Genomic DNA, 110,741 nt, shown 5'->3' on the forward strand with positions numbered 1-110,741 from the left:
GTCCTATGGCATCGACTACCAGGAAACTTTTGCACCGGATGCAAAATTGAATACCATCAAAATATTGTTATCAGTAGCTATTAACATGGACTGGAAATTGCATCAGCTGGACATAAAGAATGCTTTTCTGAATGGGAATCTTGAAGAAGAGGTATACATGGAGGTCCCCCCGGATTAGAAGGAAAGGTCACTAAGAAAACTGTGTGCAAGCTCAATAAATCCTTATGCTTAAAACAGTCTCCCAGGGCTTGGTTTGATCGATTTTCTAAGGCTATGACACAGAATGGTTTTAAACAAAGCCAAGCAGATCACACATTATTCAGAAAAATTACATCGAGTGGTAAGATAACCCTCCTAATTGTCTATGTAGATGATATGATTATAACTGGCAGTGATATAGAAGAAATAGAAAAGCTAAAGATGAATCTCGCAAAGGAGTTTGAAACCAAGGATTTAGGGAGTATGAGGTATTTCCTGGGTATGGAAGTTGCAAGGTCCGAAGAAGGGTTGGTCATAAACCAGCGTAAGTATGTTTTGGATCTTCTTGCAGAAACAAGGATGCTCGACTGCAAACCAGTTGAAACTCCAATGGAGCCAGGCTTGAAATTTTGCAAGGACCGAATTGGAAATCCAGTAAACAAGGAAACCTACCAAAGGCTAGTTGGGAAGCTGATCTACCTTTCACTGACCAGGCCTGATATTGCATACTTAGTGAGTATTGTCAGCCAACATATGAGTGATCCTCGAGAAGAGCATTTGGAAGTTGTTAACAGAATTCTAAGGTTCTTGAAGTTTACCCCAGGAGCTGGACTTATATTTAGAAAAAAATCAAGACAGAACAGTGAAGGTTTATACGGATGCAAGCTGGGGAGGTGAATTAACTGATAGAAGGTCAGTTAGTGGCTATTGTGCCTACGTTTGGGGTAATTTGGTGACTTGGAGAAGTAAGAAACAAGTTGTTGTCTCTCGAAGTAGTGTTGAGTCAGAGTTTAAAGAAATGGCTCTCGGAATATGTGAAGGAATGTGGATTAAAAGACTGCTCACAGAACTGGACTTAGATGACAAGAAGAATTTTGAGATTTTTAGTGACAGTCAATCAGCTATGAGTATAGCAAAAAACCCAGTACAACATGATAGAACGAAACACATTGAGATAGACAGACATTTTATTTACGAGAAGGTCAACAATGGAGTTGCACAACTGCAGTACATTCCGACGAAGAAACAGCTTGCAGATATCTTCACCAAAGCCCTTCCACGAGTGACTTTTGATGAGCTGTCATTCAAACTGGGTATATACAACATATATACACCAGTTTGAGGAGGAGTGTGGGAATTATAGAAATGAGCTGTCAAGAGATTCTGTAATTATTTTTTGTTTTCAATCCCTTATTTCAAGGGATTACATCTCCTAGGATTAGTATCTTTCCTAACTTAGAGTTTCCTAGTTTAGAGGCATAATTTGTATATAAATATGTAATATGTTTCTACTGAAAGTAAGAAAGAATAAAATAATAGACTTGTCTGTTTCCTACAGTCTGTTTTCTACATTCTACGGTGTCCTCATAAAAAATTTAGTACCAATTTTTTGTTTGCTTCGTTTGCGTTCATTGTATTGGCTTAGACTCCATTCTTTGATTGGTTTATACTTATGCTATAGTTTATAGATGCTGAACTAGGTCTGGCTATCGTTGTTGCTGTCCATTTAAAGTCAGATTTCCTTACTTGGAAGGATACTGATGTAGAATGTGTTTGCCGATTGTAAAAGGATGTAAAGATTTATATTCATGAGTGGTTGGAAGTTATATTTTCATCATCAACTGCTCTTGTTCTCTAGAAATATGTTAAGGATGGATGGAATCGTGGATATAGCTAAGATATTTTTCATTTGCTGGGATTGAGATGGAGAATTTTTTCTTTGATGGGAACAGAAGGGAAATATGCAAGAGACTGTTAGAAATATAGGTCTGCCCTGAACCATGGGTCTTACCTTGATTGATATTTTGTTTTATACAGAATGATTTTCTGTTGTTCTGAATTTCGTGTTTGTAGAGAGAAGTCAGATCAACAATTATTGTTCTAATATTATAATACTATGGTTCCTAGCATGATAGTTACTGGTTGTAGTCTGCCTACTGCTGGAGCAGAGAAGGTTGCTTCCTTCTCTACGATTATTAGTTTGTTTCGTTTACTGGGTTGTTGCAAAGTTTATTTGATACCGTCCACCAAACACACTTCATGAGTATTGAAAAGATCCACTTGTTGCTTACTTTTTGCAGGTTTCTGAGGTTAGCTCTCTTTAGGTAGAGCTGGTAGTGTTGGGCTTGGAAAGGCAGTTGAAGTTTTGGACACCCTTGGTAGTAGCATGACGAATTTGAACCTCAGCAGTGGCTTTACCTCTGGGGTAACGACAAAAGGGATTAAAATATCAATTCTAGCTTTTGAAGTGGCAAATACAATTGTTAAAGGTGCCAATCTGGTGCAATCACTTTCTAAGGAGAACATCAGACATTTAAAAGAGGTGGTCCTTCCATCAGAAGGTGTGCAAAATTTGATATCAAGAGATATGGATGAACTCCTGAGAATTGCAGCTGCTGATAAGAGGTGAAAATAAATGACATGATGCTTTGAAAATGATTTTGTTTTTATACAATTCGTTAATATCCTCAAATGGTGGTTAAGTTATAAAAGCATTTGAGAATGTTGAACATTTTTTTATCCATTTCCGACAGGGAAGAGTTAAAAGTTTTTTCTGGAGAGGTGGTACGTTTTGGCAATCGTTGTAAAGATCCTCAGTGGCACAATTTAGATCGTTATTTTGAAAAGTAATTTTGTAGATTATTGAACTCTTTTTAAGTGTTATTTACGAAATTAGTGCAAGATTCTAAAATATTTAATTCATCATCTTTTACAATCTTTAGGTTGGGTTCTGAGCTTACACTCGAAAAGCAATTGAAGGATGAAGCAGAGACAATAATGAAACAATTGATGTCTTTGGTTCAGTACACAGCTGTAAGTATCAGTTCTTACTAGTATCATGTGCTGATCTTAGAAGTTGCAGTGTAAGATTAAATTCTCTAATTCCAAGACTTTCATTCCATCTTTTTCTAACTTGTGGTGAGAAGACTTCTTCCCCCTACCCCCATGTTTGGAGACATTGTGTTAACTATATGTCTGTGTGGCAGAGAACATCCCCCCCCCCCGTTTCAGTTCTTTCTTCTGTAAGGATTCATATTTTTTTCTTCTTAAATTATCTATTGGACTATGTTAAGAAATAAGGATGCTAATTTGTTCATCGTGCATTTTACCATGTGAATCCATCTTGCAGAGTGAGATCTTTCTTGCTAATTGTAGATTAAAATTTAATATCTTGACCCTATAACATTTTCAGTTTTGTCTTATGAAAAGTTGTATTCATTGAGGCCCTAGATATAAGTTGTGGGAGAATCCGACTGCAGTTTTAATTTTATTCTTGTCACAGGTTTCATAAAACTTGCTCGCTACTCCAATTATTTGTTGATTCATGGCTTTGTTACATAACTTTGTAAGAGTGATTTTCCAATGCAATGACACAATTTTCATTGGCTTGAGATTATCCTCCTTCCACCTTATATTACCTGTGTTGCTCCCATATTTTGCACCCACTTCTGAGCACCTGTCTTTTGCTTCTTTTCCCATTATTATCTATAATGGATAATTTATTGTGGTTGAGAGAAATTTTTACAGCAAAACCTTGGTGTAGGAGACAGACTATAAATTATGGTGATTTCTTCAAAGATTGTAAGCTATTTGTTCAATCCAAATCCAACAAGGCCTGATTTTCACACTTTTACAAAGGAATAAATATCCTACAAGCTTGACCTAGGCACTTATAAGGACCAACTGCTTCTCTATGTTTGCACTTTAATGCAGTTCTTTGTCTCTTATGGCAGTTTTGCCCCTTTAAAGCTTACTGTGACAATGGTATTTATCCTCTTGATAAAGTAGCACGTTTTATTTTCTATTTTAGCGCACCAGTTGAGTAAGTATGACTTAGATCTCTAGCCTCCCAGCCATGTTAAGTTGAAAAATCAATTATCTTGTTCAATTGATAATCTGCTAATGGGGAGTAATTTGCTGCATTGTGCACTTCAAAATGTGGGTATTTTTTTATGAGAATATTTACCTTCCAAAGGCATCGTAGGGAATTTTTGGTTTAAGTTCATTGGTTCTAGGAACAAAAAATAGGGTACCGTACATGTGCTATTTATAATGTGCTATTTATCTTGGGTCGAGATTCGCTACCCAGTTCTCTCCATGGAACTCCTTCATCCGTCCCAGTCCAGGCGAACTCGTGGGTTCACTGCAACAGACGCAGCAGGTCCAGCAACTGCGAATCGCACTAGTACACCCGCTGGACACGTCAATGCAACCTCTTGTTCACACTCCGGCAAGGGAAATCGTGAGAGGGAGATCGTTAAGGAGAGGACAAAGCTCCGGAAACGGAATAGGCGAGCTTTCACCAGACCTTTGCTTGTCGGATTGAGGCAGTACGGTAATTTGCACCTCTTCGAGCGTTCTAATATGAATGATGTACTGGCCGCATTGGCTCGTGAGGCAAGTTGGACAGTTGAGGCCGACGGCACTACCTACAGACATTCGCTTTCGCCCCAAAATCAGCAAAATTTAAGAGTATATTCAGCGAGGTCGGGTGAAAATTCTTTATCAATCGGGCGTCTGAAAAATTGCTATGTCAAAGCTACTTCAGACTGTCAACAACATTTTAGGACTAATGAGAATGGAATGTCTTCCTCTCAAGGCAAGAAACAAAAGGTCGGGAAGAATTTTGTAGTTCAGGCAACACCAGCTCTTCCTATTGCTGTTATTGATCATGATGGAACCAAGGAGAGCGCTATGAAAGGTTACTCCTATGAAAAGTTTTCCGAAGTAACGAGAAGGAGAAGAAACGGGTTTCAAAATTGGTCGAAGGATGGACATCCAAGAATCGAAAATGGGATCAAAAATGGTTGTTACACGATTTTTATCGAAAATCTTCCAGAGATGATCCATTGGAAGAGACTTGGGTCTATTTTTGGCACTCATGGTCAAGTTATTGATGCCTTTATTCCTAAAAAACGAAACTCTAAAGGGGTCCGTTTTGGGTTTATTCGCTATGCAAAAATAGAAGAAGCCAGGATAGCGATATCAAAGATGAATGGTAATTATATTTACGGCAGCAAAGTCAGAGTCTCTTTGGCTAAATATAAACCCTGACAGTCTTTCTGGAAGAAGTCCTCGACAGTTGATCACAGTAAGTCTGGGAGGGAAGATATTTCGAGGAATAAACTCTTTGAAGTTGAGGGCGTAGTGGACGTAGACAAACTACAAGTGTTGAGCAACTGTTTTGTGGGGTGGTGCAAGAACTTTATCAAAATTGGTAATCTTGCTAACCAAATACAAGCCAAAGGATTAGTTGGTTTCACGCTAATGAGAGCTGCTGGAAATGTAGTTCTCATGGTTTTTGAAGACTCTGATTCTTTGAGAAGCGTGAAGGAAGATAAGTTAGAGACGCTTGCAGAATGGTTTTCCAGAGTGGAAACTTGGTCAGAGAGCCTAGTGGTGGAGTGCCGGCGTGTGTGGTTAGTTTGCAAAGGTATCCTTTTTCACGCTTGGAATTGGGATACTTTCAAAAACATTGCAACTAAGTGGGGCAAGTTAATAGCAATTGACAACAGTTGTGAGTTTCCTTCGTCCTTTGATCGGGCTAAAATTCAATTACTCACAAAGGTCAAGGGAGAATTGATGAGTTGTTGGAGTTGAAGGTCGGTGATAATTTATTCAATGTCTTGGTGCATGAAGTTGATCTTTCCTTAAAACCTATTCTTGGGTCCCTGACGATATTTCATTAGAACTTGCTCCTCCTATTGGATTGTGATTGTTTTGGTAGCTGTTTCCAGAGGTGTTTTTTAGTTTGGGGTTATAATTGTTGGTTTTTATTTTGCTATGCTATCTTACATCTTGTGCTGTATTTTAGAAATAGGGTTATTGTCTTAGGGGCTTTTTGTTTGAAGATGTAAGATTTTTAGGTGATTTGGTTTGTAATGGTGTATATTCCCGTATGAGGGATCGGTGTTACCACATTTACTTGGTCTACTTTTTAATAAAATATGAGGCACTCTTTTCTTCCTTCCAATGTTCTTCAACATACTTCTAAGTATGTGGAAGAATACGAAGGGAGTTTTTAATGAGACCTCCAACTTCTATAAAAAAAAAAGAGTACAGATTTTAGATATAAGATTGCTGAGATTTTTTCAGACTTCCAAACTTATTGTTCTGATGCTTTCTTATGTAAGAAGTTATATGAATAGTAGCACAATTCATTTGTTACGTATTTATAACCGATGTTATCTTTAATCATTTAGGGAGATAACTATTTTCTTTGCAGGAATTATATCATGAGTTGCATGCCTTGGACAGATTTGAGCAAGATTATCGACGGAAGCTTCAGGAAGAGGATAATTCAACTGCTGCTCAAAGAGGTAACCTGTTTCTTAGATCTCTATTTTTTTTATTTCGCATTGTTTTCTTCTGGATTAACAAGATGTTTCTAATTTTTTTTCTTGATTAAAAAATGTGTATTAAACCCAACAAAAGTGCAGATATGTAGTGTGAATTTATTTTTATGTATTCCATTCAAAACCGTCTGTGCCGAATTAAGTTTTTTTAAGAGACTGTTAAGCTTTTTCACTGGCCTTGTTGTGCATGGTAGTGCTTTCTAATGACACTTAGTTTGTGCAATTTCTGTGAAGTTCTACATTCTATTTTTGGGCTGTCCATCCCAGTTGTACCTCAGTTTTCAGAGGCCTTGGTCGACTGTTAAGCTTTTTCATGGGCCTTCTTGGGCATCTTAATGCTTTCATATGACATTTCTTTTGCACAATTTCTGTGAATTTCTACGTGCATTCCATACTTTTTCCCTTTGAATTTTCTGCACCTCTCATATTTAGATTGGTAGATGCTACATTCCATTTTTGGGCTGCCCAGCCTGAGCATTTATACCTTAGTTTTCGGTGGCCTAGTTTGAGCCAAACTGATATTTCTAGGTTTGTGACACTCTACAATCATTTGCTGTCTCAGTTCTTTTAAGACTGAAGGTGTTCTACGACTAAGTTTCCCCCTTGGTAATTTTTATGGTATATTGTTAATTTTATGAATGGCCTTTAATATTATAATTTTAACTTTTGAACTACAGGAGACAGCCTGTCAATATTGAGAGCAGAACTAAAGAGTCAAAAGAAGCATGTAAGAAGTTTGAAGAAAAAATCCCTTTGGTCAAAGATTTTGGAAGAGGTACGAGTTAATAAAGCTCTATCTGTTTTCTTTTCAGTATGAACTCCTAAATGAATTTTAATATTGTTCGTCCTTTTTTCTTTCAATGGACTTTGAGTCTCAACTAGTTCAAGCTTTTGCACGTAATGTTATTATTTTTGAAGTTAATACATATATATCTGTCGTGGAACTAAGTTTTATATCTTCTGTTCATAGGTCATGGAGAAGCTCGTAGATGTTGTTCATTTCTTGCACTTGGAGATTCATGAGGCCTTTGGCAGTGCTGGTAAGCATTTAAAACATTAAACTGAAGACATTTGGAAATGGTATTACTTTATTGTAGAATTTGTGATGGCCGAAATATTTAGTTGCACTTGCTTATAAAACTTGAGCAAGAAATTGCCAAGAGAGTGATGGAGTACAATGTGACTATTAGGCATGTTCAGAGATGTTCTAACTGGGAAGCAGATAGTTTAGCTAAGTCGGGCATAGGTTAGTGTGGGGTGTTTTGGATGGGTGAGGTGGGTGAGTGCTTTGGGTGTCTTAGTGGGGAACTTTTGTACTTAAAATGATCTTTTCTTGGATGTATTCCTTGTGTTAATAATAAAATTTTGGGCACTCTTTTCCTCATTCCAATGGCCGTTGAGTTCTTCGAAGCTTGATGGTTATGAAGGGTTTTTTTAATGAGGCCCTATTCTTATAAAAAAAAGTGACTTGAGCAATTATCAAAGCTTTAACTAAGTATGATTTCTTGTGTAAACGGATATTCTTAATTTCCCATAGTTTGAGAATGGATAAAATGTCAGAACTTAATTCCTATTCAAAGCTAAATCCTTACATTATGTTATGCCCTTTTGTTTTTCAAGGATAGCTATCTTCTTTTGTTGATTACATCTGTTAATATGACATACATAAATTTACTGCTCATGCACGTTTTCTATTATGCTTAAAAACAGAGTATTTGCTATATGTTCTATTTATGAATGGTGTTGGTTTTTGTCTATGACCTTGCAGGTGGTGAGAAACCTGTTAAAGATTCTGTTAACAGTCATAAAAAGTTGGGGTCTGCTGGTCTTGCTTTGCACTATGCAAATATCATTACTCAAATTGATACTCTTGTAAGTTTAAGATTTTCTGCCAAATGACTTTTTTACCTCTTCTTTATTTCTTGAAGATTTAGAATGGATCGCTGAATTGATGTCTTAGGTCCTTTTGAGTGGACATATCTTATTAGAGATAAAGGATAGTGGATCTTTTGTAGTTCAATTTTGGTTATACACCACAGAAGCATTCATGCTTCCTTTTGTTATATCCTTTTTTACTTATCATGATTGAGGTTACAAGAAAGCTCCAAAAGAGAGAGAGAGAGAGAGAGAGAATGTGTTATGATTCAAGGGATAAATAACATCAAGAAAATCACCCCAAGCATAGAAAATGCTTTGACAGACTGGAGGAGAATCAGCAACAGACGTGATGAATTTATTCTTCAAACTTGATAAAAGCCTAATAAGTATTCTTGTTATTTTAGTAGCGGTATCCTAAATTTTTCTAGAGCTTGTTGTCGACTTGTGAGCCTTATATTCAGGTGTACGTATAGTTTTAGGTATGATCCTTTACATGACCCAACTGGGACAAAAAGATCATGAACTGCTTTTGCAAGGCGTTGCATGATTTTCCCCCTTCCCAAGGCACATATAATCCTTTAAGGCATATTATGAATATGCTCCAACTAATAGGTTGTTTGGTTCAATCTGTGTGCAATAATGTGCGATGGATGATAGCAATGAATGCTCAGTTATTCAATTTATGTTATTTTGAAATTGTTTTTTCTCTATTTCATTTGAAACTTGCTATTTAATTACGAAAATTTAATACTAGTAAGGAATGTGGCTAGGGAATTATTAATGCTTTCCTTTTTTAGTGTGGCATGGAAAAGTCATGATACCACTATGATATTCTGGAAGCGCTGATGTAAGCTTGGTCTGGGTCTATATGTTCTTTGATTCTTTTAAACCAGTTTCATACGATTTTCCTGTGGTACTTCAAGAAATTATATGCTATATAAGCATGTAGTTTATGCTCATGGACATGCCAATAATCACAGGTCTAAAAGTTTATGATAAAATGTCGTAGGCTGGGAAAATTTTTTAGGAGTGCTTTTGTTTTTATTCAGTAAAAACAGGGTGTTTTATAAGTTAGTTGTTTAATGTTCTCAGGTTTCTCGGTCAAGTTCGGTGCCCCCTAATACAAGGGATTCGTTATACCAAGGACTACCGCCTACTATAAAGTCTGCTTTGCGGTTTAGACTGCAGTCATTTCAGATAAAAGAAGAGGTACAAATATGCATAATCTTGATGCCGGCAATATTACTTATCTACTTGCTCATCTATTATTCATAATTTTGAAGATGCTATTACCCTGTTGCCTGTTGGAAATATTTACTCCTAATATGCACCGAACTACAAGTTCTCAAATTTCTTTTCAGCTAACTGTCACACAAATCAAAGCGGAAATGGAAAAAACATTGCAGTGGCTAGTTCCCATTGCCACTAACACAACCAAGTAAGCATCTTACGGTACCCTATTTTTGTGGTCATTTTTTGTTGTTTTTGTTCAAAAGGCATGGCCGGAATTCCTTCTCTCCAGTTTTCAGAGTTGAAGCCATTTGACTATCTTCTAAGTTTATGTACCAATTACTCATCCTTCTGTCTATTGTACCAATTTGTTTCAACTAGAGCTCATCATGGGTTTGGCTGGGTTGGAGAATGGGCAAATACTGGGTAAGTTCTGTGTATACTTTTTCTTTCCTTGGTTCTAATGCTTTTTGTTGCTTACCTTTTATGATCAAAATTTCAGGTCTGAAGTGAATCATAAACCTGCTGGCCAAACGGGCTTGCTCAGGATTGAAACACTGCACCATGCAGACAAGGAGAAAACTGAAGTTTATATTCTCGATCTGGTAGTGTGGCTTCATCATCTTGTTACCCAAGCGAGGCCTTGCAATGGTGGAATCAGGTCACCTGTCAAGTCTCCAATTAGGTCCCCTAATCAGAAGATGGTTCAACTATCTACACAGAAGCCTGCATCGCCAATGTTGACGGTCGAAGATCAAGAGATGCTTCGAGATGTTAGTAAGAGAAAAAATACACCTGGAATAAGTAAGAGCCAGGAATTCGACACTGCAAAAACTAGGTTAAGCAAGCACCATAGGTTAAGTAAAAGCAGTAGCCACTCTCCGACAATTGAAACTAAGAAAGGTCCCTTCCCTATTCGGAGGCTATCTTCAGTTCCTTTCATTAACTTCTATATTGACCGGATGAAGGCATTGGATGTCATCGATCGAGTTGACACGCTCTGAAGTTTGTAATTACATGTTGAATTGAGATTCCTTGGCAAATTAAGAAGCCTTTTTGCTTGTGCAGTGAGTCAATCTGCTGCTGCAATTCCCCCCCCCCCTTTTAGGGTGCTAAACGCTAAAATGGTCTGATGCAGATGCTGAGTGACACAAGCTGTTAACTACTTTTTTTGTATGTGAAAAGTTAAGGGATGATAGTTGCATTGCTTGTTCAAGCCTCGAGATCAAGGGGGAATTAAACTGAATCCAAGCTATACTTAGTTTTCTCTTTTGTTGTGTGTACAGAACGTTATATCATGACAATTAACAATTTCTGCTCTTTTGTCGCCCATTTTATGGATGGTATCCCCCCCCCTGAATAGTTCTTGAGTAATTATTACATGGTATTTTAAGGGTTTTTTGAAACTAAAAAGAACCCTTAAAATATATTATATTATATATTTAAAAATTGTAGAATTTTTTTAAAACTATAGATTCAAGAATAAATATTTCAAAGTCCAAAAATATTTTTTTGAAAGTGTTATTTTCTCCTTGAATGATAATAAGGTCTGTAAAATTTGAGATAAACATCCGGTTTGTTTTAAATCAAATTCAAATCAGTGTGTTCCTAATCAATTATATATTAAAATGTTTTTATTTAAATTTAATTATAAATTATTAGTGTAAAATATTTTTATGTAATACCTATCCTTCCTTTTCTTTGAATGATTATAATTTCACTTAATTAGCATTTTCGTTATAAGAAAGAGACCTGCTTACATTGAGAGATCGTTTAGGTAACTTTGCTCCTTTGTTACAACTTGGATCCTATGATGACTATAAAGTATTTTTCTCCCGTATCAATCATACATTTAAATTTAGTTCATTAAAAAATAATACCAATATTTAAAAATTATTTTAAAAGGGTTGTGTTTCAAGTGAGGACAAAATTTCAAGGTGAATAGGGTTGAACATAACATATCAAAGTATTTGGTCAAAATTATGCCAAAATCGTTAGGGGGTTTAATTATTAAGGGATTAAAAGAAAAATTTTATTAACAATGAAATTGCAAGAATATTCGATGACTAAAATAAAAGTATTGTAAAAGCTCTCAGACCACTTGAGTAACTTGCCTAAAGAGAAAGTTCAAAGAGGCGTTTTAAGTTTTGAGTAAATTACACTGATACTCACTGAACTTAACTCTCTCTTATTTCATTCATCATACTTTTAATTTTTTTCAATTTACTCATTAAACTTTATATATAAATTTTTTTAGTGATTCCACCATTAGTTAACTTTTTAACAGCATTATAACATGTATTAAAATAAAAAAAAAATCATTAAAATACAAGTAAAAGGAAAATAATTAAAAATAAAAATAGTTAAAAAAATAAGATACTCTTAACCCCAAAACCTTTCATTTTCTCAAATCAAGTTCCATCGCCACTGAGTAGGAAAAAAAAAACTCCAGTTTCTCTTTAACTTCCTCCCACCATTTTTCTCTGCTTCGTTCTCTTCCTATTTTCATAGCCGTCAACCCCTACCCTTGCTCTCCAGATATATTCTTTTTCCCTCAGATGGAATTCGTTCTTTATCAATGTGCTTTGCAAATCTTTTTGCTTCTGAAACCATACAGAAATTGATTGATGGGAGGCATGATTTTTTTAACAATGTATTCATTAATAGGTATTTGAAAATGGAAATCTTGAGGAGGCTTGAGGTTTTATAAAATGATGAAAAAAGACTGTGAAACTAAATGGGTGTACTTTTAATACACTGGTTAGTGGTTATTGTGAGGATGGGAATTTTTAATTGGGGTTGAAGTTATTTAGGGAGATGGAGGAGAAAGGTTGTAGGCCTACTGTGGTTAGTTTCAAAATTCCCATGTTGATGAAGTTATTGAGATGGCGAACGAGATGGTTTGATTTGGGTACGCATTTTCCTTGACAACTTACAAGATTTTAATCCATAAATTGTGCGAGCGTTTCTTGGAGGGATCGAATTGCTCATCGATTTCTCTATGAGAGGACTTCTGTTAAATGGGGTTTTGAGAGTAAAGTTGAAGATTTATCTCCACCGAGTAGTGGTCGTTATTGGCGTGGCCAGCCCTCATCCGAAGGCTGTTGGGGTGCGATTGATTTTGGTTGTGAGATTGGATAGTTTCAAGGAAGGAAAAACATAGTTAATTAAAAGGGGAAGGGGAAGGGGAAGGGGAAGGGGAAGGGGAGTGGTAAATAAGGGATACTAAAAATATATATAAATAGTATTAATAAAATATTAATGGGTTAAAAAATAATAAAAAATATCACATCATCACATGGTTAGGGAAAAAGTGATTAAAAAATTTTATTTATAAATTTGAGTGAGTAAATTAAAAAAAATTAAAACTACGTTGAATAAAATAGAAGAAAGAGTAAACATGTAATTTAGCCTTAAATTTTTCAATTTATTCATAAATTATGACTCGCATTTTAAATTAATACTCAAGTTTTGAATATTCTAATTTCATCTCCAAACACCTCATTCCATATTGGTCCTCAAACTTTTGAATATTCTAAGTTCATCCCCAAATTCATCTAAATGAGTAAGTAGTTTCAACCATAGTTTAACCTATTTTTTATTTTTTTCAAAAATATAATAATAGAGCTTAGGGATGGCAAACGGGTATTTTTGTGGATTTCGCACCGTACCTGCTCCAATTGGGACGGAGATGGGTATAACTTTAGCGGGTAGTGGGCGGGTGTGGATTTAAAAAGTGGTACCCGTCGCGGGTAGTGGGCGGGTGATGGGTTTGATACCTTGCCCGCCCCGCATCTGCCCGCCCACTAAATATCCATTAAATTTTGGATCATTATGAATTTAGGTATAATTTTATAGACTAATTTATAAATCTTAGTATTGTATAAGATATAACTTATAATTTAACCAAATCTTAGGGATAAGTTTATGAATTTAGGTACAATCTCGTGTTTGCTTGCTGGTTACCGCGTCGATATTTTGATAGTTTTCTTCTCTAAGTTTCAAATTCTGGTATCCAGCTCATTCAGGTACACATTCTTCCTCTTCTTTAGTCTTTACTCTGATCTCCTTTGTGTGTAGTAAGTTGTATGTCACCTTATACATAGGTCCAAAACCAACTTCCCCAATCTTGTTTGTTGCATTAAAGTTGTTTGTGGCTGCTTTAATTTGTCGTAAGGTGAATACTCCGGTTTTCAGATCTAATCCTCTTAGTTATGTTTTGATCTTCTTTTTCTAGATTGAGATAATGCAAAGTAATATCCAAATATCGGGCTATATTTTATGCATCCTGGATCATTTGCTTATATTTGTATAAGCTTTTTTGGTTGCTGGTGCAGGGAAAGAGATGAAATCAAAAGACGGTGTTCCTCGTTTCAAGAGCGGATAGCAAAAAGACTTCAATAATGAAGATGAAGAAATTATAATTCTAGGACAATCTATGTGTGTCAAAAGACAAAGGATTCTAAACCTGTTTGAACCCTTGCAAATGGTTAGCTGTCGAGCCCAGTTTGGAGCAACGCAAGTAGCCGTCTGTTCATGGGGAAACCAACGGCTAGAAGAAGCGGATCTAGATGTGGATGAAATTATGAAAAAGGAAAAGCAAAGCAAATGTTAGGAATTGAGCTTATTGCTTCCGAAAATTTTGTGTGCCGAGCTGTGATGGAAGCATTGGGAAGCCATTTAACGAACAAATACTCCGAAGGAATGCCTTGAGCCAGGTACTATACTGGCAACCAATTTATAGATCAAATCAAAACCCTATATCACGACCGTGCATTGGTAGCTTTTAATCTTGAATCCGAGAAATGGGTGTCAATGTGCAGCCTTATTCATGTACCTCTGCGAATTTTCTGTTTATACCGGACTTTTGTTGCCCGGTATAACTTAAGTTTGCTGTCAGGCGGGTCTAGCCGGGTAAGTCTCCAGTTGGGTAGTGGGTGTGGGATGGATTTGAGAATGTACCGCGTGGGCGGGTGTGGATTTGAAAAAATTTACCCATCATGGGTGGTGGGCGGGTGGAGGATTGAAAATATTAGGTGGGTACGGGGATGGGGGAGGGGGTATCCGCACCCGACCTGCCCGTTTGCCATCCCTAATAGAGCTTGGTCTAAAGATTTTATTAATTAGGAATATGATTAGTATATATCGATAGTTTGAGATGAAATTGAAATGTTTAGAGGTTTGTGGGACCAATTTAGAATGAGAGTTGCAATTTGGGGATTAAATGAAAATTTAAAAGGTTGAGAATTAATTTAGAACGAGAGTTGTAATTTAAGTATAATATTAGAATGTTTAAAATTTTTAAAAATTAATTTAGAATAAGAGTTATAATTTAAAGATGTGTGATGTAATAACTCGTAAATGTTTTTAATATTTTAGATATTTGTATAAAAAAATAAAAGATAGTTACTAAAATTTGAATTTATGATAAATTTTATGATAAAAGATTATCACATATTTGAACTTGAAATATTAAAATGTTCTAGATATTCAGTGACGAGGTAGGAGTTAAAAGGCAGCTGAAGATTACGGGTAAGAATTAGGCATCAGAAAATAAACAAAGTGCCGACAGAAACCGTAAAAAAGATTGATTAACTTTTGCCTACCATCACGCTGTCGATGGTGACTGGTTAGGGTTAGGGTTGAGGATTAAATGAGTTTTATTTTATAATTTAAATTTTATTTAATTTTTTTAAATTGAGTAAAATTTATGAAATTTAATTTGAATTATTTAAATTTAATTATAAATATTTATAATGTTATGGTATTATTTAATTTTAAATTAAATAATTTTTTATAAGTATATATATAATATAACACATTTCATATATGATTAAAAGTTTTCAGTTATATATTATAATTCGACTTAGATTTTAATTTTTCTCTAAAAATGATGATAAATAATTAATTTTGTAAATCAAATAAAAAGAATTATTAAAACAAATGAAATATTAGTCATCTCAATTAGGCAGGTGAAATGAAATCGGAAAAGGGAACAGGGGCTAAATAACATGAATTCTGACGTAAAAGCAGAGCTACCTACCAAAACCCACACTATCTTTAACTAACCACTTCGGGTTTCTTACCAACTTTGGTCAAATCCCATCGCCATCCTCATTCCATCAACAGAACCCCCCCAAATTAAATATCTTCCACGAAACCATCATCTTACCAAAACACCATCCCTCCTCCATATTTAGTTAAAACTCAAACTTGTCCATTTCCCTTAAACAAGTTCCTCCCATTCAATCCTACTACTTGTTGTTGCAGGATCTGATTTTCATGGGACGATTACCCTGTTTCGAGAAATCACATACGAACAAAGGCGCCTGGACCAAGGAGGAAGACGACCGCCTCATTGATTATATACGTGTCCATGGCGAAGGTTCTTGGCGTTCCCTCCCCAAAGCTGCCGGTATGTTAACCTTTTCCCCTTTTTTAACATCTTTTTTTGTTTCTTTTTCCTCAGTTTGGTTTGTCAAATGCTTCCAGGGCTGCTTAGGTGCGGTAAAAGTTGCAGGTTAAGATGGATGAACTACTTGAGACCTGATCTTAAGAGAGGAAATTTCAGTGAAGATGAAGATCAACTTATCATCAAGCTTCACAGTTTACTTGGAAACAAGTCTGTTTTTTTACTTGTTTTAGTAAAATATATTTGCATCTCTTTTTTTTAGTTAATGAATCTATTATTCTATTTGCAGATGGTCTTTGGGAGATTACCGGGAAGAACAGATAACGAGATCAAGAACTACTGGAACACACACATCAAAAGAAAGCTTGTGAGTGAAGGAATCGATCCCCAAACGCATCGTCCTCTCAACCAAACCTCCAATAAAAGCAGCACCGCTAAAGCCAAACCCGTCGCACCCAGTGAATTGGATTTTAGAAACGCGACCGCTGTTGCCAAAACCATTTCCGTCACACCCATACCTCTGGATTTCAAATACGGTGAGTTTCGAGTGAAGGTCAAATCTGAGTCCAACTGTACTCGCAGTGGCGTGAGTACAGATAAAGAACAACGGCACGAGTTAAATTTGGAGCTTTCGATTGGGATTAGTTCAGCTGGAAAGAACTCAGCCAGCTCGGCCGAGTCCAAACGGAAGGTAGATTTCAGCAACGAGTTCCGGTTTGCCTGAGAAGCCTGAGCCAGTCTGTTTGTGTTGGCAATTAGGTTTTCAAAGAAGCGAAATTTGTGGGAACTGTGAGAATATACAAATGGGTTGTCTAGATCTCTTCTAGTTCTACAGCTTTGAGTTCATAGGGGTCAATTTTGTTAAATTATTATTATTTTCGACCTTTTGTAATCAAAACTATATATAACGAAAAAACTTTAAATTCTTTAACATTTATGAAATTAAGAAATAATTGAACATTATTAGAGTTGTTTTATGTCAAATAACGATTTTTTATATTTATAAATATATTCTTTACTCGTCTATATTTATAATATATATATATATATATATATATATATAAATCATTGATTTAATTAGTGCTCCAAATAATTACACCATTTCAAGCCTTTAATAGTTAAAAGTTTTTTTAAAAACGTTATTAATTATCTATTAATATTTATTATTGATATGATGTAATTAATTAAAATAAAACATTAATATTTAAACTATTTAAAAAATCAAAATATCATTCAATCAAATATCAAAAAATATTTCTGACATCACAATATTAAAATGACGATTTTTTCGAATAAATAATGTTTTATTTGATTCTAACAACTTTGTGACGAAATGTGACATTTGAGAGATATCCATGTGAAGGTTGATATCTTTTAATGATAATGATAGTTTTATTATATTAATTGTTCAATTGTGAAAGTGATTTGCTTAAGCCGCCGCCAAGTGGGCATGCTTTACTTTAATCCGAGTTAATATGTTTAATTAAATTAATACATTTTAGAGATTGGTCAAACACCAAACCCCGAAAACACGGCGGTGATGGAAACAAATATTTTCTTAAATTATAACTTTCATTTTAAATCAATTTTTGAATTTTCGAATATTTCTTTAAAATATGATTTTTATTTTAAATTAATTTTTAAATTTTTTAATGTTTCAATTCCATCCTAAATTTTATGTATTTATTAATCACATTCCTTATTAATAAAATTATCAGGCAAATTTATATTATTGTGTTTGAAAAAAAATAGATTAAACTAATTATATATTTGGATAAAACTGAAATATTCAAAAGATTAGGGATTAATTTAAATTGAATGTCATAGTTTAGGAATGAAAAAGAGTCATAATTTATGGATGAAAATGAAATATGAAACAATTTAAAGATCAATTTAAAATAAAGATTATAATTTAGGAACATGTGATACAATTAATTCATAATTTTATAAAAAATAATTACCTAAAGAATATTAATGAGAAAAAAAACTCTAGAAACTATAACTGTGAGTTTTAAAAGAATAGTTTAGGCTAAACGATACGGTTAACCGTCCATGAACAATCCAAATTTATGGATGCTCAATTCTTTTCTTGTATTTTTTTTTGAATATGATAAATACTAATAAGGTGATTCATTACCTTATTATAATAATATTATCTCAAATTAAATTTTATGTCGAAATTCTAAAATTTAAAAAATATGCAAATAATTATATATAAAGTATTTATCATCAAATATATATTATAAATAAAAAATAGCTGCAAATCATTTTAAATTAATTTTCATATAAACAAAATCCAATATACATGTGAGGCCCAGGCCTATATATGGTCTACATTCAATGCAAAAGTTTTATAATCAATGGATTACGCAATTGGTTTTGAATTGACCGTAATTGGTTTCTTTTAAATGAAACATTATGTAATTAGTTAATATATAAAGATCAATGCAGTTAGCTTAACTAAGATATTGGATAAGAATTTTTAAATCGAATGTTAAATTTAATTATAAAAATAAATTATAATTTACTTTTAAATTATATTTAAAAATTAATCTGGCAATATACTTTAATATGGGATAAGATTAACTAACACAGTGTTGAGTTTTTTTATTTATATTTTTATAAATCGTTAAATAAATAAAAATAAACAATTAAAAGTAACGTACATGTTTATACCCTGCCAATGTACAGAGTTTTAGATAATTTTTAAAGAAATTTGATCGTATTTGTATCATTACTATATACTTGTGTAAAATAAAAATATAAATGAATCAAAATTAAACAAATATTTTTTTATAATTTTATTTCTAAATTGTATTTAATATCTTTAAATAAATTTTAAAATTATTTTAAAGAGTACTATTTTGAATTTTAATAATACTAAAACTCTGAATAAGTACGTTTGATTGTTGGTCAGTTACTCATATTTGTTTCATCATATTCTTTTAAGTCATATGTTATAAACTTATTCAAATCTCTTTTATTTCTTCCCCTAGAGTCTCTTTCCTCTTCCATTTAAATATAATTATATTTAGAAATTGATAAAAAGAATCTAAAATTCTGATAAAAATATTAAATAATATTACTATTTCATCAATATTAATATGTTATTATAATAATTTGATCTCTATTAAATTAGACGATAATTACTTAAATATTTAAGTGAAATATTGTCTAAACTTAGTTCTTATTTGAAAATCTGCAACCAATAAATTCTAAAATTTGAAATACATCTTAATTGAATGAATATTCAAAATTATATAGTAATTAAATATTACATCTTATTTGATCATGAATTTTTAAATACATATTTAATTTAAATAATATTTCATTAAAATAATTACTTGATCATCGTATAATTTGTCAGGGTCAATTTTGCTATATAAGCCGTAATAGTATTATTAATTATGTGACATGTTCGGAAAGTAGGTAAGGTTACGTAGCCCAATTTTCCTTTAATAATAATAATGTTTCAGAGTTGTTGTGTTATTTTAAAAAAAAAAATTATATATTATTTTTTTAAAATTATGATCCTATCTGATTTTATTATTAATTACTAATATGAAGTTATTAAAAGAAAGCAAAATATTTTTTAGTTTCATATGTTTATGTTTTTTATTAATTTAATTCTTAATAAAATAAAAAATTATCATTAATTAAAAATAATAAAATTTCAATTATCTATATTTACAACTTCTTAAGCACAATAATAAGCGTAAATAAGGAAAGTTGGTTAGTTAAAAAGTTTTGGGTAGCAACAGCACGAAAAAGATGGCATTTTTTACCTTTAATTTTCTTATAAAAATAACTTTATTATTTATTATTTTATTAAATTAAATTGACCAACAGAAAAAAAATAACAACCTCGTGAAGTAGATATCGGTTATTTTTATCTTTTTATTAATATTGACATTAGTTATTTTATCATTTTGTAAAAAAATAATATTTAAAAATAAAAATATAAATGTAAAATATATTTAGTTTATTATAAATATTTAAAATATAAAATTATAAAGTATAAAACATTAAAATTTTAATTATTTTTACTAGTTGATTCAGTTTAATAAAAAATGTGAGGGAAAATTAAAATGCCTTTTTGAAATATAAATTGAATAATGATAATGAAAAGATTATAATGAGATTCACTTGTCATTAGCCAGCATTATCGTTATGTTTATGTTCTTTTATTGTGTTTAATTGTTATATCCAAAATTCTCAAATATAAATTGAATGATGACATTAAAAATGAAGTAATTTTTAGTCCTTGAATTTTGTAATTTTTTAATCTGGTCCTAAATTTGCTTTGGATACGATACATTTAAGAGTGTGCAGGCCGAACAATACCATGATATAATATTATAAAAAAATAAAAAATACAAAAACTAATATAAATGAAATAGAAGTTCATGAATTAATTTAATAAAAATGGTTAAATTCAGGAATTAAGGGTTGTTTTGTAGGGGGGAAATTGCATATTGATCCAAAAAAAGTTAATTGGAATCTAACCCAAGTCTATTAATCTTGGATCCATTAAATTGACTAGAACCCAATAGTCATTGAGCTAGTTAACCGAGTTGACTTTATTTTGTCTATTTAATGTCCAAGTTGTGTAAATAAATTAAATTTATAATTAATTTAAAATGAAAAATAAATCAAATTAATATAATTTCGAATTAGAAAACGAAAAGAAAGTATAAATAGAAAAACATAATGTCAACCACTAAAGTTACACATGAATCATAAGATTTGTTTGGTTCCGGATCTTATATTATTTTTGTTTAATTTTATAATATTACTAAAAAATTGTTTAAAAATATAGGAGTCATGTTATTATCATTTATTTCGTATGTAATATAACTAGGTTTGTGAATGAGTAAATTGAGTTTGAGTATTATTGAGTTATACTTGATTTGAAAAGTTTAAAATTGAACTCGACTCGACTCGAAAGTTTTAGCTTAAAATTGTTAAACTTGACTCAAATTTTTTTTAAAGCTCATCTCGAATAAAAAATTTCGAGAGCTTAAACTCTTTAATTTAAACTCGAAATAAAAAATTGAAGTTTAACTAGAGTTCGAAAAAACTTAAACTTAAAAACAATCTCGCTTAAATTCTTCCTCTTCAATGTACCTAGCAACTGGGTCGTCCTCTAATCGATGATGGCGTAGGGTAACTGCTCCACGAGCAACTTGGTTTCTGGCCGAGAGGTAGTCCCGGTAAAACGAATGAACATTAAGGGCCACAATCCATGGGGACTGATACTTGGCATCATGAACCTGTGTATTGCGCTCATCACATATATTCCATAAAATCACTATAAATTTAGCGAATCTGTCCAAACCCATAATAGGAGCCACAGTTTCAAGCCAAAACAAAGGTGACGTGACATTGAAAGAGCTAATCGAACCAAGAAAACCCGCTAGGCCTAGAGTCTCCCGTGCATATGGACAATCTTTCAGCACATGAATGATAGTCTCCTCTGCTAAGTCTGAGAATCTAAGAGAAAGTCTCAACCGACTCTATCATAACCTTTTTCTATATCAACTTTAATAACAAACCATTAGGTTTTACCCTTCTTCTGCTTTATAAAGTGGACCGCCTTTTGAGCTACAAGAATATTATCAGTAATATTTTAACCTGCAATAAAACTAGCTTGGTTCAAAGCAATAATTTTAGGAAAATTGCTTTAAATCGTTCAGCAATAATTTTTATAACTAGTTTATACATAATAGAATAGAGACTGATCAGATGAAAATCAATATAAGAAGCAAGATTGTCAATTTTAAGAATAAAAACAAGAAGGGATTTATTAACCTCATATTTGATAAGAGTTGTCGTTAAAAATACCTTTAACCCAATTGCTCACTGAGTCACCCACCGTCTCTCATTGACTTAGGAATAATAGAGCATGTAGGTCATATTTTCTAGACGCTTTAGATGGTTCATATCGAAAAGAGCCTGCTTAATCTCATCCTTAGTAACCATTACCTCAAAGCTTTCAACGTCGCCTTCCATGAGTTTAGGAAACATACCTCAGATGGGAAACATCCTTGTTTTTTTTTTCATCTTCCCGATAGAGCTTGGAAAAGAAACTAGAGGCTTATGTAGGAATTTTGTCTTCATCATAACACTACTCTCCGTTAATTTTCAAAGCTTGATTACGGTTAGATCTTCGCCTATTCGTCGTTTGATGGTAAAAAAATTGGTATTACGATCTCTTTCAATGACCCATTGACTTCTAGATTTTTGCTTCCAGATAAGTTCTTCATGCTAAAAAAATTTACTCCAATTTATATTTAATATCCAATTCCTTGCGAGAAGCTGATCGTTGTTGCTACTTTCTTACGTACTTTGAACCATGGTTAGCTGCTTTTTAAGCTTCCGCTTCCCCTAGAATATGTACCCATATACCTTTACGTTCTAAAGGTTAAGAGAGGCAGTAATATTATGTAAGAAGTTTGCAAGAATATCTTGGGTTGTCTAGTTATCACGAAAAAATTAGGTGAAGTCGGGGTGTTTAGTCCAACTAGCAAGGAATTGAACAATAGGGGATGGTGCGAGGTGATCAAGAAAGCCAAATAGAGAAGCAAGGGCTGGTGGTCCAACTTTATACATAAGAGATTCTTGATGGATGAATTCGAAGAAAAATCATACCATTCAACATTGGCCATCATCATGTCCAAACATCTGGATAAGCTCAGGGTTTCAAATCGATGTCACGTTTTTGATCATTTCAGGTTTATTGTGATTGTGGCTGTCGCGGACGTTGTTGCGGGTGTAATGGGTAACTCGAACGGCGGCAAAACCGCTATTTCGCGGGTACTATCACGTTTTCAGATGTGATTTGAAACCCTGGATAAACCGCTTCGAGACCAAGTGAATTGAGGGCCTGTGAACCCTAAATTCGAGAGGCATTGTTTATCCATGAACTCATAAAAAAAAGGTTACAATGAAGCCCTCTTCTAGATTCACCTTTCTTTTCTCCACTGGAAAGGATCACATTGAAATCTCCAACCGAAATTCATGGGGCTCTCTTAGTCAGTTGGATGTTGCTTAAATGCCTCAAAGGGCCTTCTATTTCTTTTTCTCCGGATTTTTGTAGACAATACTGATAAAAAGTGATATGAAGGCGTGTTCCGAGAGACTTCAGCAAGGATTAATTATGGATGCGTCGCCACCACTTCCATCAAAAGAGACTTATTCCAAGGTAACCAAATTCTTCCAGAAAAATTGACTGCCTCTACTTTGTACGAAGTATCGAAGCCCCTTCATTGATGGCACTATCAATTTCGCATCCACTAATACAAGTTTCCAAAAGGTCCATCATATGAAGGTTATGCTCTTGAGTGTATTCTTTAAGGAGTCATGGAAATCTCTATCCACCCCATCACTGACAATTCTAAGTCATTAATCTAAAATCCATGAACAAGAAGATGAGAGGTACCTTTAATGGTTGTTGCTCTAGACAGCGTCTACTTACTCTAATTCTATAGTTCAAAACCTTGGGAATACAGTTTGTCCTTGGATTAGGCCTGTAAACGAACCGAACGCACACGAACGGATGTATGTTCATGTTCGTTCATTTAATAAATAAGCGAACATAAACGAACACGAACATAAACGAACAAATTTTTTTTTGTTCATGTTCGTTCATTAAGGAATATAGCTTGTTCATGTTCGTTCATTTAATAAATAAACGAACATAAACGAACACAAACATAAACGAACACGAACATAAATGAACACGAACATAAACGTTGGAGACCCTACCTTCCATTGTTCTTTCATGAAAAATAGTCGACAATGCAAATAAACCAAATCTACAGTGATAATAGCGTAAGAGCTGATTAGCAGTGATGAAATGTTTGAAGATATCAGATATTTCGATCAATCTTTTAAAGATATTAAATGATTCACACAACTTTAGAGTTAATTTGTTCGAACACGACAAAAACATACATAAATCATAAGTAAGCTATATGAATATAATAAAGTCTTAAAGTTAATTTGTTCAACAAAACAATCTTCTTGAAATCCAAACAACTTCAATAATATTCGTAACATATTCAACTTGCATTAATAATCAGTCGTTAATTCATCATCCATCCTGATCAAAATCAAACAAATAAAATTATATTAAATTAAAGGAGTTATAACAAAAGATGAAAAATATACTAAATTAGCGAGGTTATACCAATTCATTCATCCTCATTTTCAAGGAATCTCAACATGTATGATATCTTCGTTTTGGTACAACAAATCAAAAAACCAAAAATATATTAGTCATTGTAAAACCAAATTCAATAAAACTTAAAACATAAAAATACATTGTTTTTATTTTTCTCCAACCCATAGTATTGACGATACCAATCAGCTCCACAAACAAGCATATCTATCATCTTAGTTCCTAAAGAGGATCGATGCGGATCAATAACCCTCCCACCAGCACTGAAAGCAGATTCAGAAGCAACAGTAGTGACCGGAAATGCCAATATGTCAGCAGCCATTTTTGACAAAATGTTAAATTTAATATTGTTCTCCTTCCACCATCCCAGTCCACAGTCTTCATCTTTCCCAAGCCCTGAACCTTCCTACCATGCGAGTCCCTCATCTTCCTTATGCCCGAGTCTGACTCGTTTCAATTCAAATACCTCGACTCACCTCCTTCCATTCCTCCTCAACATTGCAACCATATCCAGCAGCGCTCCACTGACCACGCCACTTTCTTCCCCCACTAGAGGATATAAGCGCAAATTTGACTGGGACTCCCTAAGGGCAACTCTAACGCGGATGACTGGGCAACGAGGGGTGGGCTGGAGAAGACCGACTGATCGAATGCACCGTTCATAGCGGCGTACAAGGGGTTCCACATCGTTCAAGATGCCACAAAAAATCCCTAAATTCACACCCCAAAATTAACAGACCAAAAAAAAATTCAAATGATTTACCTTATGAAATCACGTTCAAGAAGGGAAAGAGATGAAGCTATGTCGAATCGTTGCAGTTGAAGACTTGAAGCTCCGTCGAATCGTTGCAAAAATGAAAATTGTGGAGGGTGGGGAGAGTTGAGAATCAAGAACAGATGAATGACGGGTTGGAGAAGAGTTGAGAAAATATTGTTTTTAGATTTAGGGTTTTTTGTATTACCGCTTAATCAGGCTGTAAAATTTGGTTAATTATGAAGTTGGTCATCAAAATATCATATTAATTAATATTTTTAAGATACATACAAATTGGTCACCAAAATTGATTTAAGAATATTAGGTTAAACATAAATGAACGCACATAAACGAACATAACTAAACGAATATAAACGAACATAACCGAACGTTCACGAACGTAAATGAACGAACAAGACCTATGTTCATGTTCGTTCATTTAATTAAACGAACACAAAATCTTGTTCATGTTCGTTCATTTAATAAATAAACGCACATAAACGAACTTCCCGCCGCACGGTTCATGAACGGTTCGCTGAACGTTCAGTTCATTTACAGGCCTACCTTGGATGCTTTGCATAACATTTTATATTGTATCTTGGATGGACAGGCAAGTCGAGGAGTTACCTTTTGTGTTGATCCTTTTGTTCCTAAGAACGTAAGGGGAAACTCAATCCTTCGAAATGTAGTGTATTCGACTACTAGAATTTTCCTGATGAGTATTATCATTTAAATTTAGGCCTTCGTTGAAGACAATGACATGGTGCATCTTGGGGTTAAGGATAGTAGGCAACGATTATCCCTCTAAGCTAAGAGAATTAACATTGGGTTGGTGCTCAAAAGAAATTTTGCGTCATTTAACTTAACTATCTCAATTATCCAAGGGTCATTAGAATGCATGAGATTCGTCTATTGCATGGAAGTATCCACATGCTCATCCTTCATGGTCAAAATAGGGTAGTTAACCATCATATTTTGAGGGTGAGTATTAACACTTACTATTGGCGTATTTTTATGGGATTATGGGCCCTAAAGCAATAATTTGGATCTCCTTTTACCTTTTTAGGTTGAGTTATGGCTTTCCCTGGTTTTGTAGACTTCGAACTTGATTGTCTATTGGAGGAGTCTCGCACTGTGATTGCCTCGCAATATTGTGTGGAGATTTGTTGTTTCCAGCTTTTTTTGGGAAGTACCTTAGAAGCGAACGAAACGTGATTTGCTATCGTACTTTCTCCATTTTGGCTAGGTAACTTTTCATGCTTATGGGAATCATCATTTAAGGCATCAAATCGCGATCTTGACCCCTTGGTAACTTTGATTTAATCTGATTCTTTTGTCGTCCCATAAGGCTATTTTCGACATAGTCTTTATATCATCATTCAAGGACCATAAAGGGCTAATGCTGGATTATCAACTTTGTTTCCTCTACTTTCTTTGCCACGTTAACTAGATTGACACTTGTGATGTAGAGGTTGCAGAGGTATGCAAGGAACTTATCTGGCCAGAGGGGTTATAGTCGTTATTTTGGTTACTAGGCTTAGGAACTTTCTTCAAATGGACAAATCTCTCACGGAGAAGCAGATGAGATGGAGTTTCTCGTATTTAACCATTTGTATCTTATTCTCAACCACCATTTGTTAGGAAATCGAGTTATTTCCCACACGAACGTAGTTTCAAAATTGACCTAAAATATCAAGATCAAAACCACCAAAGGTTGCACAGCGGATAAACCTGTCAAACTATTGAAAATTGAAACACAATGGAAAAACTGAATAAAAACAATAAAGGAGAGAACACACCAAATTTACGAGGTTCGACGAGAATATCGTCTACTCCTCGGGCACCACACGGATGATAAATTCACTATATCGCAAATATTACAACAAATTGAATTCTTTAGAATTCCCAAAGTGGGAGAATGAAGAATACAAGAGGAAGAGATAACTTGTTTTTGGGATGATTTCTAATGAAATACTTAGGCCTATTTATAGTTGAGTTTTAAGGACTAAACTTATAAATAACCTAATATTTTAGGGATTAAACATGAAAAATAAGTTGGCCACCTACAAAAGAATTTTTCAATGTGTACAAGTTAGCCACCAAATATGAAATTCCCATGTTCAAAGTTTGGCCACCAACCAAGATGAAATTTCTAATAAGTTGGCCACCAACCAAGATGAAATTTCCAACTTGCCAACTTAATTTCAAGTCAAATCTAACAAATCTCCACCTTGGCTTGAAATTACCAAGCCAACTCAACTTCTTCAACTCCCCAATTTTTTAGTGCCTCTAATTGCGCTCACAAGCGCCACACACCCGAAGGTGTTCATACTTTCAGGATGTTAATCAAGTTCAAACAATGATTGAACTTGATTACTGTTACCACCTTGGTCATCATATCTGCAAGATTTTCTGATGTCGTAATTTTCTGAAGTAGAATCTTTCCTTCTTCAAAGATCTCCCGCACAAAGTGATACCTCACGTCGATATGCTTAGTCCTTGAATGGTAGACTTGATTTTTCGCTAAGTGAATAGAGCTCTGACTGTCACAATAGAGACTAACGTGACTTTGAACAACTCCCAAGTCTTCCATCAACCCGTTAAGCCAAATTGCTTCCTTTACAGCCTCTGAAACTGCCATATATTCTGCCTCTGTAGTAGACAAGGCCACCATAGATTGTAATGTAGACTTCCAACTTACTGGGGCTTTAGCAAGAGTAAACAAATACCCAGTAGTTGATCGACGCTTATCCAAATCACCAGCATAATCAGAATTAACATATCCAACCACACATTGACCAAGTGCTTCATCTGTTCAAAAACTAAACCAACATCCACGGTTTGTTGGAGATACCGTAGAATCCATTTCACAGCTTGCCAATATCATTCTCCAGGATCATGCATGTACCTGCTCACAACTTCAACTGCTTGTGAAATGTCAGGACGCGTACACACCATTGCATACATCAAGCTCCCAACTGCATTAGCATATGGAACTTTTTCCATATACTCTTGTTCTTCGTTAGTTTTAGGAGATAATTGAGAATTAAGTTTCAAATGAGAAGCCAGTGGGATACTTACATGTTTGGTATTTTCATTCATGCCAAAACATTGTAATACCTTTCTCAGATACTGCTTCTATGTTAAACAAAGCTCCCCTCTCTGTCTATCTCTGCTTATCTCCATACCAAGAATCTTCTTGGCATCACCTAGATCTTTCATCTCAAACTCTTGATTCAACTAAGCCTTTAATTTGTCTATCTCCTTTTGACTCTTCGAAGCGATCAACATATCATCAACGTACAAGAGAAGATAAATAAAAGATCAATTTGAGCTTTTGCAAATACACACAATGATCATATTTGCTTCTAGTGTACTTTTGCCTCCTCATAAAGCTATCAAATCGCTTGTACCACTGCCTCGGAGATTGCTTCAATCCATATAGCGATTTGTTCAGCTTACAAACCCATTTATCACAACCACCATCTTTGTATCATTCTGGCTGAGTCATATAGATATCCTCTTCTAAATCACCGTGCAAGAAACCGTCTTTACATCAAGTTGAGCTAGCTCCAAATTCAACTGTGCTACCAAGGCCAACAATATTCTAATGGAGGAATGCTTCACAACTGGGGAAAATACTTCATTGTAGTCGATACCCTCCTTTTAAGCGTAGCCTTTATCTACCAACCGTGCCATGTAGCGAACATCTTTCTTGCTATGAGATGCATCTTTCTTACAAATACCCACTTGCATCCAATTGCTCTTTTACCTTTCGGTAATTGAGCCAGTTTCCAAGTGTTGTTCTTTTGGAGAGATTGCATTTCTTCATCCATGACACTTTTCCACTTATCACTTTCCAAGCTTTGTATTGCTTCTTGGTAAGTGATAGGGATATCATCATCAACAACTGAAGAGCATAGGCCATCATATCAACAAATCGAGAGGTCTACGAATTTCTCTCATTGGCCTTGTAACTGCAAGTGGTTCTGGTGTCTCCAATGGTTCTTGGGTTTGAACTTCTTCATCTTCCGATTCTTCTATTGGAGTTGAAGAATCAGTTGCATCAACTTCTAGGATCATCGTCTGCTGAAACTCCACCTGTTTTGGAGTATGCTCCACCTGCTGCGGAGTACTACTTGTCTGGACGGCTTCATTTGTTACCTTCTTTACTAGGGCAGATTCATCAAAGGTAACATCTCTGCTACAAATTATTTTCTTAGTGTCTAAACACCAAAGGTGGAATCCCTTCACTCCATGAGTGATTCCCATAAAGAGAGCCTTCTTTGTTCTCGGATCAAGCTTGGATTCCTTCACATGATAATAGGCAGTGGATCCAAATACATGTAAGGAATCATAATCAGTAACAGGTTTTCCAGACCATAACTCCAATGGTGTTTTTCCTCCTACCGCTGATGACGGCAGACGATTGATGAGATGGCCAGTATATGTCACAGCCTCAGCCCAAAATGCCTTACCTAACCCAGCATTAGACAACATACATCGAACTTTCTCCAATAATGTTCGATTCATACGCTCTGCCACCCCATTCTTTTGTGGTGTATTTCTAACAGTGAAGTGTCAAACAATACCATACTCATGGCAAACGTCAAAGAATGGGTCACTTTTATATTCCCTCCATTGTCTGTCCTAAGACATTTGATCTTTCTACCAGTCTGGTTCTCAATCATATTTTTCTATTTCAGGAAAATTCGAAGCAATTCATCTTTAGACTTCATCGGATACACCCAAACTCTTCTGGAAAAGTCATCTACAAAAGTTACAAAATAATGGTTTCCTCCCAAAGACGATGTATTTGAAGGACCCCATACATCTGAGTGAATATAATCCACAATACCTTTTGTATTATGTATAGTGGTGCTAAACTTCACTCTCTTCTGCTTTCCCAAAACACAATACTCGCAAAATTTCAATTTGCAAGCCTTTGCACTTTTCAACAATCCATTCTTTGCCAGAATTTGCAAGGATTTCTCTCCAGCATGTCCAACCGCATATGCCACAACTGGGTTACGTCCAAATCATCACCTCCGGAAGCTGCTACAACTGCTCCAATAATTGTACTACCTTGATAGTAATACAAAATATTTTTCCTAATGCCCTTCATCATCACAAGTGCGCCATATGTGACTTTTAAAACTCGATCTCTCATAGTGACTACTTTGGATTCCAAGGCTCCCAACGAGATGAGATTTTTCTTCAAACTGGGTACGTATCAGACATCTGTCAGAACTCTAGTTGATCTATCTTGATTCTTCAATCGAATTGAACCTATCCCAACAGTTTTACAAGCATTGTCATTGCCCATATAAACAACTCCTGCATTTAGTTCTACTAAATCGGAGAACCACTCCCGATTAGGGGACATATGATAGGTGCAACCCGAATCTAATATCCATTCATCTTAATGGAATATTGTTGATAAAGCAACCAATGATATGTCAGAGTCATTTGCATCATGCTCTGCAACACATGCATCTAGAGCAACTTTTCCTTTCTTCTTCGAACAATTTTTCTTCCAATGACCTTTCTCATGACAAAAGACACATTCATCTTTTCCCAGTCTGGACTTCGACTTTGATCTCCCTCTCCACTTTGGCTTTTGACTTTTCGAGCGACCTCTTGCCACTATGGCTCCGCTGCTTCGTAATTGCTCTCCTTCTTGGTTTTCTTCCAGAGCTCATAACGATACAAAGCAACATTTACATCTTTAAGGGTAACATTATCCTTACCATGAAGTAGCGTTGTCTCAAGGTGCTCAAATTCGTCTGGAAGAGATGACAACAACATCAATGCCAAATATTCATCTTTGAAGGTTTCATCCATGCCCAATAACTCTGCCACTAGCTCATTGAACGCAGTGATGTGTTCATTCATATTGGTGCCTGGTTGATAATCAAATCTGAACAATCTTTTCTTCATGTGGAGACGATTCTGAGAGCTTTTCTTTAGGAATTTTTCCTCCAATGCTTTCCACATCTTACTTGCATAAGTCTCTTTCTTGTAGCCATACTTCTGCTCCCTGGAAAGATAAGATCGAATCGTGTTGCACGCCAAACAATTGATTGTTCCCCATTCTTTCTCCTCCATAGATTCAGGCTTTTTTTCCTCAATGGCGATGTCTAGGCCTTGTTGGAATAAAACGTCTAACACCTCTCCTTGTCATATGCCAAAATGATTGGATCCATCGAACAACTCCACCGAGAAATTTGCATTTGACATCACCCTCCTCACCGGTCCAGATGAAGAGCTTGATGTCTCAACTGATCCGTATTTTGGCATTTTGATTCTAACGAACAATATTCAATATCACGAACTGTATCTTTTCAGCAACGGAACCACCAGGATAACCTCAACCGAAGCTATGATATCAATTGTTAGGTAAATCAGGTTATTTCCCACATGAACGTAATTTCAAAATTGACCTAAAATGTCAAGATCAAAACCACCAAAGGTTGCACAGCGGATAAACCTGTCAAACTATTGAATATTGAAACACAATAGAAAAACTGAATAAAAATAATAAAGGAGAACACACCAAATTTACGAGGTTCGACGAGAATATCGTCTACTCCTCGGGCACCACACCAGATGATAAATTCACTATATCGCAAATATTACAACAAATGGAATTCTTTAGAATTCCCAAAGTGGGAGAATGAAGAATACAAGAGGAAGAGATAACTTGTTTTTGGGATGATTTCTAATGAAATACTTAGGCCTATTTATAGTTGAGTTTTAAGGACTAAACTTATAAATGACTTAATATTTTAGGGATTAAACATGAAAAATAAGTTGGCCACCTACCAAAGAATTTTTCAATGTGTACAAGTTAGCCACCAAATATGAAATTCCCATGTTCAAAGTTTGGCCACCAACCAAGATGAAATTTCCAACTTAATTTCAAGTAAAATCTAACACCATTTTCGAGATCAAAGGATGTGTAAGATCTACATATACTACGACTCTAGCGAATCATTTTTATTACTAGTATCATTGTGAAAGTTCACTTTAGCCACCAATGAGACTCCTAATGCTTCTTAGAATCATCATGTTATACATATACTATGGTAATATGGAGAGATGAACCCAGGCCACGATAGTTATAGGATAAGCTTGAGATGTTAAAAAATCTATTGTTCATGGTTTATCGTTAAATATTGACCGTAGATAATCCAAAGACGCTTATCCAATACCTTGATATAATATTTTTCAATTGAAAACACATGAGGAAGTACATGTTCTCCAGATTTATAAGGATAAAGGGTTGAGACGGTCGTCATAGAGCGTAGGTCTTATTATTGAGGGTGTTGAAGCCCATGTTCCTCCCCAACAACTTAAGGATCATCGTTTTGGCCATGTTGACCTCCATAAGTGTTGGGAAATAAACGAGTACGAGTAATTTTCCTATAACCAGATTAGTGAGAATGCGAAATAAAAGCAGAAAAAATAATATCCGAAATTGATAACGGAGTTCAGCCAATTATGCCTACGTCTTCGGACTACTGCAGATCTTTTACTAAAGAGAGAAAATTTACAGGTGTTTACAAAACACCACTACTCACAAGAAAACTCTCTAGTATTGGGAGAAAGAAATGATTTGGGATGATTTTGAAGTTAAATGGGTTAGGATATTTATAGTTGAATCTTAGAGACTAATATTGTAATTAACCCTATTTCTATTTCAATAAAAAATTAGGGCACCGAATTCAGTGCCCTCTTTGTTGAAAACTTCAGCCCCTTTTGAATTTCCACAGGCAGTGCCCCCTCATTTGCCTCCCTTTTTGACATTTCCAACAATCTCCCACTTGAAGACTGATTTTAATCTGTCTTCACACCTTGATCGATACAACATCATTTTTGGTCTTGTTATTCTAGCATGCCAACTGAAGCTGAACACAACTTCAGTTTGTCCGTAGTCACCGTCTTTGTCAACATGTCTGTCGAATTTTGAGCTCCATTGATCTTTTCAAGTTTCAAAATCCCATATTCCAGAAGAGATTGGATAAAATGATATCGCAATTGTATGTGTTTCGTCCTAGAACGAAAAGACGGATTCTTCGCTAGATGGATAACACTTTGACTATCGCAATACAAGACATTGTTTTCTTGTTTCTTGCCTAACTCTTCCAAGAAACTTTGGAGCCAGACCATATCCTTGCTGGCTTCCGTAACAACGACATATTCTGCTTCAGTTGTGGAGAGAGCAACTATCTTCTGTAGTTGAGAAACACAACTCACTGAAGTACCTCCTAGAGTATAGACATACCCTGTAGTGCTCCTTCTGATGTTGATATTTCCAGCTAAGTCAGCATCTACATAGCATGTCAGTATCGTATCTCCACCTTTGAAACAAAGTGATTTGTTTGTAGTACCCCACAAATATCTGATGATCCATTTGATTACTTCCCAGTGTACCTTGCCTGGATTATTCATGTACCTACTAACAACACCCACTGCATGAGCAATATCTGGTCTAGTACAAACCATGGCATACATCAGACTTCCAATTGCTGAGACATATGACACCTTCACCATATGTGCATGTTTTTTCTTCGTCTTTGGTGACTGTTTTTTTGGAGAGTCTAAAATGAACACCTAAAGGTGTACTTACTGGTTTAGCATCTTGTATGTTGAACCTAGAGAGTACTTTGTTGATGTACTCAACCTGTGATAACATCAAAGTGCCTAACTTTGTGTCTCTCTTAATCCTCATCCCAAGAATCTTCTTTGCAGCGCCCAGATCTTTCATTGCAAACTGCTTCGACAATTTTTGCTTCAAATTTATAATATCTTGCATGTCTGAGCCTGCAACGAGCATGTCATCAACGTACAACAATAAAAAATAAAGTTGTTGTCAACTTCTTGATGTAGCAACAATGATCTGCTTGGCATCTGGTAAAACCACTACTACTCATGAAGCTATCAAACTTCTTGTACCACTGTCTAGGAGCTTGTTTTAAACCATACAAGCTCTTCTTCAACCTACATACCAGGTTTTTCTTGCCTGCCTCTATGAAGCATTCTGGCTGCCTTATATAGATTTTTTCCTCCAAATCACCATGAAGGAAAGCTATCTTTACATCTAACTGCTCAAGATGTAAATTCTCTGCAGCTACAATTTTCAACACCAGTCTGATTGTAGACAGTTTTACGACTGGAGAGAAAACTTCATTGTAGTCAATACCTTCTTTTTGTTGAAAGCCTTTGACAACCAATCTTACTTTGTAGCGTTTACTCACATCGTGCTTTTCTTTGATCCTGTAAATCCACTTGTTATGGAGTGCTTTCTTGCATGGTGGTAATTCAGCTAATTCCTACGTCTAATTTGACATAAGCGAGTCCATCTCATCTTTCATGGAAGACTTCCACTTGACTGAATCCTCCACCTGCATTGCTTCGTCATAGCACTCTGATTCACCATTGTCAGTCAGCAACAAGTAGTGCAAAGAAGGCAAATAACACTGGGTTGGTTTAGGAATTCTGGAGGAGCGTCACAGTTCTGGTGTGCCTGGTTCTTCTTGAACTGCTTCCGGACTAATCTGAACATCATTTCCAGAAATCTCCTCAAATTTAGTAAATTCCTTTGTTTCAGCTTCGGTATTGTAGCTACTTGATTCTATGGTTGACCTATCTTTGTACATCACATTTTCATTGAAAATGACATCTATGCTTCTGATGATCTTTCGATTTTTGTAGTCCCAAAACCGGTAACCAAACTCATCACCACCATAACCAACAAAGACGCATTTTTTGGACTTGGCATCAAGTTTGCTTATTTCAGCATAATTTATGTGTACATAACAAATACAACCAAACACTCTTAAGTGTGAAAGGTTTATTTCTTTCTTGCTCCAAACTTCCTCTGGTATTCCACTATCCAAAGGAACTGAGAGCCCACGGTTGATCAGGTAAGATGTAGTGTTTATAGCTTCAGCCCATAGCAATTTGGGCAATCCGACATGTATCCTCATGCTTCTGGAATGTTTATTCAGAGTTCTGTTCATGCGCTCTGCTACGCCATTCTACTGTGGTGTCATGGTAACTGTTGTCTCCATCTTGATCCCATTGTTCGCGTAGAAATCTCTGAATCTTGATCCCATTGATCCCATTGTTCGCGTAGAAATCTCATTTTCCACCATGGTCTTCCATTTTCTGAAGGTATCAAAGACTTATGATTTCTTCTTCAGAAAATAAACCCACATCTTCCTTGTAGAATCATCGATGAAGGTGATATAATATAGTGAGCATGCAAGGGATGAAACTGAAGATAGTCCCCATACATCAGTATGAACCAACTCTAACTTTTTTGCCTTCGGTGTCTTGCCAATTTTTGCAAAACTAACTTTCTTTTGTTTGCCAAAGATGCAATCCTCGCATAGTCTGACATCTACACTCTTTAGATCCGGCAGCTTCCCTTTTGACAAAAATGTCTTCATCCCTTTCTCGCTCATATGGTCAAGCTTTTGATGCCATATGTTTGATTTTCCATCAGCATCTGTTACTGTAATGATATTCTCTAAATTTGAAGTTACATAGAGAGTACTAGTCTTCTTACCACGAGCAATGACGAGTGCTCCTTTGGTAATCTTCCATTCACAGCCTGAAAAGGTTGTACTATATCCTTCTCCATCAAGCTGTCCTACAGAAATCAAATTTCTTTTAAGGCCATGAATATTTCTCACTCATTTCAGCTTCCATGTGGTTTGGTTTGGCAACTTTAATCGAATGTCTCCTTTTCCGACGATCTTAAAGGTTTCATCATCAGCTAGATGAACCTTCCCAAAATCACCACTGACATATTCTCCATGATTTCTTGGCATGGGGTGGAGTGGAAAGATGCCCCTGAATCTAAGATCCATGATTCAATCAAACTATTGACGCTTAAAATCATGGCATCACCTGTCTCCTCTGTCAAGTTTGCAGATTCCTGTGTGCCGATATCTTTCTTCGGTGCTCGACAATCTCTTTTAAAGTGACCATTCTTGCCGCAATTATAACAGGTAAAATCTTTCTTTTCCGTTCTTGATTTTTCCCTTATGGATTTCGATATGCCACGATTTGAATTTTTTTCTGAAGTTTTCCCTCTAGACTCCGTGTGCAAGGTTGAGGAGTTTGATGCTTCACCCGAATCCCTCCGTCGAATTTCTTCACTCAATACCAGATCCCGAACATCGTCGAATTTTAATTTGATGTTTCCCGATGAGCTGCTGACTGCTGTAACAGTAGCATTCCAACTGTCTGGTAGAGATGATAAGAGAATTAAAGCTCGAACTTCATCATCAAATTCAATTTCCACGGAACTCAACTGGGTTGTGATTGTGTTGAGTTCATTTAGGTGTTGAGCCACTGACGCCCTTTCCGTTATCCGCAAATTGAATAATCGCCTCATCAAGTGAACTTTGTTTGAGGCTAATGGCTTCTCATACATACTGGAGAGAGCCGTCATTAGACCCGCCGTGGTCTTTTCCTTTGCTATGTTAAAAACAAAATTTCGGTACAACGTCAGTCGGATAACTCTGAGGGCTTGTCTGTCGAGAAGAGCTCAATCTTCATTCTTTATGCCCTCTGGTTGCTTTCCTGAGAGAGGTTGATATAAATTTTTCTGATACAAAAATCTTCAATCCGCATCTTCCAAAAGCTAAAGTCCGCACCATCGAACTTTTCAATTTTCACCTTCCCTTCGTCTGCAGCCATCGCTCCCACTCGAATCTGGCTTCGTTTGGATCGTTTCTGACAATTCTTGCGAACCACCGTGTATTAGAACACCTCCGTCGATAATTTCGTATCGCTGACAAAATTTTTACTATTCATGAAATTTACTATTCACGTGAATAATAATGAATAGTAACATCGCAAAAAAATTGACAAAATTCACAACCAAAAGCTCTGATTACCAGTTGTTGGTAAATAAAAGAGTACGAGTAATTTTCCTATAACCAGATTAGTGAGAATGTGAAATAAAAGCGGAAAAATAATATCCGAAATTGATAACGGAGTTCAGCCAATTATGCCTACGTCTCCGGACTGCTGTAGATCTTTTACTAAAAAGAGAAAATTTACAGGTGTTTACAAAACACTCACTACTCACAAGAAAACTCTTTAGTATTGGGAGAAAAAATGATTTGGGATGATTTTGAAGCTAAATGGGTTAGGATATTTATAATTGAAGCTTAAAGACTAATCTTATAATTAATCCTATTTTTATTTCAATAAAAAATTGTTGAAAACTTCAGCCCCTTTTGAATTTCCACGTGAGGAAGTACATGTTCTCCAGATTCATAAGGATAAAGGGTTGAGACGGCCGTCATAGAGCATAGGTCTTATTATTGAGGGTGTTGAGGCCTATGTTCCTCCCCAACAACTTAAGGATCGTCGTTTTGGCCATGTTGACCTCCATAAGCTTGTACACTCGATCGAAAAATTCGATGGAAGGAAGACCATACCTCGTTCCCATCATGATGTACTCCTCGGAAATGTTAATTTCCTCGTTAATGAGGCTTTCCGGATCTCTATTCTTATTATCATCAGGGTCTAACCTAGGACCGCCGTAGAGGAGGGTTCATGCACCGCATAGTCTTATGTTTCTATCTCAATATCTTGTATTGATGTTTCATCCAATTCCTTAAACCTTACTTTCTTGGTAACGTTAGCCTCCGCCAGAAAAGCGAGTGGGGAGGCTAAAGCATTGTTTTTGCCTTTGGAAATTTATTTAAGAGCCCGTTTTATTATTCTTTGTAAAGATAGTTTCTGGATATAGCAACATTCCTTCTCGTTTAAATTTTAAGGGAATACTTTATTTGTCATGAAATATAGTCTGACAATGTAATTTCTATAATTCTCTCATCATTATCATTATATCGTTCACCGTAAAATTCCTTGTTGACATCAATTTTTATTATTGTTTTGAAAATCGGATCGGCTAATTCAATCGGGAATCACTATCTAGTCCGGTTCAATCTACATCGGTTGAACCGATGAATCGTTCAAACCGGAACGGCTGAAAACCGAAAAAAACCGGGAAAACCCGGAAAAAATCAAAAAAACCGCCAATTTTATTTTTTTTTTAAAATTAAACCAAACGACGTCGTTTGTTAAACGAGCAAAGTCGAACTCGAGTATTGCTGAACTCGACTCGAACTTGAAAACTTTAAAAGTAAGCTCAACTCGACTCAAACTCACGAGCTAAAAATTATCAAGTTCAACTCGAACTCGAAATATAATATTGAAACTTGAACTCGAAAAGGCTTGAACTCAAAAAAAAATTTAAAAGCTCGATTGAAGCCTAAAATTCGAGCTTAATTGAAGTGAAAGAATAATTCACTCAATGCTCACTAAAAGGCTCCATGATTTTGAATGCCAAATTACATCTATTATTTATAGAAGTTAATTGGGATGCTCTTCTATGTTTCTTAGCCATGTGGGATTGTTTTATTCTCATATTTTCTCTTTAGACTTTTGGGATGCTCTTCTATGTTTTTTAGCCATGTGGGATTGTTTTTAAAAAAAATTAAACTAAACAATATTATTTTGTTATAATTTTTTTAGCCCCAAATTTATTTTTTAATTATAGTTATATAATTATATTTATTATTTAATATGTTTTACTTTAATTATTATGTTGTAGTTAATTTGAATCATTTTGTTTCACTTGATTTTATGGTTTTTAACTTATATATGTTATGACTTGCTTTGAATATGACTTGTGATATAAAAAATTATTTTTTATTAAATATTTTTGGTATTTTTATTTAATTTTTTAAATAATTATGAAGTCGTCCGGTTCTTCCGACCGGTCGAATCGGTTCGACTGATTGAACCAATGAACCGGTAACATGATCGATTTGCTAACCAGTCCGGTTCTGAAACCATGATTGTTACCATTGGTGACTTTAGAGCAAGTTCTCCAATAACCTTTGTATAGACTTGAAGAGTCCAAAAATAAGTAATTTTAAATTATATATAATATGAAAAATAAAAACTAATATAATCAATAATATGTTTATAATCATTTTTAGAAACACCCTTTAATTTCTGACTGAATTCAAAAGCCTCCACTCAGAAGAGTTCCTAGGTCAAGATGTAAGTATTACTTCAATGTTTTTAAAAAAAGTCATGGCACTACGACTGGAATTTTATTTTTTTAATATTTTAAATATATATTTTAAGTTTTTAGTAATTAATCTTTCATTTTTAGTATTTTTTAATATTTTTAAATTATTTATATTTTAAATTTAAAATAAATTTTATTTTTAAAAAAGTTGAATAAATAATTGAACATTTAAAAATCAATTTGATCCTCATATTCAACAAAAAAAATCAATTTAATATGTCTATCATGTCAACAGTCATAATGAATTGTCACATAAGTAATATGAATTGTAACATCAACATCTTGAATTACCACATCAATATAAAAAATAATAAAAGCCTAAGGGATTGTTTGCCGCAACTTTTGAAAAGTGACTTTTAAAAGTGTTGTAAAAACGAATTTTTAAAAGTGTTGTAAAAAGTGTCGTTTAAAATTTAACTATTTGTGATTGATGTTACAAAAATGAGTTTGAAAAGATAAAATGTCCATTATAGATATTATGTTATAAATTATTAAAAAATATAAATATATAATTGAGTGAAACTCATGTATTACTAAGGGTAGAATTATAATTTACTTCTAAACGTAAATTTAACATTGAAAAAATTAAAAATCTTAACTTTTACGGTTGGCTTGAAGCTATCGTTTCACCTTTTTTTTTCTACCTATTTAACATTAATTGTTTTGTCGAAACAGATTTTTTTACCTAAAAATACTTTTAAAAAGTTGTACCAAATGGACTAAGATACCATTAAGGCTTAAAACTAATCTATTTTGTTTGGCGGACGGAGAAAACACAATAGCAATTACTTTCATGAGTTTAAAGGCCAGCCCACTCAACCCCAACCGCACGTGTGTGATCCCACACGTTTCAATTATAGATTATATATAGCCAGCAGCACTTGGTAGAGAATTGGAAACAGAGGGCCTCGCGATTTCTTTACACAGCTGCCGTTGATTAAGTTCATTTTTGTTTTCATTTTCTCGAAGAAGAAAAGCCATGGCGTTGAACGGTGGGCTTGGATCGGCTTCTAAGCTTCTGACATCGTCCTCTCAATTACTTATCCACAAATCAGGTTGGGGACCCACTAACGATTTCTTCTTTTCTTGTATTTATCAGATAAGAAAATACAGTAAACTAGTGGAAGAAGAACATCTGGGTGTTCAGAATTCTTTTTGTTAGCCGAAATTGAGGGTTCATAACTGCTAATGTAGATCTGTTTTATTGGTGTTTGTAATTCTTTTCACTTTTTATTTGTTTGTTGCTGATTTATGTTTTCGGCGTTTTTGATTGGATTTTAAAATTGTATAACATCTATATAAAATACATTCATACAGATTAATTAGTTCTATATATTTTTAAGGGATTTGAGTATTGGTTAGATTGATAAACTTTTGAATGCCCATGTTTTTGTAACGACTAAAATAATTTTATGTTAATGAGGATAAAAATGATAGTGAATAGCTTATAATTGTGTATAAGCATTCTTCCTGAAAAGGAAAGCCTAGGGGAGTTATTAAATAGGCTTAGACATTGATTTTGAATTGCTTTGTGGTCATAGTATGTTGATTTCTAGTGGCCCTCAATCAGCATTTGCTTTTAAATTTAGTTTCAAGGACCTCAATGACTGCTATATCGTTTTTGTATTAATTGCAATGCTTCCTTATCATATTTTTGTGGAAAACAATTTTGATGTGAATAATGTTGAATTGATGAATTCATGGTTATCTTTCTAATCGGTTGTGTGGGTTGTTGAGGTATTGTTTGTTTGATGTTACTGACATAGTTCTTTAGCTGATATGTTCATTTGAAAATGGCTGGTTTTGCTGTTCAATGTCTGAGGAAGTTTCTGTGACTTTTACATGCTGAAATTTTGTTTAAATGATAGAAAAGTTCTTTATTAGTTTGCATTTATCTGATCTTTGTCCCTTGTGTTTATGTGTGGTCGATGTTAATCATTGGCTGTTATGCAGCATTTTTTCGTTGGATTTGATGTTTTATGTTTTTTCATCAGCAAATGAATGTAGAACATACTCGTGCATGATATTTGCTTTAGCTATAGTGACATTCTGATGTTTCCCCTTTTCCAATTTGTTCAAGTGTTTCGTATTTAGTCAATAATATAAATATTATTTTTCATTACCCAATAAAATTGTGACCTTCAGTATAGGGTCATCAGAAGAAGTGTAACCATATCCTTACACCCTCGTGTGTAACTTTGAAATGTTTTCTGTTTCTGCTCATACATGTCTTGAATTATATTTGACTTGTAATTATTATTTCTTTTCTTTTATCCTCTTTATTTACTTGATCGGGATTTAGGCATGCTATGTATTTACTAAAATTTTTATAAGTATATGCAAGTAAAATATGCTGGTGAGGATTTATAGGAGTGATAATTATGGTGGAACGTGTTAAAAGGTTCAAAATGAAGTTAACAAATGATCGAGTAGATGACTGGATTAACCTTGTTCATCATTAATTATATAGGGGTTTTAGGCTTTCATTTAGCTTACTTGTAGCTAGTTGAACAGAGAATAAGAAATTTTCCATTGACCATTGTCTTATTCAGAACTGAAGGATTCTCTATATTTGTTCGGTGCTAATTGAACTTTTTTAATTGAGTTGTGGTTTGACCTCTCCCTACTGCTCTGTCTTTGACAGAGATGCAAAATAACTGCCATGACTCTGGGTGGAAGGTCTTCCATTAGGAGAACAACACGGTTCCATTGATTCTGGAGTATAATCTGGATTTGAATGAGAAATTTTAAAAAATCCTATGCTTAGATGATAGATGTTGCAAATGGTGGGCTGTGGGCATGAGTTGTGTTTGTTTTTGTTTGTCTGCCTGCTTGTAACTCATATGCTAGAATCCTCAAACGTTAAAAGAAACTGTTTAGGAACTTCACCCTTTGTGCTGTTATCTTTATTGTTAGTAATAATGTGTAAAACTCAAAATCATGGGAGCTACTTTTGTTGTGTTTGTGGCAGCCAGTAGAGGGTTTCATTCTACCGGAGTGAAGAGGATGGGGGGAGGTCACGGGCATGACGAGCCATATTACCTTCATGCTAAGCACATGTATAACTTGGATAGGATGAAAAATCAGAAGCTGAAAATGTCTCTTGGAGTTTTGACAGCCTTCAGCATCGGTGTGTTCGTTCCCGTCTATGCTGTCATTTTCCAGCAGAAAAAGACTGCATCTGGCTGAATTTTCAATGCTTGCAAATAATTGAAAGAACTTGGGAGTTGGTTATATTCCCTGCTTTTGAACTGATTTGGTATTATATATTTGCATTACAGTTTCTGTTTACAAATCCATGCGCAGTATACATGGCAATTCAAGATTTGATGGTAATAAAATCAATGTACTTGGAATTTCATGGGAAGGGAATTTGCTTTTATCATTCATAATTTTTAATCCAATTGTCATTTCCATGATATGTGTTCTTCAATCCTTAAAATGAAAACGGACACTTCAGTTTCATGTTAAGTGTTAACAAGTTTCATGGACGTAAACTTTCCTCCCTTAAACTCCGTCGGTTATGGCTCGATTTCATTGATGATTTCATATGCAATATGTCACACAAATTTTGATTTAATAAATGTACTTATATTTGTGTTGGATGTATATAACCATTCACATATTGACCATTATTGTATCGACAAAATTTACGGTAACATAAGTATAATAGCAGTTAATGAAAATCATCGATCAAGAGGTCACGACTAATGAAATCGTCTAATTTCAAGGCTCAATAAGATGAAAAAAATGGAATTTAAATAAACATTTCATAATAGTTGGAGAATAATTTTAACCCTATTCTAAAACTATTAATTACATGAATACTAAACTTATATTTAGAAACTATTTGGTACATTAAAAAATAGGGTAAAATATACAAATGGTTTCTTAACTATAGGACACTATTTTGTTGAGTCATTCGACTTTTAAAATTAATAAAATGGTCACCCGATTCTTCATATGTTCCAAACTTGTTATTTTCTGTTAAAATTTTGACTACAATCTGAGTTGGATGCTAATTTGTTGACTGGAATATGATAAAATATTATCTCCGAATCTCAAACGACTATGATATCCCAATCAACATATTAATGTCAATCTCAGATGATTGTCAATTTTTTTTTACGAAAATATGATTTTGGAATATATGAATAGTGAGATGATCATTTTGTAACTTTTAATAGTTGAGAGACTCAACAAAGCAACACCCTATAGTCGGAGGACCATTTTATAGCTTTTAATAATCAATGACTCATCAAAACAATGTCCTATAATCGATGGGTCATTTGTGTACTTTACCCTAAAAAAAATAAGTGTACTATATTAATGTTAATTTCTAAAATTGTATTAGTTTATAATTTTAACTTTTTGTGAGTTAATATAATATTTCATATTATTTTGATATTTTAAATATAATAATTTAACTATTAATTTAAATTTTTAAAGAATAATATATTTCAATAAAGATCATCTCGATATCCATATATTCAATTTTAATTAATCACATATATTTAATTTATTGTTTTATTTAATATACACTATAAAATAAAAGCTTAAATCTAAAAAATATTATCAAATAAAATAATTACAAATGATAACATTTTAAAATACTATTAAAATTCTTAATTTAAGTAATAAAAAAATTAGATACTAAAATGTGAACAGATATGGTAGATGGACCAAATCATATGTAGAGAAGTTTGTCGTTGGTGAAATTCCTTTTTGTTGAGGCATGGGGTCCATCGTCCCCGAAACAGGTGACAAACAATCCGGAGAAATGAAAATAAAGGAGAAAATCAAAACAGAACACCCAACTGATCTCCATTCCCCGTCATTACGAAAATCACAAGAACAAGAGAAAAAACCCATCTTTCCTTTTCAATCATCTCGGATCACACATTCGTCTGCCTTGTTTCCAGCTACAATTATTATTGTTATTTTCACCTTACAAATGTGTTTCGTTGCATGTTGTTTTGTTCATTTTTCTTTAAACCAGTGTTAAGTATCTGATAAATTTTGGGTTCTTTTGTTTATTTATGGTTTGGATCAAATTGGGATCTCTTCCGGACATTCTCTGTTTTTTTATTCTCGGAATATTTGGATTTGCAGTGTTTGTCTGTTTGTTTTTTTAACGATGGATTCGAAATCACACAAGAGGAGAGCAACTATAGATAATGGTGAGACGGGGGAAGACTTGGTGCTTGCAACTTTGATCGGCAATGGTGATGATTTAGGTCCCTTTGTTAGACATGCATTCGAAATGGGGCGACCGGAGCCGCTTGTTCAGCAACTGAAACATCTCATGAAAAAGAAAGAAGTGGAGATTGAGGAGCTCTGCAAGACTCACTAAGAGGAATTCATTCGTGCCGTCGACGAGCTTCGAGGCGTCTTGGTCGACGCCGAAGAGCTTAAAAGCCATCTCGCCAGTGATAATTTCAGGTTGCAGGAAGTAGGGAATGCTTTGCTGCTCAAACTTGAAGAGCTTCTTGAATCTTATTCCATCAAGAAGAGTGTAACTGAAGCTATTAAGATGTCCAGGATTTGCATTCAAGTGTTGGAGCTTTGTGTTAAATGTAGCAAGCACCTTTCACAAGCCCAGTTTTACCTTGCTTTGAAAGCTGTGGATTTGATTGAGAAGAATTACTTGTATAATATCCATGTGAATAAAGTCGAGATTGTTATAGAAAAAGCCATCCCTATGATAAAAGCACATATTGAGAAGAAAGTGACTGCACACTTTAACGAGTGGTTAGTTCACATCAGGAGTTCCGCTAAGGATATTGGACAGACTGCAATAGGACAAGCCGCACCGGCTCACCAGAGAGATGAGGAAATGCTCGAACGGAAGAGAAAAGCTGAGAAAATGAACATGGCTGGCATAGATTTCGTGTATCAATTAGAAGTTGATGAAGTTGCTGAGGAATCCATTTTGAAGTTTGATCTTACACCCCTTCATCGGTCATATCACATCCATACCTGCCTTGGCCTCCAAGAGCAATTTCGGGATTAAATAGATCAATGCAACTCACTTCAGACTTGCAAATCCCTTCCTCGCAAGCATTCATTGAATCACATCAAACATATCTGGCACAAATTGCAGGCTACTTCATTGTGGAAGATATGGTCCTAAGGACTTCCGGAGGTTTATTGCTGGACGAACAAGTTGAGACAATGTGGGAACAAACTGCGGCTAAAGTGGCACCAGTTTTGGATAAACAGTTTGCTCTAATAGATTCCGCAACTCACCTTCTCTTGGTGAAGGATTATATCACCCTTCTTGGGGCAACTCTTAGGCAGCATGGGTATGAAGTGAGTTTGATTCTTGAGGTATTAGATAAGAGCCGAGAAAATACCTCGATCTTCTTGTTGAAGAGTGTCGTCAGCAAATTGAGAGCATTATTTCTAATGATACATGTGACCAGATGATGATGAAGAAGGATTCGGAATATGATACAATGCCAGCTTTTCCAAATATTGCACCATTCTCCTCTATGGTGCCTGATTCCTGTCATATTGTTCGATCCTTCATCAATGGCTCCATGGATTACTAGTCATATGGATTAAATACTAATTTTTATGATATAGTGCGAATTTACTTGGACAATCTCTTGATTGATGTGCTTAATGAAGTGGTCCTCAATAAAGTTCATAATACCGGCCTTGGTGAATCTCAAGTCATGCAGCTTGCTGCAAATATATCATAACTTGAACGAGCTGCCCAATTGTGTGGGATTCAAGTTCGATCCTGTCGATTGGCCTCGAGCTGGTTTGACAGCCAAGGCCATCTTAAAAACATAAGAGATGAAGCCTATCTGGCTCTCCTGACTCTGGTAAACAGTAAGTTGGAAGAGTTCATGGAACTCACAGAAAACATAAACTGGACATCAGAAGAGCTAGTCCAAAACAACGAGTACATGAATTAGGTCGTTTTTTACCTTGAGACGCTGTTGTCAAAAGGACAGCAAATTCTGCCATTGGATGCTTTATACAAGGTTGGGAGCGGGGCTCTCGAGCATATATCGAGTTCCATAGTTGCAGCATTTCTAAGCGATAGTGTGAAAAGGTTCAACACCAACTCGATGATCGTAATCAACAATGATCTAAAGATGCTAGAGAATTTCGCAGACGAGAGGTTCCAAACCATGGGGCTGAGCGAGGTATACAGGGAAGGCAGTTTCCGAGGTTGCTTGGTCGAAGCTCGACAATTGATAAACCTGTTGTCCAGCAGCCAACCAGAGAATTTCATGAATCCTGCAATTAGACAGAAAAATTACAACGCCTTGGGTTACAAGAAAGTGGGCATCATTTGCGACAAATTCAAGGACACGGCAGATAGCATCTTTGGGAGCCTTTCTAACAGAAACACCAAAACAAATTCACACAAGAAGTCCATGGACATGCTCAAGAAAAGATTGAAGGACTTCAACTGACAACAACGGGAACAAAATGATTTTTAGGGTTTAAATGTTGTTTGCCTGCATTACAAGGCGAAGCCATTCCTGTTTCTGTTCCCGTCTTCCTATTATTTCCGAGTGATAGTATCTATTTTGGTCATATAAATTATAAATATTTATTTTTAATAATGAAATTTTTATATCATTTATCGTTCTCAAAGTTCTGTAAAATTTATTTATTATCTATTTAGATCTCAATTCAGTTAGAAAATAATTAAACAATCCTTATTTTAATTGATAATTAGTATACTATTTTTTTATTTAATTTTTAATTAGAATAATGAAAAATTATTATTTTAAATTTAAAACACGGGACAAATAAATTTATAAAAATTCTCGTCATTCTACTTATAACTATTCATGTATGTTTTCGACACTTTCTCTCCATTTCCTCCTCATTTCTATTTTTTTTATTCTTCAGTAAATTTCATAGAAAATGAATGTTTTATCTGTTTGTTTAAGTGGAAAAATATACTATTTTGTTCATATCGAGAAGAGCTGCACTATGAGAAGGAGAGTTCCACAGAAAAAAATATGGGTGCATATTCGAAGGAGAAGAAACAGAAATCGGGTTGTGGAATGAGAAATCGACTATATTTTAGTTAATTTCAATGATCAATTGGAGCACCTTAAAAATGAAGTACCATAATTTGAAATTGACATTGTCCGATATTATTTTTTAACATTAACGATATTTATTAAATAGAAAGAGCATCAGTCATTACAATGTGTTCCATACATGGTGGAATATTCTGTACAAAATAAATAGCAGAAGACATCATAACACAAAGTTGGCTAATGTTAGAATCAAACCATAATAATTATGAAAAATAACCATGATTTAAACATGTCAAACCATCAAAAATAAAATACTATATGTAGAAGTGTATCTGGATTAATTGATAGTTTGAAATCCTTGAATCTTTCTTTGGTTGTGATATTCTAAGAAGGTATAATTATCTTAAGTATAAACTTTCTGACGGAATAAGAGTAAATATGAGATTGTCTATTTCTTGGGGACTATAACTTTTTTATATAGCTGATTTAAGAATCAGTTATTGTATGTACTTACAATTCTGCCCCTCGTCGAATTATAAATACAAATTTAATAGTATCTACACTTTTATTTCATGATACTTCTAATACCTTATAACTTTATAACATATTGGTTACTTAATTTATGTCATATTTTATGATAACAATATACATTATAATTATGTGCCCATAATTATTGATTTTAATCCAAACAATCTCCCACTTAGGCAAGAAATGTTTCCTGATAAATATATAACCGTATGAGCTCAAAATTTGTTATCATGTAGTAGGCATTATATAACAATCTCATCCATCAACTATGTCCATATAGGATCAAAGCGGTCTTTGCCATAACTATCATGACTAGACCCATCAATGGTCACGCATACAGACATAATCAAATGACATAGATCAATCATGAAGCGTAGAATGGAAATTACATGCAATGTGAACCACACATGTCTATTTCCAACTGATCATTTTTAAACATTAGTGAGATCAAATTTTACCAAAACTAGAATAGATAAACCAAAACAAACTTTATTTCTGCAGAAAATAACTTTAACATAAATATCAATAAATTGAAGTAACTGAAATTGTATCTATAACAAACGAGCATTAAAATTACAAACTCTCACTATAACCAAATATCCTTAAATGATATTACACCTACATGAGTAGTATGCTCATGAAAGACCTTGGGTGACAATTCCTTAGTAAGCGTGTAATTATGAGTCTGTACCAATATGCTCATAAACACATAATCACTCTGAATTTTTTTTAACAACCAGAAACATAATGTCTATGTGCTTAGACTTAAGGTGTTTATGTTATATATGGAATAAATGACTGCAACTTAGTTGTCACAAAATAACTCAATTGATCATTTTTATCAATTCATAATTAACAGTTCATGTGACAAAATTTTACATTCATATTTCAATAAGTCGGAGTCATAAACCTGATGATCTCTTACTCATTAGACCTTCAATATGTGAGCATGTAATATTTTGTTCTTAAATGTATCGTATGAATCAATTTGGCTGTTATCCAACGATCCAGGCCTAACTTGTTGTAATATATGCTTAATATCCTAAAATCATACGCTATGTTTGAATTTGTATAAACCTAAGTATATATTAAACTCTATTTATTTTGAAGCATAATGAACTTTCTCAATTTCCTTATCTTCAAAATCATCCATAGGTCATTGATCAAGACTAAACTTGTTTTCTTTAGCAATAAGGGATATTATTCAATTTACTAATACTGAACTTATAGTATATACAATTGTCAATCAAATTCATCTCAAAACTAAACGAGATAATTATTTGGTGAAATTTGTTATACAATTATTGGGAGTCACACTTAAACTCATGCATGGATTTCCCTAATTTGCATATAATTAATTTTGTATCATCAGACACAATATTCTAATTGCATATTATAAAACATCTTATCAATGTTACCGTTTTAAAATCCAACTTATGTAACTCAAGATTAAATATTAGCAACAAGTATAATGATTATCCTAAAAGAGTCTTTCATTGAAATCATAGAGAAAGTCTCTACAAAATTAATGCATTATTCATGAGTATATTCTTTAGATACAAGACATGTTTTATATTTGTCAACATCACCTTTTGCATCCATTTTGGTTTTAAATATCAATTAGTTTTGCACTCTTAGGTAATGAGACAAGTTCTTAAACTTTATTATCTTGTATAGAACTTATACTCTTCTTCCATGACATTAATCCACTTATATAATGTCAGAACTTTTATGACATTACGAAAGTTGATTAGATCATCCTCCATCATTCCAATGCCATCCTTATTTCTTGGATAAATATAACATAATAATTTAAATATTATTTCTTTCATCTTGTGGATCTTCTTAATGACACTTGTTCTCTGAGATTGTTGAGTTTATTCTTTCGAAATGATTTCTCATCTTAAATGGAGAGTTGTTCAAAATAACCTTATTGAGATTCTAGATTCATTTATTGATTAACAACATGTATAAACAAATGAGTGTCATCAAAATTGATAATAAGAATTGAGTTACAATCCAATTTCTCCTTAAAATCAATTCCTCAAACCTTATTTCTCTCTCCAAACTCACCATCTTAAAAAGTAATATTATAGATATCATCTTAAAAATATTCCTAATTATGAGATCACAAAACTTATAACCCATAAATCACATAGAAAAGTAGTTTCTTACTGTTTCAAAATTTAATTCCTCCTCATATGTCTTATCTTATCTCAAAAGAGAACAACCCTTTATATATATTATGGTCTCTTTTGAGTTAGAACCTTAATAACTACATTCTACTTTTTTTCTTCTTATCTTTATATGCACTTTTTAAGTGAATACTTTCAAACATATAATGGTTCAACCTTTCTTCCTCTTGTACATAATGAAAAATGAGCTCATTTAGAGTTCATTTCTCCTTTTGAGTTGATTAAACTCTATAGGAATCGATACTAAAATCATAAGAACAAGTAATTCTTTTAGAAAAAAACTCGATCTTAAGTGTCTTAAGTCTTGAAGCAATATGAAACATATCCATAATGTACTCCCTCATATTTCCTTGACCCTTATACTTTATCGACATCAAAGAAGTCAAAAGTGATGTCATTTAAACTTTATTGTTTTTAAGAAAATATTTCTCAATTTCGTCAAGGAAACCATTGGCCTAAGTAATCTTTTTAGATCATGTGCCCCTAAAGGCTTCTAAAATTTGTGCTTCATGACCATTGAACTTGAGTAATTTGAACAAATTTCACCTCTCGAAATTCTTTATACCAATTAAGGATGTGTTGAAAACATTTTGATGTTTTGATATAACAAATTAAGTTAAATAAATTTTAAGATTTTACAAAAGATTTTCTAAGTATATTCGAATATCAAAATATTACTCCAAGTCTTTCAAAGTTCATTTTAATCCTTACTAAAGTGTAAAATTGTGTTTTATACTTAAACTATTTTAAAACAATTTTACAAAGTATTTCGAGCCTTAAATCGAGCCAAAAATATTTTCTTTTCAAAGGGTTTCAAGAAAAATCAGATTGCCTAGGGGGTACAGATTCCCCCCAAGGGGTACAGATTCCCCCTAGGGGGAACAGATTCCCCCCCAGGGGGTATTGATTCCCCCATGTCTAACGGTCGAAAATAGATTGCACTTAGGGAACCGATTCCCCATGAGGGGGTACCGATTCCGCCCACGCTCCAAGCTGTTTTATTAATTGTTTCTCATCTCCAAACGACTCCAAAACATCCCTAACGGCTATATACGACTTCAAACACATTCCAAGCTATAAATACAGCCTAAGGACACTTGAAGAAGCAAGAGAACAACTATCCAAGCAATCAAACACAAGAGAAGAGTTTTTCAATCTTATTTCATCTTTCTCTTGTAAATATTTTGTTCTTGTGAGCTCAATCTTGTAAACACCTACCTTAGAGAGGTTTTCTTGTTTACATCTTTTATCCTTTTGTAAAGGGGAAATGTTCTAGCTTATCCCGTGTAAAATCTAGGGAAAAAGTTCTAGTTTAGCCCGGAAAAACTAGGGAGTTGTAAGGTTATTCTTTGTCCTTAAAAGAAAGAACAAATTAGTGAATTTGTGGGAAAATCTTTGGTGAGGAGCTAAGGTAGTGAACGTAGACTTTGGTTGAGAAAGTCGAACCACTATAAATCACTGTGCAATTCTCTATCTTTCAATCTCCTTACTCCCTAAACACAAAACCGTTACGACCCCTCTTTGCAAATCGTTCCGATTATCGATTCGAGCTTTCAAAAATCCTAACAATTGGCATCATAGCCTAACTCGTTAAGAAGGTTTAACCACCTTGATATAATCCTAGAAGAAGCTCTACCAATTCCCAACACAACCGAGAAGATGGCTTCCACCTCCGGCTCGTTCCACATGGAAGACTCCCTATCAACCGACAAACCTCCATACTTCAATGGAGTCAACTATCATCATTGGAAGAAATTAATGAAGGTATTCATCTAATCCAATGATCTTGATGCATGGGAGATAATCGAGAACGGCTACTCTTCTCCAAAGAATAAGGAGAAGAAGAGGAGTGACAAAGAACAGAAGAAAGCTCAACTTAATGCCAAGGCCATGCATATGATGTTTTGTGCATTTGGTCATGAAATCTATGAAGGGGTTTCTTCATGTTCAAGTGCCAAGTAGCTTTGGAATAATCTTGAGGAAATCCATGGAAACAAGAAAGAAGAACCAACAAAGGCGGTGTCTCTAATGGCTCGTGAAGAGCCCGATGTATCTTCTAACTCAAATGAATTTAATTCATATACGTTTGATGAGTTACAAGATGCTTTTAATAGGTTATATTCGGAGTTTGAGACTATGAACTCCGAATATAAGAAAATGATTTCAAAATTTAAAATCAAAAATGATTTTCTTTTGAAAACAAAAATAGATTTTGAAAGCCAAAATGAAATTTTGAAAAATGATTTAAAGCTTTCAAAAATAAAAATTGAAAGTTTTGAAAAAGAAAATCTTGATTTAAAAGATAAGCTTGAATGCTTAACAAAAGAAAAAGAAATCATTTTAAATAATTCATTTAGTTCAATAATGACAATATGCTCACATTGTCATTATCATGGTCATAAGGAACATACTTGCCCTTTGAAGGAAGGAAAACGTTTTAAAATTAGACAAGTATGGGTTCTGAAAGGAACAAGGGGCATTGAAACTAACGTCCAAGGATCCAAAGCAATTTGGATACCAAAACCTACTTAAATGGCTCTTGTAGGTGTGTGGGAGCAATGGTGATGAAAGTGATGATATTCAAGATGCTCTAGCCACACATGAAAAAGGAATGGGTAACCTCTAAGCTTAATGCTTTTAATTTTGGTTATTTGGTTGCTCATTTGATTTTAAGCATGCATGAGTTTTGGTTTTAAATGATTATGCATCATTGTTTTAATCTCATGTATGTTGAAAAGATGATTATGATGAACATTTTAAAGTTATATTAATTTTTAAGAATTTTTAGTTCATCATAATAAAATTTTGGTCAAAATTGGTTTTAACACAATTGATATCTCTCTAACATTTGATATCAATTTTTCAAATACTTTGATTTTACAAATTTTAAAATTTTTGACCTAAATTTGAATGTTTATGCATGTGGTTTAAATGAAAATGATATCTCTCTAACAATTGATATCAAAATTTTCAAATGCATAACATTTTTGGAAAACTTTATGCATATGCACTTAATTTTAATAATTGGTATTGATATCAAATTTCAATAATTGGTATTGCATAAAGTATTTTAGTCTTGGATATATTGAATTTCATGTTCTACTAACATGTTTGTTATTCTTTGTTGAAATTCAATTTTGTTTAAGTATCTTGTTCTTAAAGCTAAATTTTATTTGGAATGCATTTATTGAGGGGGAGCTTTGATTTTTCAAATGATTTTTAAAAAAAATGTCAAATTTACTACTTACTCTCCAAAGTTATTTTAAACTTCAAAGATTAGAGTCTTTTTGAAAGTGTTTTAAAGGGGAGAAGTGTTAAAGTAAGGGGGAGTAATTTTTCAAACTTGATTTCAAAATCTTAAAATTACTCAAATGTTTTGTTATATCAAAAAGGGGGAGATTGTTGAAAACATTTTGATGTTTCGATATAAAAAATTAAGTTAAATGAATTTTAAGATTTTACAAAAGATTTTCTAAGTATATTCGATGTAATTATTCGAATATCAAAATATTACTCCAAGTCTTTCAAAGTTTATTTTAATCCTTACTAAAGTGTAAAATTGTGTTTTATACTCAAACTGTTTTAAAACAATTTTACAAAGTATTTCGAGCCTTAAATCGAGCCAAAAATATTTTCTTTTCAAAGGGTTTCAAGAAATGAGACAAATGTATAATAACATTTATTGTGATAGCAATAAATAAATAATTAGTTGAATACAAAACAAAATATAAATAATTGAAGCTCACACATTAAGTAAGCAAATAAATTCAAAATTATGACTAATCTCAAGATATCAAACACTACATCAATATTAAGTCTTTGGATATTAACAATAAACGGTACTTTTGTTGTAGTAATCAACATTGACAATAAGTTATGTCGAACAATAGACTAATCTTTGGACAATGTAATGCTCACATAAAGTACCTTATAATTGTCAGATATTATTACCACAGATGTCGTTTGAAACCCGATCAAATATTAACTTTCTTTTGGGTCTATTAATAAATGCATGAATCACAAGAAACACATAATCATTTTGATATTTCAAATAAATTAGTCTACACAAAAAATGTCACTTTGACGATATTATGTTTCAATTAATCTATCAAAATAGCAAACATAACTATAATATGAATTAATTTGTTTCAATATATATATATATATATATATATACATATGTAACCCACTCAGACAGATACGGATAACCCGATCCGATCTGGAGTGTCATATTAGGGCCACCAGAGCGACCCACTATAAAATAGCGAAAAATTTAAAACTTTTATTAAAACATGTAACTTATAAAATGATTTATCAGTATACAAAAATAAAATAGATTTTCAGACTCAAATATTAAAACAAAATATAATTACATGTCCCCTAATCACAAGTACCATACTCTGCAGCCAACGCCAGAGGGATTCCTTTACTGAAGTCGATAACTGCACTGGTACGATTCTTTAAACCTGAAAAGGTGAGTAACAGAGTGAGCTTCGGAAAGCTCAGTAATACAGAACTACCAGATGATGCTGAAGAACGTGCAGATACAGATAAACATATTTTTCCTTATTAGTTCAGATATCTACAAATCTTTATGCTGAGCAGAGATCCTACTGATATTTCAGATAGTAACAGACATTGAGCTTCCAGTTCAGAGAACTGTTTCGGATGAATAAGTTCAGGAGATCAGAATAGTTTATCTAGTGTGTTCTCGTAAAACCAGTAAAAAGATACAGATCTTTTAAAACATATATATATATGCCCCCATCCCATCACAACAGAATGTGTAGGTTCCCCAGAACCATACACCCAACCCACACACAACTTGTAAGGCCCTGAGCACAAAGCCAAGGAACCTGCAGAAATACTTCCTTCAACAATACCCCTCAATTAAAACATTTTTCTGTCATTAAACGGAGATATCAGAAATCAAAACAGAATTCAGAACAGATATCAGAACAAAATCCAAATCAGAAATCAGAATAGAATTCAGGTCATGTATCAGAACAAAATTCAAGTTGGAAATCAGATAAAATATTTATATGATTAGGGAACATACCAGAGTTTACAGATATTATTCAGAGGTACTGGATAATCTTAGCACGTGGAGAAACATGAATCTTCAGTATACCGATAGGATATTGGAATTTAGAATCACTATTGAAAGAGTTCAATAACTGACAAAATCATCAATTTTTCAGAATAAGACTTGAGCTGATAGGGAAGAAATGAGGGTTCAGGACCTTTACAATCTATGTCGATTAATCAGTTTATCGAAAAACTCCTGATGATTAGCTCCCAGAAACAATACTTATCAACTTGTCAATTCATTAACTTTCCAGGGTATTTACTCTTTAATACCAAATATTATTATCCATAGATCATCTTCTGAGTCATCACTGAACAGATCTTAAGGAGACTAACAGATATTCCAATGCTCTTAATTTCATGTTCACGCTTTCACTATATCATGAACTGCTGGCGTGCTTGATTTGTAGTTCATGACTCATAAGAACATTACATCATATATGTTCATTAACGTTTCCAGACTCATCCAAATCACTTACTTAATCCTTAGTCCTTGAGGTTACTTAATTCATTTAGCAGTCAAGTCCATTACAATTACTTCGGATTTTCCAGAGTAATCCAGACGTTTTGGAATTTCATATACATATTGTACTTCCATTCAATTTAATTTGGTCTTCGTGGTTAATTTTTCTAATGAATACCCATTTCTTATTACCGAATGCAATCTAGAGTTGAGCTGAGCTGAGTACTTTCAAAATTATCATCGAACCACACTTGAGAAGACGAACACACATTCAAGTAACATCTATGCCGTTTAGGTACTGACATATCCTTAATATTGATCAACTCACATAAGTTGTGTTCCATAACTTCTAAAGGTAGTCCAACAAATATGCTTATTTGGATTCCTTAATTAATCCAAGACATTTACTTAGTATAGGCCATAAGGGTATTTTGGTGTTCAGTTTTATTTCATTCATTTTAGAGCTCGAAGATATCCATTCATTCATGAGTTTGGTGATATTCTTGGTTTATTTCCATTACAGGGGTATTCTGGTCATTCTACAGATCCGAAGTATTTCAATCATTTCCTTCCGTCTTGTCTTATTATTTAATATCAATTTATCATCTATTTCAGTCCCTTCGAACAATTCTGATAAAAGAGCACCCCGATAAATTGTTCTTCAGGTATTTACTCGTAACTGGGATATTTTCGGGTCAAATGTCTTCTCAGATTTTTACCAACGGAATATCAAGAATTTTTCTGCACTAAGTCAGGATCTTAACAAGCAAATTCATACTTATTCGAGTTAAGTACAAATCCGTAAAGTACTTTCTCATTCAGGGTCAACTCGGACTATTTTACCTCTCAAGGGCATTTTTGTAATTTTTAACCAGACAATTTCGATATTAGCTCTTAACAAAAATAATTATAATTTAAAGATCCTATGGTTAATTGCTTTCCCGAACATTCTCTGATCTTGAAATTATTCCTTAACAAACTTCTAGCATCTTGCACAAACACTTTTTGGCGTTAAAAACCAGTTATCCAAATTTTCTAAACAAAACTATTATTTCTTATGCACATATGTAATTATATCGGATCAATATGTCTTTTTAGAGTTATTAACCAACTTCCAGGGACAATTCTTTTCATACTACAATATAAGGGTATTTTCATAATTTTACCCTACCAGAGTATTCTCATAATTTCCCATCCAAGTACCTTTAACATTTAACCTTTGATGATATAAAATATAAGTTACAAATCCAGGGCTGATTTCTTTATCACTAATCACAAACTTGTAATTTAATTCTAATAATTTCTCAATCTCTTATATTAGTCATTTGATCCGTATTCAGTTACAGAATTTCTACCACATTCATATCGAGTGTATAAATTATTCAACTCCACAAAAGTGACCAACATTATCTTATTCATGCATTTACCAATATCAATATGTTTCATAAAGCATAAAGATGTAGTAAAGTATTACCTCGATTTTCGTGAAATACTGATCAATCATTAAACTCCATTCGAACGCCCTCGATTCTTAATTCAACTTCCCATAATTCCTCAAATACATAAAATATAAATTTCATCAAAAACGAGACTTAATTCTGAAAAACAGATCGAATCGGATGATAAATCAGTGAAAACCAGCTTACCGGGTTCAAATTTGACGAAATGAATTTTGGAATCGGACTCAGGACGTCAACAAAACCCAAAATATTACTCTTGAAATCCAGCTCACCAACTTGATTTCTAGCTAACAATTTTTTTCTAACGAACACATACCATATATAATACAAATACGACTTCAAATAATTTTACTCGCCATAAAAAAACTTATTAAAATCTAATTAATAATTCAAGAACCCAATTGATAAATCTAAAAACTTATGGATCCACTATATATATTCAATTACTAAAATCAGAGACTAAATTGATCTTATTGAAACCATTATGCCATAATCATAACAATATGAAAGCTAGAACACAAGGTTAGCTTTTACTAAACTTGGATGACTCACCTTTTAATTTATTCCTTTTGCACTTTATCAATAATTCCCCAAAAATCACGTGAATGATTTTTTTGCTCCATTTTCACTTTCCAAAGTCATGTGCACTCTTCCATTCCTTCATTTCCACGCAGCTTTGCCAATTCTCATTTTTTTTTTCAAGTCATGTTCTGCTCTATAAGTGAAGCAAGAACGATTGCCAGACGATCACCGGTACATCACCAACGCTACAAAGAACTAAAATGGAACCATCAAGAACACGCAGAGCCCTCTCCACTTCAATTGAAAAATCAATGTGACCAGGTATAACAATTATTAATCTGGTAATCTTTCCAAGTGTAATATGTGGCAGCAGATAGTATTGTAATTCATTTTCTCTCTTTCTAAATCCATGGAATCCATCTTTGCTCCAACGTCGTCTTTCTCGCGAATCTCGTGAATCTCGCGGATACGACCGGTATAATAGAGAACATGTTCTGTCAGGGTGGTCTTGCCCGAGTTGATGTGAACGAAAATTAAGATGTTTTGGAGTCACTACATGGACTCTTTGTCATCCCTTGCTCGCGCGGCGCTACCAGCTGAGAAGTGATGGACCTCGAAGTTTCTGAGAGGGAGGGAAGGGAAAGAACAAGTGAAGCTAAGAGAGGAAAATGATGAAGAAGTGATAATGGACATTAACTGGTGGTCGAAAAATATTAATGGCCTTAGGTGTCTGAAAATGACATTTGGCCTAACACACCTAACTAATTATCACTACCACCCAATATACATGTGGCTTTAATAATTAGGGTGTTACAATTCTCTCCTCCTTAAAAGAATTTCGTCCTCGAAATTCATTCATGTCATAGAATTGCAAAAATGAAACTTCTATCAGTTATTTCATATCTTCAAGTAGGTTTTACAAAAGTACGGATCCTCCACTAATCCTTAACCAGCTGAGCATACATTCTTATCATAACTTTTCCTCATTTCAATAAAAGAATCCGAACGAAAATTTCCTTGAGTAATCAATTCAGTCTTGGTCATGAGAATAGGCTCATAGAGCAGTAGCATATCTCAATTTCATTTCCGGAGTCGAGTCAGAATTTCTCAGAACTTCGATTTACTAGTTACATATAGGGACTCAACATTGGAGTTTCGGCTCAGAGAGGTATAATTGCAGTTTAGGGGCATGTACAGATCAGACATCTTTTTTAAATTTAACCAGCAAGTCTAACTTGAAAATTTTGACTCAAACCATAACTCTGATACCACTAAATATAACCCCCTCAGACCGATGTTGATAACCCGATCTGATCTGGAGTGTCATATTAGGGCCACCAGAGCGACCCACTGTAAAATAGCAAAAATTTAAAACTTTTTATTAAAACATGCACTTATAAAATGATTTTAGTATACAAAAATAAAACAGATTTTCAGACTCAAATATTAAACAAAATACAATTACATGTCCCCTAATCACAAGTACCATACTCTGTAAACAACGTCGGAGGAATTCATTTACTGAAGTCGATAACTGCACTGATACGATTCTTTTAACCTGAAATGGTGAGTAACAGAGTGATCTTCGGAAAGCTCAGTAATACAGAACTACCAGATGATACTGAAGAACGTGCAGATACAGATAAACGTATTTTCCCTTATTTGTTCAGATATATACAAATCTTTATGCTGAGCAGAGATCCTACTGATATTTCAGATAGTAAGAGACAGTGAGCTTCCAGTTCAGAGAAGTGTTTCGGATGAATAAGTTCAGAAGATCAGAATAGGTTATCTTGTGTGTTCCGTAAACCAGTAAAAAGATACAGATCTTTTAAAACATATATATATACCCCCATCCCATCACAACAGAATGTGCAGGTTCCCTAGAACCATACATCCGACCCACACAACTTGTAAGGCCCTAAGCACAAAACTGAGGAACCTGCGGAAATACTTCCTTCAACAATACCCCTCAATTAAAACATTTTTCCGTCATTAAACGGAGATATCAGAAATCAAAACAGAATTCAAAATAGATTCAGAACAGAATCCAGATCAGAAATCAGATAGATTCAGGTAATGTATTAGAACAGAATTCAATTCGGAAATCAGATAAAATATTTATGATTAGGGAACACACCAGAGTTTACAGATATTATTCAGAGGTACTGGATAATCTTAGCAGGTAGAGAAACATGAATCTCAGTATACCGATAGGATATCAGAATTAGAATCACTATTGAAAGAGTTCAATAACTGACAGAATCATCAATTGTTCATAATAAGACTTGAGCTTAGGGAAGAAATGAGGGTTCATGACCTTTACAATCTATTTCGATTAATCAGTTTATCGAACACTCCATATGATTAGCTCCCAGAAACAATACTTATCAACTTGTCAATTCATTAACTTTCCAGGGTATTTACTCTTTAATACCAAATATTATTATCCATAGATCATCTTCTGAGTCATCACTGAACAGATCTTAAGGAGACTAACAAATATTCCATGCTCTTAATTTCATGTTCACGCTTTCACTATATCATGAACTACTGGTGCTTGATTTCTAGTTCATGACCCTAAGAACATTACATCATGTATGTTCATTAACGTTTCCAGACTCATCCAAATTACTTACTTAATCCTTAGTCCTTGAGGTTACTTAATTCATTAGAAGTCAAGTCCATTACAGTTACTTCCAATTTCCAGAGTAATCCAGACGTTTTGGAATTTCATATACATATTGTACTTCCATTCAATTTAATTGGTCTTCGTGGTTAATTTTTTCTAACGAATATCCATTTCTTATTACCGAATGTAATCTAGAGTTGAGCTGAGCTGAGTACTTTCAAATTATCATCAAACCACACTTGAGAAGACGACACGTAGTCAATAACATCTATGCCGTTTAGGTACTGACATATCCTTAAGATTAATCAACTCACTTAAGCTGTGTTTCCATAACTTCTAAAGGTAGTCTAACACCTATTCTTATTTGGATCCTTAATTAATCCACTCATAACTCGGATATTTTCGGGTCAAATGCCTTCTCAGATTTTTACCAACGAAATATCAAGAATTTTTCTGCACTAAGTCAGGATCTTAACAAGAAATTCGTACTTATTCGAGTTAAGTGCAAATCCTCAAAGTACTTTTCATTCAGGGTCAACTCGAACTATTTTACCTCTCAAGGGCATTTTTATATTTTTTACTCTTAACGAAAATAATTATAATTTAAAGATCATGGTCAATTGCTTTACCGAACATTCTCTTATCTTGAAATTATTCCTTAACAAACTTCTAGCATCTTGCGCAAACCCTTTTTGGCGTTAAAAACCAGTTATCCAAATTTTCTAAACAAAACTATTATTTCTTATGCACATCTGTAATTATATCGGATCAATATTCTTTTTAGAGTTATTAACCAACTTTCCAGGGACAATCTTGTCATACTACAATATAAGGTATTTTTGTAATTTTATCCTACCGGATTATTCTCATAATTTCCTATCCAAGTACCTTTAACATTTAACCTTTGATGATATAAATATAAGTTACAAATCTAGGGTGATTTCTTTATCACTAATCACAAACTTGTAATTTAATTCTAACAATTTCTTAATCTCTTATATTAGTCATTTGATCCGTATTCAGTTACATAATTTCTACCACATTCATATCGAGTGTATAAATTATTCAACTCCACAAAAGTGACCAACATTATCTATTCATGCATTTACTAATATCAACATGTTTCATAAAGCATAAAGAGGTAGTAAAGTATTACCTCGATTTTCGTATAACACTGATCAATCATTAAACTCCATTCGACACCCGATTCCACCATCTATTGGTAACAACCATCAAGACTTAGGCATAGTCTTTATTATATGGAACATCGTCGTATATTTTTCTAATAATGCTACAATCCTTTCTATTGTGCTGTTAGAGAGAGGGTCACAAATTTTGACTTGATCCACCATCTATTGGTAACAATTCCCTAACATTTTCCCTGTTTTGTCAGGAACCATGGTTAATGTGCTTTCTTGGATTCCATGTTTTCTTACTGATAGTAACAATCTTGCCCAGAAAGAATACTAATTTCCAGATGTCTTTGTTCCTTCTTGCAGGTAAGTTTCCTGTTTCTGAGTTATCTTCAATCACCATCACTATATGAATATTTGAACTCTCCCCTTACTTGTAGTAGTCTGTTACCAATACCTTTTTACTTGCTTTTTTAAATTCGAAGCTTCCAAAGGAACTCTCTCTTGTGATTGAATGATTGAGGACATAGGTACATTGCATGTTAATATACCATACTGCCCTTGCGGTCTGATTATAATTAGCCCAATAGATTGTTGTTAATCTTGGACCAGGTGATAGAGTTTCAAGATATTGAATGAAACTTGGCAGTTCCACAATATTTAGAAGGGCCAGCTTCTTTCAGTGACAGTACTCCTAAACCCACCCTTCAATTTCTAATGCAAGGCTATTTAAGAACATTTACACTTTTGTCTTACTTCAAAAGGTGATTTGGTTTCTTGCAATCTTAAACTTCAAAGGTGAGAAGGAGAGTGTGATAAGTTGCATATCTTACTAGTCCCAGCAATAGTCGGCGCTTGAGAGTATAGATCCATAAATGATGAAAGAACAGGCAGAAACAAATTGATTATGCAGCAAAAAGTGGCTGTCTCATTCTACAGCTGGCTTAAATATATTAGAATTCTGTTTTTACATCATAGGAATTTTGGCAATATTGCATGCCAAGCTGGCGATTTGGAAATAGAAGCCTAGTCTTTGAGAAGGCATCAATGGAATGGATGATATTTACCTAAAAGAACTTTGAATAGATTTTGACTAATGCTAATAAATGACTTTATAAGTGAAATAACCCTGTCAATTTCCATATGCATGGTTACATTCACCTCCTTCCGTGTTTGTTCCTAGCCCTTAGACTTCTAGGCTCGATAATCAACTATGTAGGGGATCCAAGATAGGACTTCCAATTCGGAAATCTTTTTAAATTTTCTGTATGTGAAGTCAGATAAATAAGGAGGGGAATGACATGCAGTGTGATCAAGAATATATTTGGATAAGTCTATAAAGCTTTGCTGCCATGCTTGGAATCTGTTAAGTAGAAACAGATGAAGGTCATCTTGCCATTCAAGGGGTTACAAGAGAATAGTTGAAATCATTATATTTATACCTTTCCTGCTTTGTAGGTTACTAATCCTGTATATTTATTCACTTTTTGTATGGTTGTTGGGAATTTTGATTAATAACTCTTACTAAATCGGATTCACCTGAGTAACCCACAGTAACTCAATATTGAAGCGTTTCAATGTTATCAGCATTCCAAAGCAGTGAGCAGATTCAATGCACATCTGGACAATAAGACATAAGTATTGCTTTCTTTGAACAGATTAGGCACTGCTGTGTTACATTACATGCATCACCAAACATATCTGCAATGTAAAAATATTTTATTTCAATTGTTTGAACATCTTTGCAGTTGTAGCTCATTTGTTAGATTATATCTTGTAGTGCTTGGTGTTTATTTTGCTGGAGTCGCTGAATAGATTCTTTGGTAACAATCGGAAGGAATTTGCTAAACAAAACTATTTTGATCCGAGTGGACTTTTTTTGTCGGTACTCTGGTCTGGTCCTCTTCTTATTATCGCATCATCATCTTGGTCAGTGTTCTGGAGCTCTGTGCCCTCTTTTTTGAAACTTATTTTCTATATTTTTTTTTTTTTAATCTAAACATCAGCATCTGCTGCTTCATGCAGATAAATAGTCTCTTCTCCATGTGTTACCTAATAGTTAGGTGGAAAAAGGCGGACCTAAGACATCGTGCAAGGCTTGCTCGTAACAAGCCGGATTGAAATTGTCAGGTGCTGCATTACTGCCACTTTCGGGGTGATAAGCATGTGCAATACTTCTTATATTTAAAGGTGTTCTTTACTTCTTTTCAAATGTAGAATTGTTCCCTTGCATCTAGTTCTCCTTTCAAGATTTGGAAGTTAGTGCAAGATAAAATTTCCTTTTCTATTTCAAGTTTTTTAAGTTCATTTAGTGTTATTTTGCCTGTTGTGTCTGGTTCTACTAAATTAAGGATCTATAAGAAGGTTTTAGTTTTGGTATTGAAATGGTGATAGGTAGCTTTGGTTAGGGAATAGAGGCTGAGATAGATGACTTGGTGTTGGGATGTGGTAATTTGGATTTTGTTTAGCTGACGATTGTGGCATCTCAAAATTCATTTCCTCTAACTGTTGGCTAAGGCCCATGTTGTAAGAATGACTTGAATTTCAAAGCTCGAAGCACTACTTGAGCCGATCGAAGTTTACTTTTAAAGTGTGATTCGAGATCAAAATTGAATTTCTTGAATTTATTTTGGTTGCTTTTTTCAACTTATTTACTTGGTGAAACTGAGCCAAATTTGATTATTTATGCTTGCATTTCCCTAAACAACACAAGATGGCTACAGCTTAATTTTATCATAGTAATTGTGGTGATGTATAGGGCTGTAAATGAGACGAGACAGATCTCGAGATATTCGAGATCGACTCAATCAAAGCTCGATAAATACTCGGATCGAATGGACTCGACTCGAGCTCGAGCTCGACTCAAGTTCTTAACGAGCCGAAACGAGCTACTTGATATTCGACTCGAAAAGCTCGTGAGAAGCTCGAAAACATAATATATTAAGACTTTATTTTTTAAAAATAAATTATTAATAATATTAACTTTATGTATTGATTTTTTTAAAAAATACAGTAATTTTTCATGTATTTAAGGTTCATGTTCGAGTTTGAGTTTAAGGCTTCAATCGAGTTAAGTTTAAGAATTTTTTTTCTTCATTTCGAGCCTTTTCGAGCTGCTCACGAGCTTCAGTTCACGATTTCGGGTTCGAGTCGAGCTTGAAAATTTTAAGCTCGCGAGTTTTTCGAGTCGAGCTTCATTTAAGAGTTTTTCGAGTCAAGTCGAGTCGAGCTCAGCATTACTCGAGCTCGACTCGGCTCGTTTACACCCCTAGTGATGTATTCTAAATATCGGATTAGATGCTCTTAAGTCTTAATTTCTTCAAATACATGAATTAGGAAACGAATCACTTTTAATCAGGAAAATGTTGAGCTACGTAAATCAAGTGAACAAATTTTGTTTTGAAAAGAAAGCTGCATGTGCATGTATGGCTTCAAGTTCAACATGGAGTTGGTGTTTGAGGATCTCACTGAAAATAATAAAAGGCATAGTTCTAACAAAATTAGAGCATTGGGCCTTACTGAACAAAATAATTGTCGTAATTGTAATATTTTTATAACGTCGTCAATTGATGTATCAAAAAATATTTTATAATTTATTAAGAATTGAATATAAAATTAATAAATAAATAATTACCAGCAGGTGACTCAAAGCCAAAGCCCTTCAGTGGATAATGTGATAAAACCCGCTGTTACATCCTTTCTCCCTCCATAGTATCTTATCCCAGTCAGAGAAAATGGCTTCAATGTCGTCTCTAATATCACCACCATTTCTCACCGAACTTTCCTCCAAACCCCAATTAAAGCAATCCTCTCTCCAAATTCTCCAACCCAATTTGCCCCAAAATCTTATACTGAGTTCACGTCCAAGAAAACAATGGTTGTACGTTGCGGCCGAAGAACGAACCTCAACGGTGGCCGCCCCTTCTTCCGAGGCCGACAGGAGGCTTTACATTGGAAACATACCCAGAACTGTAACAATGACCAGTTGAAAAGACTGTCGAAGAACACGGCGCTGTTGAAAAAGCAAAGGTGCTTCCTTTTCTCCCTCCCTCCTTTTTTTATCTATAACATCAATTAGTAATTTCGTATGGAAAATGAAAATGTTTTTTTTGTATAGATGTAAATTTCCTTTTTATGTTCTATTTTTCAGGTGATGTACGATAAGTAATCTGGAAGAAGCCGCCGATTTGCTTTTGTTACAATGAAAACCGTGGAGGATGCAAATGCCGCAATAGAGAAATTAAACGGAACTGTAAGCCCAAACCATAATTCGTTTGGTAGGGTTTTTACTTTTTCAACATGTTTTACTGCATGACTTAAAGTTATGTAATAATCAAGCTTTTTCCTTGGGTAATCAGAGGAGTAGGATTTTATGCTAGGGAGGGAACTTATAAAATTTTAGAGGTCAAATTTATATAAAATCAATAGAAAATATAAACAAAATACCTAAATACGAGAATTTGAAATTTTCAGGCGCTCATTAACCAAATGAGATATTTTTGTTCTAAAATTATGATGAGACAAATCACATAATGTTGGTATCTGGTTTTCATGGTGATATTCTTTTCTTTGCAGCAAATTGGAGGGCGGGAGATAAAGGTAAACATTACTGAAAAGCCTATTGCGCAAGTGGATTTGTCTGTCCTTCAGGCAGAGGATACCCAGTTTATTGATAGTCAGCACAAGGTTTATGTGGGAAACCTTGCCAAGACAGTAACTTCTAATACACTGAAGAATTCTTTTCCGAGAAGGAACGGTAAAGAGCGCCAAGGTTTCACGAGTCCCAGGGACCTCCAAATCAGGGGATTTGGGTTTGTATCATTCTCTTCCGAAGAGGAAGTTGAAGCTGCTATCTCATCTTTTAACAACGCTGTAAGTTGTTTTCTCCATTTTTGCCTTGTTTCTGCAATACCCTTGTATGCAATGGTAATGTTCATATTCTTCTTGTTCTTGCTTCTTATTGATACTAGGACTGATGAGATATGTATTTTCCATTTGCTGACAACCTTTAGGATAAGATGCCTTTTACTTTTGTATAACCATTCTGTTGAAATGTGTTTGCAGCTCTTTTATGTTTCCAGAGATTCCTGAATTTTAGGAGAACTGTTGATTTGTCTGGTAGTTGCAATCTATGTTGCTCCGACTCTGCATTTATTAAAGTACCCTTTGTCCAACACCCACGTCAGGCAGTTATCCAGACGTGTTCAAAAATATGAAAATCTTGGAAAAAATTGAACATGTGTGTTGGATTTGTGATTCGAGTCAAGTAACATAGATTGTGAATTCCTTTTGATGATCAAATGTTTTTTGTTTCCTTATAGAGTCTCAAACCTGTTAAAATATTTCTCTTCCGTTGCACTTTTGGAAATCTGCTATGCTAGCATGTGTGTTCATTTAGTTCAATGTGGCCGAAGAGATGCATGTAACCATCGGATGTTATATTCATATGTGCTATGGGCTCTTTAGTTTGTACGGTTTCTACTTGTAAGTTTCCTTTCTCTGATTCTTTACTTTTTTCCTGAATTAACCATGGTTATGCGGATATGACTTTCAAAGATCTTAAAGTAACTTAAAAAAACTGATCTGATAACACTCGGTGTTTGTATCGGGTACTCATGCGTGAGTGCAAGTAACATAGGTTTATGGCGAAACGAGCAATGCGAAGATGTAAGTATTACTGATATAAAAGGTTGCTTGTTGCAGGTGTTGGAGGGGCAACAAATTCGTGTAAACAAGGCGTAAAGGGGGTCTCCGTTTCGAAACCACTGCAAAGTAGGGTAGATGTTCGAATCTGTTGAATGGGTAAGTGCCAACTTGTTAGTGCCCCATGATGTTCTTGTAATTAATTAGACGAGGCTGCAACGTTCATGTGATAAATTATGATTTAAATGTTTATAATTCAAATAAAACTGTCAAATTTGAAGGTTTAATCCTATTCATCTAAATTTATATTTATTCAAAAATAAATTGAATTTAAAGAAAACAAAACATAAATAAAATTAGTACGAGGACAAATGGGTTGTTTTGCCCTGGGGCAGCCTATATTAAGGAATGATATAAATTGAACGCAATATTATAAAAATCATAATATTTTTTTATTGGGCCAAAAAATGTTATAAAAATGATTTTCAACTAAAATTTATTAAAAATTAATATATTAAATTACACTTAATAAAAAATATTATAATTTTTATAACATTCTTAATCGTATTTTTTTCCGACCTTAAATTAAATTAACTTTCCTCATTGCAAAATCAACGTGATAATGTTGTTGGAAAAAAATTCATGAGATAATGCGTTCTAACAATTAATTGCTAAGATAAGGTGAAATCTACAGTTCGAACGTATGTCGTCAGGCATTCTGGGCGACCAAGGAGGTACTCATGCCGTCCCTGTGAGCTGTAGTTAGCTGTTGTATTACCTATATCAGTAATTAGACTTTTACCTAAAACCCTAAATTAATTAACAATCTCGTCAATTTGATCGTCGGGATCACATGGCGACCTATAAGGTCGCCCGACATACATGACTACCTCTATTTCAACATGACGACCTTCAAGCATAGACATGACGACCTTCAAACATAGCAATTACCTAAATTTTCCTAAGTAACAATGATTTCTATTTCGGTAATTAAATTTTTATCTGAAATATGACGACCTCCATTTCAGCAGGGCGTGCATGACGATCTTCAAGCGTACAAAATGCAGCAGCTCACCACAACTCACAGAAATTCTTGTCACCCGAAGCGTCTGATAACATATTCGAACTATAGATTTTTTCTAACAACATTATCTTGATGATTTTGCCCTTCCCTCACCCTCTCCAAAGGTGAGCGTCTGACATGGACGTCGAGAGTTTACACGAGGGATTCCTCGCCGCCATCATGGTTGAGGAAGGCGGCGTCGCCCCCATCCGTTCTGCCATCGCCCTCCTCGCTGAGACGGAAGATGAGATCTCTGAAGCCAAAGCCAAATCACACTCTTCTTCCTCTAGTAGCATTCATAAGGCAGTAGAAGAACAACCAAAGCAAATTGAAGAGGCAGCTCCGGATGTTCCAGCAGCTTCTTCCGTTGCTGCTTCTCCGCCTCCCACGGTTTCGGCTTCGAAGACTGTGGCTTTGGGGTCTGCTGTGCATCCGGCTTAGGAGGGAGGGAAGAGGATAGCGGCCTCGCCATATGCCAAGAAATTGGCAAAGGAGTTGAAGGTGGATTTGGGGACGGTGGTGGGGACTGGACCCATCGGGAGGATTGTGGCTGAGGACGTTGAGGCGGCGGCGGCACCGAAAGCAGGTACAGTTGCTGCTTCTCCGGCGAATCCAGCTCCAGTGGCTCCCGGGATTGAATTGGGAACAGTGGTTCCTTTTACTACAATGCAGGGTGCTGTGAGTAGGAATATGGTTGAGAGCTTGTCAGTGCCTACTGTCAGAGTTGGCTACACCATCACCACAAATGCACTTGATGCCTTGTACAAAAAGGCAAAGCTGGTTTTGTTTCGTTAAGGTGTTTTACAATGATATAGTTTTCTTATTTAGTTATTTATGCACTTGGAATCTTTTTATGAATTGATGACGCCATGGATGGTCTGCATAAAACTTAAGACAGTGCATTTAGTACAAAATGGTGAATTCTTGACAGTTGCCATATGAAAGATGACTTTTCTAAGAGCTTAAGTTAAATATATTTTCAGGCATTTTAAGAAAGCTTGAAGCTTCTGATTGAGAAACTAGCTTCTATCTTAAAGATTTGTTAACCTATGATCATAATTTCAAAATTTAAGTGGTTTCACTAGCATCTTTTGTTTGTTGTAAGAATTGGCTGATGGAAAAAAAATCTTACACTGGAAAACTTACTTGAATAAGACCAACTTTTCCTAATTTAGGATTTTTACAGTTTTTCTGAGACACTTTGCTGAAGAAGAGGTTAATGTTCTAAAATCATCCATGTGTGCTAGATGGATGGTACTTTTATATTGTATTCGTTGAGTTTCTTTTTGTTAGTCTTATTGGTTGACTTAAGTTGTATTTATTGTGTTTAGATCAAGTCAAAGGGCATAACAATGACAGTATTGCTTGCAAAGGCAACCGCGCTTGCATTGGCTCAACATCCCGTCATTAATTCCTGCTGTAGGGATAGCAACAGCTTTACGTATAATATAGCATCAATTTCTGTTTCTTTAGCTATAGACGGTGGGTTGATTACACCGGTTCTACAAGATGCTGGTAAGGTTCTTGTATTCTACTTTTGGCTGCTGACACTATAGTCGTAACAATGTTCTAAGGGCTTTATTTCATTTCATTTTAGGTCGACATTTATACATTGTCAAGAAAGTGGAAAGAGTTGGTTGATAAGGCACGGGCCAAGCAACTGCAACCTCATGAATATAATACAGGTATGCTACTTCGTGTCGCTTTCCTCCCTAATTGAGGGAAAGCTTGATGATGAACATGCTAAACTACATGGACTCATGCTAGAATTCTTTTCAGTACCAATCTGTTTTGTCTACCTCACATGTTGATTTGAAATGCTTATAAATTTTCAAGGAAGATTCTTTTTTCTGGTTATTGTGTTAGTAGAAATATTGGATAAGAAGTTTGAAAAACATGCAAAAACCGTTGACGGAGAATAATAAAGTCTTACTTGAATGCGTTTGCTTGTGTAGATAATGAGGAGATTGCAGAAAGTTTGCTTAGAAAAGAAAGATACCCTTGTGTTGTTAGCTTCCTTTGTCCTTTGATTTATTGATGCATAGTTGATTTATTTTCTTGTTGCTCTGTATATTTTGCTTGGTTGCATCTCTTAGCTGCTTGCTTGTTTTGACTTTACCCTATTAGTTAGGACTTGGACTTGGACTCAGCCTAATGTAAATACCAAATATGATCTTATATTCTAGAAACTACTATTGAAACCCTTAAAATATGTAAAAGAGTAAATATAACTTTTGGTACCTAACTTTGCCATTTATGTATGTGATATCCGACTCTCTTTTTTTTGTGCAATTAGGTACCTAAATTTTGTATTACACATGTTCCATTCTGATTTGTTCATGCTTATAATTTTAACGTTGTTTAGTTTAAGGGATAATATGTGTTACAGATTCAAAAGCTAGACATTAAAATTATAAGTATGAACATGTAATTTTAAAAGATGTCAAGTACCTGATTGCACCCAAAAATAAAAGTTGGGTACCTATTTGCACCATTAAAAAAGGTTATGTACCTATTTGCACCATTAAAAAAAGTTAGGTGCCTAATTGCACACAAAAAAAGTTGGGTACCACATTACACATAAATGCCAAAGTTACGTTCCAAAAGTTATATTTACCCCATGTAGAGCAGTGAAATTATTTTTTTCCTACAATAAATAAGCACGATATCATCCATCGTCACCAAATAAAAAGGTTGGACAAATCCTAGGCATGTTAATGCTTGGATGATTGGAAATCCTTTTCTTCTTCTGCTTGTAGTGACTGATCATAACTTCATAAGTGTGGGCTTTACACAGTGTTTTGAATTTTGATGGATCTTATACAATCTTGAATTGTATTGATTCATTGTAATGCAATACTTGCAAGTAACTTGTACATGGTTAATATAAAGTTCTTGCTGTAGTTTCAACATGGCTGAGGCCTTAAATCTTTTCTTTTTTTTGCTGATGTCTGCCCCTTTTGAAGGTACTTTCACCCTGTCTAACCTTGGGATGTTTGGTGTGGATCGGTTTGATGCCATTCTGCCACCTGGAACTGTAAGTTTGTTTCTTAATTACTAATATTTATCCTCTATAGTATTCTGCCCGATAACAAGATCTGCTGGATTGAGTTGTATTCCGCTAGCGAATCTATGAATATTTAATCAATGTGGATGTGAAGGGAGCAATTATGGCAGTCGGAGCTTCTCAGCCTCCTGTCGTGTCCAGCAAGGATGGCCGTATTGGCATGAAGAACCAGATGCAGGAAATGAAAATTTTGCGTCTACAGTGCTGAGCTGCCTTGATGTATTTTTATTCCTAACAAAAATAGGGAAAAACTTATCCTTGTTCTGGTCTCATGTAGAACGATTATGTTTGAGTAGTAGCCAGCACTTACTGTTGTACTTCAAAAATTTGCAGGTAAATGTTACAGTAGATCACCGAGTCATCTACGGTGCTGATCTAGCTGCATTCTTGCAAACCCTGGCTAAGATTGTTGAGGATCCTATAGACCTTACCTTCTAGTCTGATTTTCCTTTTGCATAGTGATGTCGTCGCCAACGTATAACTTTTGGACAATTTTCTTGCATCTTTATCCGAGGTTCTTGTTCTTCAAATCACTTATACTCAACGTTGAAATACAGTCGATATACATAATGTAGATGCTTTTCAGTTGAGAATTTACCCAGATCAATGGTTATTTAACTTTATCGGGTTTCATTTTTTAGTTAATCCTTACTATGATTACCCTTTTATGTTAATTTGACTGATGCATCAATGAAGTTTATGTTTGTTCTCTAATGGTTTAGTTCTATAGCAAGTGTATTTGTGAAGGAAGATGTTCTGCTTTTCTGCGGCCATTTTTATTTTAGTCCATCTCTGTTGCCACTTGATTTGCTCCGGCGATCGATTTCTTGGAGGCACTTTTTGTATAGAGTTGGATCTATTTCTTCCAACATTGTCTTCACATGCTCTGTTAATTGCATCACACTTTTGCTCCAATGCACCTTTAACTCCCACTCTGTGCCTTCTATTACCACCAGGAACACTTGATTCTATAAATTTCCTTGGTTTGCAGGCAATTGCATATGTATCATGATGGAGCTCACCTGTGAGTTGAAGCTATTCAAACATCTTGTAATTTGGGAGCATAAAGGCACTGCCAACATTCGTTACTGATCGGGGTTGATGTTCTGGACGAGCTCTTCAGGTTCCCCTATAACCAGAACTTCGTTTTATGATTGATCAGCCAATACCTTAGAATTCCCTTAACGACAATTCCTCCAAGTGCAGGCTCTTTCTGCACGAACTGTGTTACGAAATAGGCCAGTTGCCTATGGCAAACCTGCAGGCCCTTGGCCCTGTGCAATGGGAAAAGCACTCTCATCAAGAAAGCTTGTGCTCTTTTAATGGAACCCCGACGCCATTGATGATGCTTCTTCATATCACGAGCAGTTCGCCGATCCTACAATGCCTTTTGGTCTCAAAAGCATAATGCAAAAACACGTCTTTCGTAGCTTTCCACATAGAAGATCTGTAGAAAGTGAATCTCGAATAATTACGATGATGGACCCACCCTTCGAATGCCCATTGTCCCCTTGTTATTCTGTGGCTTGTGTTCTTAACCTGGTTGAAAATCTCTCGTGTATTTGTGGCTTCGTTGGCTGGAGGATAGTGAGGAACAAAACAAGCAGAAGGGCAGTGAAATGTTTTAGGGACAGACGTTTGTGAATTGTGATAGGGAACTAATGAAATGTCGGCCGAAGGCCAAGCTAAGTGGACTATGAGATGATGGCAGGTTAAATGAAGTAATCTTATAGGCCATTGATTCATTCATCTGAACATCTGCATGCATAGTGATCTGGAGGACAACCATCCCAAGTTCAAATGCGAGTCATATGGCTCACCAACCCGCTGCCCAAACCATTCTTTTGCAGTTTGGGACAACCAGGTACTTCGATTTATATCTATTCAGATTCTCTAATGTTCATGTAGTGTTTGGAACTATCCAGGGGCTCGAGTAGGCCCAATTATTATTATTATGATTTATTTTGTCTTTTTCAACCCATCCTAACCAGTTGGTCCTAATTCATTACAAATTTATATAATTATTTTTATATATAAATAATAATATAGACTTAGCTAGATTTTTTTGAAAACCGGTTTCCCATCTTTTGCTGACTCTGTTGAAACTCAAATGTCAGCACTCATCTAGTGGAATGTAAACAACTAAACATCAACAACACATTACAGCCTTTTGATTTAAAAGCTAAAAATAGCCATTTTGGCTATCGATACAATACACTCCACAATGAACAGAACGACAATCCCACTCAACCATACACTTGCATCTTTTTTTTTTTACTTGAAACTAAAATAGGCCATTTTGGTTATTAATACATCTTCAACACCAAAACAGCCATATGAGCTAGCTAGCTAGGCCTTGGCACTTGTAAAAAACGCCGGTTAGGGTTCTATGTTCGGTGCTTTACATGATAATCAAACAAGGCAATATATATCCAACACTGTCAATGGAAACCAGCAGTAACAGCCTTGGCAGCAGGTACATCGGGTGGTGGAGAGGGGAGCAAGGTTAGTGCAAATATTCCACTAGCGGCTGCCGCAACTGCTCCCAGTACAAAAGCCGGCAGGTTTCCACCTCCAAATATTGCATCAAATGGTCCACTCCCCAATGAAACCAGTATCTGTAAAATTCATTTCACTCCAAAATCAACCCCAGCCCAATGTTGTACTTAATATTAGCATTGTTAAGAATGCAAGTATAACCTGCGGTATTACTATCGCCAGGTTCAGCACTCCCAAAGAAAGCCCTGTTTCAGAGCAAACGATAATCAGTTTTACTTTGAAAGGATGATCCAGCCATACCAACTTATTTTCAATGTGCCAGGAAAAATTTACCTTGACCTGCACCAGAGGAACTGGAAATATGGATGCCAATGCAAAAGGAATGCTGTAAGTTATCTGCAAAATTAAGATACGAAATAAAACCACTTGTAAAACACCAATTGTATATATGTAACACCTTTTTTTTGTTTTTTCAATTTTATTTATGGTTAAATTACATTTGAACCTTTAACATTTCAATTGCATATTAAGTATCATATTATTAAATGTATTATTTGTTATATTTAATATTAATATTTTAAAGAAAAAATTATGTAAAAGAATCTTCAAACCAGCTGTTTCAGCTATAGCCTGCCTCCACTGGTCACTTGCTTAACAAAAGAGGAATAGGAAGTAATGTGCAAAATTAAGAAGAAAACAGATATTGACAAGGGAATCGAAATCCATACTCCAAAACATATTTATTAACACCTTGTGATGTATTTTACATTAAGGAAGACCAAAACAAAGGAAGTTGAAAAAGAACCTAAAGAGACTAGAGTGACATTCTCTTTAAGTGATTTGAATAATATTTATATAAATTATTTTAAAAAATCAAATGTATTATCATGTAATCACATAAAAATATGGTGATATCTGTATTTTTTATACAAGTAAAGGCCCAAAAGTCTGATGACGTACAACCGCTTAGGGTTGTTGATTTGGATGCGTGGGGCAAGCCTACTGTGTCAGAGCTGCAGTTTTCGACTGGATTCCTAAGAATCTAGCCGTAAAACGACACCACTGGACCATATATCATCACTCATTCAAATCGAGCATTAAAAAACTATAGCCGTCTTGAACATTTAATCAAACACATGGTTTGCAAACTCCAGCGAAACGTAAAGAGATGATTCCAGACTGGGTTAATTAATATTGGTAACTAAAAAGATGTAATTAGAGAAAAAGATTGAACTTACAGCTAAGGGTATCCCCAGTGCAGCGAATAGAGATAATGCCCCGGCCTTGACTCCAGCTGGTGGCGGCAAAGGGACTATGACACCGTCCACGGTGATGAACCGGCGGCTTGACTCTGCAAATTTGGTTACCAAAACCGTCATGCCCAAGCAAAAAGCAAGCAAAAAATTGACAATCCCCCAAAGCTTATTAACGCCTCCAACCCCACGCGCCAGGAGCTCCACCCCGAGGGACGTGAAACCCAGCACCACGGAGTTCAACATGAGCCCCAACGCGCCTGCATGTACCCCACTATTGTAGAGCTTCAATACGAGGTTGTTTCCCACTGAATCACCACCGTACACCTCTCTCCCCATCCATCGGTGTCGAACAACAAGAAAGGGAACCATGCAATCCAATTCAGACACGTCACCGCCAGAAGAATCCACATGGGTCTTTTCAATTCTTTAAGCGCACCGAATATTTCCCCAAAGAATGGCACGGGGGCTGCCTCCGCTGCTGCTTCTTCAATCTCACGGTGGCCTGCGTTACCGGCATTTTCAGGTTCCGGTGACCAGGCTTTTCATGCACGCATGAGAGAGCGAAGTGAGGGTTAACAAGAGCAGGATTGAGAAAAAGAAACAGCTTTTGAGGTTTGCGCAGTAACGTCACAAGCTTTCGTGGTTGTGAAGGGAAAGATTTTGTGGAGATGGGTGTAGGAACCGGCGGCGAAGCCAAGTACGTTCCCGACCGCCATGAAAAACGAATAGAAGGCGTTCGCGGTCTGCGTTTTCTTCTGGTCATCCCCCGAAATATCAGCCAGTAAAGCTCTGCATGGACCTTGTAACATGTTGTTGGCCACGTCCAGGATCCAAAACCCTATCACGAACACCACGATGGCTCCCGACTTCGTCTGGGTGGACAAGGAATCCCCAAAGAGATGACCTAAGTCAGCAGCAAAGCCTATGAGGACCACCGCCATGGCCACCAGGGCAGCTCCGGCGGCTATGAAGGGCCTACGACGGCCGAAACGGGAGGTGCAACGGTCACTGTGGTAACCGACGATGGGTTGCACCAGCATCCCAGAGATGGGTCCACATAGCCAAATGAGAGAAGCCCATTTGTGAGGTATACCGAGGAGTTGAACATATGGGGTGAGGAGCGATAACTGCAAGGCCCACCCGAATTGGATACCGGCAGCAATGGAAGCCACAAAAATGCTCTTTTTGATCGAAAAAGGCTGTGAAGGAGATGAAAAGGGTTGATTTTGAAGCTGGAAAGAAGATTTCTTGCTGGGCTCACCACTCTCCATAGCTTTACCAGAAAGTTTGTGTTAGAAACTGGGATTTCAGCGATGGGAAACAAGTGAAATTGCATGGGAATTTATAAAAGAACGGTTGAAGATATAAACACAAGGGATCTTAATCCATTAATAATGAAGCTCTGAGTATGTAGTCAACGTGTAAAACGGCCTTAAAGGAAATTAAATTTCTCTTTGTCTTTTACTCGTTGTGTATTTATTAAGCCACGTAGTACATGAATCCTTATCTTCATTTTATACTGTGTAGGACTATCACTGCACTGCATAGACGTTAGACAAGTTCATAAAATTTACTCCACTCTGGTTAAGAAAAATTACTCTTCACTTGTAAATGAGAATCTATTTTTCACCTACGAACAGAAAAAAGAAATTCCATTTTTTTACCACAAGAAACGCTCTTAAAATCTAAAATTCTGACAAATTCAACTATAGCTTTTAATAAAATGGATTCCCACCTCACCTTTAATAAATATATGGGTCCATTAATATATCTCGTTACATTTTGAAGTAAGAATTTTAATTGATTATATTATTAAAAATTAGTAAATTTAAATACATAAGATAAATAACATATAATAGAACCTCTATAAATTAATTTTTTTAAAAATAATGATTTTTTTCGTTCTCGACTTGGACCCAATATCTAAATTAATAATTTCGATAAATACTAAGATGATAATTTTTTGAAAGACTAATGTATAAATTTATGGTCCCTCAGTATTATAAATTAATAATTCTTTAAAATTACAAGTATAAGTAAAATATGACTATATTGTTGTTTCCTGCTTAAAGTTTAAATCTAGTTGTATTTCATCTCTATCTTTCTTTATTACATACAAAAGTTTCAATGTAGCATTTTCATACTGTAACAAAAAATTGTAAAGAGTTATTGCCGCTATGATTGCTTCTTTTCGCGTAATTGATTGCAATATATTGTATTATATTCAGTTTCATCCTTAATAGGATTTTCAATTATAGTAACTATAATTTTTTTCTTCTAAATTTTGGACCTCTGAACATGTATCATTTTCATCCGTGTAATCCAAGCAGGTGATTGACATCCATTTTGTTGCAGTACTTAAGGCCATTAATTATCATATCAACTTCATGAATGCCTTCTTCAGTTCATTTTAATTCCTTGAGGCTACTTCATTATGCGAATGAGATTTCAAAAATATTTTTGAAAGTAACTTTTTACAACCCTTTTTAATCACTTTATAAAATAATCAAATTGGGCATAAGTAAATGGCTATACGAACTACTATAACAAATAGATATTGATGACATTAAAGAAGATGAGAGAGTAAAGAAGAAGATGATTAGAAGAATCTATGACATCATTTTGGTAGGTTTATTATTTCATAACACCGTTAATTATTTAATGATAGAATAAATAAGATATAAATAATTTAAAAGTTGAATGACTAAATTAAAAGTTTTAACTTTAATAACTAAAATAGAAATAGAAATAAAGTTAAAGGGTGAGATTTATAATTTATAAAATAATAGATTCATATAAATGACTAATAATACCCACCAGAAAGCAAAACTCGAGGCTCTTACTTATTTGTCCCCCCATTTTTAAAAGTAATAAATTCATATAAATGACTAATCATACCTAACAAAAAAACCAATATCAGGCTCTAATTCATATGTCCTAAAGGGTGAAATTCTAGTATTAAAACAAGAATGTTAATAAATTTATACAAAAAGGACTGAGATATATTTATATAAAAGGTACCATTTCTAATTTTATATCTTTTAAGATCGTGGATGAGTAAGAATAATAAATGACATCATTTTATTATTTATGCGAATAATATTCTTTATAAAATCAAATGTTATACGACATGGATGGATCATATTTTTCAAAAATAATATATATCCATCGTTCCATTTTAAGTTAAATATTTTATTTTGACGATTTAATATAATAAATAATTGTTATCATTAGATTATAATAATATAAAAATAATTTAATTAATGTTAATTTCACAAATATGGAATTGTTAATTATAATTTTACATTTCAAGTCTGCAATGTGATAACAAAAAATTATTTTTATTAATAAAATATAATTATAAAATCCCAATTTTTTGAAATTAAATGTTTATATTTCACCGTTAGATATTTATTTTTTACTGTGATATTTTAACCAACACGATACTGGCATAAATAATTCAAATCTCACGGTTTTTGCTTTTTTAAAAACTATTTTAGTAAAAGAAACCGGTGAGGAGTGGCACAGATTGAGGGGCAGTGCAGAGTGAGAGTGAGAGTCAGAGATTGACTTTTGGAAAAAGCAGGGACCTATGAATTACCCTTTATCCTCTTTGGTAAACATACCCTACTTTTAGCCTTCGTCTATGTTGATTAATGTTTTCAGTGCCTATGGATATCTTATCTTATACCTACATTTCACCATTCCCTTAAAAGAAAAAACACTAACATCTGTTGAAATATGGGTTTTGAGTATAAAAAAATAGCATAATTTAAGTGGGCCAGGTTTAAATTTTACCGGTCCACATTTCAGTTCATGCAATTTTAGAGTGAGGAAAGTTTTTTTTTATAAATTTAAAGTGTATATAAGATAATATTTGTTGAAAGACTTTCGATTATTTAACAATTAATACTTATATCTGTGACATATGTAGTTGAATATGAAATTTCAAGAAAAAAATTCTTAACCATTGAAGTCGTTTGGTTCGTGTTTACGAAAATTAATTTAAGATTATCATACACCATTACTATTAAACCAATATTTACTTTAAATATGTCAATGTAAACAAACAATGTTTTTCTACTACCACCAACACAATCAATCCAATCAATAACATTGTATTAATTGATAATGTATTCTAGATTTTTGTAATTTGGTTTCAACAATGAGATTGTTGATCATACATCTACGTGATCATTATTCTTCATAAGTCATCCATCAAGTAAACCTAAGACACATTAATAAATGAACTTGTTCGACCAACACACGATGATGTTATTTGTATCTAAGATATTTTCGATAATATTAGAGCAATCGATGACAACGAGCCTATTAAAAAGCGGTTAACATAGAAAATGTGTAATCGACGACTATCATGTTGTGAAACTCATTCCCATAGAAGTCATTGATAATACATTATATATAAATATATATATATATATTAGTTGTACTACTTTAATTTTATTTATCAATATTGTAATGTCATATTTCTATCACAACTATATTATTATTACTTTTAATTTTCATTCAACATAAATTTATTTGATAATTTTAAAGTAAAAAATTGTATTTACAAAAACATGATATTTTTTTTATAAATATTGTAATAATATTTTGATTTTGTAAAATTTAGAAAATTTAATCTAATTAACTAAAAAAATTACCTTTTCATCGTGGTTAGGACTTAAGAGGGTTTTATAAGGGCGAGGAAGATAGAGGGTCTGGGATGGATGAGAAAACATATTTTTATCTCCTGTGCTTTCATAAATTAATGTATGATGCCTAAATTTAAAATTATTGAAAGACGTGTTTGATCTCTCGTATTATTCACATCAATTAAGATAATTTCAAATCAAGTAATATAAAGATATCTCTAATTAAATATATTTTAAAAGAAACGAATTAAAGGGATATATTTTTTTGTGACAAAAATAAATACTATTTCTATTATAATTTTTAAAGAATATTATGCTCATAAATAATTTTAAAAACGATATATTTTAGATGATAAAGCTACAAGTGCCAAAGATCGAAGCCTTGGATCTTTGAGTACCAAGATCCATGCTCCACCATGTACTAAATTAAATACAATTACTTGTATTATTTCTCTCATCCTATTTCTTTACTTTCTTCTTACTTATTACTTTTCATGGGTATTTTATTTCATCCCAATATTGTCTTTTTTTAACTATTTTTTTTAAAATAGGGTCATTTAAATATCATTTCCTGGGTCTTTTTCCATTTGATTTAATAAATCATCATAACCAATAACCCAAAAATTCCATCAAGATTCATGAACCGTCATTGAACAACAACTAGTTAATACATAATTCGTAAAGCAAATGGACCTGAATTCACAGATAATCTGAAATCAAAAGATGACGAATTAAGTATCAGTTTAAACGGAGTTGATTTTGATGATTTTTCTGGGTTCTAGGTTTGCTAGTTTTGAAGAAGCTTGCTGATAGATCCACTTTTGCAGTTCATTCTTCAAATTATTCAACTAATATAGGATGGAGGGTGGTTCAGGTTTTTTGTCGGATTCTGTTTCTTTGTTTGTGGATAACTTACCAAACTCTATTTACTGGAAAGGGTTATGACAGATTGTGGGTCGTTATGGTGAGGTTCTGACTGTGTATCTTCTATCGAAGAGGAGTCGAGTAGGCTCTAGGTTTGGTTTCGTAAAAGTTGGCAATATGGTAGAAGCCGATAGAGTTAAGGAACGTTTGAATGGTCTTATGGTGTATGGTAGTCGCATCTCAGTGAGTTTTGCTAAGTATTCTTTGAAGGCCCCGAAGGATAAATGTGCGCAGTGTAAGTTGTCATGGAAAGGTAAAATTGCAAACCCTTTCGCAACTGGTATTTCTAAAACGAAGGAGGCTAGCCTAGCGTGTTCTTCCAGAAAGGAAGTTATGGGGCATGTGGATAAGGACGAAGTAAGAAAGTTAAAGAGATGTTTGGTGGGTGTTATGGCTGGTGTTTGTAGTGTTGGGAGTATTGTTGATAGATTACATAACTGGGGTTTAGGGTAAATTAAAGTTCAAAGACTTCGTGAGAACTCTTTTCTGCTCACCATCGAGGATGAAGATCTATTTATCATGCTTGAAGACCTTCGGTCGTCTTACTTGAAGGATATTTTCGTGGATGTTATGCTTTGGACAGAGTCTTTTTGCCAGAAGGAGAAAGTTGTTTGGTTAGAGATAGAGGGATTACCGTTGCATTGCTGGAATGCTGTCACTTTGAAAAGATTAGTTGGCTTGTGTGGTAGATTTGAGGCGTTTGGAGATAATGTTAGTCATCATTTAGATTGTGAGAAAGTTAATATGTTGATTTCTACTTCATCGGAAGCTCGGATTGATGAAGTTGTAGATGTAGTGGTGGAGAATATAAAAGTTTGATGTTCGTGTTCTTGAAGTTAGGATGGTGGAGCATTCATTAGGCAATTTGTTTAAATCTAAAATCCTGAAGAAAATAGAGATTGAGGTTGAGAATGATGGGGTTGAGGTTGGGGCTAATAATACAGGTGTTTCACCGGTTAAAGATGATCTGTTGGTGGCTTCTAAGTCGGGAAGTTCTTATGGCAAAGGGTCACCTTCTGGTGGCATCCCTTTTGATGTCGCGTGCTCTGGGGATAACCTTGGTTGCCGCAATAAGGTTAGTATTGGGAAGCCGATTGAGGTTGAGTGTAATGTCGAGGATGGTGGATAGAGTGTTGGCTTTCAAATTTCAGATCACTGCAATCACGTGGGGTTGCAAGGATTGGATATTGATGGGGTTGAGACTTTGGGTGTAGAGTCAAATGTGGCCAGTCCTATTTTAGACAAGATTTCAAAGTTGGAGGATAGAGTTTTGGTGGGTGCTTCTACTGTAGTTTCTCCAGAGATTGAGCTTCCTATAAGGATGGGATTAAAGAACGAAATTTTATTGGATTCTCATAGAGATTTTCTGGTAGATTCAGGGGGGAGGAGTGACGTTTAGTATTGGGTCCTGTTAACTCTTTGGAATTAGGCGACGTAAGTAAAATGAAGATATCTGAAAAAGAGAGTTTTGAGGGAGTCTTAGAAGATGTGTCATGTGTGCTAGAACTGTCCATTAGGAATAAAAAGAAGATGCATAAATTTGGTTCTATGTTGGATATCCAGGACTCAGTCCTATCGAAAGCTGAGAGAAGTCGAAGAGATCGAGCGTTGAAGAGTTCCAAGTTGAAGAAGTCTGATCTAGAATCTAGTGAATTATCAGGTAGATCTATTTCAGATTCGGACTTAAAGAAAAAGTGGGCTGCTGCGTATGCTGTAGCGGAGGAGACTTTGTCAGTAGCTAAGTTGCTTGGTATTAAGTTTGCTGGTTCTGATAAAAAGGTTCTCGAGGAGTTAGTGTCGCTAGAGTTGAGTTGACGATAGTGAGTGAGGTATAGGGCTTGCTAGGTTTTTGCATTTGTACTTTGAGGACTGTGTCGTAGTTTTTTTTGGAGGTCATGGAGTTGGTTTTTAGGGGTTATATGTGATTATATTTTGACGTGTAATGGGGGTTTAGGTCTCGGGAGAATTAAGTTTGTCTGAAGAGTGAAAGTCATTTAGCATCCTCCAAATGAGTGGCTCGTGCATTTACTTCAAAGGCTTATAATATGGTGCTTGTGGGTTTTCAGGTGGGTGTGCCATTTTTAAAACAATTGTGCGTGATGGGCGTTTTGTTTCCCATGCTTGTCTTTGTTAGCGATCGAACCATCTCGGAGCACTAGGACCCGAATCTGTCTTTTTGACAGCCTTTTAGACTTTGAACTGGCAAGTGGAAAGGTACGGTTGGACGTGCCCGCGAAACCATATGATAATGTAGAGGCTTGGAGATGAACATCTTAAGTTTTTTATTTTTAATTTGCGCTCTTATGTACTTCACTTCTAGTAAGTCTCATCGGTCTTCTAGCAATATCAGGCATATAATAGATTCTTTGACCGGCTTGGTCGAGCATTTCTTGAACGGCCACAATTAAAGGATTTAAAACTATAAAGGGGCTTTGGTTTTTGCGCCCCAGACATTGAGTTATGGTGGGCGTTTAAATAAAGGATTTAACAATATAATGGGGCTTTGGTTTTTGCTCTCCAGACTTAGAGTTTTGGTGGTTCTGCGCATTTTTTCTGTCCAACTAGTGGATGCTCCAATGTCTTGGAGGTGGTGTGTAGGGCACACATGGGTGTGGGTGCGTGTGCTATAGTGGATCGTAATGTGGATGGTTGTGTTCATTTTGAGGGACATTCGATCTTCGCTTTTGTTGATAACATGGGGCGCACGATTCCATATAGAGAGGCTTTTCTTCGGCAACCGAAATTTAATTTCAACAAAGGTCATTGGATAGTTCAATCTTCTAGAATTTTCTATGGCTATCCGCTCTGGAGCTATTGGAATCTGGATTTTGCTGTCTCTATTCGCGCTGATGTAGTCGACGAAGCCTCTACGATTGGAATTGATATGTGTTCTTAGTTGGTTGCAGTGTTTGCTTTGTTTGGTCGGTTGGATTATTTTTTGGAATTCTCTCTGTTTGCTTTTGTTGTCTTTGTAGGTTTGGCTTCCGCTATTGGTATGTTTGTTTGTATTATTCTCTTATGTAGCACTCTTTTCCTCCAATCAGTTTAGAGAAATTTTTAATGAGGCTCATATGTTGTTATTGTCTCTTGATTTTAATAAATTTTCATTCCTATAAAAAAATATCATTTCCTGGAATAGTTTGATAGGCATTTAGGGTAAACCCAATGCTTAGGGTCACTTAAAAAGCGAAATGTTTGTATAAAATAGTCAACGGCTGATATGGCATGCAACATATGGAATCTACGTCCTCAAAAACTGTCGGTGAAATAATTTTGCCGACATAAGGGTTGGCTTATGAGAACGTAAGCCCCCCTTCTCTATACCCGATAATAGGACACCAGTTGTTGATTAACTAATGTTGTTTCCTAATCCTTCAAACTTGAAAGCTGAGTTTGGTCGGCTTTAACGCGGTTTCCATATGCTGCTTTCTAATTTCTGGATTACACACGTAAACGCCTTCTGTTACTTGCATTACGGCCAAGGCCCCACCACCTTGACTGTTACTTTGACAAATCTTATTTGTGAACCCTAAAAATACATGTACGAATGGATGAACCAAGATGATGTCGGGATGCGGTCTCACCTTCAAAATTTTTAATTTTTTTTAATATTTTTATGAATTATTTAATTTCATATCTTTTAAAATTTTATAACTCCGTACCTCTTAAAAAAATTAATACAACTTCTTATGTTTGCATATTTGACATAAATTTTTAGGTATGTTCTTTTGTGTACGTCATGGGTAAACATATATTTTCATAATAACAGATTACAAATAGAGTAGTCACTATCATGTTGCTACATTATATTGGATTCAAATGGTATATAAAAGGTCCAGACATAATATCTTATAGTATTAAAGAGATGGATTTATAAAATTTTAAAAGATAAATTTAAATTTTTTAAGAGTTAAAATAAATTATTAATAAAATTATTAATAAAATTATAAATAAAATATTTAAATTATATAAAAAATTATTAATTTTTTAAAAAAGAAGCAGATTTTGTTGATCTCTGATGGGAGTGGTTATAGTGGCATATGTGGTTGGGTACAGTTGAGTTAGTTACTTTGACCGAATCCTTTGGAAAGTGAAAGGTTGGAGGTAGGTGGCCTCACAGCTGATTCAAAGATGACGTACGTGGCTTCTCATTACAGTTGCTCCATTATAACATTTTTGCCCCCATTAACTTTATCGGTTTAGTTATTTTGACTCTTAAACTTTTATTGTATTCCTTTTAATCCTTATACTTGTATTTTTTTTCAGATTGACCCAAATATAATGGAATAATAGCGTTATTTTATTATTATTATTAAAATATCGACATCGATTGTTTTATTAGTTTCAACCATCTCATTTAAAAAAGTCAAGGACTCCTTATCCTTGTATACATATTTTATACTTTTCAAGACATCCAAAAGATATATTTTACCAATTTTAATCGGTTAAGAATTTAGCACAAGACAAGAACATATGAAATAGCACTAATATTCATTCTAAACTATAAATATTAAATCAAGCTTTTGAAGTCTTTAATCCATCATCAGATTACTCTATTTTGAAGATCATTCACTTCTCTTTAAAAGCTTCAATTATCGTGTTCAACCATGAGTAGTCATAATTATCACATTAAATCTTCCAAATACTGGAATTAAAAAAAAAAATTGGATATAAGTTTGACGAATTGTTACCCCTTTCAATTGAATTCAAATATATCAAATGGGTACATGGGTTTTGAAGAATGAAATTCACGGATGAAAATCCCTTTCTCAATTCGTTAAAACCAATTCAAAATGTTTTATTCTCTCATTCATTCTCGATTCCCGTTTAATCACTGTCTTTTAAAACATTCGGTCCATTTCTATATATAATAGTGGAGTCTTTGTTTATTCGGATTATACGGTAAGTCTTTGTTCATTCTCCTTTTTCTTTCATTGTTACAGAACTTGATCTCGAACGAGGCTCAAGGGCACAAAAGAGAGTAGTGGGGAAACTTGTAATTCTGAGATTTTCCTCAGATGGGTTTTACAAGGCTTCCAGGACTCATCTGCATCGAGTGCAAGCGAGGAAAGTATTATTCCGAGTGATCGAGGGATGGAGAGAATTTTAGACGCCGAGAAATTGGCTAACTTCATGGGGAAGAAAAAGAGAAGCTTTTCAGAGTTATTGCTGTTTTCAATGATCTTTTAGGGGCTTAATGCATAGTTATAGCATAATCATACCAGCCATCTTACATTTTGCTTAGGTCATGAGTCGAATAGAGTGCTCTGCTCTGTGTGTGTGTATATATATATATAGTGGCAACAGAAATTTTTGGAACGTTTCATTTGAAGGATAGGTTAATGAAGAAAAGTTTACAAATATATATATCGAAACACCCCATCTTATAGAATCATTTTTTGTTTGTTTGTTTGGAAACCTAAGGGGAAGGGTGTGCTCTACTCTATAACCAGACACAGTCCATGACCACTTGAAATTTTTATCAACAGGAAACAGAATGAAAGAAAAGAACAGCTGAGGGATGCAATTTACATTTATATCAGTTAAGGAGCCGAGACAAACGGAAAGCTTCCCCTGCCCACCGTCTGCCAACCTTCTCTCCAAACAGCAAGCTGTTAGCTGCCGGTGTAGTCTATCGAGATATGATTTTAGGCAGCCTTGCACGTCTTTCATTTTGGGATTTGTTGACAATATCATTGCATTAACCGTGTCTGCCACAACATCTCTACGCGACTCTTGGAGAAGATATCCAAAGACGACTCCTGTGGGTTCATATGCCAGCAGGGCAATGCAGTCCTAACAAGAAAACCAAATCAATTTAGCTTCGGGTGCCAGCCCAATACACAAGGATCTGGTTCTAATTTTCTCAGGTGAAAGAGACATTAGATCAAACTAAGGACAGGAATTAAAGCATACCAGAAAGCTGTAAAAACCAGATAAGCAAGTTACTCTGCATCTATGTATGTGTCGAATATGGGTATGAGTCAAATGCGGGAATGTTCAATTTTTTGAATATGTTCAAGTATATGTCGAACAAGAGTTTTTCAAGAAAAAACAGGAGTCGAAGCTAAAGCAACTCCAAATTGCCCCATCATGACATACACTAATGCTCAGAAATAAATGCAAGAAACTAGGCATGCACACCAGACCAATTGCTTGTCAAAATTGCCTAAAAACGAGTACACTACAACAGGAAAAGACAAGTCTTGAATCTTAGTTCTTCAAACAATGCACAAAATGAAAAGCAAATCACATCAGCTTGTACTTGCAGTTAGGTGAACTAAAACATGTCCAGCTGTGTTAACATAAGCTAAAGTAAAGCCACATCCCCAATAATCTAATACTTCTAGAAGAAAGATCAATGGTCCAGATAGAAAGTTTTAAGAAAAGAATTCTCCTATGATTACCATCACTAAAGCATCAAATAAATTTTCTTCGGGCAACCCCAAAAATTTAGCTAATTCAATCCTTCCCTGCTTGACAGCGTCTTCCAGTGCTCCAACCTACAAACAAATGTGCCATCTTTTTCGTCCACATCAGTAGAACAAAGAATAAACTAATGATAAACTGTTGTTCAGGAATCAATGTCCAAAGGTTATGCTATCATTGATTTACAATAGGCCTGCAACTTCAGGCTTCTTTGTGAAACCAGATCAAGAACGCAACTTCAGGCCTGCTCTTCAATTGTTGTCGGCATGATAAGAACTTTTAATGTATTGACTTTAATAGAATGATTTCATTTTTGTTCGGGGTGTTATTTAGAATAACAAAACTATTTAATTATGGAATTTCTTGTAGCTTTCATTCAGAATATGTCTCCTAACCTATCGAAAACTTGAATATGTACCTAAATCAAATAGATGACAATGTACAACCAATAAACCCTTTCCATCAGATTTTAAGAACCTGAGGGATCTGTGTTTTCCAGTAATCAGTTTTTATTTTATCTTATTGTAAAAATAAAAGATAAATAAACTAGAAAGAGGATAGAATATGTACCCGTATCAATTCAACAAATTTTTGGCAGTGCAGCAGAAAGCAGACGGCTGATTTGTCGTCCTGTATGTAACGAGTAAGTTGACAGAAATTATGCCTCAATCCAGAAAAATCAACTATATCAAGTAAATGGAACGATGACCACGCAAAAATAAAATCTTGTCTCAGCACAACTAAATCCACTCCACAACATTACTCTTACCATTTAAAACTTAAGCAGGATTGAAAACAATCACAGAATTAGTAGCAAGATACAAGACAATGTAAATCACAAATGTTGTGACTAATATCCAGGCAACCTTAAAGGCTTGAGGAGAGAACTTGGAAATTTTAATGTGATCCCATTGAAAGTATAATAATATGCAATTCTTCCCTCTTTTTTGTTCTAGGGATAGAATGCCATGGACATTAACATGTTTAGCTGTATTCCAGCGTAAAACTGTCAGAGTTTACACATCCCTTAATAGCAAATAAGCCTGTTCCAATTCCATACCAACATAGAAGTGTTTTCTAAATTTTTCCTCAATAGACCCATTCATTCACATCAGTGTATAATGTATTGCCACAACAGATGTACAAAGAGAGGGAGGGAGAACGAGAGAGAATGAATGAAAAGAATAATTAATGTAGGGGCAATGCCAAGGTGGGACGGGAAACGGGAATTTGCAAGTGCAGGATTGACCCTAGCCTTGCTGGAATCTAGTTCTAAGCCCCAGGTCTAGAATGCATGTCAGACCTGATATCAACAAGTGAAGCCCATCTTATTGAACAGCTTATAAACTCCATGCAGGTCACCTCAAGGTCCCCATGAACATTAGATTCGATAAGAAAACGAAGAATAAGCTGAAGCCAAAATTGATAGAACCTTAATGGAAAGAACTTAGAGAGAGAGAGAGATGCCTTAATAGAACAAAAGATTTTTTCCTAGAATAATGTTAAAAGGAAAACATACACGCTTCCAACGCGTACTAATTAACAAACATAATTCAGTCCACTAAAGACGGTTAATTATATAGTATATAACAATAGTGGACAAATCGTGTATACACCTGAACAATCTGAGGATACCAATCTTGGAGTCTGTTCATAGCTGCTCAATCTCACCATTCCTGATTAGCTTCATTGGCAAGAAAAATAAAAATCTTCAATTTAACCAGAACAGCAACAATAACAAGAATAGCTCAAAGAAATAGGAAAGTATACAAGGAAGCTTAAAAAAGTTTTTCCATGTAATGGAAAGAAAATGTGAATCAAGGGAATAGCCCCTCAAGAGAGAAAAAAAGCATAACTAATAATGGTAATATAAAATGTGAATCGTCAAACCATACCTGCCTACTGTCTTTCTCTGATTTAAATCATACTGATATCCTCATCCTCAAAATCATTTTCTTAAGCTATACAGATAGGAGGATAGGCTTTTACAGTTACTAGCCAAATCAAATGAATTGAGTGTATCTTCATAGCCATAATAGCAAGTACGCACGAACAAGTCGTTTGAACAAGATTATATATACATATACCATATTATACAACTTATTACGTCTAGTGTGATAGAGCAATAAGTTCTCTGGTTGATGATGTAAAATGAGGCAGAAGATAGACCATTATTAAGAACAAACAAGATGCAATTAATATTATCACCATCGCCTAGATCTAGATGACAAGTTTCTATTTTGCAGCAATAGTTACATTATCAGAACAGCCTAGAATGCTTATTTAACACAACATCAAATCATCCATAGGTAACTGCATTGGACATGCATGTAAAACAAAAGAACAGAAAATACATAGCAGCAGAAGGGAAAAAATATACCCATAACTAGTTTTTGGAGGCAGAAATATATTTTCAATAGTCCTCTGCTGCTTCAACCTTTCTTGAGCTTAATATTCCTGATATATGGCATCAAAGATAATCAAAGAAACATATAAGAAACCGCTTAAAATGACAGACTGAGGGGACCATAGTTTACTAAGATTAAGAATACCATATACATAGGCAGAAAAAGGAAGCATAACTTGCCTTCAGATCAAAAGCAAACTTCTTTTGCCCAAAGTTGACATAAACCCTGCACATTTTGAAATATAAAAAAACTCATTAGAACAACTTGAAATCATTACCACTTCAGCAACAACAACTGGCATGGTGATGAACTATGTAATAAATATCCATGCAATGCAAGTAGTAAGGAAAAGTCGAGTATAAGATGTCATAATTAATTTTAGGTGCTTTTAACAACAAAGGCAGCACACCATCACCAGAAAGGGCACCTACTAGCACTACTGAATGAGAAATTTTGTTTTGATTTTCAAATAACAGAATCACTATAAGCATCATTTACAGATAAAAGTCAACCATAACACATCTTCCACTTTTGCATTAACCACAAATTTCCCCTCCAAGATATAACCTAATATAACATTCCCAAGCCATGTTTTTTGGAAATATACATGCCATATTAACGGAGTAGGACTAAGAATCACCTCAACAGCCACCGGATGAGGACAATATTGTGTTATATTTGATTTAAACATAGTGCACCAATTGCCCAAGGATAGGGCTGTAAACTAGCTTAGCAGTCTGGCAACAACCTGCATTTCAGCTTGATAATTTAATTTATTAAGTGCTCAAGCCGCATTTAATCTCTCAGATCTGAAATTTTATCTCGTCCAACTTAAAGCCATATAAACTGACTCTGGCACATGTTTTTTGGAAATATACATGCCATTATTAACGGAGTAGGACTAAGAATCCACCTCAACAGCCACCGGACTGAGGACATATTGTGTATATTTGATTTAAACATAGTGCACCATTGCCCAAGGATAGGGCTGTAAACTAGCTTAGCAGTCTGGCAACAACCTGCTCCATTTCAGCTTGATAATTTATAATTTATTAAGTTGCTCAAGCCGCATTTAAGCTCTGCTCAGATCTGAAAATTTTATCTCGTCCAACTTAAAGCCATATAAACTGACTCTGGCACTGTCACTATCATGAAGTAAGTTTTAATAACCTCAGGCAATATTAGCTTATTTTACCCTTTTAAAGTAATTTTACAAGGCCAACCAAACAATATGTTGGAAAATGCCAGGAATAAAGGTGTCATGCTAACCCCTCGCTTCTCATTCATTATAGACAAACCTCAATGTATCACTTAAATGCAACTGAAGAGGAAGGAATAGAGAGAAATGGTGTATATCCATTATTCCTATATTTCACCAAATGCAAATATGGGTGCCTTACTGCCTTTATAACAACACATAAATGAGAGTATTCACATAAATACACTATAAAAGAAGGTAAACATACTCCTCATTTTGGCTGTGAACAGCAATGGTGGGAAACAAGCAACAGTTCATTTCCTTTTCCTTTCTAAAAGTTCCTACTATTGCCCCATTTTTGCTGGCATCAACACATGAGCACACAGAATCATGAGAATCTTCAGAAATGAACAGAACTTCACATGTAAGCAGCATAGAATTTTGATCCACAAGTGCTCCTAAATACAGTGCATGATAAACTGCACTTACGTGAAAAAAAAAAGCAGTGTACCATCCCTATTTTGTAGCCAATTCGCCCTACCCTCTGTTCCCAGTACAATTCTAAATTATCCACTTCATTATTCAACTGTAGCTAAACATCCACTATCTCACTCAAGACATCATCAATGAGATATGCCTCGAATAGATCATCTAGTCTCTTCTTTAAATCTACTTCAGTCAATTTTTGTTCCCTACACAGTCTTTGAAACCACTCATCTAATCGTATACCAACCATCTGAAGTCTATTAGGGACACTTCCATACGATTCACTCTAGAGTTTTGCCACTTCATGTTCACACGCCTCTTCTAGCAACTGTGACACCCGAAAATTCTTGAGCATTATTAAGTTTTAATTTAATTACTTTTAAGGGACAAATTTTTTAGATTGTAAATATTTCAGGATAATTCTCGAATATTCAAAAAGTTCAGGGACTCAACTTGTATTTTCCCTTTTTGTTACGCAAAAAAAAAGAATGAATAGTGTGGGCGATGGGTTTCAAACCCAAACCAAAGAGAATAGAGAACCATGCCCTAGCCACTAGTCTAGGGCACTACTTGGGTAATAAAATAATAAAAATATCTATAGTAGTTGTGGGGATGAGATTAATTTGGTTATTACTTACCCACCCCCGATTTGGAGAACAAAAATCTTAAAACCCCCAAAACCCACACTCTCATCCATGCTACCTCCGATCAGCCACCTCAGTCAGCGGTAGAGTGCACCACCACGCTATCGTGTCGGCAGCAACCGTCGACCTCAACTAGACCGTCAAACCCCCCAAGTCTGCCGTCGTCCATCGCGAAGGAGAAGAAAATCGTTCGGTCCCTCAATCATTGTTCATCGCCATCGCTCGTCAATGGGAGTCACTGTAGCACCCATCCGACGTGCCTGGTCATCCCGGTCACACCCAGCTAGTCACTCGTCGAGTGGTCGTGCAAACCCATTTTTCTCCCCTCGATTTTTTATCTTTTTCGGCCATTCCAGTCGGTGAGCTTAAAGCCATCGTAGTTGTACTCCTAGGAGGTTCCGACCGAAACTGACCGACCTATCATCCACCGTCGCTGTTTCGTTCATCCGCCGTGGGTAAACTTATCGTCACTGTTAATTGATTATTTTGATGTGTTTTGGTAGGATTTTTTTATTTGAGTTTGATGGATTTTGGTAGTGGACACATATGGAGTAATCGGCCGACCAAAAATGCCTTTGTCGCCGCCGCACGCGCCGGTAGTGCGTGTAGGATACATCATCGTCCAGGAGTCTTCTGGAATGATCCAATCAGACCGAACTGATTCAAGCTGAGTCAACTCGTTTAGTCAACTCAGACAGAGTCAACTCAGACAGAGTCAACTCGTTGAGTCAACTTAGACAGAGTCAACCCGTTGACTTTGACTGATCATTGACATGACCGTTGACTTTGACCAGAGTTGATTGTTAACTTTCACCGTTGACTTTGACTTTGACCAAAAATCAATTTTTTTAAAAGTCATATTTTATGTTTTTCGACTTCCTGAGTCCGAATACGAAGTTTGTTTTACTAAATTCGAACTCGGTAAGCTATTTTTTTGACATTTTATCTCCTGATTCAATACAAATTTTTACGTTTAAGTTCCGTCTCTAGTGTAATTGGTTTTGCCATGTATTCGAGACATTATGGGACGTGTAATTAAAGTTTGAGGGCAATCAAATGGAATATATTTGGTTAACTATTATGGCTAAAAAGTTGAGGTAATACATTACTACCTTATGTATGCTTTATGGAACATGTTGGCATTGGTTAATGCATAGCTGTATATGCTTGGTTACATGAGTGTAATTAATATATTTCTAAACTTGTTCCAAATGCGATGAAAAGTAATTAAACTAAATAAGATTCATATTACACATATAAGACACTAGAAGGATGCTAAGAAATAATTTCAGGTTCAGTGATTAACCGATAAAGCAATCAACCTCAGAATCTTTAAATTCTAATTATTTTTTTTTAAAAGTTTTAATACCGGAATCATCGGGTTAAGAAATTATGAAATTACCCTATGAGGTAAAAATGATCGAAACTGACCCTGATAGTGAAAGTACCCTGAGAATTCGTATTTAATCCGACAAACTACTGATTCACTTGTTAAATTCCTGATCTGTTTGAAAAGTCGCTGATAATCAGAGCCTAACATCTGAGAAGGTACAAGACATAGAATTATTGATTTATCAGCAAACTACTAAATACTAAAACATCGGGAGAATTATTTATGTTTGAATTGTTCAGAAAATTGAATTAAGTGGAAAGACTGGATTGAAAAAAATGACTAAAATATCCCTAAAGTGTAAAATAACCCAAAGTACTTCCAAGCCCTGGAATGATTAAATACCGCAAGCTCTGAAACGAATAAATCAACTTAAATACCAAATGACCTAAATTTCTATTTCCTGAGCGAACACCCGAAGGCTAAATTACCAAAAGTACTTTACACGTCTGAATTTCTCAAAATGACTATATTATATGACAAAGTTGAACTGAATAGAAGAATTGTACGTATTTGAATCGTTGAAACGATCGAATTACTCTTGAAACTCCGAAATGACTAGAATAAACTTGAATACTAAATGACCTAAGTACCTTCTATGACCTAGAATTAAGTGGATTACTTGGATAAGTTGAAATGCTAATGAACTAATATGTTGTATCGTTCATAAGGGTTAAGAACCTCGAATTAAGCATGTCGACATTTCTTGATATTGTTGCAATACAAAAATGAAATAAATACCATTAGACTACCTGTTCATCTCCCTAAGATCCATTCAACGATGATTCTGAAGGTGATCTGTTCAACTAGAATAATCGATATTAAAAAGTGAATAATGGTGAAGTACCTCGGTCTAAATAATTGGTAAGTATCGCAGTGTTGGGGTTGAATAGTTTAATTGGACTCAAAATCCTGATAATTCGATATAAATCCTAAATAATATAAATTTTTTGTTTCACTCTCATTGAGTTAAATTACTAAGAATTCTTCAAGAAACCAAAATGTCTAAAATCCCTCTGATTGCATGAATAATGGAATCACTCCTATCATACCTGAATCTCAAGTAACTCTGATGTAAAAGATCTGAATACCTTCTTGATTACTTAGTGCCTCCGAAAAATATCTGAATACTATATGACTTGATAATCTTCCCGAATGACCGATGAATCTGTTAGCTATCAAACCCCCTTTTATAGGGATATTATTTGAGATCCTATCAATTTACAAAAGTTTCGTGGTTCCATACCTGATAAATATCAAGTACCTCCGAAATAATGGATCCTCTAGTGTGTTCATATGCGCTATATGATTGTTTTATCTGTTCTAAAATATGATTATCGAAGTTACTGATTTATTGTATCTTTTAACTATTCGATATTTTGATTTACTTATGTATTGATTTACTACTTATGAACTATGGCTACATGGTATAGTGCTCACTGGTACATGTTTTCACTGGAAAATATAACGTTCCTAATTTATGGATCATGAATCTACTTTACTGTATGAACCAATTATTGGGATATGTCTGAGTAGGATTTTGGAGTAGAGGTTCAGCTATGATCAAGCTGTAATTCCTTACGGACCTAAGGTATCTTTGGGTAGGCTCTAAGGCCCCAAGGCACTCCTTTATCCTACTGGATCATGATTTGATATTAAAGTTACTACTCAATCTGATTTCTACTGGATACTGTATGGGTAGGAGTCTGGAGTACAAAGGTTCAGCTCTGATCAAGGTGGTAAATCCTTACGGATATAAGGAGGCCCTTGGGTAGGCCCATAAGCCCCAAGGTACTCCCTTAGGGTGGCACCTTTGTTGTTTCTTCAGGGTAAGTACTTATAGATGCAGTGTGGGGAACTGTATATGGTGTTCGATTAGGGGTATTACAGTGGTTTTAAAATATGTTTTAAACTATTAATGTTTTTAAAGGATCTGTATACTTTTCTCTGTTTTGTTGGAACATACTAGAATCTCCAATTTAATCTTCTAAAAGTCTCTCTGAATACTTTCATCAGACCGTAAATCCCTGTTTGTAACTGAAGACTTAGCTAATGAAATCTGAAATCATCGATAAAATCTGCTGATGTCTGTCCCACTAAGGAAATCTATGCTTTACTATATACCTGTTTCATCTGGTAATTTTGTATTACTGATCTTTCCAAAGCTCACTCTGTTACTTACCATTTCAAGTTAAAGAGTTTGATTTAGTGCTTATACTGACTTCAGTAAAGGAGTTCCATCGGTGTTGCTAGCAGAGTGCGGTGCATGTAATTAGGGGGCATGTAGGTTGTGTTTTTTTATATTTGAGTATGAAACTTATGTTACTACTGGATATTAGTGGATTTTTTCTAATATATACATATATATATAAATAATTTTCTGAATTTGTATTTTATCTATTAATTATTTTACGATTTTAAATAGATTAAAAAACTTTAAATTTTTTCTTGGATTTTACCATGGGTTTTTTCGGTGACCCTAATGTGATACCTCAAATCGGATCGGGTCACTCACATCATTAATGTACTTCGGGACAATTCTATGTGGTCCTTCAAGACAATTATACGTTGTCATTCGAGACAAATTTTACGCGGTCCTTTAGGACAAATTTACATGGCACTTTCGGTGTATAATCTACATGCACTTCGGTGCAAATTATTTGAGCAGTGGTGACTGCAATTATAGTGCACAACCTTAATGACTCAGATACCTTGAGTTCTCAGTAATAGTGTTGGGTTAATATAACAAAGTGACATAAATTAAATAATGTGTAACAGTATATGATACTTTGAGAATGTATCTTGGTTTCATTATGCAACTTTTCTATGAAATGAATAAGCAAATGTTTCTAAATGTTTTATTATGCTCATTATGCCTCACTAAGTCAACGACTTAGCGTGTGAGTGTTTTCACACGTAGGTTCGACGAGATCCAATGAGTAAAGCTAGGAAAGGACATCATACGCCTAAAGACGATCAGATCAAAACTATTTAAATTGTATGTGCTGTTGATTATTTTGAAATTTTGTTGGCATGTACATGAAGGTTTAAATACAATTCTCTGATCAGTTTTGTAACCATACTAGTTTACGTTTATGTAAATATTTAAGCATAACTTTCATTATGAAATATAAGTTTTTTTTGTTATGAATTTTTGTAAGAGGGTTCCACCAATAATTTCAAATTAAAGTTTAAATTTTCAACAAAATTTTAAAGAGTCAAAGTTTTGAAAAATCAATGTGACACCTCTGATTCGTATCCGGGTCAGGTAGGTGTTACACCCATACCTACCCACCTACCCATTTGATTATACAAACCATCCTGACTCAAAGCCTCTCTATTAGCCGACACCTTTGCACTTCCTCCAGTACCCCTTCCCCTCCCTTAGCCAAGGGCTTGGAGCGAAACGTATTCTCCGAGCCCGAAGTGAGACATCCTATTGAAAAATAAACTCAGCCTTATTTTGAAAAATCCTTTGGGGGTAAAAACCCTCCCCATGTCCTAGTTTGCCACACAGGAAATAGAAGAGTTTTAACTTTTTATACTAGAAAATCGAATAAACATGCTTACCTTCTAGTAGTTCCAACTTCCTCTTGCGTTTAAGGGGCTTATGTATGTAAACACCAACTCAAATTCTTATGCTCCCCTAATATCCCAGTGTTAGTGCACTCGTATCATAGGCCATAAAAAAACCAATAGAAATTTCCAGTTGCCTTCACTACAGCAAAACTGACTTTTTGCTGTGTTTTTTTTTACCTATAACGACGTTTTTAAGCGTCGCAAAAAAACCTGCGGCGATATGACAAACGATGTAAAAAGCGCCGCTGAAAATAGCGCCGCTAAAGTTCGCAGAGTTTGGTAACAAAAAACGCCGCAATAGGTAACGATATTTAGCGGCGTTTGTCTTACAAATTCCGTAATAGGTGTTGAGGTTTAGCGGCTTTTTCCTACAAACGCTGCAATAGGTGTTGAGATTTAGCGGCATTTTTTCACAAACTACGCAATAGGTTTTGAGATTTAGGGGCGTTTTTCTCACAAACGTCACAATAGGTATTGAGATTTAGCGACGTTTTTCAAATAAATGCCGCAATAGGTGTTGAGATTTAGTGGCGTTTTCCCCACAAACATCATAAAATACGTACCTATATAGCAGAGTTTTCTTAAATGCCTCAAAAGGTTAAGATATTTTGCGGCATTTTTTTTGATACAAACGTCGCTAAAGGTTGGTATATTAGTAGTGTTTTTAGGATACAAATGCCGCAAATTGTATGGTATATTACGATTTTTTGTTACAAACGCCGCTAAAGAACACAAAATTTAAACAATTTAAATATTTTCTTCGATTACCCCAAATCTGTTTTTTCAACCTGTTCCATTATCCAACAAACATGACAACAATAACATCAAACTCTATATCCATAACAAGCAACATCAAATCCAATATAATAAATAAAAGTTTTCATTAATGTAATATCAGTTCAGTTAAACACGGTTCAGTAACATTCACAGAATGCTGATAACATAAATGAGACTATGATGGTGGATTCTGAGGTTGCGTTTTCTGTAACATATTCATCATAGCATCGAGTCGTATTTCAAATTCTTTACATCTCTGCTGATATGTTGCTTCTCTCTGTGCTGTCGCTGCTTCTCTCTGTACTGCCGCTGTTTCTCTCTCTACTTCTGTTGCTGCTCTCGCTGCTTTTGCTGATGCGCTCTCTGCTTCCCTTCCTTCATTTTCATCTTTCATGTTAGTCATTTGTTGATCTATCCTAGCTAACTTTTGTTTTAAACGACTAACTTCTAATTGGAAAGACTGAGATTGTGATGACATGTACTGTGATGAACTGGATCCAAAATATTTGGTGGGAGTAAAGAATGATCCTTGACAGCGCACCCGACCATATCTTTCAGGACCCAAAGCATCTTTAATCGCTTGGTTTTCAATGTCATCATCATTAACAAGACCTTGACTCGAAGCAGTAGCATGATACTCCATCTTTTTCTCCCTCAATTTTTCCTAATAATAAAGTGAATAATTAATTCAAATAAAAAATTTCATGGTACAGATATAAATAAAGTCAGGTAAATTTAAAACATCTATCCAATAAACGTACCATAATTTCTAGTATGTACATGGAATACATAACTATGTGAATAATCTATAATACCTCCTCATTAGCTATACAAGCAGAGTTCTTCGATCCAACCATGTGCGTAAAATTTTGTTGTTGCCTGCTAGCAAGACCAACATGCACTCGGTCCTACAATGTCAAACAACCATTTTTAATGATGATTATAATTCGTTAAAATTATTTTTGAAAATACAACTACATGTCCTTTTGTGTGAACTCCAGAATCTGACTGCATCTCCCATTGGTACCTGAGCATTCCAGGTGGGACTGTTTTGTAGCTTCTCTTCAAGGCTGAGATCATTCTTGAAGTATTTCTTCTTTAATGAGCTCTTGGGTCTCTCTATCTCTTCCTAACGCTTGTTTCACATAATCGTCAGAGACCTCTAAAGAAAATTTCTCCTATATAACAAATAAGTGTGCAACGTAATATATTAGTATTAAATTGTTATAGAGTATCTATTATAATGACATTATTACCTTAACAAATCCAACACCTATTTTTGTTACTATTAGGCATTACGTCCCAACTATGCCTAAGTAACCGGATAGAAGACGTGTTCTGGGCAATAGGTTGACCGACATAGTTCTTAAAACTTTGACACGGTGCCCAGGAGGAAGTTGTATATTCCTTCAACGTTGTACGTCCTCTACTGTTGCGCTTCTAGTATTTTCAACTATATAAGAAATTATTAACGTAAGTTTTGAAAATGAACAAACAAATAAATAAAGTTTCGAAGATTACCTTGAATTTACATCTTCTTCGACAGTTTCAGGAACTTCGAAGACTCAGCTGCATTCGATTCCTCGTAATTTCTTTGTTTATGGTCTCAGAAGCTCGAACAATCCGCAAATCACTTATTTTCTCCTCGACATGATATATGTAATAACAAACATTTAAATAAGAAAACAAGTTAATTAATGAATATATTGAAAGATAACATGTTAAAAGTTATAACATTATAAATAAATAATTAAGATATAAATCGTACAATATTCTTCTTATGTAATGTCAGTTGTCATAATACTTCTTCACGTCTTCCCGAATCATTGAAATTGTATTGTATTAGTGATAGTTTTCATCTAAGTTTTTTGGTAGTAGAGGTAACATTCTGATCTTGTTTCAATGTCATCTCTACTTCCATCCTCGTGTCTAACAAGTCTCTGGGAATATTACGGAGCACAACATACCCAACCCATATTGGATCGTGACAGTAAAATACTTGTTTCACTTGAGAATAAAATACATATGGTTTATCCATCAACCATTAACCAGTGTGAATTAATCGAGAGAAATTCACCATTGTAAACTCGAATCTATCTCTTTTTATGCCTTTTTTTTACATCAACCCAATTACACCGAAACAACACAACCTTTATAATAATCTAACTCAATAATGTCCGTAAGGATTACATAATAATCGACATCTCCCTCATGTGGATTATTGTCCCTGACACTAGCATAACTTGTAGTTGACGAAGTAACTACGACTCCATAATTTTGTGTCCTCCTTAATCTTTCACGAGATTTCATGTGGAACCTGAACCACTTTATGAGAAAGGCATTATATCTTTTAACTATTCTATTTGGACCTTGAGAAAGCCATTTAACATCTTCACTAACTTCTCTCCCACTCTAAACCTATTACACATGAAGAATTACGACTGTTGCTTACTGTCTGGCCTAAACATTCATGGAGTTTCTGTGAATAAGTTATGTACTCTCACTGATTAATCTTTGGAAGCTGCACGAGATCTCAAGACTTCTTAAACTCACTATAAAGTATTTTGTCATTAAAAATGATAAATATAAAACATTAAGAGATTTCATTAGTATTGGGTTCGAAAGACTTACGTGCGAAAGGGATATATTGAATCATGATGGAAAAGAACATATCGGTGTACTTGTTCCCAAGACGTGTCATCTAAGGGGCATTCAACTTTTCCATAACTGGTTGACCAAAACTTCAAACAAATTCGCAAATGTCATGCATTCCTCTGCCAAATACCCTTCAGCAATTGATCCTTCCAACGCTTATTACGACAGTAAGACTTTAACTTGCCCAAGAACCTATACAGAAAACAATATACTACATAAATACATTTTATTAAAAGGTATAATCAGTCATTTGAAACATATAATTCAATTAAAACCTCTCTATAGGGTACATCCATCGATAGAAATTGGTCCACCAACTCTTGCTTCGTTAAGAAGATAAATTATGCACCATAATTGTGAAGAATGAAGGTGGAAATATCTTCTCCATGTTGAAAAAGTCAAACGACTCGATCTTGTAGTTTATCAAGTTCTTCAACCATCAGAACTTTCCCACATGGGATTTCATTATATTAGAAAGTTCAATGATACAAGATGTCACCTTACTTGACATGCAATCGCGTACAGCCACTGGCAGTAAATCTTACATTAATAGTGATAATCATGTGACTTTAAAGAATAAAGTCTTCGATCTTTAACACTGACACATCGAGAAATTTGATGCATACTTATAGGGCCTTAATATCCTTCAACACCATGCAAAACACTTCTTTTCTTTCTTCGAAAGAGAAAAAAATAGAAGACGACAAGAAATATTTTTCATTAGGATGTAATTGCGGATGAAGATCATGCTGAATTCCCATGTCGATTAAGTCAAGTCGACTCTTAAGATTATCTTTAGATTTTTTGCCATCATTCAGAATGGTCCCGATAATATTCTCACAAACAATCTTTTCAATATGCATTACATCAAGATTATATCTCAAAATCTGATTCTTCCAATAAGGCAACTCGAAAAATATACTCCTCTTTTTCCATAAGTCAACCTCATTTGGATCATCATTCATTACTCATCATCACTCTGAATATTTTTCAACAAGAAGGAGTATAATTCGACTTGGTTGATTAATCTTTTCCATAAGTAAAATTGATATTTTTCAACATTCTGAATATTTTAGACCCGATTGTTTGGTCAGGAGCATTTCGAAACTCTTCATCACCATCAAATATATTCTTTTGACATCTAAATCTATTATTATAAGGTAACCATCGACGATGTCCCATATAAGAGAACTTATTTCCATTAACCAACCACTTCGAACATGTTTGTGCAGCACAACAAGGACAAGCATAATGACCTTTGGTACTCCAACCAGATAAATTTGCATATGCAGAGAAATCATTAATTGTCCATAATAATGTCGCGCGTAAATTCAAGTTCTCTTTCGTCAACTCATCGTATGTTTCGACCCCTTCCCATAACTGTTTCAACTCTGCAATTAGCGGATGCATGTAAATAGCAATATCATTTCCGGGGCCTTTCTCGCCAGGGATTATCATGGATAAGATGAAGATGATTGTTTCATGCAAATCCACGAAGGCAAATTGTATGGAACAAGTACAACATGCCAAGTACTATATGAAGTACTCATAATTTTGAATGGATTAAACCCATTAGTTGTAAGACCGAACCTGACATTTTGAGGATTTCTCGTAAAACATGGATACTTTATGTCAAATGACTTCCAAGCTAAAGAATCCACAGGATGCCGTAATAATCTATCATCGGTTCTGTCATTATGATGCCACCTCATAGACTCAGCAGTCTTAGAGGACATAAACAATCTTTAGCCTAGGTATGAAGGAAAATAGAATCTTAACCGGTTTCTTTCTTGATCATGCTTGAGCTTCATCCTCAGTAACATTTTCTGTCTTCCTACTCATTCATCGAGATTTTTCGCATACATGACAAGACTTCTGATTTTTTTCGATCACCCCAATACAACATACAATCATTCAGACAACTATGAATTTTGTCATATCCAAGACCCAAATCTTTTATCATTTTCTTCATATCTTTGCATGATTGAGGATTTTGCAAAAGGAAACACTTCTCCTAGTAACTCCAACAATTGCGTAAAAGAGATACCTGTCCACCCTCCTAGGCATTTAAGTGGAAAAGACAAATGCAGAAAGAAAGTTTTGAAAACTTTGATCATTCATAAAGTTGTTCATTCATTTCATTCAGCAACTTGTAAAACTTTGTCGCTTCTCCATTTGGCTCTTCATCAGATCAAATTTTTCCCATCTTAATGAAATCATTAACATCATTCTGACAATAATTTTCTGTAATATACGACTATAAATGCATCTCGTAACATCCCTTCCATGTCATCTTCTCTAAAAGTTGGATGGTGAAAGGAGCAGGATTAGTCAATAACTCGTGGAAGCAGATCTATCTGATACAAACTCTCCATGAAAGATCAATTTTCTATACCCCAAACAAATCCAAAAACAACTAGATACTCGTGCACAACTTCACGAATGTGCCAGTTAATGTTAACACATTTCTTACAAGGGCAAAGAATCATATTCTCTTGGCTTGCATTCAGAAAAGCTAAATTTAGAGTTTTTGACTCCATTTCGATATTCGAAGCTTACCCTTGAGAAATCCATCCAACTCTTATCCATTTCGTATTTCTGGAGTTTCAAATTCAAATGTTAATTGCTAATTTTACAGATAAATTTAGAACCTAAACATAAGTATTACATTTAATTTCACATTTTATTGCTAATACTATAGAGAAAAGTAGAACCTAAACATAATTTTTATTTTTATTTTTAACTTTTCATTATAAATCGACATCATAATAAATTCACACTAGAGGAATATTGTAATTTCTGGTTTGTGTTAGACTTAAATCTTAACTTATTTAGAATCTTTTATGAGTCGACATGTTTTCAAGATTTCAATTTAAAGTAATTTATAACTTGAAGAATTCAATTTTAAAAATAAAAGAATTAACAAAAAAGACACCCATCTCCTTAAGAAGGCATAGCACGATTGGACCTTTATATATAATGAAATCATAATAAGTTTGCAGTAGCCAAAAAAACAGTTTGTTGGACAGATTTGAAGTATGACTGCCTCTAGGTTCTTGTGAAACATTTATATGCATAAAATCATCTATATCAAACTCATTCAGAACTTCATCTTCTTCCATAAAAATTGTAATTTTTTTGTTATCAATATACGAATATTAATAATACTCAAAATTTAAAAAAACAGAAATTGAGGGCTTACCTCTAATCAAACAAGCTGAGTTCTTCACAACATATAACAGTAGAGGTAAGTGTAGATAATGCAAGACAAACCACCTATTATCGACAACCAAAACAACACAAATAAACCAATACTTTATTTGTCTCTTAAAACCAATATCAAAATGAAATAAGACAACAATACAAAATAAGACAACAAACAAACTAAACCACTTTCTATCATGAACCCACAATTCTCTCCCCACACATACGCTCAAGCATCTCTTCCTTCAAAGCCCTATCTTCATGCAATAAAATTATAGAAAATAAAGCATCCTACTAATTGAGATTGGACATTTGATTGATTCATTATTGTCTTGTTTGACATAATAATAAGGAAAATGCCTAAGAGTTAGCAAGTAATTTGAAAAGGATGAGAGGTATCAAATCATAAACTAACATTGAACATAGGTTTGCATAAGTCACTTAAGTACTACCAAGTTATCAAATGTGCAAAACTAATCATACATCATTAGCAATTGATTTTATTTATTATTAAGTTCAATATAGTACCTCAATATATTCTTCTTGTGGTAGTGAGCTTAATGCTCGCTCAAATAATGCCCGGATGTTTCTGTCATCTTTCAAACAGGACAAAAAATCTGCATATCTGCACAAAAACAGAAATTTAGAAGTGTCTTTATTCATATTGTATGGAATTTATTGCAATGAGAACATCGAACCACATATTATATTAATTCATTATGCAAAAATATTAAAGCAACTTCACAGCCACACCAAGTACCTATTGAAGTAGGAGAATCTCGTGAGCTTCTAGAATCCACCTCACAGTATAACTTGATGAACGGTAGCATAACCCTGGTCTGATGTTCTATCTTCTATGGCTTGACCCTGGAAGAACCTGTAGGATTGAACTGTTGTAAGTACCGTTTCCAAGTCAATAAAATTACAGTCTCACTGAGCGAAGAAAAAGGTTGGGAGATGAAAAATGGTTGAAACACCGAGCATTTTACTATTTAGGACTTCAACTTAGTTACTGATAGGATTCAGCCTCCTATTGGCCACAAGGCCTTCACAAGACTACATAGCTTCTTAGCTAGTACGTAGCTAATGGACTACTGTGTTTAATATTGGGCTATTTAACCCCACAAGGATAAGATATAGAACCCCTTTTGACATTTTTTTACCAGTCCTAATCCTTCGAACGATTAATTGTATTGTACCACTAACCGACTGCGACCTTTAACATTGATGGATATACATACTGTGATATACGTACAATGATATGGTAGATACGGTCACGGTCATCTTTGTAATTTATTTGTTCCCTGGAAGAAATACACATCATAAGGTTTATAGTTTCATTGGCTACTTAGTTTTTCTGGATCTATTATATCTTGATGATCCCAGTGTTAGTGCACTCGTATTATAGGCCACAAAAGAACCAATGAAAATTTCCAGTTGCCTTGCCGTCGATTCAGAGACAAAGCCAACCGGTAACTCATTCACCAAAATCTAAAAGCCAACCCTATTCAATCAACCATCGTTGGATCCTCCCCTTTTTTGTAATAGTGCATAACTAACAAATGTGAATTGAAATACTATGGTCCATCAACTTCGTGAAACAAACAAAATAGATAAGTCTCTCTCCTAATTCCGTGATCGTTATGACCCCAATTAGATGTCAAACATTTGCCATAATGGTCGGCATCGCCTAAAAGTTATCATCCCCGTTGTCGAAAAAAACCCCACAAAGCAATTATCAAAGTCAGTGTCCACCGACCCAGCATCCCCACTAATGATAATCGCTTCCTTCCTCCCGTTTTAATTGCTGTCCTTCAAATCGTTTTCTAAATCACCCATAATACCCCACTGAGACAGAAGTCACACCGTGGAACAAAGCAAAACAAGAAACAAAGCGAAAACTAAAAAAACTGAGAAAACTCGGTATATCAAAACGACCGAGAAAAAAAATACTAAAAAGTATAGAGAAACCCTAGAAGGGTAAAAGCCCCATCTTCTTTCAAAATAAATTATTGAAATGCAATTTACAGTAAAATATAAGAATTATTATAATTTTTTTATCGACTCACTTAAGTAACAATAGAAAAAAATGATAATTTCTGATAATTATCGATATTCTTTTTAGTATGAGTGAAAAACTATAAATAATAACATAATTTATTGATGAATAATGTCATAATTTATTCGAAAGGCCTATGACTTTTAAACTTTTTGAGTTTAAGATTTTTGTTCATTTGAAGAACAAAATTTTATATTTTGCTATGTTATTTTTTTAATACTAAACTTGGTAAATTCATATCATATTTAACATTTTAGAATATAAAAAAGAAGAGGAATATATGAAGAGAGAATAAAGGCTGGCAGATATTGTAAAATATTAATATACCATATTCTTACAATGTTCTAAATTCTCTCACAGCTTAATTATTGATTAGGTCTTAATCAACGGAGTCACCACTCACCATCATATACTTGACATCTATTCACATTAGTTCACTTGTAATTTCATCTCATCACTCCGTATCAAAAAATTTCACATTTATTTCAACAAAATTTTATAATTTCTTAGTGAAATTATATTATATACTCTAAATATTCAATAATCAGGATATTATTTTTATACGAGAAGAGATATACTACTCAATAAGTTTAATTATCATATATATTATGTTTATCCGTTCGATTTATCGAATTATTCAAATTGTTAATTATTAAACTCTAATGAAGTAATTATTGAAGGTGATTTTTAGTACAATCGTTTTCACACTAGTCACCTAGATAATAGTTTCGAAGGTGAATCTGTTATTGGTGGAAATTAACCCGAATTCCACAACAATTGGTATCACGCTCTTGGTTTATTTAGTATGCTCTGTGGTTGCGGCTTAGGCTGATCTTCCACATCAGAAAAAATTTCCTTGGATAATTGACATTCCGCATTGGCAGCTATTAAATAGAATTTTAGCAGAAATGACAGACGCTTCTTCTTCATCTTTTTGGAAAGAAATGCTGTGACAAATGTTAGATTTGCAGTGGAGATTTTTGATGGCATCGGTCATTTCGGCATGTGGCAAAGTGAGGTTCTAGATGCCCTATTTCAGCAGGGTCTAGACATTGCTATTGAAGGAGAGAAACCAGATGGTGTTGAGGAGAAAGAATGGAAGAGGATCAATAGAATGGCATGTGGTACTCTTAGATCGTGTCTTTCTAGAGAACAGAAGTATGCATTTTCTAAGGAAACTTCTGCAAGTAAATTGTGGAAGGCACTAGAGGAGAAATTTTTGAAGAAAAGCGGTCAGGACAAACTCTACATGAAAAAAAGATTGTTCCTCTTCAACTATGTACCAGGTACCACTATGAATGATCACATTACTAGCTTTAATCAGCTGGTGACTGATCTGATGAATATGGACGTGACTTTTGAAGACGAAGATCTGGCTCTGATGTTGATGGGATCACTTCCTGATGAGTTTGAGTATCTTGAAACTACTCTACTTCATGGGAAGGTTTATGTGTCTCTCAGTGAAGTAACTGCTGCCTTGTATAGTTATGAATTGAGAAAGAAAGACAAACAAGAAAACACAAGTGTCGAAGCATAAGCTCTTGTTGTTAGAGGCCGTTCGAAGAGTCAGAATAAAGGAAGCAGGGGAGATCAAAGTCAAAGTCCAGATTGAGGAAAGATGAATGTGCCTTTTGTCGAGAAAAAGGGCACTGGAAGAAAGAATGTCCCAGGCTAAAGAATAAAGGCAAACCTGAAAGGGGGAAGGCTGTCTCAGAATCAAATGTGGTCGAGTATGATGATGCAGATTCAGATTTCGCATTCGCTGCTACGCCATCAACCAGCTGTTCCAGTTTATGGCTGTTAGATTCAGCTTGTAGCCACCATATGACCCCCAATAGAGAATGGTTCTTTGATTTTAAAGAACTAAAAGGTGGAATTGTCTACAAAACATAATTCCCCTCTTGACACACTTGGGATTGGTTCAATTCGCTTGAGGAATCAGGATGGATCAATCAGAACCTTAACAGGTGTCCATTATATACCAGATTTAATGAGAATCTCATCTCTGTGGGAACCTTAGAGTCAAAAGGTTTAGAAGTGAGGGCAAAAGATGGGATTATGAGGATTATCTCTGGTGCACTGGTGATAATGAAGGGAATCCGAAAAGAAACATGTGTATTACTTTCTGGGTAGTACAATTGTTGGGACAACAGCAGTGGCAGCTTCTACTGATGAACATGAGTCAGAAGCAACCAGGTTATGGCATATGCGCTTGGGACATGTTGGTGAAAAATCCTTGAAATTACTCATAGATCAAGGATTATTGAAGGGTGCTCGGACTTGCAAATTAGCTTTTTGTGAGCATTGCATCAAAGGGAAGAAGACGAGGGTGAAATTTGGAACAACAATCCATGATACTAAAGGTATTTTGGATTATGTTCATTCAGATGTATGGGGGCCTTCCAAGATAACTTCATTGGGAGGAACACACTATTATGTCACCTTTGTTGATGATTTTTCCTGGAGAGTTTGGGTGTATCCAATGAAGACAAAGGATGAGGTGCTAGGATTTTTCCTTAAATGGAAAAAGATGATGGAGACTCAAACAGGCAGAAAAATCAAACGTCTCCGTACAGACAATGGTGGAGAGTACAAAATTGATCCATTTCTAAAAGTCTGTGAAGAGGAAGGTATTGTCAGGCACTTCACTGTCAGAGGTACACCATAACAGAATGGGGTGGCAGAGCGTATGAACCGAACATTAGTGGAGAAGGTTCGGTGTATGCTGTCTAATGCTGGGTTAGGCAAAGAATTTTGGGCTGAGGCTTTGGTCTATTCTTGTCACCTTGTCAACCGCTTACCATCGACTGCTATTGGTGTAAAACACCATTAGAGAATGGTTTGGAGTACCTGCTACAGATTATGATTCCTTACATGTGTTTGGTTCCACTGCATACTACCATGTTAAGAGTCAAAGCTGGATCCAAGAGCAAAGAAGGCGATCTTTATGGGGATCACCTCTGGTGTGAAGGCTATCGTCTTTGGTGTCCAGAAACAAAGAAAATAATCTTCAGCAGGGATGTTACCTTTGATGAATCTACCATGTTGAGAAAGGTGACTTCAGAAAAATTAGACCAGACAGATGGAACTCCCAAACAGGTGGAGTTTGAAGGAAGCAAGATTGTCCCAACCAGTAAAGAAACTAATGTTGACTCTCCTATGGTAGAAGAAAAGTCAGATGAAGAAGAGGTTCAGACCCAAGAACCTCCACAACAACATGAATCAATTGCACTCAGAGAGGGAAAGAGGACCATTAGACAACCTGCTCGTTATGCTGATATGGTCTCTTTTGCATCACCAATTGCAATTGATGACGTTCCTGCCAATTTTAATGAAGCAGTTCAAAGTTCAGAACATTAAAAGTGGAGGATCGCCATGAATGAAGAAATGCAATTCCTTCAAAAGAATCAGACGTGGAAACTAGCTAGTCTTCCGAAGGGAAAGAAGGCAATTGGGTGCAAGTGGGTATTTGCAAAGAAAGATGGATTTCCTGACAAGAATAACATCCGCTACAAAGTAAGATTGATGGCTAAAGGCTACGCTCAAACGGAGGGAGTTGATTATAATGAAGTATTTTTCCAGTTGTAAAACATTCCTCCATCAGAATTTTGTTGGCTTTGGTAGCACAGTTGGATTTGGAACTAGTTCAGATGGATGTAAAAACTGCATTTTTACATGGAGACTTGGATGAGGAAATCTACATGACTTAGCCAGATGGATTCAAAGTTGCTGAAAAAGAAGAGATGGTGTGCAAATTAGAAAAATCGTTGTACGGATTGAAGCAATCTCCAAGGCAGTGGTACAAGCAATTTGACAAGTTTATGATAGGGCAGAAGTACACAAGAAGCAAATATGATCATTGTGTGTATTTACGCGAGCTAGAAGACGGATCCTATATATATCTTCTTCTTTATGTTGATGATATGTTGATAGCTTCCAGGAGTCAGACAGAAATTGCGAAACTAAAGACTCAATTGAACAGAGAGTTTGAGATGAAGGATCTTGGTGAAGCGAAGAAGATTCTAGGCATAGAGATATCAAGAGATAAGAAATTGGGGAGGCTTTGTTTGTCTTAGAAAGAATATCTGAGGAAGGTAGTAAAACGTTTTGGCATAAATGAGATGTCAAAACCAGTTAGTACACCTCTTGCTCCTTATTTCAAGCTCGGTGCATCAATGTCACCTAAGTATGATGCAGAACGGGAATACATGTCAAAGGTTCCGTATGCAAGTGCTGTTGGTAGCTTGATGTATGCAATGGTGTGTACGAGACCCGATATTTCACAGACAGTTGGGTTGTGAGTAGGTATGCATGATCCTGGAAAGGAGCATTGGCAAGCTGTGAAATGGATTCTGCGGTATATTCTAAACACCGTAGATGTTGGTTTGGTCTTTCAGCAGGACAAACAAGACAGTTAGTGTGTAGTTGGGTATTGTGACTCAGACTATGCAGGTGATTTGGACAAGCGTCGATCAACTACTGGTTATGTGTTTACATTTGCAAAGGCACCAGTCAGTTGGAAGTCCACCTTACAGTCAACAGTGGCTTTGTCTACTACAGAGGCAGAGTATATGGCAGTTACAGAGGCTGAAGGAGGCAATTTGGCTTCAAGGGTTGCTTGGTGAATTGGGAATGGAACAAAAGCACATCAAAGTGCACTGTGACAGTCAGAGTGCTATTCATTTAGCAAAGAATCATGTTTACCATGCAAGGACGAAGCACATCGATGTTCGATATCACTTTGTACGAGAGATTCTAGAAGAAGGTGGAGTCATAATCCAGAAGATTCGGACCACTGAGAATCTTGCTGACATGTTGACAAAAGTGGTAATTGCGGTCAAGTTTAAACATTGTTTAGACTTGGTTAATATTGTTACAAATTAAAAGATTGTTTTTTTAGAGATGTGTGTGGAATTTGCCAAGGTGGAGATTTGTTGGTTTTTGGCAAAGTCCCACATTGGTTGTGTATAAGGAGGAGGGAAAATTCTTTTGTTATAAATAAAGTCATCCTCCTCCTTAGTTAATCATCCCACAAATATAAGCCTTCTTTTATATTAAAGGCTATTTGTATTCTTTCTCTCTTTGTAATATTTCCTCTATTAGTGAAATATTTTGGTGTTCTCTTTTATCTCTATTTAATAGCTATTGTCGGGTATAGTTGTTAATTATTGTCCTATTAAAATTATTTGTCTTGGTAGTTCTGTCTAAGGAAAGTGGGCTTTAAGAGGGACCATTGTGACCCCTCCTCTTTCCTGAGAATATACATTGGGGTGATTTTTAATACAATCGTTTTCACACTAGTCACCTAGATAATAGTTTCGAAGATGAATCTGTTATTGGTAGAAATTAACCCGAATTCCACAACACATATGTCCTGCGCTACAAATGTCACCTGTCATAAATTGGGATGGTGGTGACATGTGAATTTCTTACCCGTTCATTACTTTTAAGATTTTACAACAAATATTGATTTACCACTTTACAAAAGTTAATATAATTATAAAAGTCTGGAGTGGGTCCAACAATTCAATATATTCTAAGATTAAATTTATATATACATAAGTTTTAAATTAATAAAAAATTTAATTTAAAACAATTTGATGAATTTTATTATGCTTATGTAAAACG

At 34.7% G+C, this 110,741-nt stretch overlaps 3 protein-coding genes, 2 long non-coding RNA genes and 5 pseudogenes across 5 annotated transcripts; 7 read left to right on the forward strand and 3 right to left on the reverse strand.

The window, feature by feature from the left end:
- Positions 1-2,289: 2,289 nt before the first annotated feature.
- Positions 2,290-10,791, forward strand: LOC120154443 (protein PSK SIMULATOR 1-like). Its single transcript, XM_039166200.1, has 11 exons — positions 2,290-2,604; positions 2,733-2,825; positions 2,922-3,012; positions 6,425-6,518; positions 7,232-7,329; positions 7,525-7,594; positions 8,323-8,426; positions 9,525-9,641; positions 9,794-9,870; positions 10,044-10,088; positions 10,165-10,791. Exons 1-11 carry the CDS (start codon positions 2,366-2,368, stop codon positions 10,664-10,666), a joined length of 1,530 nt encoding a protein of 509 aa, XP_039022131.1. The 5' UTR covers positions 2,290-2,365; the 3' UTR covers positions 10,667-10,791.
- Positions 10,792-15,783: 4,992 nt separating this feature from the next.
- LOC120154391 (myb-related protein 308-like) lies at positions 15,784-16,920 on the forward strand. Its single transcript, XM_039166163.1, has 3 exons — positions 15,784-16,077; positions 16,155-16,284; positions 16,364-16,920. Exons 1-3 carry the CDS (start codon positions 15,945-15,947, stop codon positions 16,443-16,445), a joined length of 345 nt encoding a protein of 114 aa, XP_039022094.1. The 5' UTR covers positions 15,784-15,944; the 3' UTR covers positions 16,446-16,920.
- LOC120154392 lies at positions 16,131-23,055 on the reverse strand. The gene is made up of 3 exons (XR_005518879.1): positions 23,044-23,055; positions 21,488-21,490; positions 16,131-16,286 (listed from the first exon to the last, which is right to left on the reverse strand). It is a non-coding gene; the product is annotated as an uncharacterized LOC120154392 (long non-coding RNA).
- Positions 23,056-40,010: 16,955 nt separating this feature from the next.
- Positions 40,011-42,347, forward strand: LOC120154419. The gene is made up of 2 exons (XM_039166176.1): positions 40,011-40,196; positions 42,113-42,347. Exons 1-2 carry the CDS (start codon positions 40,121-40,123, stop codon positions 42,328-42,330), a joined length of 294 nt encoding a protein of 97 aa, XP_039022107.1. The 5' UTR covers positions 40,011-40,120; the 3' UTR covers positions 42,331-42,347.
- A 1,649-nt stretch (positions 42,348-43,996) lies between these two features.
- LOC120154430 lies at positions 43,997-46,627 on the forward strand (annotated as a pseudogene).
- A 10,968-nt stretch (positions 46,628-57,595) lies between these two features.
- On the forward strand, positions 57,596-63,647 carry LOC120154398 (annotated as a pseudogene).
- Positions 63,648-64,819: 1,172 nt separating this feature from the next.
- Positions 64,820-67,032, forward strand: LOC120154382 (annotated as a pseudogene).
- Positions 67,033-67,523: 491 nt separating this feature from the next.
- LOC120154399 lies at positions 67,524-71,621 on the forward strand (annotated as a pseudogene).
- A 1,455-nt stretch (positions 71,622-73,076) lies between these two features.
- LOC120154395 lies at positions 73,077-76,081 on the reverse strand (annotated as a pseudogene).
- A 13,214-nt stretch (positions 76,082-89,295) lies between these two features.
- On the reverse strand, positions 89,296-90,819 carry LOC120154428. Its single transcript, XR_005518880.1, has 3 exons — positions 90,809-90,819; positions 90,588-90,680; positions 89,296-89,346 (listed from the first exon to the last, which is right to left on the reverse strand). It is a non-coding gene; the product is annotated as an uncharacterized LOC120154428 (long non-coding RNA).
- Between the last annotated feature and the right edge of the window lie 19,922 nt (positions 90,820-110,741).

Source organism: Hibiscus syriacus, unplaced genomic scaffold (assembly GCF_006381635.1).
Source record: "Hibiscus syriacus cultivar Baekdansim isolate YM2019G1 unplaced genomic scaffold, ASM638163v2 tig00111129_pilon, whole genome shotgun sequence".
Classification (NCBI taxonomy): Eukaryota; Viridiplantae; Streptophyta; class Magnoliopsida; order Malvales; family Malvaceae; genus Hibiscus; species Hibiscus syriacus.

What these genes read in the sequence shown, in the direction of transcription:
- LOC120154419 (XM_039166176.1), top strand. Translation starts at nt 40,121, where the DNA reads ATGGCGTTGAACGGTGGGCTTGGATCGGCTTCTAAGCTTCTGACATCG. An exon ending in ATTACTTATCCACAAATCAG is followed by an intron (nt 40,197 to 42,112) that starts GTTGGGGACCCA and finishes TGTTTGTGGCAG; the next exon opens with CCAGTAGAGGGTTTCATTCT.
- LOC120154443 (XM_039166200.1), top strand. Translation starts at nt 2,366, where the DNA reads ATGACGAATTTGAACCTCAGCAGTGGCTTTACCTCTGGGGTAACGACA. An exon ending in ATTGCAGCTGCTGATAAGAG is followed by an intron (nt 2,605 to 2,732) that starts GTGAAAATAAAT and finishes CATTTCCGACAG; the next exon opens with GGAAGAGTTAAAAGTTTTTT. An exon ending in GGAGAATGGGCAAATACTGG is followed by an intron (nt 10,089 to 10,164) that starts GTAAGTTCTGTG and finishes TCAAAATTTCAG; the next exon opens with GTCTGAAGTGAATCATAAAC.
- LOC120154391 (XM_039166163.1), top strand. Translation starts at nt 15,945, where the DNA reads ATGGGACGATTACCCTGTTTCGAGAAATCACATACGAACAAAGGCGCC. An exon ending in TTCCCTCCCCAAAGCTGCCG is followed by an intron (nt 16,078 to 16,154) that starts GTATGTTAACCT and finishes AAATGCTTCCAG; the next exon opens with GGCTGCTTAGGTGCGGTAAA. An exon ending in CACAGTTTACTTGGAAACAA is followed by an intron (nt 16,285 to 16,363) that starts GTCTGTTTTTTT and finishes TTCTATTTGCAG; the next exon opens with ATGGTCTTTGGGAGATTACC.